At 34.2% G+C, this 144,179-nt stretch overlaps 1 pseudogene; it reads right to left on the minus strand.

The window, feature by feature from the left end:
- Nucleotides 1–17,984: 17,984 nt before the first annotated feature.
- LOC149573070 (APC/C activator protein CDH1-like) lies at nucleotides 17,985–118,173 on the minus strand (annotated as a pseudogene).
- Between the last annotated feature and the right edge of the window lie 26,006 nt (nucleotides 118,174–144,179).

Here is a 144,179-nt window from a genome sequence, read left to right on the forward strand (position 1 = left end):
TCCAAGGGTGTAAACTTTCTATCTTTATTTCTAGGATGTCTCTGTAGTCTATCCTATGTCAAGGTCTTAGTTGTCTATTGTTGAGGTGGGATTTGGTTAGGAGTTTGAGAGATTTTAGGATTTTCACCTTTAAGAGTCATTTGAAGTTGTTTTGTGTTGATCATTTGTGTGTCCACAATACCATCATTGGTTACATTCTTGTTCTTGGAAAAAACTTCACCTTTTCATTAGATGAGTTTGTATTGGTATTTTCTTTGTTTTTTTGAGAATTCCTTTATGAATGAAGGAATCTTCAATAATAGATCCCTTTTGATTAACTTATCAATGTTTCTCAGACTTTTGATCTTGAGTTCATACATTAAATCAGGAACTAGGTTTTTAATGCATATATTAACTTATGGTGCTTCGGGAATATCCAATGAACATTGAATGACAAGGTTTCTCCAACATAATAAGAATGTTATGAATGGTTCTCCTATCTTTTGTTTTGTTGAGCATTATTTAGATAATGTCACCTCATTTTTAATGTTGAAGGTGAAGTGGGATATGAATTTTTTGCTAATTCTGACCAAGATTTGATGTTACTAGGTAACTTGGAGTACCATTCAAGTGTCGGCCCACCAAGAGAATGAATGAATATTCTCATAAGATATATGGGCTTGTGACTAAGCTTAGTACAAGAGGCACACAATTATCTAATGTGGTCTATTGGGTTGTCTTTTCCTTGATATTTTTCAAATCTTGGTACCTAAAAATGTTTTGGGAATGGAGGCATATATAGACTTTTGTAAAATAGATTAGGACATAAATCCCTTTCAATGTATATAACTTGTTCTTCTGGATTCTCAATGCCACAACTTGTTTGGATAGTTTTTTGAATTGATGTAATAAATCCTCATTAGGGTGTTGAGTGGTAGTCCTTTCTTCAAGTTTTTTGTCTCTGAGTAGATCTTCTGATATGGAGAGAACTATGTCTACTCAGTTCTAACATTTATGTATTTGAAGAATTGGGTGATGTGTCATTAGGAGGTGGAGGTATGTTGGAACCTCAAAGATAGAAAGGCCCTTATTGTGGTATTAATTCTAATTTTTGTACCATGGGTTTTTGTTGCATCACTTATTGTGGTTGGTGTTGTGTCATTTGTTGTAGTTAGTGTTGTGCCATTTATTGTGGTTGATGTTGAGATACCTCTATTTGTTGAGTGTATGGCCATGTATGTGACTATTGTTGTGGAGATATCTATTGAGTTTTTTGTGGCATATGTTGTAACAATTGTTATTCATAGGAATTTTTTTGCTCTAATCATTTTTGATATTCCAACTATTGTTTTAGTTGTTCTTGTTCTTTAGAAAACATTTCTTGTTGTTCTTGGAATTTTTTTGGTACATTGGGTGTAAGTCAAATGGATTTAGACTAGGTTGCATGTTAGGGATGTTGGGTTCTTGTATCACTTGAGGATATTGTTTTTTGTTGTGGGTGTTGGCATGTCAAATGTATGTTGGGTAGAATTTGACTTGGTTGTGCATTCAGGATGTTAGGTCCTTGCACCACCTTCTTTTTTTTTTGTCTTGGAAGTTGATTATGTCCCTTAGAGGTGGGCATTATATTAGGATCCTTATTTGATATGTTTGGGTGTTTGGCCCTTCACCTTGTGACATCATATTGATTTGGAAATGGGCCATAATCCTTTATGGAATTGGTGAAATATAAAAAGACTCTTGTTTTGTGTGTCAATAGGGTTTTGTGCAATAAGTGTGGATGTTACACATGTTGTACTCATAGTGGGGTCCATATCATTTGATGTCATGATAGTTGGTAAAGTTAGGAGCAAGGGTGAACTTTGTTGATTTTCTTCCAAAGGAGGTATGTTTGACATCCCCATGGTGCAAGTACCCTTAGGCATTTCTTCTTGTTGCATTATTTGATTGAGGTCAATTCTTAGTGTCCTTTTGGGATACTTTGGAAGAGTCTTGTTTCCATTGATTGATGGGTGTTAATTGAAAAAGGGGTTGATATTAACGTGTTCGAAGGTACTTTGGAGAACCTTAATACATAATTCTTGGTGAGATCTCATGGATGTTATCTTTGTGTTTAAAAATTCCAAATCTTGTTTCCCCTTGTCTAAGTCTAGATTAATCATGGGCTATATGTTTTCAAATGTGGGTTTGTCTTGATATTTAGGCTTAGGTCCTTCCAAATTTTGATTAAACTTGACTATCTCTTGGGCTGCCAAAAGTTAAAAGTTCTGTCAATTTTTTTTGTCTTGACAAGCCCTATCCATTTTTTTGTCATTGATACCATAGTCTATGTTAGAATCATCAATTAGGTGCAAAGTACCTTTTTGTATGCTTGAAGATTTGAAGGTTCTTGTGTTAGGTTTTCTAAATTCAAAGGAGTGAATTTGTCCATTCTCGAGCATTGTAGGTATACTTCCACATCTGGGTGGTGTAGTTACAAATATGGGTTCAAAATTAGGATTCCATTGAACCATTCCATGTGTAGGTGAAGTGTTAAGAGGGAAATTCATGGTAGAAATATTGTTGAGGATTGGTTGTCTCATGTCTTGAAGGTTTTTATTTGGTGGATACATGCTTAGTGGTTCCACAAGTAATGGTTATGAAGCTTCAATTTGATTCATGTACAATGTTTTTTGAGTTTTCTTGGTCTTCCTTTTTCTTAGAAGTGCATTTGGTTTTGTACATACATCAAAAAACAATGTTTGGTATAGGTCCTCTAGTCTCTAAGCTAATTGTGTCCTTGTGTGTGCTAGCAGGATACCTAAAGATGTACATGCAATGGAGAAAACTCAATATGGACTCTCATCCTTCCAAGTGCACACCTAAACTACCATGTTGTGACATTACCAAGTACCTCCTAGGGGTGTGCACTTGGTATATAGAAGGGTGCAATTGGAAAAAGAGGTGTTTGGATGATATATATATGTAGAGTATGGATGATTTCAATGTTTTTAGGGGTTTTTAGGGGTTTAGGGATGCAATACAAGCTGTGAAAATGCAATTTAGGGTTATCGAACCTAATATGAGCTTCCCAATTACCAAGTGTGCTCACAAACTATCAAGTGTGCACTTGAGGTATGCAGTTGCTAAAATAGGGGTGCATTTGGTAAAATAGGCGAAAACTTGATAATTTTGAAGTGGGTATGCAAGATATGATTTTTTTGGATTTTTTTAGGTTTCAAGAGTGTTATGTAACCTAGGGAAGTGCAAAATGACCTAGGATTATGATATCAAAGATGTAAATGACCTAAGGGGATGATGAACAAATGCAAATGTGAGTGATGTTTTGGACTTTGACTAAGGGGGGTGAATATGATTCTAAGGTATGTAAAAGGAAGATTGGTGTTGGATTTTAGTCTTAGAAAAGATGTTAAAGGTTGATGTAAGCAATGTAGATTATGAAAAGGGAGGTATGTTAAGGTTGATAATGGCATTTAGGATATGCAAGATAAGGATGTGAGATCATGAAAATTGGTGGGTTTGAAAAATGATTTGGACAATTTTATAGTTTGACAAGTTGATGGGATTTGATGTTTGGATGAAATGCTAGGGTTTTGGATAATGCAAGATGAAGTGATTATGCAACTAGGGTTAAGAAAAATGACATTTAGGGAGACCAAGGATATGATAATTCTATTAAAAGGGTTTATGAAATTTTTTTAACTTAGGATAAAATCTTTGGAAAGTACTAATCTAAGAGTTTAACCTTATGGAGATGGACTTTGGATCTTGACCAAAAGAGACAAAAAACAAAAAAATCAAGTTGATAAAAATGACAAGGTCAATTCCATCAAGACATAGATAGATTTTGCACAATAAAATAATAAAAAATATGAAAAAAATATTATGGTCAAGATTCAACATCCATCAACATAACAAGATACTCTAGGGCTCATACTTGGTTCTAATTTTTTACTAAGTTCAAAGGGGTTTTAGGTTCAAAATGAGGTTTAGGGAGGATCAAAATGAGGGATATGTGGAATAGATATGGAAGATGAAAGGATACTAGGATGAAAAATGATGTTTAGGGTGCAAAATTATGTCCATGGTTATGATCAAAGTGAGAAGCTATGAAGGCATCTGAAGCCAATTCTATGGTCCCAAAATGCAGTCTAGAAGCCAAAATTGGTTGTTCTAGTAACCAACTATGCTATGATAGCACCAAGTGAACTTTGATAGTAACAACTATTCCTAGGATATATTTGGGGCTAAACTGAGCATAGTTGGTAGTTCATCATGCAATTGAGGAGCTAGGTTGAAAGTTTCCTTCTCCTAGACTTGGTGATTTTCAAATTGTTATGCCAAAGAACTAGTTGACTAAGGATGATACTATGGTCAAAATAGATATGTAGAATGAGGGTTCGGACATGAGAGATGAAGCCTAAGATGTGTGCATTGAGGGTTAGGATATCCAAGAATGATATTTAGGACATGTTCAGAATGAGGACCTATACAGGCATCTGGTGGCAATTCTAGGGTCGAAAAATACTATCTGGAAGTCCAAATTGACTATTTTGGCAACCAAGTGTGGTCAAATAGATCCAACTATGCCTAGGGTATAGTTGGGGCTAGTTAGAGTGTATTTTTTAGTTTCAGAGAGTAGTTGGTAAAGTAGATAGAAGTTTGGGTGATTATGGCCTTGATGACTTCCAGACTATTGTTCTAGAGAGCTAGATGATAGGGGATAATTTAATGATCAGAATGTGGATGAAAAATGGGAGTTAGGACATGGTAAATGAGGACTAAAATTTTTAAAATGAAGATTAGGGTATGCAAGAATGCAAGATTGGGGATGCAAGATGAAGATTAAGGGCTGAAAAGTGAAGGCTAGGAAGTCTAAAATGAAGCCTAAGGGATACAATATGAAAGATAAGGGATGAAAAATGGGGACTAAAAGATGCAAAAGGAGGCCTAAAGGATACAAGTATGAGGATCAAAAGATAAAAAATGGAAGGGTATGCTATGCAAAGATGGAATCTAAATCATGCCAAGGACTCTTAAGGTTATAATTCTCCATGTTTTCAAATTCTCAAGTGTTTTGACAAAATTTTGCAATGTGTTGACAAGAGTTGTAATGTTTTGACAATTTTTTATAGTGTCCAAGGTTAAAATGTGTTTTGTGTGAGTTTTTAAGTTTGGTATTTATCTTGATTAAGGTTATTCATACACATAAGACACAATAGATAAGAATAGTTGTTGTTAAAATTAAAAGATGCATCACAACCTAGGCTTTAAGATTGTATCCACTAAATTCCCACTTGAAACAAAGTTTAGTCATGCTTATCCAAAGTAGACAACCTAGGATCTTGGTACCATAGGCTCCCCCTTACAATACACTCATTTCTTAGGGCCATCAAAATCCACTTCCCAAGGGACTATTGCCTCTACTAAGGATCATGAGAATGTGGGATATCTTCACAGGCATGGGTAAACCCATGAGCTAGTGGATAGAAAGGATTTTGGACACTAAGACAAGGTATTTATTTCAAGCACTCCATTTAGAGAGTAAATGATAAACTACTTTATAAGGTCTCTCAATCCCAAGAAAATGGGGTTTGACGAATCGCAAGGGTACTAGAGGAGAGCTATCATGTAGCAATACCACTAGTAGGGCATTAACCATATCAAGTCTATTATAGTGGCTAGAGTGTTGACCTAGATTTAGCCTATTACTACTTCAAGGTCTACCAAGTGGCGAATCTTGGTTCCATGGTAGGCCTCTTTAAATAAATTATACAAATTTCTCTTGCACCCAAGATCCATGAATGGCAAGGAGCGAGGATACATTCATGCAACTTCTAGGGTTCTAAAAAATGAAAAAATGCTAAACAAAAAAGAAAGTTCATTTTATAGCACCAAACTAAGTGTTAGCTAATCTAATAAAACTACGCACATAGTTTTAACAAGCACACAAGTCTTCATCAACATCTTGCAATAAAGATTAGTAGTTTTTAATGGATATGTCTTCTCCCAAAAAAAGCCACATGCTGCAAACAAATCACTATTAATTTAAAAAACCTCTACTCTAGGTCCTAGAATGAAATTGAAACCCTAGATGTAGATTATGATTGGAATATGACCTTTTTGTGAATCAACTATGCCCCAGAAGGCCAAAAACACTCAGGAGGTACCCAAGTGCACTTAGATTGTGCCAACCATGCTCATGGTGTAGTTGGGGCTAGTTAGAGCATAGTTGGTAGTTTCATAGAGCTGTTGGGAAGTAAGGAGCAAACTAGCATAGAATAGGGTCAAGATGGCACCCACAACTTGCAAAATTGGAAGCCAGACTCCCAAGTATGCTCTAATAGTACCAAGTGCATCCCTATAACACTTGGGTCCAAGAAGGGTATAGTTGGTAGTTTTGGAGTGTAGTTGGTTAGGTGGGAATAGCAGACTAAATTTATAGTTATTCATAAGCCCCTAAAATAGCTTGCTAAGGCCCCCAAGCGCACCTTGATAGAGCCAAGTGCACACTTGAGATGATGAGCTACAAAAATACATAAATGAAAGACAAGAACTTGTTACTAGGCCTCCTAATTAGAGTATGTGTGATAAGAAAGAGAATAAAAGTATTAGACTCTTTCAAATGAGCTCCTTCCTTGCACCTACAAGCACAAAATAAAGAAACCAAAGTTAGTAAGCATGAACATCAGGTTCACCAATTATAGAACTAGAAAATTGGGTAGAACCTAGCATATTATGAGAAACCACGAAGCTCAATAAAAATAAACTAAACCCTTCTAATCTACCATGAAAATTAATTGAAATAAATCAAGTAAACATAAGCAAAACCCCCTCTTCAATTACATTTCCCATATCCTTCTTTCTTCTCCATTTGATGTAGCTCCAATTTCCTATAGTGCACACAATTGAAAGAAAAATACTAGTGATGGGATGATGCTATTGAGAGTACTAGAAGTGTGGTTGAAGCCTAATGGTTTCTAAGAGATTTTCTAAGAGATGTTCTAAGAGATGTCATTCTTAAGGATTGAAAATGAGAGCAAGATGGCTCAATTTATAGCCAAAGTATAAGAGGTGAGACGTGTTCATGAGATGATGGACACTTTTCCATTTGAATGTACAAATTGGCATGATATTCCTTAGAGTATCAATGAAAAATATGATACAAGATACCAAATGTGGGATTCTATAATGCATGAAAGTCAACATGACTAAAAGTGGAGGAGGATCTATGATGTGCATATGACATCTCAAAGCCACTTGTAGACAAGGATCTATTATGAAGGTTGCTCATTGTAGTCATGCATAAGGAATAAAATATGTCAAATATGACAAATATTAGCCAAGTATAAAGAGAGGAATGATGACATAATATGTCCATGTGTCAAGACTAGGTAGAATACTTGAATCAAAAACTCATAATTCCACAAAAAATAGAAATTAGAAGTGGAAAATAGGACTTAGGAAATTGAGAATTTCCATAGTTTGTGAATGATGAATCAATCTAATAATAACTAATAATTAATTGAGAATGTTTGGCTATTAATAATAATTAGTAATGCTAGATGAAATGATTAAAATGACATAGGAATAGATTATGGGTTATCTAATCCTTAAGGATGAATTAGTAAATGAATGGCCAAAATGATGAAGTAAATGTGAGATTATCCCTTTGATGAGATGTGATGATTATATAGATTGACTAGGATGATGATGGGTAGATCAAAGCCATGATCAAATTGATCAAGTGATTAGGATTGATAAAATGCCAAGGAAACATACCATGGATTAAGAACATGTAACATTTAACAAACATCATAAATGCCATAGGATCATAATTGATTGATAATATTGATCATAATAACATTGATAGACATTGTCAAATATTATTAAATTGATTGGATAGGGTCACAATCTGACAGTGAGGGACTCAACAATGTCAATGATTGGATGATGAGAATGATAGTTTGACCTAGCATTGAGGGACATGATAGTGCTAAGATCAAACTTAATAGGTTTGATAGGTTTTGATAAATTTTATAGATTTACAAGGCACTAAGGGATATAATAATTCCTAGGGTTGGATAGATGATGATATATTTGAGATATTTTACATGTTTTGGACTAATTAAGGTTGATTTTGGATGATTTTGGGTTGATTTGGGATAATTTTTGGTTGATCAAAAAGGGTTTCAATGATGTCGAAATGATTTGGAGTCAATTATGAAATTTTTGGATAAAAAAAGAACTAATTTTGAAATGATCTATAATCAATTTGAATGGGGATGTGAGTGATAAAGGATATTGTTGAAATATGATTGAATAATAATCAAGTTGGCCAAAAGATCAAAATTAGTGAAATGAGAAAATGGGATGTGTTAGTATGAAAATATTATTGGACTGTAGACATGAACCATTCTTGAGCATCTATTAAGGGAGGTCATTTTCTTATGATTATGAGGAGAAGATGACTTTGATGTGCCCTTTAAGTACAAACATCTATAAAAACAATGTGTCCTTGATGAGCTTCCTCCAATAAACTTTTTTTTTTTTGTGTTAGAGAGGAGATATATTGAATAACATCATCCTTATTACATGGTTTGGGCCTATTTTTGATGGATGGCATAAAGGTCTCTTACAAATAATGTTGAATTGATGGAGTATGTCTGATGTTGGTATGATTATAGTAGTTAGATGCAAATTGTTAGATATAAAAAATGTATGTGTAGGTATGCACTCACATAAAATTATATACAAAAAAATCCAGTGAAAAAAGTAAAATAGTAGCTATATAAATTGATGGAAGACTAAAAGCATTAGAAAATATTGCAGGTTTTATAAATAGTACATTATCTGTGCCAACTACGAATAAACCTAATTGCACATTTGAGGCACATAAGAGAATTCATGTATTTGTATGTGCAATAAAATCAATATGTGGAGGAAAAGAGCTTCTTATTGATTAGAATTTGAATTGCATAGATACAAATAAATACACTATCATGGGTGAGGTGATACATACCATGCACATTTTAAATCAACTCCAATCAATGACTCCAAAAACCATTAATTTTTTTTTTTTTTGCTAATTCAAAATACAAACATGTTTTTTAACATGTATCAACGAGTTTTTTTTGAAATATAGGGCTATAGTATGGATCAACAACCACACAATACACATGATGATGATGGTTCTCATAGGCTACATAAGGGAAATCATGTATTTGTATGTGCAATAAAATCAATACTTGGAGGAAAAGAGCTTCTTATTGATTAGAATTTGAATCGCATAGATACAAATAAATACACTATCATGGGTGAGGTGATACATACCATGCACATTTTAAATCAACTCCAATCAATGACTCCAACACACCATTATTATTATTTTTTTTTTGCTAATTCAAAATATGAACATGTGTTTTAACATTTATCAATGATTTTTTTTGAAATATAGGGCTATAGTATGGATCAACAACCATACAATACACATGATGATGATGGTTCTCATAGGCTTTTTTCTTCCTGACTGGTAAAATTCATTGTTGTTGTATAAATTAGATACAAGAAACATGTTAATGTGTATTTTATACTATGTTTTATTCTTCATTAAAATTTTGGATTTGATTTTAAATATAGTGCTAATAATATTATTCTTATAAATGCGTGTTGATCAAAAAAAGGAAAAGGAACAAGTAGTCCATAAGGTGACATAGGACGAGTAGGATCCATTCATTGTTGATTTTGTGTCAGTTGTTGATCCTATGGTTCTACTGCAAAAGGTCCTTCATGCACTATCAAGAGAGTTAACTCGATTGGCATTAATTCAACCTCAAACTCCTCAAATAAAGATGAGAGAGGATGAGTTGATGCACCTAGTTCAAACTTATATAGTAAGTATTAATGCATTTTTTAATTATAACAAAAGTTCAATAATGGTTTCTATAGTATACTCTTTTATTTATGTCATTAAATAAAATGCATGTATTATTTTTACAAATGATGCAAAATAGGTTAAAGGGTCATTCCCTAGATGTGGATATTTTAGGTGGTTCAATTATATTGCATGTTGTATCCTACACTTGTATTTTTCTTGAACAATATTCTTTTTTAATAGCTCTTACAATCTTGTCCATGGTTTCCCACTTTTTTGTGTGCTCTAACAATCTTATTTTTTAGCACCTAGTATTGATCCTATGTTCAGTACGCCATCTACTATGAGGAAGAAAACCATAGAGGTAATGTCAACTATAATGTTAGTACCATGTAGCATGGACATAGATGTGATGGCAACGCCTAGCAGTAAGTAGATTTCTCTTTTTCTCTCTCATTTTTTATGTGTTTATTTAACTTGAACTATTATTTCTTAGGGGGTATTTTGTAATATTAGATTCATTTTATCTAGGAGGTGATGAGGACATTCCTAGATGTACCTATGTTATGTGTACAAGAACAATCAATTTCTTGTGAACAATGAAGATGGACTTTCCCTTGGAGTAGCCTAACTTCTAGGTACTTTAGAAATTGATTCTTTTTTTTACTATACAATCTTATACTCATAATCAAATGTACTAACCTCTCGTGTAGTCCCTTGCAATAACTACTAATCCTATTATTATTTTGCAGGGAATAATCTATTTTATGAAAAGATTATTGATGAATGTTTGTGCATATTTGGGTCAGCCATACGCATAGGGTATCATATTTTGATTTCATTGCTAGATCATATTTCCTTTGATCCATTTCTTCAAGTATATTTATGAATCTAACAATTTTTTCTTAAAAGGTGGAATTTACAAGATAAAGAGTTAAAGGATAAACTCATTGATTCTATGACAACACTTTTTGGACCCAACATCTTTCAAAAATGAAGGCTCCTTGAGAAAGAAGGCCAATCTTTTAAGTATATTAGGTACAACTACATGACCCAAATGGAACACAAGCCTTATTATGAGTGGCCCCACTATATTCCTATTAATAAGTAGGAGAATCTTTAAAAGGATGCCACTAAGAAAAGCACAAGACATGATGGATAAATGGTACCATCTAAGGAAAGAAGATATCATTAGTAGAATTTTGGCAAATAAATGACTACATGACTAAAATGTTTAGTCATGAGACCAAAACTTGTAGTCACGTGACTAAAAGTGATCAAATTCTATTAATATTTTAAAATTTGTAAGTATAAGTGATTAAATAAATGACCAATTTAGTAATTAGGTAAAATTACCAAGTTAGACAAAGATATGTGACTAAATAAATGACTAGATAATTGGTCACTAATAATTTGTGACCCAAGCAAATGACTAAATGAATGATTAATGATTTTTTTTTAAATTAATGAATTATTAACTTTTATAACTCATTGATAGAGTTATTGTCCTATCAATACACCATTATCAATTAAATTGCCCAATTAAATCCTCTCAACTAATATTGAACTAGAAAGAAACCCAAAATCACCCTAATCTACACTCAAACTCCTCAAGAAAATAAAAAACCTCAAGCACTCAAAAGAAAACTCCAAGTCTATCTATGCATATCAAAAGGATTAATTATCAATTAAGTATTTTACAATCTTATAATTTTTATTAATCGCATTAACATCATGTATTAACTATATTTATTATAAAATATAACATTATTTTATTTTCATTATATTTAATATTTTTAGTGTTAAGTAAATAGTGAGAACTAAAATTTAATAAATAATAAACCTTCAAATAAATAAATTATATTTATGATGTCGATAGACTTTTTTAATGCCAATAGAATTTTCTTATATTGTGAGAACCAAAATGATTGGAAAGATGTTATACTTTGAGGAATAAAAATTAATAAAATTTTATGTTTGATTTTGTAATTTTATGTTGTAATTTGAATCTTATTTCAATATGGTTTTTGTGGTGGTGCATCTTTGGTTCAAATTTATTAGTCTATGATTTATATTGTACAAATATTTTATTATTATTATTATACTTATTTAGAAGGACTAAAGAAACAAATGGAGAAGCAACATAATTTAGGGCTAGGTTATACTACTTAAAGCTTTATTAAATGACAAGAATATCAAAAGAGGGTATAATGTAGTTGTTGAAAGTTGAAGGTTAAAAAGTGACAAGTGATCATCCATTCAACATATAAAAACATTGATCTTTTAAAGAAAATCCATGGCCTTTTTCCATATATGTGAGATGAGACTTTGGTTGACAATCTAATAAAAATAATGTTCAAGGGAAAGGCATATGTCTATTTATATTGGGATTCCACAATATTAAGCACCTACCAGATAAGGACTAAAATTAGTGTAACCTTCATTAGCAACAAAATGTGAATTAAATATGTACAACCATCTGGTGCTTGGAAAGAGAATGTTTTTGGTACAACTCCAACTGCAATTGCACTAGAAATATATTCATAGACCACAACTTGAGTGATATCATTCTTGTATTATATGATTGGGTAAAATACTAATTTTCTAAAATTTTGAGAAAAGCAATTATTGGTAACTTTTATTCTTTTGGGTAACATACTTTATCTTGGACAATATCACATACAATATTATTTATATAGAAGCTGAAATTTGAGAAGTACAAAATAAAGCATGATGATTCTAAAATAGTGCCCAATAATTTTTTAATATATTTTTAGTATAGTTAATATAATAAAAGTTAAAATTATTAAATTTAATACAATATTAAATGTCAAATACAAATTTAATTTATAGAGAATAATAAAATAATAATAAAATCAATCTCAATTTCAACTCTATTAATTTCAAATCAGTTTCATTTTTTAGAATGACTTATTTGTCAAAGTCTTATTTATAATCAACGTTTTAGGCCTACATTATCAAATATGATCCCACATTAGCACTTTTTTGTTGAGATGATTAAAAAATCACTTTTTTCATCAAATTAAAGTTCAAGGTGTAAACATACGCTTCATGCATGATAGAAGATATGAGTAGTCTATGAAACCCAATCCATAATTTTTATTATTATCTTATCTCATCAAAATTATGAATTCAAAATTCCTTCTATTTACATACCTTAGGAAATTATTTTATGGGCACTCACAAATCTTGATAACTAATATTGACAAGATTCAATAGGTATCTTAACCCACAAACTATGAAACTATGAAGATTTTATATATTCTCTCCTACCTATCTTGAGCATTCATTATAGAGCTCCTTTAGCTCATCAATTGATTTAATGTGGAAAAAAGCTCTTACTTATCATTTTCAAGTTACTAGTCAATTTAAGTGTTGTAATGTCAACATACAATTACAAACATGACTCTTGAAATCAAATTCAAATTTAAAATTTGAACAACATATGTTCATTCTTTTATTGATAAGGTACAACTAAATAGAAAATTGTGCAAATTGATGTTATCTATTGGTATTTACAATTATTCAATTGAATTTTCTTTCTTCATTGAACATCCTCATATTCGCTCGTCTCGAATTATTCTAAGATAAATCTTTATAATTAAGAAAGGAAGCACTTCAACTTGTGCTCTAAATCAAGTCTAGATCTACACATTCATCCTAAGAATATTTGCATGGCTACTAACTTTTATACATGATTTCTTGAATATTGTTTTTAAAAAAATGATCTTGGAAAATGGATGACTTGATACACAAATAAATTCTACTAGTGATATTTTAAGTATTGGTAGTTCCAAATATAACCATATAATTCTTAAATTGTATGAAAAATATCATTAAAATTTTAGATGACACTCCTTGATCCATGATTAAAACAAGACATAATCAAATCAATTTGAATTAATAAAATAAAAGGAAAAATATATATCATTTCCATAGGCATGAGACTTTTACGAAAGTCTGATTACAGTTTTGTCTCATTTTACTTTCCCCTTTTAAATGACATAGTGTATGTTTTCCCAAAAAATGTTGTGTTGAAGTAATTTCACCCTTTTCCCTTACATAGAGAAAAGCCTTAGTAGTGATGGTTGCATCCTCAATCTAGGTCTAAAAACCCTCAATGGTAGGAGATATTGTGTTGATGGTAAAACTTCTCATCAATTTGGAAAAACATAGTTGATATATCTTTTTGAAAATAGAAATTAATCTTCTCTTTAGTGACTTGGAGGAAAAAGATGGAATCTTCTTATTTGGGCACTCAAAGAGGTCAAACCCTTGGAAATCTCAGCAAAAGTGTTTCATTTTTCAATTAGCAAAAAGCAAAAAATGGTACAGTTCCATGTTCCAAACATTAAAATAGAAGTAGTTAACCTTATCTTTAAAATGTTAAAGACCAATAATATGAAGATTATAAAAAAATCTTGCAAAAGACTCTTTCCAAATCAACAACAAGTTACATAATCTTTATATGTGCATTGAATCAATAGTTGTTGCTGGTGAAGAAAATGTTAACATTAGCGATTTAAGAGTTTGGAATGCCCCATTGCTAAAAATTCATGATGATCGACAAGATACTTAAAGTAGACACAAAATCTAAGTAGAATGCCCCCTTAGAATCCACCAAAATTAGATAATTCTCTTTTTGGAAGGTTAAAGAAATCCAATTCAAAAAATTGAAAGTTAATTAGAGGAAATTTCACTTTTGATACCCTAGAAGATCATAGATAGTTTGATATACTAATCAGACTATCTTTCAAGATTTTTACTATTCTCCAACAACATGATAAGATTTTAGAGAATAATGAGAATAATGTGACTACTAATCAATGAAATCAATCGTTCATTGATCATGATCACTCATCGCATTCTATGGTTTAACATCAATGTTCATAATTGCTTATGAATGGAAATAATCTAAAGTCTTGTTTTTTTTAAAGAAATGTAGTACTAGATGTCACTATATACAACTGTATTTCCTCACTTATTCAAAAATAAGACTCAAATCTTTTAACTGATGATCATGAACTATGTTAAGGAGTTGCACAATATTAGGGCATTTCAAAACCTTATTATTTTCCCTAGATTGACGGGGTAGTGAGTAAACTAGGTGAGAGAAGAAAAAAAGTTTGAGACTGTAGAGGGACTAATCAAATAATCATAGATAAATGAATAGGAATACAAAAGTTGAAGCATTACATGTTGAGTCCTTTCACTAATTCCTAGTTGATTAACCTTCAAATACACTCCACAAGGTTCATCTCACACAACTTCTCATTTCCATCTTGTTAATACAACTATATGGTTGTAAATGCCACTCAAGATACTATAGATGTTATAAATCTTTGAAAAAAATCATTTATGATAGCTCAAGTGGCCAACCATACTGACTTTGATTGGAAATTTTATCATTTGCTTTGATTAGAAATTTGATCTCAAACAACATTAACATGACAATCATATACGGTAGCCATAAATTTAATGCCAATAAAATGATTAAATTTGGCTCTAATACGACTTATGTGAATTATTTTGTCAATTCAGAGGATAACACCAATAATAAAAATAATGTTATCGTAACACACAATAATAAATGTGAAAATACTAAATGAAGAATAAATTGGAATTTTAAAATATAATAAACAATGTGACCTTCATTTAGCTCATATTCTAAAGATCAGCCTTTTATGGGGACACAACCCAAGAACCGAATGGACACAATAGAAAAGGGAAATTATATTAACTGAGAAAATAAGCTGCTACAAATAGTACAGAGAAAATAAACTTTAGAACATGCCCTAAGGGCTTACAATAGCATAAATCTGGAGAATATTTCTCCTTTTAGCACCTCCTCTCAAACTCCACCCCGAACTGCCTTTTACAATGCCAACAATCTCCTTAAATAGACCCCGAAGGGTTAAGGACTAGGAGTACATTCTAGAAAGTGCTAGTAGGCATCCACTGACGAAATAGAAGGTTTCAGAAGCTGCGTTAGAAGTCGGTCCAAATCTAGAAGAATCCAGAAACGGTAACCGAACTTCCGGGAGGCATAACTTTTGAATCGTAGCTTCGATTGATGAACCGTTTACATTTTCGGAAAGCTCTCAAAGCGCTCTATAGCCCTATGGACAAGCTTTACTTGTCCCCCATTTTTGACCCTTTTTGAGGTCATTTAATGCCCCAAACCTGACTTTGAAGCATTCTTAGGAGGTCTCCAAAACCTGAAAAACTGTAATAACTACCTGATTCTTTTTTTGGAATGCTCTAAATCATGATTCCATTCATCTGGCCAATTCACACCTTCTAGTTTACCGAAATGATGGCCCAAATACATGCTCCTATTTTTTTGGAATTTTCAAACGCACTGATAGTTGAACTATGAGAGTTGGAACCTTTATTTGAGCCAAATGGGTATCCAAAAATGTAAAGACATGAAACATAAACTAAGTCTAAGTACATTTTTTTGGGTGACACAAGATTGCCCTTATACCTCTGGATGCTCCTGCATCAGCCTTCCAAGAAGGAATAAAAATGAAAAAGAATTTTGGAAAAGTAAAAATAGGCACAAATTGAGTTCTAAACTAAACTATGAATTAACCCTTGCTTTTGTCCTGCCATTCTTCTCATGCATTATTGATGATTTTTTTCTTAGTTAGTCTACAATGTCAATTTTCTTCATTGCACTTTAGTTAATGCAAGTGTATATTATTGCTATGACCAAATTCCTAAGGGTATTTAAATTGTAGAATCTAAATTATCTCCATCAAATTATAGCTATATGAAGTTTGAACAATTTAGACAGACTGATTGACTTATCTTTGATTTTTTGGACATGTGTATGTTGCATTTCCATACTTATCTTGGCAAGGTAGCTATTCTCATTTATGATTCATGACTTAAAATCTATGTAATGTCTTTCTAAAAAAATGTAATAATATAATTCTTGAGCCAACTATTGATTCTCTCCCATGTTATTTCACTTTAATTTTGGTGAAAAAAATTAGATTTGTAAATCTAACATTTATAGTGATAATACATGTACACCATGTTTATTACTCTATTTTCCATTGATAGATTTTATGATGTTCTCTTTCATTAAGAATGTATTTTTCTCTAGAGTTTATATTATTTCTATTTTTTTCAATAAGGATAGATTTCCATACTTAATCTGGATTATTATCTGATTGAATTTGTGTTAATATGTTGCATGTATGATTGCCTTCCTAAGATTGTTCTAGTGAGATTTCTCTAATATTTGTTGTATTTATTTATCTTAATAGTCTTTATTTGAGATTTACATTCTGACCTTTGTATGGTGACTTCCTCACATTCTTTTAATGTGATATAGATTTAATCTTATTAGACTTAGCATATAATAAAGGGGGTCTATATGAATTTCCCCATAAGGCTCTAATAAGGAAATTTTGCCACTAGAGTGAAGGGAAAGGTGTTCTGTTTCATATTATTGCATTAACATTCAATGTGAGATCTAAAGGTTTAATATTGTTTATGAAGGGAGTTAAATAAGATCTTCTAGCATTCCCATTTCTTTAAAACATCTTCTTAATGACATTATTAAGGGTCTTCAAAATCCATGGCTTAGTTCAACCACTTGTTTTACATCCTTTTGCTAATGATTTTTTCATAATTGGGGAACTTACTTATGAGTTGAATCCTTAAAGTCGACTAAAAAGTGAGTAAAACTATTTCCATATTAACAAGAAGACTTATATAAGTATAGCCTTGATTGTCACTAACACTTGTATTCTTGAATGGGGAGAAACCTAGAAGACATAACCTCAAAATTGGAAATAACTAAGTTGGATCCATATAAGAAAGGGTCTAAAATGCACTCATAAGTACATCCACATTTTTTAATGTTGTGGTGTGAAGTGGCTGTAGTAGCAGTCTCTATCATCAAATTTTGTCATTAACCAGTGGGAGTGTGGCCATCTAAGCATTTTTGGCCTATATTTATGTGTTGTAGCTAGCTTTTACACACCATAGTTACATGTATTAGGTATATCATATAATGTATATTTAATATCATTAAATATGAATATCAAATATTTTAGCAAATTTAAGGCTATGATTCTCAAGAGCATCATAATATCTAGTGAAATACAATATATCTAATGAGGGTATGCCAATTAAGTTCTACAACCTTATGAATAGATGGATATTTCCAAAGACATGGTTGGTTCTTACTGTATCCATGACTTCTTTGCAATTCCTGATAGTATCTATTATATTTCATTACATAGACTTGAGATTCCATGTCCAAGCTAGTGATACATTGGCTAGATTATGTATTCTAGAGCTTTATACATTGATTAGTTGTGTCTCCTCTAGAATCTAGAATATTAGCCACATAAGGACATCATGGTAGAGATTTCACTTCTTTTTGGTGTTGGTCAAGAAAATGAAGATACTTAGAGCCCCTTGATGATGGCATCAATGAGGCATCCAAAATATGAAGTATATTATAATATCCCCCGCTTGGAATTTTTTGATGTGACTCTAACCATTGAAGACCACAAACTTCCTAGGTATGCCCCTGAAACTCTGATACAAAATGATTTCAAATATGAATGTCATTGTTGACAATAAAATTGTCTTTATTGCTAAAGGAAAAAACTTTATTATTCCAAGTCATACTATGATGATTGGCCCTTTGTTTTAGACACCAAACATAATCATGAAGCATCTCAAAGATGAATTTTAGAGTTGTTTAATCTCAGATGATGCACTTGTTGATAGTGATCTTGAAGATTCAAATGTGAACATGGTTGTTTAGCCTTTAAGGTTTGCAATTGTCATGAACTTTTTTATACAACATATTATGTAGTCTATCAAATTCTCTCTTTCTGTTCCCATTGATATGTGAAAATGGTGCCTTTATATACAAAAAAAATTAGAGGGATATGGATAAAATGGAAAATAATCTAGATATCAAATCTATATAGATTGGGGTTTATTTAGAAATGAGGAAAAAAATATGAGAGAAGCATTGTAGGTGCAACCAATTTCTATATTCTTTCTTCATTTTAAGGTTGTGTGATGACAGTTTTACAAATCATATGCTTTTCAATTCTCGGTTTTTTCTATTAGATAGTTTTTAAACTATTCATACTCATTGTACATACAATTTTAAACACATTGGATTTTGGTACCTACTTGTTTGTTGTGATTTTTCTTATTTCAAATGGTAGGTTATGTTCCATAGTGCATTCAAATTTTTGAATTAAAATTTTAGAAATATAGAAGGCTTTGAAGGTTTCAGCAATGGAGACTCGTGAAAGTTTTGATTGGGAAGTAACAAAATTTTCAAGTGGGAGGAAATATTATGATTGAAGTTGTTCCTCTTTCTAATATGATATATTTATTTTCATGTATTCAATCTCATCCTGCTTGGAAATTAGCTTCTATTACTTTTGATTTTGCTTTACTATTATTAATTTGTGATTTTAAACATGTTCTTTCTTGATTTCATGCATTCCTTTTAATAGTATTCCAAGTGAATACTTGTTGTATGTACCCCTTCTAACTTTTTACTTTATATACAATTAGTAGAAGAGTTCTTTCTTTGTGCAATTGTATTTCAATGGCCACATTGTTGTTAATAATTTTTGCTTTAGTGACTCAAGAATATGGTGATAAGTTCTTAAAATTGAAGAGACATCATCAATAAGATATACTATATATATAGACAACATGTACACATAAATGATTTCTTGGGATAATGCCAATTTTGGTTTGTATTTCTTCTTTAATCCCCTAAAAAACCCTTATATTAGCTAATAATATTTCTTAGATGCAGCGATCCTCCATCTCTTTTACTTTTAAAATTACTTATTGTTGAATTACCAAAAACTCTCACTCCTGCTTGGTGGTGGTCAAGATGATGAAGATACTTAGAGCCTCCTGATGATGAAATCAATGAGGCATACCAATTATGAAGTATTTTATTATTTCCTCCACTTGTAATTTTCTTATGTGATTCAGACCATTTAAGACTATAAACTTCCTAGGCATGCCCTTGAAAATTTGATACAATATGATTTCAAATCTAAATGCCATGATTGATGATAAGATTATTTTTGTTACCATAGGAAAAGACTTGGTTATTCTAATCCAAAATATAGTTATGAGTGGACCTCCATTTTTGAAATGAGATGTAATTGTGAAGCATCCCAAAGCTAAATTTTAAAGTTCAACTTTAAACCAAGTGCAATGTGTATGCCATCATCTTCCCAAACAAGGTTTTATTTTTGTTACCATAGGAAAAGACTTGGTTATTCTAATCCAAAATATAATTATGACTGGACCTCCATTTTTGACATGCGATGTAATTGTGAATCATCCCAAAGCTAAATTGTAAAGTTCAACTTTAAACCAAGTGCAATGTGTATGCCATCATCTTCCCAAGAAAGGTTTGTCAAGGACTCATCATCGTTATTCAACTCAGATTGCATTAAATCTTGAATAAATATATATATTTTATCTTATAGGTATATAGTTGATCTCAAAGAAATATAAACAATATCCTTATAGCTCTAATCCAACAAATTTAGGTAATAATCATCAAACAAATCGTGAGTGTTGACCACTACCTCTAATGACTCAAGAATATGGAGATAAGATTTATAAACTGAAGAGATATCATCAATAAGATATATTATATATATAGAACATGTATATAGAAATTATTACTTAGGACAATGCCAATTTATATACAATGATCCTCCATCTCTCCAATTTTTTAAATTTTATTATTGAATTATCAAAAATCTTCTAGAACTAAAGCATCTTATTTGCAGCTACTGATGATATAGTAGCATCATCTAGATTATTAGTAAGGTGGAGAATGTGTTGGGTATGCCCATTACATTATTCAACCTTATGCATAGATGGATATTATCATATTTCCAAAGATACAACTCATTCTTGCTATATCCATGAATTATTAGTATCTCCTTGTAGTTTCTATTCCATTGTAGCCCAAAGACCTAAGATTCCATGTCCAAACTAGCAATACATTGGCTAGATTGTGTATTCCATATCTTTATACATTGATTAGTTATGCCTTTTCTAGAAGCTAGAATATTAGTTACATGAGGACACCATGCTAGAGATTTTACTAGTGCTTAATGTTGGTCAAGATGATGAAGATACTTAGAGCCTCATAATAATAACACTTAGAGCCTCCTAATGATGATATCAATGAGGCACCACAACTATGAAGTATGTTAAAATTTCCTCCACATGCAATTTTCTAATGTGACTCAGACCATTTAAGACCACAAAATTATTGGTATGCCCCTAAAACTTTGGTAAAATATGTTTTCAAATATGAATGTCCTAATTGATGATAATATCATCTTTATTTCCAAATGATAAAACATAGTTATTCCAAGCCAGACTATGATGAGTGCCCTCCATTTTAGACACCGGATAGTTATGAAATTGTTTTAAGGTTTAACATGTACATGAATGATTATTCATAATCAAATTTAATGTTTATTTTTACCTCATAATTCAGGGACCTTAGCTACTTACCATAATATATTCCTATTCATAGTCATTCATAAGCCATTTCCCTGAATCTCATCAAAGTCATAATATATACTACCTTCTAGTGTTGAACTTAAGATGTGGAACTCAAACTCCAACTCCTAATAAATTTTTAACTATTAGAAATGGAAAAGAATAATATGCTAATCATAGGGCTGATTGTCAATTTGTTAATAGTAATCTGTGAGCACTAATCCTTGGATGAACTCATCATATCCTTAATGGATCTATTCAAACTTTATTCTATTGACAACCTATTTAACACCAACATTTATGCTTCTCTTAGGAACCAATAATAAGTTAGAAATATTTAATGAATATCTATTGTTATACACAATTATAGCTACCATACTAGAGCTTGAACCAAAGTAAAATAGAAAATTCCCAACCTTGCAATTCCTAACAAAAATTGGATTACATTAGCTCTCCACCAATTTATAGTGATATATTCTTCCCACTAGAAATAACCAAGTTACAAAGAATTTTTTTTTACTAATCTAGACTCATCAATGATTATTAAAAATCTCCTCAGGCTAACCCATTCTTTGTTCAAGACTCTTGTACTCACTACTTCAAATGACATGGCTAATAAGTTGTCTTTGATATGTAAATTGGTAATCTAGTAAAAATTAGTCCTCAGAAAAATTTCCACAATGTTGCAACAAATTGGATGGTTCCAATTTTTTAATGGGTTGGAATGTAGAAAAGTCTCACACCAACAAGTGATTGTCCCAGGATTTGTTGTGATAATTGGCCCTGCAAAAGATTATTCATGCCAAAACATAAGATAGCCCAAATAATCCTCACATTAGTAAATGTGCTTCACTAATGTTTCCTACCAGGATTAGTGCTTCTCAAGGAAAAAATCTCCACAACACTTCAAAAAGTAGTGATTTAATAATAATAATAACCAGCAGCATCTAAAAGAACAACAAGGAATAATATTACCTTAACTCACAACATCTTGCATTCATTTTCTACATCAAATAATGATCCTTGAAAATTTTCCAACACTAAAGACTTCTCAAATTTGGTATAGATGTAGAATTCATCACAAATCCACCCCCTTAGATGAACCAAGTTTTCATCTAGCCCTTCTATAAACTCTTTAAGGTCCCATATCCAAAAATCATAAGTCTTTTTCAAATCCAAGCATAACTCCAAGCAATGGTGCTATTAGTGATTTTTTGGTTCGTAGCTATTATAAAATGAGGTTGATATACTTATAATATCATGGTAATAGTAGGCTTTGGCCATTTGGATCATAAAAATATAAACATAACAACTGTTTGGAAGTTAGGTGGATCAAACTCAAAATTATTTTTATTTTATAAACTGGTATATTTGGTTGAAGTAACATAAAGTTCCCAATATCTCCATCCAACATATTGATTAGAGATTTTATGTCCAAGGGATTAGAATATTAGTAAATAAAATATTTTAGGTTAAGCAATTAGATGGTAGAGTTCCTCTATCTCTTGCAAAAACTATTGGTAAAGTCATCACTTGCAAAGGTAAGATATCATCTTTCATTTTAAAATCTATATTTCTTGTCAATTTTCATGCCTCAAGATTCATGGGTTTTCTAATGAATTAGTCCTTTCATTGTTCTTTCTTTGAATTGTCTAGTTGCGGTAATAGCAAGTGACTCTATTTTTACAATGCATGCAAGCTAGTCTCAATTATTGCATAGGCTATGAAAAGAAAAAATAACTAGTTTGATGTGGTTTTTTAATGGGTTTTGATGTTTTTATTTAATGTAAAGGTCTATTTTCTTGACATAAATTTCATAATCATTTGTTTATTTTTCTGAGAAGTTAGCACAAGAAATAATACTTGTGTGCAGCCAAACTCCAAATTATATTTTATAAGAGTCTATCACTACAATAAATTAGGGAAGTGTAATTGACATGAAATGTAATTTTAAAATTCTCGAACAAAAGAGTTTAAAATTTTTGAATTTTTATTAATAAAGATTTAGATTATTATTTTTCATAACAACTAAAATTTGTGTTCTTTAGGAAAAGTATCATGTTACAATGACCATGATAATGGAAGATCTAATGTTGGGAAGATAACTTTGTCAATGTTTTGCATTATTCTTTAAAGTGTACTAGCTCAATGGAAGAGCACCTACTTTATAGGTAGGAGGATGGTGGTTCAATTCCATCATGCCCTAATATGAATAAATTAATGATTAAATAAACTACCAAATATATTACCAAATATACTACCATATATACTACCAAATAAACTATCAAATATACTACCATGTATAATACCCAAAAAACTACCAAGTAAACTATGAAATAAACTAACAAAATTACCTAATAAACTACCATATAAACTACCAAGTAACAACAATAAACAACTAAATCAATGACCTAATTAATGATTAAAATAGTTTAGTCATAATTTGGTTGGGAGATAAATGTTTGGCAATAAATTGTCATTGGTCATGTGATCAAAGTTTGTCACATATCTACAATTTTTAGTAGTTTATTTAGTAATATATTGTTGTTATTGTACTAGTGTATATGTCATAATCTTAAGAATGAAATTGTGTACAAATTACAATTAATAATTATGTGATCTAACATATTTCAAACTTTAGTTAGGTTGTCTAACACATCAAAGGAAACCAAAGAAAGAAAACAAAAATCATGGGCAACACAAGCTCAGCTTGGGTGGATATTCAAAACTTGTTGCACAAATTGTAAGTATTAGTAAATGAAAAACCATATGTAAATATTTATTAATTGTAGTTAATTTGATCTTGATGAAATTTACTATAACAAGAATTCATGATACCAAGAAAAAATGTGGGCCTTGAATTTTTTTTAAATGATTTCTAAAGAGGACAAGAAAATAGCCTATAAACAAGGCTATATAATTGTGGTTGAACAACTTCGAGAAATGAGTGTACAAGGTTCTTCTACTAGAGCTAATGATTAGGTAAATCAGTTAATTGCTTTTTATTTCAAATTAAATGTTTTACCAATTTCTATATTTTATATTAAGTTCCAACATAAAGTGATTTTTTTTTGGGTATTAACATAGAGTATCAAGATGAGTTACAATAGTATACAAAAAAAATTATGAGTTACAATAATAGTAACTTTATTAAAAAGGAATTAGAAGTGGTTGTTTTAAAATTTGTGGAGTGTATAAGTATAAACATACATTAAAATATTGAAGTAACTAATACACTGTAAGGGCAGTTAATACAAAAAACACTATGGATCACATTCATTATCTTAGTACATTGGCCCAAGCCTTGCTTGTTCTTGAAGTGCCCTATTAACATTAGTAGGCTTATCATCAATCTTTAACCTTTCCATGAATTGATTTAGCCTTTCCAATTCTCCTTGTCCAAGCATGCCTCTGTGTATAGTAAAGTTCTGGGAAGAGATGACATCTTCCTTGTGGATCATAAGTTGGTTTTTGTGAGGCCTCACCCCAACCCATCATAGCATAGTTGATACATTATTATTTTCATAGTCATAAATCGATATGTCAAGACATTGTCAAATACACTGAACACTATTATGTTATTTTATGTTGTGTGATATTTTACTTTCACATGTTTAATTATGTTATTTAATGTTTTATGAATATGTCTACTGATGATGTAGCATAGAAAGTGAATGCAAAATTAACTTTTTGATTATGAAATTTTAGTAGTTAAGTATATGAAAAGAGAAGAGATAAATAACTAATTAGTTAAAAGATTTATGCTTCAAATTATGTGATTATCTTGATGAGTTATATATGCATGTGATTTTCTTGAGTTACTAATGTGTGCAATGAGTGTGCAGGATATTTTAGCAAAAAAATCTAATGGAGAATTGAAACTGAACCCTATGTACCATTTGTGAAAACTGAGGTTGAGTCTAATAAAAGATGCAGACCCCATTATTCATATTTTATTTGTATCATGGATTGAATGAATGTATCATTTTGTAATCAATAAGTGTTAGTGTTTTGTAACAGTGATTTTATAGTGTCACTTGACACTCGTAACTCGTAAATGCATTTTAGCTTGATAGTTAGGGTTAATTGAGTAACCTAAACATCTAAGTTGGACTAGGTTAGTGACCTGTTTACTAATCAATTAGTAATTGAGATTAATTACCTTTATCAAGATTAGTGATTAATTTGCATTTTTGAGGTTTGTTAGGAAGTCTAAAATTTTAAGTTTTTTGATAGGTTCTTAAATAGTCTTACAAGCCAAAAATATCAAAAATAAGTACCTAAGAGGTATGGGTATGGGTTGGAGGCATTTTCCACCTCTCTAGCCTCTTTTGTTGACTTTTATGGTCACCTAAATATCTCATTTTTGCTTTATTGCGAAAATTGAATGTTTCACCATCAGTTGGATAAGTTAAACTCCATCTTGAAGTTAGCCTTATGACAAGTTGAGTTAGAAGACTCTAGAACCTTTAGGCAAGTGGGGTAGTTATTGCATTTTGGAGGTGGTTGAGTTAATATCTTATTTAGAGGCAAATTTGAGAGAGGAGTGTCCACCCAACCTCTAGTCTTAGAGAACAATTTAGGATTAAAGGAGAAGGAGAAGGAAGGGAAGCTTATCTCATTTTTTTCAATTACCATAACCTTATTGTGAAGGTAGGAACCCTTCAAGCTCACTTGGTTCATGTTGTATTTCATGCTATATCATTTTGTTTGCATGTTTGTTGAATATGTTTGAGAGGGATTGAAATGGTTTTTTCTTAAATGTTTTTACTTATTATTTTGCTTTGATTTTCAAAGGGATTATATGGGTAGTATTGGCATTACTCACCCTCAGATAGGGTAGAAGTGGCCATGTATGGGAGGAGGTCTTTAATTGGACTCCAATAGTGCAGAGTCTCTTCCCATGATGAGGAGAGGGAGAGAGAGTAGGGGGGTTATGGACCCCTACTCATCAACACAAACCATGTTTTGAATTTTGAAATTTAAAAAATTGAAGTACAGAAGTTCTTGAGTTTATAGCCCCAAAAGGGCACCTATTATGGTGTTGTGATTGACATCTTTTGTTAGAAAAATCCACCTTCTCTCTAGTCTAGTTCAATGACAAACCTATTGTGCACACCTGGATGGAAGTGAATGTTTGAAATTATCTTCATGTTAAGATTGGTTGTCTCACGATCAATTTTTGTTCTCTCCATGATCAGGTTGATGGGTTGCAAACTTCATAATGATTTCCCTATTGTGGAGCCAAGAAAGAAATTTAGAATTATTATTGAAATTCAAATATGTTGGAATATTTCTCCTTGGGATAGTAATCCTATGTAAAAATGTTATTTTTAAACTTATTGTTGAAATGGCTATGATGTCAGGTTTTCTTCCTAGTTCTTTCCTAGCAGAGCCTTTGAATCAGGTGGTTCAATAAAAAAATGAGTAATATTCTTTCTTATGAGTTTCACAAAAAATGGATAAAATGATGTTTCACTCTTCCTGTAGCATTCTTATGTTTCAAAATCATATTCATTTGATTTAGATTAATTAGATAAAATGATGAAATATATAATTATGCAATTTAAGATTCAAAGTATGTTAAAGAAAACTCGATGCTTGATTTGGACTTCATTGTATTTTTGTAATTATTAAGAAATTAAGCCTATGTTATTGTACCAACAACACATTTTAATCCTATGTTATAATCCATTGAGGAAAAAAATATAGCCCTTTGGTTAAATAGTTATGTTTTTCTCAAATCCAACACTTAGAAATAAATAAATAAATTATAATTTCCCTTAGCATGAAAATATTTGACATTGAAAATCTATCCTTAGACAAAAAATGGACTTGGGAAAAAAAAATCCCCTAGAACAAATATGCTCTCTGGATTTTGTATGAGAGAAAATAATTCCCCTTTTTGGAATAGAGCATAATAGAAAATATTCCCTTAATATTCTTTTTAAACTTATTAAATATTATATATTTAAAAGGAAGAAGCAAATTTTTTTTTTAAAAACAATATAATATTAAGACATAAAAATAAATATTGCAAGCTTATCCTAAATTCTACCTAACAAACTTTTTCAACAACTAAACTTTATAAACTTTAACTTTCCCCCTTATCAGTACATCACAGTGACATCACACCCCCCCCCCCCCCCCCCCCCCCACACACACACACACACACACACACCTTCCAAGAAAATCTCATTTCTTCCACCCACATGACATGACAATAAAGTTGAGTTGTTTTAAAAAGGCATAAAGTGGGGTTATGAGTTTCCTTTTTTTTTTCTTTCTTAAAAACCAAGCTAGGGAGGCGGCCAAGTTAGTGAGGCCCAAATCACTTTTTGTAAAGTCAAAGGGTTGTCCTTGGAGTCATGTACAGAGACCTAGGAAGCTGCCCAAGGCATTGGGTGAAGGTATTAAAGATTGTTAGGGTAGTAAAGAGGTTAGGTTAGTAAGTATTTTGAATTAAGTTAGTGTTATTTTTAAGAAATTTAATTTAATTTTTTTAAATATTAGTATATTGTAATGTTAGTAATAATAATTATTATTAGTATATTTTAATATTAGAATTTAGTTAGTTATTAATTGTTTTAATATTTACTTTTAGTTAAAGTATAGTTAGCAATTATAAAGTATAAGATAATAGTTAGTGTTTTTAAATAGAGTTATTTTTTTTAGTAAATCTTTTTAAATTAAATAATGTTAAATGTTAGTAGGTTTAGTAGTGTTTAAGTTAGATAGTATTTAGAGTTATGTTATAGTTAAATTTTTATATTAAAATATTAAAATCAGTTTATTTAATTATATTAAAGCTTGGAGTTAGATATTTTAAATTGTTACATTGTTTATCTTATTAAAGATAATTTTAGTGAATAGTATTTTAGGATTATAATTTCTTTTAGATCATGTTAAAAAATTATAGTTATGATTTACGGTTAAAAGCTAAAGTGGTAAGTTTCAGGTTACTTGTAAATATAGTCAATGTTAAGATGGATAAGTTTTAATTATTTTTTTGTGTTGTGTGACATTAGTTAGTAGTTATTTTAATTAAAAGATGTTAGTAGACTAGTAATGTTTATTTTACTAGTATAGTTAGTTATTTTGTTTAAATTTAATATTTTGATTAGTAAGAATTGGAATTAAATAATTACTAAATTAATTTAATTATGTAGATGATTTGTATTTTACTTAATTAATATTATAATGGTTAAATTTATTGTATTTTAAAATTAACTTTACTTGTAATTCATATTTACTAGTAGGTTTAGTGTAATTATTGTTTTACATATGGAATTTTTAAAAGTAAATAAAATAATATATTATTTTAGATTAATTTAATTTAATTAAAACATATATTATTTTTATCATGTAAGATTTAATTTCATATTAGTAATGTTTTTCTTTTTTTTTAAAATTACGTGTGTTTTTGCCTCGTATTTTGGGCATGACATTTTGGTATCAAAGCCCATGTTTCAACACTAGGAACCTAAAACCATTAAACTTCAACTTAATCTAAACTTTAAATTTTTGAAGGATACCTCTCGTTACACAAAGTAACTAACGAGGCAAAGGTCATAAGGCAAGAGGTGGTAGAGCAGAATAGGAGGATGGACCACCACCTCCACCACCACCACCGAACCCAAATCATGATGCCCTCTGACATTGAAATGAGTAGTTTAGTAGATACTACCACCTATAGTACAACTAGGGTAGCAAATTCTCAAAGAGCAAGCATAGGGACCCAGAGGAAGTAGACCTAGTGGTAGAGAGAGGAGCAGGAGTCTCCCACTGAGGAAGGTTGAGGGACAGGGCAAGCATGAACATGATTCAATACATTAGAGAGGACCACCCCTTGATAGACCTCCTAGACATGTAGGAGATGATATTAGGGAGTTGATACAACTCTAGCCACTATACTATACCAATTCCACTGATGGAATAGTAGCAGAGGCCTAGTTACAGAGTCTATAGCGGTGCTTTGGATTACATCCATATCAGAGTAATTTGAAGGCATGCCTAGCAGTCCATTAGTTAAGGGGAGATGCCTCCAATTGGTGGTATTAGGAGGAAATTATAGGAGAAGTGAGGATGGATACCCTCACATGGGAATCATTCTTGGTTAGATTCTGAGAGAGGTACCTATCTAAGCACTTCAAATAGAAGTAGACAGAGGAATTTCATTCTCTACATTAGAGGGAGCTCACAGTAGCTCAATATGAAAGTATGTTTCTCAAGCTCCTTTCATATGTTGAATACATGAAGGATGAGAAATTGCAAGTACATCACTTCATCATGGGCCTAAATTTCTCACTCAAGGATGCAGTTTGTTTGGCCTTCCCTACCACCTTCAGATAGGTAGTTGAGATAGCATTAGTTGCTAAGGATACTTGGGGTATTCAAGAGTCACAAGATTGGTCTCAGAATCAAAACTTTACCCAACAGAAACCCCCTTGGAAAGGAAATCAAAACTATACAGCAGGGTCCTCTAAGGGCCAACAATATTAGCAATAGAAACCACAACAATGACAATAACAAAAACCCTCATAGGGTTATTAGGGCTCCAAGTCCAAGTAGTGGTAGTCATAGGGTTCCAAATAGGATTAGAAAATACAGGCCCCACAGTCACAGTCAATAAAGACTCAATAGTCTTCTACGGGTGGATATAATGGATCTAATAGGTTAGGGGGGTCACAATAGTCTAGATCACAAGGTGTATAGTCTTATACTCAAGAAACATGCTACACTTGTGGTGGCATGGGTTATATAGCTAGAGAGTGTTTGTAGGGACAATCATCCAATGGTTTGAGAGGGGCCATTTTAGAGCTAACAATTGGTGATATGGGTAGATCCCATAGAGTTTTTGTAGTGGTTGACAATTGGTAGGTTGAGCATCAGGCCACAAGTATAATTCAAGGTCGTATGGTTGTTGTTTTATTTGATTTTGGAGCTACTAACTCTTTTATATCTCTATATGTAGTGGAGCATTGTGGGCTAGTGGTAGTTAGATAGGATGTCAGTTCGAAAGTAGTGTTAGCCTCAAGAGCTAGAGTATCATTTAGTTCCATGGTGCATAATTGCCATATTCAAATTGGAGACATGTCCATGATGTCTAATCTACACATTACACCTCTAGGTTCTTATGATGTTGTCCTTGGCATGGATTGACTTTATGCCCATAGCACCAAGATGGATTATCGACATAAGAGGGTGGAATGTGTGGATGAAGATAGGATCTCTAGAGTAATCTTCGGAGTGAAGAGACTAGTATCCCTTTGTATGATTTCTACTATGTAGCTTAGGTAGTGCATGCAAAAGGGATGTCTATTGTTCACTATCACCATTAGTGATAGAGAGGAAGATTTAGAGGGAGAGCCATCCCTTGATGATTTTATAATTCTACAGGAGTTTGCAAATGTGTTTCCTTCAAAGCTCCCTGGTATGCCCCCACCTAGAGTAGTGAACTTTCACATAGATCTTGTGCTAAGAGTCGAGTCAATATCAAGAGCACCATATAGGATGACTACTCATGACCTCAGTGAACTAAAGACTTAGTTGGAGGAACTCTTAGAGAAAGGGCATATTTGACCTAGTGTGTCAACTTTGGGTGCACCAATAGTCTTCATAAATAAGAAGGACAAATTGCTTAGGTTGTGTATTGATTATCAACTATTGAACAAAGTAACCATCAAGAATTGATACGCACTTCCCAGGATTGATGATCTCTTTGATTAGTTATAGGGTGCTTGAGTATTTTCAAAGATTGATCTAAAGTTGGGTTATCACCATTTGAGGATTCTGGATAGTGATATCCCCAAAACTGCATTTCATATGAGGTATGGTCATTACAAGTTCATCGTGGTACTATTTGGCCTCACAAATGCTCCAACTGTATTCATGACCCTTGTGAATGGAGTATTCCATACCTTTTTGGATAATTTTGTGGTTGTTTTCCCTGATAAAATTCTGATATATTTGCATGATGAAAAGAAGCATAAAGAGCACCTGAGACAAGTATTACAGAAGTTGAGAGAGAACATTTGAATGGTAGCTTATCAAATTGTACATTCTATAGACTTGAGATACATTATTTAGGTCATGTCATATCAAGCGATGGTGTCTCAGTAGACCCATCAATGATTAGGGCCAGCACCCACTAGTGTCACTAAAGTGAGGAGCTTTATGTGACTAGCAGGATATTACCGATGCTTTATTATGAGATTCTCTAGATTGGCACACCCAATCACATCTCTTTAGAAAAAGGGGAAGAAATATGAGTGGACAAAGAAGTGTGATAGAGCTTTTCAAGAGCTCAAGAGAGCCCTCATGAGTGCACTAATCCTGGCAGTGCCAGATCCTTCTACAAATTTTGTGGTGTACACCGATGCATCTTTAGATGGTATAGGGGCATTCCTTATGTAGGATGGATGACCTATTTCCATTGAGTCTAAGAAGTTGAAGACTCATGAACTCAATTACCCTACTCACAACCTAAAGCTTGTAGCAGTTGTTCATGCCTTAGTAAGGTAGCAACACTTCCTTCTAGGTCATAGATTCAAACTTCATTTTGATCACCAAAGCTTGCAATACATAGTTAGTCAGCCAAACCTTAATGCAAGAAAAGAAGGTGGATGGAGTTCCTTTGTGAGTATGATTTTTATGTTCATTACATCAAGGGAAAGGAGAATGTTGTTGCAGTAGAAGGTGCCATGAGCTTTCATCTATGACTACTTGCACTAACTTGAGAGAGTGGATCCTATAACGCTTGCTAGTAGATGAGCTTTATGCAGAAGTTAGTCAAATGGTGCATTCTTAGAGACCCTTGGAAGGGAAGTATTCAGAGCATTCTTTGGAGTTTGATGGACTCTTGCATCATAGAGGATGTATGTATGTACCTTCCATTTGGAGTTTATGTGAGCTCATTGTACTTGAGGCTCATAGAGCACCTTATGTAGTGCACCTTGATGTTAAAAAGCTACATGTAGATCTGAGGTAGTTATATCACTAGCTAGGCATGAGAGTGTAGATTGCTAACATTGTTGTGAGATGCCTTGAGTGTCAAAGGGTGAAGGCAGAACACTTCCATCCTGGTGGGCTTCTTCAGCCTCATGAGATTGCAAAGTAGAAGTGAGATACTATATCTATGGATTTTATTGTTGGTCTCCCCATGTTATATTGCCACCATGATGCCATTTTGGTGATAGTTGACATGTTGACCAAGGTTGCACATTTTTTACCCATGCATACTACATATACAACACAAAACATAGCCTAGTTTTTTGTGGGACATTTTCAAACTTCATGGTATTCCTTGTAAGATCATCTAAGATAGGGACTCTCTATTCACTTTATCCTTTTGGAGAGAGTTGCAGGCAATATTAGGTACTAGGCTCAATTTTAGTATACTGTACCATCCTCAAACTGAGCAAGTGAATCAAGTTTTTGAGGACATGTTATGTATGTATGTTATGGACCATCAAATCAAATGGGAGGAATACTTACATCTTGTCAAGTTTTCCTTTAACAATGGCCACCATTCCTCCATAAGTATACTACCTTATGAAGCCTTGTATGGAAGACCTTGTAGAATGCCCTTGAGTTGGGATAGGATTGAGTATCTATTAGCCTTCAGTTAGTTAAGGAGATGGAATAGTAGGTGACCCTGATTAGATAGTGCCTAAAAGAGGCATAAGATAGGCAAAAGAAGTATGTTGATGTGAAGAGGGTAGATCAAGAGTATCAGGTTAGAGATAGATCTTTGTTGAGAGTGTGACCACACAAGAGTTCAATTCAATTTGGAAAGGGCTCTAAGTTGGCACCTCAGTTTGTTGGACCACTCAACATCCTAGAGAGGATAGGACCAATCACATACCATCTAGCTTTTCCACCTAGCCTGTCACACATCCATGATGTATTTCACATTTCAATACTTAGAGGATACATTTATGAGGAGTCTCACATTATAGACTGGAATGCTTTGCTAGTGGAGTTGTACGGGCAGTTAGCGTTGGAGCCTATCAATACTATTGATCAACGGACCCTAGCTCTTTCAGGCCGAGAGTTGGACTAGGTTAGGGTCTAGTGAGATTTTTATGATGAGATCATGACTACATGGGAGGATGCAGCATGGATGCAATCTCAATATCCATATCTTTTTTATGAACTCTAGGAGGAAGTTCATGCCTAGCGGGGGAGGATGTGAGGCCTCGCCTTAACCCATCATAGCATAGTTGATATATTATTTTTTTGATACTCATGACTTAAAATGTCGAGACACTATTGGATACACTAAAAATTATAATGTTATTTTATGCTTTGTGATATTTTATTTTTAGATGTTTAATTATGTTATTTAATATTTTATGAACATGTATACTGATGATGTAAAATAGAAAGTGAATGCAGAATTAACACTTTGATTATGCAATTTTAGTAGTTAAGTATATGAACAGAGATGAGATAAATAACTAATTAGTTAAAAGATTTATGCTTCAAATTATGTGATTATCCTAATGAGTTATATATGCATGTGATTTTCTTGAGCTACTTATCTGTGCAATAATTGTGTAGGATATTTTAGCCAAGAAATCTAATGGAGAATCAGAATTGAACCCTATGTACCATTTTTAGAAACTAAGGTTGAGTCTAATAAAAGATGTAGAGCCCATTGTTCATATTTTATTTGTATCATGGATTGAATGAATGTATCATTTTGTAATCAATAAGTTTTAATGTTTTGTAACAATGATTTTATAATGTCACTTGACACTCGTGACTCATAAATGCATTTCAGCTTGATAGTTAGGGTTAACCAAGTAACCTAAAGATCTAAGCTGGACTAGGTTAGTGATTTTTTTACTAATCAATTAGTAATCGAGATTAATTACCCTTATCAGGATTAGTAATTAATTTACATTTTTGAGGTTTGTTAGGAAGTCCAAATTTTCAAGCTTTTTGATAAGTTCCCAAATAGTCTTAGAGGCTAAAAATCATGAAAACTAAGTACCTAAGGGGCATGAGTATGGGATGGGGGCATTTTTCACCCCTCACGCCCCTTTTATTTACTTTTATGGTCACCTAAATATCTCATTTTTTCTTTATTGTAAAAATTGAATGTTTCACCATGAGTTGGATAAGTTAAACTCCACCTTGAAGTTAGCTTTATGACAAGTTGAGTTAAAAGACTCTAGAACCTTTAGGCAAGTGGAGGAGTTATTGCATTTTGGAGATGGTTGATTTAATATCTTATTTACAAGCAAATTTGAGAAAGGAGTGTTCACCCAACCTCTAGTTTTAGAAAGCAATTCAAGATTGAAAGAGAAGGAGAAGGAAGGAAAACTCATCTCAAATTTTCCAATTGTCATAACCTTATTGTAAAGGTAGGAACCCTTCAAGCTCACTTGGTTCATGTTGTATTTCATGCTTAAGTTATTTTTTTTGCATATGTATGTCCGTGTGTTTGTTGAATATCTTTGAGAGGGATTGAAATGGGTTTTTCTTAAATGTCTTTCTTTAGTATTTTTCTTTGATTTTCAAAGGTATTGTATGGGTAGTATTGGTATTACTCACCCTTGGATAGGGTAGAAGTGGCCATGTATGGGAGGAGGTCTTTAGTTAGACTCCAACAGTGCAAAGTCTCTTCTCAAGATGAGGAGAGGGAGAGAGAGTAGGGTGTTATGGGCCCCTACTCGTTAGCACAAACCATATTTTGAGTTTTGGAATTTAAAAAATGGAAGAACAAAAGTTCTTGAGTTTATAACCCTGAAAGAGCACCTATTATTGTATTGTGACTGACATCTCCTGTTGGAAAAATCCACCTTCTCTCTAATCTGATTCAATGACAAACCTGTTGTGCAAACCTAGATGGGAGTGAATATTTGAAATTGTCTTCATGTTAAGATTGGTTGTCTCTTGTTCAGTTTTCATTCTCTCCATGATCATCTTGATGTGTTGTAGACTTCGTAATGGTTTCCCTGTTGTGGAGCCAAGAAGGAAATTCAGAATTGTTATTGAAATTTAAATATGTTGGGAGATTTCTCCTTGGGATAGTAATCCTATGTAAAAATGTTATTTTTAAAATTATTGTTGAAATGGCTATGATGTCAGATTTTCTTCTTGGTTCTTTCCTGGTGGAGCCTTTGAATCAGGTGGTTCAATAATAAAAATGAGTAGTATTATTTCTTATGAGTTTCTTCTTGTAATTTAGTTATATGTATGCGTGTATCAAAAAATGGATAAAATGATGTTTCACTCTTCTTTTGACATTCTTATGTTTCAAAATCATATTCATTTGATTTAGATTAATTAGATAAAATGATGATATATAATTATGTAATTTAAGATTCAAAGTAAGTTAAAGAAAATTCGATGCTTGATTTAGACTTTATTGTATTTTCATAATTATTAGGAAATTAAGCCTACGTTATTGTACCAACAACACATTTTAATCCCATGTTATAATCCAATGAGAAAAAAAAAAACCCTTGGTTAAATAGTTATGCTTTTCTCAAATCTAACTCTTAGAAAAAAAATATTATAATCTCCCTTAGCATGAAAATATTTTGGCATTAAAAATCTATACTTAAATAAAAAATGGACTTGGGAAAAAAAAATCCCCTAGAGCAAATATGCTCTCTGGATTTTGTATGAGAGAAAATAATTACCCTTTTTGGAACAGAGCATAATAGAAAAGATTCTGTTAATATTCTTTTAAAACTTATTAAATATTAAATATTTAAAAAAATGAGGGAGCAAAAAAGAAAAACAATAAAATATTAAGACATCAAAATAAATATCCTAAGCTTATTCTAAATTCTACCTAACAAACTTTTTCAACAACTTAACTTTATAAACTTTAACTTCCCTCCTTATCAGTACATCACATTGACATCACTCCCCCCCCCCCACCTTCCAAGAAAATATCATTTCTTCCAACCACATGACATGACAATAAAGTTGAGTTGATTTGAAAAGGCATAAAGTGGGGTTATGAGTTTCCTTTAAAAAAAAAACCAAGCTAGGAAGGTAGCCAAGTTAGTGAGGCCCAAATCACTTTTTGTAAAGCCAAAGGGTTGTCCTTGAAGTCATGTACAAAGACCCAGGAAGTCACCCAAGGCATTGGGTAAAGGCGTTTAGGTTAGTAAGCATTTTGAATTAAGTTTTAGAATTTAATTAGTGTTATTTTAAAGAAATTTAATTATTATGTTTTTAAATATTAGTATATTTTAATGTTAGTAATAATAATAATTATTAGTATATTTTAATATTAGAATCTAGTTAGTTACTAATTGTTTTAATGTTTACTTTTAGTTAAAGTATAGTTAGCAATTATAAAGTATAAGATAATAGTTAGTGTTTTTAAATAGAGTTTTTTTTAAAGTAAATCTTTTTAAATTAAATAATGTTAAATTTTAGTAGGGTTAGTAGTGTGTAAGTTAGATAGTATTTAGAGTTCTGTTATAGTTAAATTTTTATATTAAAATGTTTAAATTAGTTTATTTAATTATATTATAGCTTGGAGTTAGATATTTTAAATTGTTACATTGTTTCATCTTATTAAAGATAATTTTAGTGAGTAGTATTTTAGGATTATAATTTCTTTTAGATCATGTTAAAAAATTATAGTTAGGATTTATGGTTAAAAGTTAATGTGGTAAGTTTTAAGTTAGTTGTAAATATATTTGATGTTAAGATGGCTAAGTTTTAATTTTTTTTGTGTTGTGTTAAATTAGTTAGTAGTTATTTTAATTAAAAGATGTTAGTAGACTAGTAATGTTTATTTTACTAGTATAGTTAGTTGTTTTGTTTAAATTTAATATTTTGATTAGTAAGAATTGGAATTAAATAATTACTAAAGTAATTTAATTATGTTTTTGAAATTTAAATATGTTTTTGTAATTTAATTATGTTGATAATTAATATTTTCCTTAATTAATATTATAATGGTTAAGCTAATTATATTTTAAAATTAACTCTACTTGTAATTCATATTTACTAGTAGGTTTAGTGTAATTGTTGTTTTACGTGTAGAATTTTTAAAAGTAAATAAAAATAATATATTGTTTAAGATTAATTAAATTTAATTAAAATATATATTATTTTTATCCTGTACGATTTAATTTTGTATTAGTAATGTTTTTGCTTTTTTTTTAAAAAAAATACGTGTGGTTTTGCCCCATATTTTGGGCATCACAGTTTTCCTACATCAACATCATAAACTTGTCTTTGGATATTTTTGAGACTACTTCTACTTGTAACATAATATGGAAATGTGTGAGTTTACAATAAAAATCAGTAAGCTTCCTCCTCTTTTGAAAAATCTCTCCATTCCCCTCCTCCCAAAGAAACCAAAAGATTTCACATGTTAGTATAGACCAAAAGGTTTTGGATTTAAGATCAAAAGACTCCACCAAACCAGCTAAAGAAAGACTAGGTTTACTATTCCACACAAAAGCGGACCCAAAAAAGATAGACTAGATATCACGATCAACTTACAATTAAAAAAAAATGCTCAAAAGACTTCGAAACATTAGAAACACTATAGACAATAGGGTTACCTAGACCATCAGGAAGGGTTTTACCAACCATACATTTCCTCAAAAGAAGTAGCCATCTAAAACAAGATATCTTAGGTTCAAAGGGGGAGTGACAAAAAAATTAGAAATAAATTTCCATCTAGAGACTAAGAAATTCATCCCCAAACCATGGTTCGCCTTCTCAAAAATAGACTACTCATCTTTCAACATGTTATAAATCTGCTTAGTGGAGGCTTCTTGAAAGCTAGATCCATCTATCCATTTAATCCAATGTATAAAAAAATTCAGTGTTTACAGAATGTCCTAGAAGAAAATTACCCAAGGCCTTATCAGTTATAGAGTAATTTTTCTTCTAAGTACTAGGAATATGATATTTAGCAGAGATTTTATCCTAGCTCTGCAAGCTATTATCAACCAACAAATCCTTAATAAGAATAATACCCAAATTATACCACTTCTTACCAAAACAACTTTGGATAAGTGCTAGATGTTTATTATTAGCCTCTATTCCCTACCATATAGATCTATTTAATACAGAGTATTTAAGAAGACTCCTACTAGCACCTTTATTAGAAATAAGACATCTAACTTGAGTCCATACCATCCGAATAGACAACTAGAAATTACCAAAGATTTTATCACATAGTGAAACATTCAACCATCCATTCTCTTTTTTTTATACTAGATAGATATATATTGATAAGTAGGAGATAATTTCCAGAACAAGTCAAATTGTGATATTGCTATTAGGATTTAACTGTGTGGTTTTTGAGTCAAACTCATTGACCCATGTTTCATGAGTAGTGATTAAACATGAATCCATCTCTCATGAGAATAAATGGAATACTTACCACTCATTGGATCTAGGTGATGCTCATAGGGGTGAAGCACTAGGACTTCCTGAGAGGTCACCCATCCTAGTACTACTCCAGCCAGCCTAAGTGTGCTTAACTATAGAGTTTCTTCCATGGTTAAACCCAAAGCTTGCAACCCCATTTGAAAAATCTTCACCAAGTGTTGTGCCTTATGAACATTCATTAGAAATCTCCTTAAGCTCATCAATTAATAAGTAGGAGATCATTTCTATAGCAAGTCAAATTGTGATATTGCTATCAGGATTTAATTGTGTGATTTTTGAGTCAAACTCATTGACCCATGTTTCATGAGTAGCGATTCAACATGAATCCATCTCTCATGAGAATAAATGGAATACTTAGCACTCATTAGATCTAGGTGATGCTCATAGGGGTGAAGCACCAAGACTTCTCGAGTGGTCACCACTCCCAGTACTATTCTAGCCTGAGTGCGCTTAACTATAGAGTTTCCTCCATGGTTAAACCAAAAGCTTGCAACCCAGTATTTAGATATATATTCTTTCTAACCAAGACCTTCTATTGTTGATCACCCTCTAAGGCTTGAATAATCAACTTAGAAGCTAAAGCCACACCATGGGCTTTCAAATTCTTAATGCATAGTCCTCCTTTTTCCTCAGGCAAGTAGCACCATTCCCATTTTACATAGTGTCTCTTTTTATTCCTCAACTCATCAAACTAGAGAAAATATCTCATGATCTTCTCCAATATATCACTTTGGTATTTAGTAAGTGACCAAGCTAAAGAAAGATAAATGTGATGAGAAGATCATATCTTCTAAACAACCTGAATTCTGTTAGCCAATGAGAGAAGGTGTGTTTTCTACTTAAGGTATTTATTTTCAATTTTGGAAAGAAACCAGTTCCACATGTCTTTAAGGGATGGTTCTATAGAAAAAGGAATTCCAAAATATCTGATAATATCCTTAGGCCCTTTCCACTTCCACCCTTTTCTTACAAGACACTATTGGGGGCAACATGGACCACCCAATGATTGAAGACTTGTGAGGGTCTATTTTAGATCTAGAGATCTCACAGAAGAACTACAATCTTTAGATCAAATTGTCAAAGTTACTTTCTTCCAATTCAACAAATAATGTCATGTCATCTAAAAATAGGGCATTAATCAATATATATTGATTGGGAAGAGTGATCCCTCTAATAGGAGGTCCTAATTGAGAGGATCTAAGAATGTAAAATAATGCATCAACAACTATGATAAACAAAGCTAGGACAATTGGGCAACCTTGTTGGATAGACCTTTGTAACTTTATGCTTTTAGTAGGTTCTCCATTAATCTCAATAATAATTGAAGAATATATAAGTAGAATGTCTACCCATTTACAAAAATAAGGTGAAAACCCAAAATCTTGCAGCATACCCTTAATAAAATGCCATTCAACTCTATCATATGCTTTCTCAAAATATAGCAGAATGATTACTACATTCTGATCACTATTTTTTGCCTAGTACATGGCCTCCCAACTTGTGATCAAATTTTCCAAAATTAACCTACTTTTGATGAATCCTATTTGTCTTAGGGATATAAAATCATTGAGGAGATCTCTAATTCTCCTAACAAGAAGTTTAGCAACAATATTATATGATAAGTTTATCAGTGTAATAGGTCTCCAATTCCTTACTTGAGACTTGTCTCCTCCCTTGGGTAATAATTTAATGATCACTTTATTAATTTTAGTACCTAAGGATCCCTTATTGAAGGTATCTTTGTACACTTCCATAATTATGGAACTATTCATTCCACATTTTGTTTGTAACTCAGCCAGGAGGCCATCAGGGCTAGGTGCTTTGTCACTAGCAAGAGAGTAAATTTCAAATTCAATTTCTTTCTTGGTTATTGGTGTATCCAATTTCCTAGCAACATTATTTGAAATTTTTTAAGGTATAAACTTGAGACATTGATGTAGTTTAGTACTACTAATCTCACTGAAATTTGAAGTAAAGAGATCTTTGTAGAAGTTAAAGAATACATATTTAATACAACTAGTATCACTACTAGTTTCACCCCTAATATGCACACTTTCAATCATCTCTCTTTCCTATTTTTATCCAATAATGTTTTTAAAAAAAGGTCCCCTTGTCACCATCCTTCATCCAGCTTATCTTAGCTCTAGTCATTTGCCTGCAACTTTGTATCATTGGTGTTTCCTTAATTTACTTTTAACCTCCCCTACCATCATTTCCTACTAAGAATCAAAACCTTTAGATTGTGATTCTTTTTTAGTAGAGTTCAATGCATTCTGAAGAAATTGTTCCTCCTTATTTCTATCTATAGAAAGTTTCTTCCAAATGATCTGAAAGGTTTTCCTCCAGGATTCCACCAAAATCTTCCATCTATCTCCAAGATTCATATTAGGATTGTAGAGTTTACACAAACTAGTCACCATTCTAATTGCTTCACTATTTCCTTGATATTTTTTGTCACAAAAGTTTGCACCCTCACCTAAAGTTTGACCTAAACAAAACCTTGTGAAACATGGAATCAAAACTCCAAGCTATGGGACTTAAACTATGAGATTGGGTCTCTAGAGAAGGTCAACTTCCTTACAATTAGGATGCACATAACTACTGCTTGAGAGGAAAAGAGAGAAGGATATGCAAGAAAGTAAATTTATGAAAGGGAAAGGGGGTGATGCACCTAACTGAAACTATTAGAAATCTACCCACAACTGCACAAAAAACCAATGAGGCACTCCAATACATAGATCTTGACTCTAATCTACCTTCAAAGATTTCACATAGGTTTGGAACTAATCAAATTCAAAAAGAAATAAATATTCATAGTACAAAAATCATCAACAATCTAAACACAACATACAACCTTTAGAAACTAGAAAGAAACATTCAAAAAAAGGAAAGATACATGCATAAATAATGAATGGAAAAAAGAGGTAGAGAAGAATAGAAGGAAAAAGTTGGAGAGAATAATGTTGCTGCAAAATACAGATAGAGAAGAACCTCTAAAACATATTTACAACTTCCTTTTATAGAGTTCAAGCATAACTCTAATGTTTACAATGAAACTCTAAACTCAACCACCAAATTCAAGTTGTAGAAGAGCAATAACTGAGAATTAGAAGGGAGATCCAATCAGATGCACATCTCCATGAAAAAATATGATCTTGCATGCAAATTAAGCCCTATAGAGACAAAAATGATGGCCATAACTGCTCTAGCTAGTTGATAGATAACCAGTGGTGGTAGGGAGAAATTTGCATTTATCAAGCATGGAGAACACTAAAAGGTGGTTGTAGATGATCAAAAGGACCTATTCACCATCAAAGAGATGCTTGATTTCATGTTCACAATGATGTCAGGTTAGACATGTCATCAATTCAACTAAATTCAATGTAACAATCAAATTTTCCATATGGCCTCATATCTTTTAAGCATTCTGCCACCTCATCTTGTTCTCTAACTATCATGTTGACCTTCAATGTTGCACTTTCCTCTTGTTTGATGCTTCAAAACTCTTTATCTTCATTGATTATTTGGCCATGCAAAACTACAACACCTTTATTTTATGCCTTATCACTGCTTTGTAACTATCTATATTTTTTTCCCATAAGAATTGCAACCTTGTAATGACCACCAAACTGCCTTCATTGCATCATCACAATTGCTTGTTGCTTAACACTTTCTTTTCCTAGGATGTTGTGAAGCCTTTATCTTTAACCATGTTGCCTCCTTGCAATTGCCAAACACAAGCTTTCTTTAACCATGTGAAATTGAGAACACTAACTTGTATGAATTTTATCATTGTTTTACATCACAACTGAAAACCATAACTACAGATGAAACCTTGTGATGTTGCACTAGCAACTAACTCAACTATTTAAATTCATTTTGCAACTTTGTGACTTATGTTTTTAACTCATACCTTAACCTTATGAGAGTGTGACAAAAAGGCTTTTGCCACTTCATAGCCTTAACCCTAGATCACTCTTAACTCCATGTGATGTTGTGCTAAAGCACTTCATAAACTCATCACCTTTACCTAGGTTTAACCTTCACTATGTGTGATGATGTGACCGCAAGTTTTCACACCTTTGCACTTGAAATCTACATTGACCATGTTGACCTGCACTGCTATGAAGACTTCTCATTTGATGTCAACTCACTCAATGAGACTCATCCATTGCCCAAAACTACACTATTCAATTTTGTGCACCTATTTTTGCCCAAAATTGCACAACTAGTTTTGGCCAAAAATTGTAGAAACTTAATCCATTGAATGCCCAAAACTACACACTATTTTGGCCAAAAACTATAGAAATTGCATTGTTAGATGCCTGAAAATTATATAACTTATCCCATGGAAGATGTCTCTAATCAGTTTTCTATAATGGGATGAATGGTGAAATAATGTCAACATTCTTGGTGACTCAGAGGGGATGCTTTCTTGCTAAGCATGGACCAGTGGCCTTAAGTAATCCATTAGGCTATAGAGTCACACAAAATGAGACTTTCTCTACAAAAACCCATAAAAAACTACAACTTCTACAACTAGCAAAATTTCAAAACCTACTATTTCATAGAAAAATAGCCTATGCTTGTGCACTTCTTCAAAATAGAAAAAAAAAAATCTAATATGTACATGAATTTACAAACAAAATATCAAACAAACCCATTAACTGATTTGTTGAAGTAGCTCCCCTTCCTCACTGGCTTATATTTCCTTCCATGCACATGGACAACTAAAAATAGCAGAAAGCATGACAAGTATGTTTTTTCATGGAATACATCCTTCCCAATGCTGAAGATAATGAAGCTTCCCTATACTGGGGCATTACCTTGTGGAGCAAAACATTCTTTCTCTTCTTTGTAGAATTCTCCCTCATGCTCAATAGTAAGCATGAATAGGGGGAAACTTTAATTTTTGTAGAGATAGATGCATGATTGGGAATCCTCTTGATGGTGTAGCATTAAAGGAATCATCCTTTACCACTTGGTTTTATCTTTGTAACCTCTAAATCCTCTTGGTTAGCTTGGGCTAGCTCCAATGGTATGGTTAGTAGTATGTTCTCCACTAGCCCATGTGAATCCTTGAAAATAGGGGGTTTCACTTCCTATATTTTTACATGATCTTGTGATGTGGTAGGGGGGATGGTTGTATCTCTTTTTCCTCTAATGTAGCACTCATCATGCTTATCAACCTTTCTTGTAGTTCCTTCTCACATCATTCCTTTTGTGTAGCTAACTCCCTTGCAAGAATTGCTTCATGCTCTTGTTTTGTGGCCTCTAGTCTCCTTAAAAACTCTACCTCAAGTTTCCTTGAGAGATCTACCCCAAGTTGTACTCTTTGTGCTTCTAGCTACTACAATTAGGTTTCTCCCTCTAGAGTGTGTGATTGTTCATGAGAAGCAACGGATACCTCTTGAACATGGGGCAACAAATGCAAGGTCTCATCTTCCCCCATATTGTGGGAAGCTTCCTACTACAATACTGGATCTTAGGTCCTTAGCCTCCATCTTAGGCTCAAAAGCCAAACTTTGTTCCTCAAGAATAGAAACAACCTTTACTCTTTCTTCTTCCTCAATTGAAGAGGGTAGCTCTTTAGATAAGAAAAATGAGTCCTCCTTCTTTTGTTCAATTGATACCTCTTTTCTCTCCTCAACAGGCTATAACTTCTCCATAGATGGTTCTATGTACCTAGCCTTCTCAAAATCCCAAAACTCTAGATTTGGACCATCAAGGGTCCATACCACTGGTATACCCTTAAAGAGTGAAATAATGATGTGGGTAGTGGGCTCATAAGGCCATCTTGTTCTATCATGGAATGAAGAGGTTACAATAGTAGCTCCTTGTATTAGAGGAGAACTTGGAATGGAAACATGAGGAGGGCTTCTCTGTTTGGAACTGGAAAACCTCCTTTTGAGGAGCTTTTGTGCTTCAATTTCTTGCATTTTCTTAATTTTGAGCTTTTCCTCCTTCTCAAACTTCTTCTATTTTAGTTCTTCCTCCTAAGCCTCTTTAAAAACATTGATTGTATCAAATACCACCTGATGTGAAAAGTTCCCACTACCTAAAAGCTCATAAGGTTTATGAATTTCTTCACAAGTCCTTTCCAAATTAGAAAAACTAAAGAGAAAACCATATATATGGTCGTAGAACTCTCCTAGCTTGGCCTTGGGATCATTATAAGGTTCTAAGGAATATTTGGTAAGCTAATCATAGCCAAGCTATGGCTGATATAGGGGATGGGAGGGTTGAGAAATAACCTCTTCATGATATGGGGGAAAGTGGGATGCATTTCTATGAAAGGGATCCATTGTAAAGCTCTCAAATAAGTACCTTCATAGAAATCCTAAAGAAACAAAAAAATTGAGAAACAGACCAACACTTGGTCTGTTGAAACCAATAGATGTGAAGAGTCACCATGATGTTAGATGAATGCCTCAAAAGGCTGATGGTACTAAGAAAAAAACCTAATTCCTTAGTGAATGGATTTCAACTAGCTAACTAGTGGACTTATGAAGTTGAATCTATGTTCCACTGGGCATGCCAAAAATTGTTGTCACAAAAGTTTTCACCCTGACCTAAAGTTTGACCTAAAGGAAACCTTGTGAAACATGGAAACAATCTCCTAGATGTGGGACTTGAACTATGAGATTGAGTCTCTAGAGAAGCCTATCTTCCTTGCAATTAGGATGCACCTAACTACTACTTGAGAGGATAAGGGAGCAGGAGATGTAGGAAAGTAATTGCTGAAGGGGAAAGGGGGTGATGCACCTAATTGAAATAGTTACAACTCTTCCCACAACTGTACAAGACACCAATGAGGCACTCCAATACATAGATGTTGACTCTAATCTACCTTCAAAGAATTCACATACAAGTTTGGACTTGACCAGATGCTAAAATGAAAGACATCTTCACAATACAACAATCATCAATAGTTTGATCATAAGATACAACCTTTAGAAACTAGAAAGAAACATTCAAAATAAGGCAAGATACATGCACAAATAATGAATGGAAAAAAAGAGATAAAGAAGAGAGTTATTTCATTAATGGAAGGCAAAATTTGTAGAGCATAATGCTACTACAAAATACAGATAGAGAAGAACATCTAAAACATTTTTACAACTATGTTTTATAGAGTTTAGGCGTAACTCTGATGTTTACATTGAAACTCTAAAATCAACCATTAAGTTCAAGTTGCAAAAAAGTAGTAAGTGAGAATCAAAAGGGAGAATCAATCAGATACACAACTCCATGTAGAAAATCTGATCTTGTGTGCAAATCAAGCCTTAAAAAGACAAAAATGGTGGTCAGAATTGCTTTGGCCAGTGGATGGATAACCATGGTAGTGGTAGAGAGAAATTTGCATTTATTAAGCATGGAGAACACCAAAAGGTGGTTGAAGCTGATCAAAAGGACCTATTTTTCATTAAACTGTTTCTTGATTTTGTGTTCATAACCACACCAAGTCAGTCATGTCATCAAGTCAACTAAATTCAACAATTGACTTTGCCACTTGACCTCATATCTTTTAAGCATTTTATCACCTTGTCCTATTCTCTAACTATCATGATGACCTGTGACATTGTGCTTTCATCGTGTTTGTTGCTTTGGAACTCTTTATCTTTATTAATTGTTTGGTTATGAAAAATTGTGACACCTTCATTCTATGCCTTATCACTTCTTTGCAACTATCTATCATTTTAGTCCACTAACCATTGCAACCCTATGATGACCACTAAACTGCCTTCATCTCATCATCACAACTAATCACTTCTTACCATTTTCTTTTCCTTCAATGTTGTGAAGCCTTTATCTCATGTTGCCTCCTTGCAACCACCAAATACAAGCTTTCTTTAACCATGTGACATTGTGAACACTACATTGGATGATTGCTATCATTATTTCATAGCATCACAACTAAAAACTTTAACTATAGATCAACTATTTTAATTCATATCACAACTTTACAACTTAATTTTTTAACTCATATCTTAACCTTGCAAGAGTGTGATAAAAGGCTTTTGCCACTTCATAGCCTTAACCTTGGATCACTCTTAACTCCATGCAATGTTGTGATAAATCACTTCATAGACTAGACACCTTTACCCTGGGTTAACCTTCACCATGTGCGATGATGTGACTACATGCTTTTGCACCTTTGCAGCTTGAAATCTCCATTGACCATGTTGACTTGTGATGATGTGAAGACTTCTCATTCGATGTTGCCTCACTTGATGAGACTCATTTGACACCCAAAACTACACTTTTTAGTTTTGTACACCTATTTTTTCCCAAAATTGCACAACTAGTTTTTGGCCAAAAATTGCAGAAACTTAACCCATTGAATGTCTAAAACTACACACTCTTTTTGGCCAAAAATTGTAGAAATTGCATCATTAGATGCTTGAAAACCACATAACTTATCCCATGGAAGATTTATTTGATCAAGTATCTACTATGGGATAAATGGTGAAAAAATGTCAACAATCTTTTAGTAAAGAAGTAGTGAGCTTGATACTTGTAATTTTCTTTTTCCTATTATCTAAGGATGTATTCAAATAAATGCAAGCACTAGTTGGGTGATGATATAACATAGAGGATGGAGATACATTCACAAGAGCATGACTATCTTGCCTATCATTAGAGAAAACTTGGTCCTCTATGCTAATCAACAACATATTCTTTGATGTCCCATTTGGTTATTACACCAAGTAAACCAAATATTAGAAAGGGATATTTTCTTAAGAGTCAAAGGATCAACAATTATGAACTTCCTCTTGAGGTAGTCCAAAAAAAATTGCACTCCCTTTCAAATGCTGCACCTTACCCCCTCTTTTTATCTTCCTTATATTCTACCATGTTAAAGTCTCTAGAAAAAATTTAGTGGCCTTTAGGTAGGTTTTTGGATAACCATTCCCACAATGTAGCCCTCTCACTATAATAATTAGGGGCATATATGTTACATACACCAATTGAGATATTATTATGTTGAAAAGTGACACATAGAACTCTATGGAAAGGTGGTGAACCATTAGATGTGATCTTATTAGCCCATTGAGGTCCCACCATGATTTCAATACCCACTTTACCTTTGAAGTGGTTAGAATAGAAGCCAATAGACTGATCCCAAATAAATTTCAGAATGGTGTAAGCCTAAAAGCCCACAATCTTGATTTCTTGCATATATAATGTCTTTATCTTTAAGATTATTACACCATTTTCTTACCATGTATTATCTGTCAAACTTTTCTAACACCCTCACATTCTAACTATATATGTGCATCATTTGGGTACTTGAGTTTTGTTATTCAGATATAATCTATTAAAATAATCCAGAATTCCATTGCCTAATTTTCTACGGTCATTAAATAGGGATTATCTTTCTACTATTTTCCTTTTCTTTTTGGTATTCCTATTAGAAACTTCAATGAATGGTTCCTCAACCATGGACTCATTTCTAATATCACTCTTCTCATGGACCATAATAGATTTCAATGTCCTAGCTAAATTCTTATCTATATCTAGAGGTGCAATAAAAGTTTTCCTAAAACTCTCCACTCTCTCCTTAATACTAGTAAGGGTAAGCTATTTATCATTGAGTTTGGATGGGGGAATAGATTTGATGTTTACCTCATCCTTTTCATTGTCCTTATTAGAGGATTCTTGACAAACAGTTAGGGAACTATGATTATCAGTCCCTAAGGCTGACATTATTTCAAAATCCTCTTCAAATAGAGGGTTAAACAAACCAATACACTTTCCAATATCTATAGCCTCTTCAATAGAACCATTAGCCTTACCATCCATACATCCATCTAAAGTACTCTTATCCACATATGTCCTTACATTCAAGGGAAGGATATCCCATCTACATTTATCAATACTAGAGTTTTGCTTTTCACACTCATCCTTTTTATTATGACCTAACTTACCATCTTCATTAGGATTCATTTTAGTCTTAAAATTACTATTGAATTTAGGATTCTAATAGCTTTTAAGAGCTAGGCATTCCTTTTTGGTGTGTCCATTCTTCTTGCAATGAAAGCAAGACCCTAAATTCCCCAAAAGAGAAATTTCTTATACAAAATTTTCCTCTTCCATGTCCATCAATATAAACTCAAGAAACTCAATAATGGGAGATAAGAAAATAAAATCCTCACATTAAGATGTAAGAGTGTATATTTGACATCTTCCACATAAAGTAAAGACACAAGAGGTTGGACAATTTGGGCAATGAATGACCAAAACTTAGGTTGGAGATTCTTGATCTCAATCCAATGAGGAGTGGACTAAGTCACTATCTTTTCCATATTACCACTAGTTGACCAATGAAAAGATATAAATGGAGACCTACCCACATTCCAATAATTATTTTCTTAAACCCTTTCTTGCATATTTTATATTTGTAAAAATACCACAAGTAATTCTTTTGGTATCATTCTATAGAGACTTATCTAGATTTTTAACTTTCTCCCCCATATGTTAGTAATCCATGTTAGCATGTATGATGATGCTATGGGGGATTATTTTACAACATAACATGATGTATAATTGTGTTTGTCATTGATGAAAACATAGTAATAAGTTAGTAAAATTGGTAGAGTAACAAACTATGATTTTTGTATTAAGGACAACACATTGCATATCTACTCATGCAAAATTACTAGCATATACTGTATCATGTATGTGACATGTGAGAAAGTGCATAAAACCTAAATCAATAGCATACAGAATTTATTGATGATTTATGGAGAACTAACTATATGGAAACAAAGCATTGGGAAAATAGTTTCTATTGTATGATCGATATGGCACATTGTATTTGGAATGAAGGGTTGTGCAATTAACTAGAGGTAGCACATTGACCATTAATGATGTTAGAAAGCACGTAGGTATGGAAGCCACATGTGTGAAATACTGTGTATAATTGTGAGCCAACAATATTAATTAAATTTGTATTTCATTTAATTAACTTATAATAAAGTATGGAGCCAAATCAAGGAATTAATATTGAGTTTGGTATAAAGAAAAAATGTTTTCTAAGTTTTAGATATCATTTTTCGAGATCAAGAAGAAGAGATGAATTGTAAATTGTGAAGTAGAGGAGTAGAGTAATCTGTTAATACATGACCTCAAGGGTTACTGTTGATGGGTTCAGAGTTCCAGATCTGATTGCATGATCTGAAGGTCAAGAAGTTTGATGTACTAGACAAAGGAAGTGAGAGATTATCTCACATCTATTATTCTAAAAGGAATAGTATTGAGATTAATTGGACAGTGGGTTCATTAATCTAATCCTAAAGCTATTTGGATAGTGGGTCCAAATGCCTTCTATAACTCCTAACAGAGTTGGAACCTCCTAATAGGGATTCAAAGTCTCCTTACAGGGACTCTTTGTACTAAATGTTGTAATAGACCCTAACAGGGTCCATCCTCTAACAAGCAATATTTAGATTAGTACATTATTTTGTGGGCATCATTCCCACTAGGGTTTTAAAACCCTTTGATCAAGGGTTTCCCTAGTCAACATATCTGGTGTAATTGTGTATGCACATTTCTTTATGTTTGTTGTTTACTTTGGACAAATAATTTAAGATTAATATATAACTGATTCACCCCCCTAGTTATATTGGTGATCTACTATCTCTAACAATTGGTATCAGAGCTTCAGGTCCTTGAAGGGAAGTTTAACAACTTTGGGAGATCCACGGAGAATCTATTTAGAAAGGAAAGTCCTAGATTCAATGGCACAAACTACAATAGTTAAAAGGATAAAATGAAGACATCTAAAAATATTATAGAAGAAGGCAATCTTGAAACCTATACTGAGGAACAGAGAGAAGTGTTTATGTGCAACATAAGGGTAAGAGAAGCAATATTGTCAGTGTTACCTGAAAGTGAGTATAGTAAGGTAAAATTACTTAAAACATCTCATGAAATTTAGAAAACTTTAGAGGCTAATTATGAGGGTGATACACATGCAAAAAGGGTTAGATTCCAAAATTTGTATTGCACTTTTCAAGATGCTAGAATGATGGAAGATGAATCTATAAGAAGCTATGTTGGAAGAATATTCGAGATTGATGCATGAATCACAAATGAATCTCATGATGGAAAGAAATCTGATGATGAAGTGATATGGAAGATTTTGAAAAGTCTGACACCACCTTTCAAGATAGTATCACAAATGATTCAGCTAATGATACCCTATACCACTAATTTCACCAAAGAGATATTACTTGGTAGATTAGAAGCTACAAAATTTGATTTGAAATAGTTTGGAGAATTGGCAAAAGTTAAGGTAGCATTCAATGCACTAAATATTAGACCTAGTTTAGCAAGGAGCACAAAAGTGTAGGGATAAATTGCTAGCAGCAACAAGTCCATTGAAGAAAAGATCTAAGAGGGAGTAGCTCTTCTTGTGGAAAGAGAAAATGTTCATAAGAATATCTTCAAATGTTGGAAATGTAATGAATATGGTCATTATGCATCATAGTGTCCTAAAAGAGAAAGAAAGCATAAAGGAAGGTTCAAGTCTAGAAGACCTAGAAATTGTTTATATGCTAATGAAGAAGAAGAAGAAGGGGAATCAGATCAAAACATGAGTGAAGATGAATTAGGGTTTGTAGCTATAAGGGAGGATGATCTTGACAAAGAAATTAGAGAAGAAAGTGCATTGATCTCGCAAGTTGAAAAGAAAGATTGGATCATTGATAATGGTTGTTCACATTACATGACTGGTGACATGAGCAAGTTTGTCAAATTCAAAAACCATGATGGAGAAATTTTTAGAGTACAGAATAATGCAACCTATCATATTAAAAGAATTGAATCTATCACACTTGATGGTAAAACATACACTGATGATGTTTACTTTGTTGATGGACTGAAGCATAACCTGTTGAATGTTAGATAGCTTATGGACAAAGGTTACCAACTGTAGTTTGGTAATAACACATGCATTATCAAAAAAAGGAAGGAAAACTACTCAGTACTAGTACAAGAACTAGAGGTAATGTATTTCAGTTAAAATCCATTGAAATAACATATTTGGTAGCTAAGATTGACAACAGTTGGCTATGGAATAGAAGATTTTGTCACATTAACTTTGATAACATTGTGAAGGCCAGTAATATACTTGGTGTAAGAGATTTACCTAAGATCACGAAGCCCACTAATACTATTTGTAAGGAATGTATTTTGGCTAAGTTGAAGAGAGTCACATTTCCCAGCAAGTAGTTTTGTACTACAAAAAAGTTGGAACTAATTCATATAGATCTGAGTGGTCCTACAAGAACAAGAGGATACTACAGAGAAAGGTACTTTATGATTTTTTCTGATGATTTCACTAGAATGATGTGGGTAGATTTTATTAAAGAAAAATTAGAAGCATTTGAGAAATTCAAGATATTTAAGAACAAAGTTGAGAATGAAACCAAAGTCAAAATCAAGAGCTTAAGATCAAATAGAGGAGGAGAATTCACCTCTAGAGAATTCAATATCTATTGTGAAGAGCATGGTATTGGGAGACAACTATCTTCACCACATATACCTAAGTAGAATGGGATTGTTGAAAGAAGAAACAAATCAATTGTTGAAGTAGCAAGGGCTATGTTATTTGAGAATGATGTACTAAAGAACTTTTCGAGAGAAGTAGTCAATATAGCAATATACACACTGAACAGAGCGCAGATTAGGAAAGATATGGACAAAACACTTTATGAATTATGGTTTGGTCACTCACCATTAGTCAACTACTTCATAATATATGGAAGCAAATGTTACATCAAAAGAGATGATGATATTGATAAGTTTGATCCAAGGAGTGATAAAGGTATGTTTCTTGGCTATTCATTAAAAAGTAAAGCTTACAGATGTTTCAACTATAGAACAAAAACTATAGTAGAGCACACAAATGTTAAAATTAATGAAAAATTTGGCACCAAGGAAAGGATAATGGATTTAACTCTAATGGAGATGATTATTCAAGAATGACTAATAGAAGTAATGAATCATTTCTCAAGACTAACAACGACTTGCAAAATAATGTACAAATTGAAGATGTAAGAGAAGAATAGAGCATAGTGCCTAAAATAAGAGTTGAAGTAGCAACTCCTACCCCAAATAGGAACATGATACGACATCATCCTACTAACTAGATAATAGGAAGTAAAGAAAAGGGAGGGAGTAATGACAAGGAGCAGAATTAACAAAGAACTATGTCTAATATCTTAAGTAGAACCAAGAAGTGTAGATGAAGCAATCAAAGATGATCATTGGATAAGATAAATGGAGGAAGAACTCCAATAGATAATTAAAAATGACACATGAAAATTAGTTCCTAGACCTAAGGACAAAAAAGTGATTTTCACAAAATGGGTATTCAGAAATAAAATGAATGAAAAAGAAGAAGTAATAAGGAATAAAATAAAGATAGACTTGTATGCAAAGGCTTCTCTCAATAAGAAGGAATTTATTATGAGGAAACATATGCACCTATAGCAAGGATTGAAGTATTTAGAATGTTCCTAGCATATGCAGCAAACAAGAATTTTAAGATATATCAGATGGACATTAAATCAACATTCTTGAATGGAGGACTTGAAGAAGAGGTTTACATTAAAAAACTAGAGGGTTTTCCTTTAATAGAAGAGAAGGATATGGTTTGTAGACTAAAGAAAGCATTGTATGGATTAAAGCAAGCACCAAGAACCTAGTATGCAAAGTCGGACAAATACTTAGCAAAGCTTGGATTCGCTAAAGGAACAATAGATAGTAACTTGTACTTAAAGAAAAACTTACAACACAATCAAATTCCAGAAGTACGACCAATTTTTTACTAATGGATTGTGGAAAACAAATGACACTCATAAAATAAAAGATGGTTTGCTAATAATCATTATATTTTCTGATGACATCATTTTTGGTGGAAATGATGAAGCCAATAATAAATTATTAGAAGACATGAACAATGAGTTTGAGATGAGCATGATAGGAGAAATGAAATTTTTCTTGGGATTATAGATTATTCAAAACAAAGAGGGTATCTTTATATCTTAGAACAAGTACTTAAAAGATTTGCTGAAAAGATTTGGTCTAGAAAATTATAAACCTGTTGGAACTCTTATGGTAACTAGTCACAAGTTGTCATGCAAGGATGAGACATCTACTATTGAACAAAAGAAGTATAGATCTATGATTGGAGGATTATGTTATCTAACTCATAGCATACTAGATATAGCTAATGCAGTTGGAATTGTGGCCAAATTTCAAGCTGATCCTAAAGAATGTCACTATGCAACAATAAAAAGGATATTCACATATCTGAAAGGAACGTCAAATTATGACATTTGGTATGATAGAAGAAATGACTTTACTGTATGTACTTATATAGATGCTGATTGGTCCAGAGATAGGGATGAAAAAAAAAGCACTACTGGAGGAGCATTTTTCCTTGGAGGAAGACTGGTTTCTTGGCTCAACAAGAAGCAAAATTGTACCTCACAAAGTACTGCAGGGACAGAGTATGTTGCAGTGCAACAAACAACTGTAATCAAGTCATATGGATGAAGTAGATAATAAAGGATATTATAATTACATTCAAAAAACATGTTATCATTTACTGTGATAAAATAAGTACTGTTAACATTCTAAGAATCTTGTTTTGTATTCTAAGACTAAACACATTGCCATAAAATATCACATGTTGAGAGAGAAAGTTGCTGAGAAAGAAATCAGACTGAAGTATATTAATACTAAGGAATAGATTGTAGACATTGTCATGAAAGCCTTGCCAAAGGATACATTTTAATACCTAAGAGGTATGCTTAGGATCATGCCCCTACCTAGCTTAGAATAGAAGATGCAAAAAGTGCATCAATCCAGGGTATATATCACCATTGTTAGATTGGATTGTGTGCTAATGTTTCCTCAATGGGAGAGTATCTGTGATGAACAGAGTTAGTCAAGGACTCTTGGCAATAGGAATTTGGTGTGCAATAGTGTCTTGTGTTGTTTATAGAACTATATGCAAAAGTTGTAAAGCAATAGATTAGCTTGTGGTCGTGTTGATAGATTGTTGTATGTATAATCTTTGACACTGATGTAATTAGGGGAGAGAGTGACATGAAAAAAATTAGAAAAAGTTTGTACTATGGGGGAGAAGTGTTTTCAATAAAAGATTTGCATAAAGAAAGATTTGATTGATGAAGAAACTTGTTGGTATTCGAGGAACTAGATGTTTTTCATCTATGTTGCCATCAATGCCAAAGGGGGAGATTATGAGCATGTATGTTGATGCTATGGGGGAGTATTGCAAAATACTGACATGATGTATAACTGTGTTTGTCATTGATGATATTATAGTAATAAGTTATTAAAATTGGCAGAGTAGTAGACTGTGATTTTTGTATTAAGGACAATACATTATGTATCTGCTCATGCATAGTTACTAGCATATACTATAGCATGTATGTGGCATGTGAGCATGTGCATAGAATTTGAATCGAAGGCATACAAAAGTTATTGATGATTTATGAAGAACTGCAGGGAAATAGAGCATTAGGAAAATAATTTCTATCATATGATCAATATAGCACATTGTATTTGGAATGAAGGGTTGTGCAGTTAACTAGAGGTGGTACATTGACCACTAATGATGTCAAAAAGTGTGTCGGTATAGAAGTCACACATGTGAAAGATTGTGTGTAATTGTGAGCTAACAACATTAATTAAATGTGTATTTCATTTAATTAACCTGTAATAATGTATGGAGCCAACTCAAGGAATTAATATTGAGTTTGGTGAGCTGACTCAAGGAATTAATATTGAGTTTGGTATAAAGGAAAGATGTTTTCCAAGTTTTAGATATCATTTTTGGAGATCAAGAAGCAAAGAAGAATTGTGAATTGTGAAGTAGAGGAGTAGAGTAATCTTCTAATGCGTGGCCTCAAGGGTTTTTGTTGATGGGTTCAGAGTTCTATATCTGATTGCATAATTTGAAGGTGATAAAGTCTAATGTATTGGATAGAGGAAGAAGCAAAATATCATCTCACATCTACTATTCTAAAAGGAATAGTACCAAGATCAATTGGACAGTGGGTTCATTGATCTGATCCTTAAGTTATTCAGATAGTGGGTTTAGCTACCTTCTACAACTCCTAACAAGGTTAGAATCTCCTAACAGGGATTCAAAGTCTCCTAACAAGGATTCTTTGTACTAAATGTTATAAAAAACCCTAACAGGGTCCATCCTCTAACAAGGAATACTTTGAATAGTACATTATTTTGTGGGCATCATTCCCACCAAGGTTTTCCCTTTGATCAAGTGTTTCCCTAGTCAACATATCTAGTGTAGTTGTGTATGCATATTTCTTTATGATTGTTGTTTACTTTGGCTGAATAATTTAAGATTAATATATAACTAATTCACCCCCCCCCCCCCTCTCAGTTATATTGGTGATCTACTATTTCTAACAATCCAGTCATCAAAAAATTTGAAAGAAGGTAAAGAATTCAAATCAATGTATACAAAGAAGATAGAAATATCTTTTAATCTCAACTTCTATTTCCTAATAACCAATACCATACCCTTGTTAAGAGAGAGGGAGAGAGTTATAAAATCATGGGGAGAAAACTTACCATCTCCATTTCTTTCTATTGATTCTTCGTTGGTTCCTCCCCTATCAAGTCCACCTCCATTGGTTGTGGAACTCTCTAAAACATTTTTTCCTTGCAAAAAATGCCATTAAATGAAGATGAATGTGGATAATTGGGCCTAGATTGGTTAGATAAGATTTCTTTATAAGAGGTCTTGAGTTCTTCACCATCATTTTTTGGTAATTCCTTACAAGTATCCTCTCTACCATCATTTTTTAGACTTCTTTTATCAACCTCCATTTTAGACACAAGATGATCATTATCCTTCACTCCTCCCTTATTACACATAGATGAACTAGGCTGGGAGCCTAGAGAGATTGGCTCATTAGACATATTAAAAAAAACTAACTAGCACTTGAAACACCAAGTATACTAAAGAAAAAGGAAAGAAATAAAATTAAGGACAACACATAAAACAACTTGCAAACCCAAGTAACCATAAGACATGCAAGTAACCAAGGAAAGTGCCACAAGGTTTTTCATAGGGTACAACTACTAGTGAAGGGAGCTTTACTGTCACCATATGGTTACAAAGCCCCAAAATTGAAAAATTATAAATTGTTTGAAAAATCAAAATAACGATTATATTTATTTTAAGTAAAAAAAATGATTAAATATTTATTTAAAAATTTAAAGTGAATATATGAATATGTATATTAAAATGAATGATTAACATTTCATAGTATTTTTCTTGTATTTATATGTATATATTGTTGATAAATACACTAATTATTTACATTGTATTGTAGCCTGGCAATCTTGATAAACCATCTAAGAACCATGGAGGCATCAAATTGAATGTGCACTGTAGTACTCAAGGTATATATTTTCTATTCAAATTTTGATTTCTAAATTATTAATACAAGTAAACATTTTAAATTGAAATTCTTGTAGTAATACAAATTTAACTATAATATGTGTTGGCATTAAGTAAACATCTTTTATTGCAGTTGCAAGGGATGTAGAAAATTTTCTTGGTGAGTGTGTTGAGGTTCAAACCATTGGGCAAGATGATGTGGTTGGACAAGGTAAAGAATGTTATGTTTATGTTAAATTTAGGCCCAATTATTTGTTATTATAGAGGAACCACCTTTGCAAAGGATAGTGAGATCACATCCATGGGTGAGAAGAAATGTCAATGATGACATGGAAATGCATCTCCAACAATATAGGAAAGTAGGAAAAAAAAAAGACAAAATATAAATGATTCTCATTTATGCAACTTATTTGGTAATTACTTATGTTTATGTCTTGATGTTTTAATTTATGTGCTATTGAATGTTCATGTGAGTTTTCTAATGAATTTTATGTTTTAATGTTCATGTGATTGTTCTAATGAATCTTATGTGTTAATGGATGTTATCATGTGATAATTCATGAATGTTACATTTTATGAATAGATGAATGAATGAATAAATTTTAGATGTTAATGGGGAATTTAGATGTTGGGGGGTAGGGATGGGGTTAAATGAGCTTTCACCTTTATGTGGTTGGCCCTAATTAGTAGAGAATATTAAACTATTCTTGAAACCAAGTGGAGATCAATATTAACCTATGATTGCATGACAACTAACAATTTTAGGCTTTACATTCTATTAGTGTCCTCTTGTCTAAAACACTTAAACTTGCAACCAAATAATAATTTGTTCACACCTTGACACCTTAATTTTGGGCATCAATTTTTTTTAACTCCACCTATATTTGCATGCATGTGCATCTCCTTTGCCAAGCTGAATATCTAGGACATTGAATTGGTTTCCTCATACCAACTATCTTAGTGAATTCACAGAGTACAATTTGGCCCAAAAGTTGGGTACAACTTTTCTTCATGGCATAGTTTAGCTAATTGAATAATTTTTGGTTATTCTTGTATAATTTTAATTCACTTGATACCAAATTCTTACAAAGTTTTTTTTATTTTATTTCAATAGTAACGTAGCAGTAAATAAGGTGCTACTTTTAGATGTTAACTATATCAATCTCTTGGTTTCAAGCAATAAAAAAGCAGGCCATAATTCAATATGCAGTCTCAATTCATATGCATAAGACATTGGGTGGAGCTAAAAAAATGCAACAAGTTTTCTTTTTTTGTTAGAGGTCTTTAATTAGGTATTTTAAATTATAGATCATCATGAACATTATAACTTTGACTCTTATAGGTGAGGGTAATTGCCCTAGCATGAAAGCAAATCAAGACTTTTTATATGCTAGCTTGTTGAGGATAGTCTCTCGATCATAGCTAATAGAGTTCTCATGTTCACAATGGTCTATAATTTTAAAAACTTAATAAACCTATTAAAAAATGTAAATGTGGTGCATTTTTTCAGCTCCAATTATTTCAAATGCATATGGAATGCAGTTGCATGTGCATTCTCAATTCAAAGTGGCAGAATCTTATTTTGGATGCAAGAGAGAGAAGGCAAAGACATAAAGGACATGCACTAGAAGATGGGAAAATGATGCCACTTTGTAGGTCTGGAACCTTTTTTGTTATATTATGTCACACATATCCACATGAATATGAATATTTTATAGAGAAATAGTAATAAGATATTGTTATTACCTAATCCATTCAAGATTGAAATTTAGAGTAAACAATTTTTAAAATGAATCATTATATCTTGACAAATACTTTCCCTTGGAAAATGGATGGCATTGAGTAGGTTGTGGACATTTGAAGGAATGATTAAAATGATACCTCTCTTTGGACCTAATTATAATCCTATACTCCTTTTTGTGTCGTCATAGATATAATACAATAACTTCTAAAACCCTACAATCTAGTAGTACACCAAACATGTACATATGTTTTTAACCCTTGATCATTCATGTAGTTATTATAGAATAATTAATATAATACCTTCATATTGATGAATAGTTTTACTTTAAATATTACCTTATATTTAGTATAAATTTTGATGTTTATTTTTCAGATCTCTCAATAAATTGTATTGATCATTTAATCACCTCATTGTTGTTTCTAGTCTAGATGCTATCTTTCACATATTTTGTTCCAACTCTCCTGTATATATGGTATAGCCTATTTCATTGGGTTGGAAAACCTTCTTAAGATTTATTTTTTCAGTGCATGACTCATATTTTATTAGACCTATTTTTGCAATGCTATATTATTTCCAAGTGTGTAGTAGAGTTACGGGTTGTCAAGAAGAATTCAGTGAATAGTTCAATATTTATAAAGATAGGATATGTCCTCTTTTCTAATGGATTTTTAAATATCTATATTTTTTAATGGTAAATTATTTCCTCTAGCCAACTCCTACATCCCCACATTTATAGCAATGGGCTTATGTGTCTAGGTATTAACTTTATTGTCACTAAACATAGATACCATGTTTCCTACATATGGTGTCCAATGAGATTGGTAAACCTATTGGTAAACTTTAATTGTAAAAGGCTACAAGAAAATGTAGTTTTGACCATGTATATACCACCATTCATCAACATCCATCCTACATTGAGCATGAAGAGTGGTAGTGTCATGATATTTGGTTGCTGCAAATTGGGAAAACTTGGTGAGGATAATATTTTGAGTTTCAATTGTGATCATAAAATCTTTGTGAATGCATACTTGTAGCCAATAACCTTTGCATCTCTATATTGTGGCATTTTTTTAAGATTGAGGTAAAAATAGGCTTTAAGGGGACTTGAGACCCCTTACAACTAACAAAAAAGATATATGATAAAAGCTCCCTAGGTTTTACAAGGACCTAGAACCTACAAAATAAAGAGAAAAGTTAAAAACCAATTTTTACAAGGACATGGAACCTAACAAAGTATTAGAAAAATAAAAGTTGGAAATGAAACAAAAACAAGAAAACTAGGACCGACAACCCAAGCAACAACCATAGTACCTTGAAGGATATCCTCCATAGCCAAACCCTGAGCAGTAATGACATCTTTCTTTGTACTTTTTCTAGTTCTCTTACTAGGGCCACTAGATAGCTTAACTACACTAGGAGAAATGATTTCTTCATTACTTCTTTTACTAATGCTTGTAACAACAACAACACAAACTCAAGGTTACAATGTTCATCCTTTGACCTCTATCCTTAACTAGTTGGTCTAGTTTCATTTCATAAACCTTAAAATTATCAAGGATATTACCCACCTAATTATCTAGTGGGATTCTCTTCATTGTTTTCATCTAGTTCATTCTGTAGCTCTCCCATTTTTTTCTTGAGTATAATGATTTTATTATAGAGCCAAGAATCAACTAGGAGAGAAGCATAAACTTTCAATTTATCCTTATGGAGGAAAGTTAACTTAACCATGTTATTGTCATCTTTGTTAGTTTCATCATCACACATTTTCTCTGAATTCATAGTCACATCTTGGGTATCATCCATCTTTAACTAGTTTTCTTTGTTTAAACCCTCCTAAGTCATATTATCCTTCTAGTTCTACTTGTTTGAATTCTCTTTTTTAATCACAAGGGTGTAATCCTCAATGTTCTTTTCCTTTTCTAAGTTGACCAAGAGCTTAACCTCATTAATGTCTATCTGGGTAGGCATAGGCCTTTTAATTCGAGTCATGATATTCTTATCCTCATTCTAGCTTGAGGTTTTTTGAATGCAACTTAGTCTCTATTTTCCCCTCATTACTACTTTCCCCATCATCTTTAGCTAAAGAGACTCCCTGACTACCATAATATCCATCCAAGTTGGAGTTAAGATCACTAGTTTCCTTTCTACCTTCATCTTCTTCACTTCTCTTAGAATCCATAGCTTCCTCATTAACCCTTTGAGTATTATCAGCCTTAATATCTTTCTTTTTACCCCTACTTTCACTACAACTCTCCTCAGTTTTTAGGTTATAGATTTTAATTTTTTTAGCACTCATTTTGTCAAGAGGCTCTTTCCCAAGAGATTTCCTCTTCTTTTCCATTATAGGTGAAAGATTCACTACATTTTTCTATAGTAATTCTCAATTTACAAAATAAGGCCTTAATGGAGAATGGGTTTAGTCTCTTTTTTTCTATGGTCCTAGAGGCTATTCAATAAATAAAACCTCAAATAAAGGGAAAGGACAACCTATCCTTATACTGAAAATGGTTTAGAAAAACAAAATAGAATTTATGAACCATTTTTGATCTTCCATCTAGAATAAAATACTCACAAACACAAGATAAAATATCTTTCCATATTACCTTAATCTGATCTAGGTGAAAGAAATCTCCGTCCCTCACAAAATTTTTTTCCTCCTCTTCATTTTTGGGAAACTTCTTAAAATCCACATTTGACATACTACTTTCCTTCTTAAATTTTAGACCCTCCATAGGTGGATCAGTAATATTAGTAATGAAATCCTCTATCAATTCCACTATAATTCCATGAAGAGTAACCCTCTCCATAGACTAGTTCTTGAAGAAATAATTAGTTATGTGGGGTTTAAAGTCATGTAACTTCTTAATATATGCAATCAGCTTACCCTTTTGGAGTATATCCCACATTATACATTTATCTTTCCATTCTTTATAGCTAGAAGGCTCCCTTTTCCTTAGTCCCCCACCCATAATGCACCTAGCTTTGATAATTTTGCAAAAAAATGGTAACAATCAGACAAGATGAGCTATCTTTTAACTCAAAGAAACTTTTCTCCTAGAATACATGGCCTATCCTATTGGTAACTATGAGAAGGTATTCCCTCGAGAAATGATAATACTTCATATTAAAATAACTAATTTCCATATTAATCCATAAAATCTCACATAATATTTCTTTTGATTCCATTAGTCATGTCATAATTAATGATCACTATTATCTCCCTTTCCTTGTTGAGGTTGTCACTCCATGTCAGCTTCTCATCCACATTCACTGCTTTATTAGCAATCTAGACAACCACTTTATGTCCCTCTTTGTAGTTATGAGATATACTAAAATTATCAAAAATATTAATTAGATTTTTAATTTCCAAAATACTCCCTTCAATATTCCACATCATCATATTCTTATTATTCAGCATATTAATTATATTTAAGGAATCCCCTTCTAGCCATAAATTTTGATAACCAATTTCCACTGCCATTCTAATAGGGTAAAGAGCAGCAATAGCCTCTACTTTATGGCTATTTTAATGCCCAATAAGGACCTCCATAATGTCCACCACTCTTCTATAATGGCCCCTTAGGACTCCACCACACCCAACTCTTCTAGGATTCCCTTTAGCTGACCCATCAAATTTAGCTTTCAACCATCCCAAGGGAGGGGAACTCCTTATCACACCCTCTTTATGCTCATTGTGTTTCATTTTATTTCCTATTATTATCATAGGATTACAAATATTCTCATCATATATTTTTTTAATTTTGAGATATAAAATTTTCTTTGATAGCCCTAATGATGTTTTGGCCTACCACCCATTCAAGAGTTTCTTTGTTTCTAAAATTTTTATTATTCATTTCTTTCCAAATACCCCAACATACATGGGGAAGAGAAATACTCCACAGGAAGCCAATATTAGAGATTTTAACATGACATTTCCAATTCTGAAAACATTCAACAAGATTACTAGGTTAAACCCACAATATATTCCAATATTGGAGGAGGGATCCCCAAACATTTTGGCTAAAACTGCATGTAAGGCCTCATCTAATCCATCATAGTATAGATGACATATTTGCATTATGATACTTCTAATTTGATGTTTTGATATATTTTTGAGACTATAGGGTTATGTTATTTTAATATTTACATTTTGATGATCTGCACTTATGTCTGCACATTAAGACCTAAATGATATAATTAATGATTTCGTTCATGTTCTAACCTTTTTCAATTGCTTTGATATAAATTGAATTGTAGAAATGCTTGTAACGTGAAATTGTAATGTTTAAGTGGAGATATCTTACTTGCATTTTGATATTTGGTATTTGGATATTTTGACATTATTCAAGACTTAGATGGACAATGGCTTATTTTATCTATTGATTTTGACATTTGCAGTAGTGTTTTACATTTAAGATATGTATTAAGAACCTAATATTGTGAATGGGAAGATCGAACAAATATGGATGCAACTTTAGACATGGTAGGATAGAAATTAGATTATGTCATGTGATTTTAATTTGATTATGATGAGTTATGATTTAATGTGACATGAACATTTTGATATTTTAACATTTTGAATGTCTTATTTGAAATGATTAAGTAAAGGAATTCCATTAAATTAGTTCAATATGGATTATGTAACATTTAAATTCATATGCATTTATGATATATATTTTATATGACCTCCTTGGACTACTGATGCTCAAACTTAGTGTGCAAAAAGTGGAACCATGGAAATCTTTGGGGGAAACAAGTACCAAACTTATGTGAATACAGTTAACCAAGGTGAATCTTTGGAAGATTCAAAAGCCTTGTTGTGATGTATTTTATTTCACAAATGTAAGCTTGCTTGTGTGTGAAAATTTCAATCTCAACGATGCATTAGGAACATGTCATGATGATGTGGAATGTGCTTTTGTGTGTCACTTGAAAATTTTAGATTTTTGTGTGTTAATGACATATCACCTAGGGTTTTGGTCATGGTAGCATTTTACCCTAAAACTAATTATCTTGCTAATGACTAAGAAAACCCACTTGACAAGAGATAGAATGGGTCACAATCAAAGGAAATTCGAAATTAGACTTGACTAGGGTTTTGAAGGGTCATTAGGTGGTCCCAAAGTGCCTTTTGTGTGAAAATAAGCTACCCATATGATAATATAACATGTTAGGGACCTAATTTTGACCATGTTAATGCCTAGGTAGCCTAGGGGGGGCCTTTACCGATGCATTCTTCCACCAATTCGAAAATGGAGTTGTCACATGAGTTCTTCCCCATGTTTCCACTAAGTCAAATATAGCAAATTTAGGGGGAGACAAATTTGTACGAAGGAGTGACTTGGGCTTTTTGCCAAAATAGTTAGGGAGAAAGCCTTTTTAGATAGTCTTGGATAAACTAGTGGAGTGTTCACCCACTCTCTAAATTTAGAGACAATCAGGGTTTTGGAAGAGAGGCTAAGGAGAAGGAAGCTCTTCATCAACTATCATTGCTTTTAGCTTGGACCAAGGTTGGTGCTCAAACCATGACCATTCTTTGCATTTGCATAATGAAGTTGAAAGGATGTATTGTTGCTTTGGATGCATTTATTTTTATTGTTAATCCTTGTATTATGTTGTGATGGTGATTGTGATTCGGGGTTATATGTATTTTCATAGTTTTTCTTTCTTGATCTCTTTGTTTGGTTTTGGGATGTTGAATTGTTAATGGGTGTGAAGGATTCACTCACCCTTTGGGAAGGAAAGAGGAGTCTAGGGTGAAGGGGTTAGTTGGGATTGAGATATAGTTGAGAGCCTTGGAGTATGGTCTCCATTCTATGCCATATTCATTCATATCTTGCTTTGGGGGTGAAAAGGGAAAGATGGTGTAGAAAGGAAGTTTATGGAGTATGGGCTTCAAGGAAGCTAAAGTTATTGGTAGTATGTTTTGGAGGATGTTTTTGGAAGCCCTGAAAGGGCATGGAATTTTTTGATTTGTGAAAGCCTTGAAAGGGCATGAAATTTTTTTACTGTAGATATGGTATGGTATGGAAAGTCTTCCATTTGAAAGATCACCTTCACCCTATGTTCAGGGTTCCATTGGTGAACCATTGTGAATTACCCTTGGGATGGGATTGTTCAAGTGTTGTAATGTGATGTTTATACATTTGTAAGATTGGAATGAAACCCAGTTTGAATCTTGTTTCCCCTGCTTGGTGGGTGGCTTCATAGAAGCCTAGGATGGGAGGTGAGCCTTCATGGTTCCAAGTTTTGTGTTGTTTTGCACATTTTTGGAAAGATGGTTCCTATGAAGATATTAGGGTTTCACCCTTGGCAATGTTGAAAGTCAAGTGCTATGGAGAGACTAATCTTCCCCCTATCATCTCCTAATGTGTTGTGATGTTAAGTTTCCATTATTGTCTCTTTGTAATGTGAGAGGGAATTATTTCCTATTGTATATTATTGTAAATGTGTAAAGTGAAGTTTGGGATCATGTATATAGTTTTATCTACAAAAGAAAGATTGCACCATAGTTGTATAGAAAGGAAAGAATCAATTTAATTAGAAGAATCCAACCCAATGGTTAGTTTTTATTTTACCTTCTATCAATAGGATTGAGTAGGCATAAGTGAATCATGCTTATTTTAAAATCCCAGAATTAACTAAGAAAAAAGTATTCAAATATTTTTGTATGTGAAAAGTAATTATCTATTTTTAAAATAAGTTATTGCTTGAAAATTCAATCAAAGGGATTGAAATAGTAAATATTATACCTAATCTTGTTCAAAGTAAATACATGAATTTGATGCAAAAGGAAAGAGACTTGTAGGAATCAATTATCAAGCTCTTAGTGTTATTTCTATGATGTTTTTCAAGAGATTTACCAACCTAGACAAATTCAATATAATAATAATAGCAATTAACTATCCACAAGCATTCCTTAGTATAATACATTAAAACAAAGGGAGTGAAGCTAGGAGGAGATCTAACACAAGGAAGAAAATATAGCAACTAACAAATCTGTACATACATAATAACCTCTTTGGATTTTGAATGGGAGGGGTGAATAATAAAATACAATCAGAATTTCATGCATATCAATATAATATTTTGAAGGGACCATCCATATAGAACATAATAAAACACTACTCCTAGCTCAAAATCCAAATTAAAATAAATAATAAGTTAGAACTTAGTCATTTGAATATGACTCATAGAGGAAAAAGAAAAAAGAAAATAAAACTAAATAAATCATGTAAATTTGCACCTAGAATCAAGTGTTTGATAAAAAGAGTCAAGTCAAACAAATAAAAAGAGCAAGGAGGGTCATATTATAGGTGTTGATATAATAAACAAGGCGGGAAAATCAAATAAGAAAACATTGTTTTAAATTTGGGCATGAAACCTTATTTTAGTGCCTTCACATAGGATGGGAGGGTAGGTTCTCCCCCAACTCCTTTGTCCACCTCCTCATGCAAGCTCTTCCTCCTATGCACTTTAGGCACTGACATGCCTATGCATTAGTTAGACTGCCCATCATGAGCACTTGCACCTAGGTTTAGGAGGTAAGGATAGTGTGTTAGAAAGGTGGGAAGTAAGATTGTAGGTAAGGGGGGCGTAGGATAGATTTAAAGATATGTAAAAGAATAAATATTAGGAAATAGATTAAAAATTATAATTTGGGCTTTTACATTTATTTTTCTTTTCTTATTTTATTTATTGTCATTAAATAATAATAGTATGATCCATTGTTGGGGCATGGGGTTGGTGTTAAATGAATTGTAGTGGAAATAGAATTGTAGCTTAAGTGGGGTAACATTAGAAAGTGATTATTTTGGGACATAAATGCATGTTATATGACTCCATCTATATGAGTTGAGTATGATATTGAATAAATGTTAGTAAATAGGTATTAAATAGTAATATGTATTTAGGGTATATACATTATATATTAATTGATACATGCTTCTTAATGCTACTTAAATTCATAGATTTAGAATATATGCACATGACCCTTTAGATAGTTCAAGGTACCCTCCAATGGGTAAGTAAGTAGGAAGTGGTTGATAAAATTTAATATACCTAATGTGAGCTAAAAAGAGGCTAGTGGAAATTTCTTGTTGATAAACAAAATTGGCTGTATGTAAGGCCATTAAATCCTAATATTGATTGATGGTAGAGAGTTAGTGGATGATGATATATTATAGTGGATTTGGGAAAATATAAAATTAATAAATGATTTAATAATCTAGTTTGTAGTACTTAACTAGTTAGTTAACAATATGATTGAAGTTTTTTTTTTAAACAAAGAAGATAAAATGTAATAAATTTATTAAAGGTATATAAATAAATTGAACTAGAATAGAATTGGACATAGAATGTAATGAGCTAAGGTTGTATATATATATGGTAAAATGACCTATAATCTAAATATCTAGGACAACTATAAACATATTCACATTCACAAAACTTTATGAATTATTGCATATTAATAAGGTTAAGGTGTAATTAAGGAAAAGTAGGAATGTATTTAAATTGAATTCACCTATTATAAAAAAAAAAATGTAATGGGGTTGGCCTAAAAGTAATGAGTTAAGGACACTTTATAAGTGCAAATACACACACACACACACACACACACACACTCTCTCTCTCTCTCTCTCTCTCTCTCTCTCTCTCTCTCTCTCTCAAAAAATTATTAAGATCATGAAAGTTAAGGATGAAGAATTGACATTCACATTATCATTCACAAATAATTGAACTATTATAACATCATTGATACAAAATTTGAACTTCATACTTATATACACAATATCTTACCAAAAGGATAGGAGGTGGAATCAAAAAGATAATATCATCTTTTTTTTATGTTATAACTTAGACTTCCAACTATTAGGATTAAACCTCAGACAAAAATAACAATTACATACAATTATAAACAATAATAGAAAATAATAGATCACACAAAAAAGAACACAAGACACCAAGGTTTAATGTGGTTCACCTAGTCCCTAGGCTACATCCACCAAATAGTAAGTCCAATATTATTATGATCCATGTAACACCCCGCCAAGGGATCCAAAGAATTACCCTAAAGTTTCACTAAGTTTGGTAGCATTTTTTTAATTTTTAATTTTTTTAAAACATGAAAGTTAAACCATACACATAGGTTGAAAGCAATAACAACATTTAACTGAAAGTGTACATAAACATACATAACAGGTTACATTCTTTAAGGATCCCTTAACGTTGAATCACATCAAAATTAACTACTATTAATTCCATCTAATACCACATCCACATGAAATAATAATAAAAAGTTCAACGTTCTCAAAATAATATGCTTTGTTCCAAATGTCCCTTTAGTAAATTACATTTTAGGATGCTCAATCATCCATTGTACATGTCACAGGGTATGAAAGACATAAAAGAATATAAAGTACATCATCCTATTCTAATCCATGATGCAAATGTGATAAATTAAATGAAACCAAATACCATACATGATACATCATCATAGAAGATATAAACATCCATCGTAATAGATAAACATAAACCACTACACATAATTATCTAAGTGCACGGTTCCTCCCAATTGTAAATAGCATCATTAGACCATTGTGGGTCCTAGCCATCTCTCTGTGTGTAACATCCCAACTTACTGAAGAGATCATCGGTATTATCATAGTAGGAATGTCACTCCTAAAACATACTATATGCAAAAAGAAATCTAATCATGCAAATAAAGACATACGATAGGTAAATGACATCATCTAACATATGCTAATCATCAATATAAGGATACATGTTCACCATCATAATCTATGAACAGAATGAAGATAGATATCAACAAGAATGCATCAACCATAGTGTCTTAGATGGATCTCAAATGGTAAGAATAAAAAAGCACTACCACCCAACTGCGTGGAACCTAAATGGCCCACTCCCACCATGCTGAGGAGATAATCTCAAGTCCCAAATAGGATATCAAATCACATAGCACAAATACTCTCTAAGTCTAGGAATCCTTAAAGTTTACTAACTCAAAGGTTCCAATCACAAACTGACATCTAATCCCAAAGGCACACAGAGACATGTAGGAAACCTACTATGCAAGTGAGAAAGTATCATTGCATAGATCACACTAGAGTTACCCTAGTAGTCTCTCAATAGACCTTGGCCCCCTAGTGATCCCTATGCAGCCACGAGTATCCTCTCATACTGACGAGGCATACTATGGAATGCAAGGTCACAACCAAGTGTTCTCTCTACTCCCATCCTAGTCTGTACTAACACTCGAGGCATGGGTGAGAACAAGCAATTATCTTATTAGGTTCATTTAAGTTAGTATTAGGTGTAATATTTTCACTTATTAAACAACTTACAATGAGTTACCCTAGCAGCCACTTAGGGCCCCGGCCCCCATTGCAAGCCACTTTCTGACACTACAAGTAGATAACCCACCCTAGGCTCATGGAATCATAAATCCCAAAATCACCACAGTCCTAAACAAGCGATCAAAAAAATACCAAAACATAATCCATAATAAAGTATCAAATCTCCATAAGCAACTAAAAAGCATCCATTGATAATAATGACCACAATAGTTCTCTATTGGTAACTGAAGGTATCACTGATAATCACAATATCCATTGGTTCTCAACAAGTAACAAAAAAGTATCTCAAAGTAATACTGATCGAAGACTCCAAAATGGTTCAGTCAAAACATGTCACAACATGACATCATCAAGATCAGATAAATAATTCAATCCCATCAAGGTGACTGGAAATCAATCCAAATACAACTGATTGATACTCATAAATGGTTACATATGTCACAACTTACACAAGAAGACTGGAAACAATATCAATCAATAAACCACACACACACCATAGAGCATGCCATCACATAACCATGGTTGGGTTTTAAAAAGATCGAGATCAAAAGATATCATCATGACATCACAATCATAACCCCCAAGCCTCTGGTAGACATCCTATAACTGGTCAATAAACTAGTCAACCCAAAAACCCAAAATAGTTAGCATAGAGAAAACACAAAATGCAAGCACATGTTTTGGTTTGTCTAAAATAACTTAGTTGAAAGAAATATGGGGTTCTCCATTTTCATTTTGGGTTTAGACATCAAGTGGAGGACATTGTACATTTTTCCTAACCCATGTTTTAGTTCAACAAATTAAAGATTATTTTCCCTCTTAACTCATTTAAATCAATTTTCTAAAGTGTCCTAACGATATATTATAATTATGTTATTTTGAAAATAACACCCCCCCTTAACTCATTTGAATTAATTTCCTAAAGTGCCCAAAAAATAGATTATATGCACGTTACCTAGACAATTGTCCATGTATTTATAGGACACATAGAAGATTCAATATAAACTAATACCATGCATCCTCATTTATCTATCCTTCATTTAAAACCCGATTAAATTAGATTTATATTATTAGACTAAAATATTATAAAATGATTAATTATTAAAAGAAATTATCCATTAATAAAATTTTAATTATAATATAATAATTAATATTATATAATAATTAATATTTAAAAAATATTTAATATTTAATATTTAAAAGTTATTAATATTTAACAATGTTAATATCTAACAAATTTGAAATATCCCTAATCACAAACATCATTAATAAAATTTGTTTTTAAAAACAAAAAACATAACTCAAAATCCTGAATATGGGTCTTAACTACACATTGCGCAGGGCCTTGCACTGACGGCTGCTATTGCAGTCACAGGTATGACTACATCAGCAGATCATAGCTGACATTATATTAAAAGGGGTGGGGTGGGAAGAAACCCCGCCCTCCCATATTATTTTTAAATTTTTTTTAATAACATTTTTCAAAAATGTTTTCCCAACACGTGCAGCAACTAAATACTTTCATTTTAAACATTTTCTCTACAACACTTAAATATATATAATTTTTTTTTATATAAACGTTTCCAATAAATGTTTTTAGATCTAATTATATATATATGTATGTATGTATGAATGTATGTATGTATGTATGTATGTATGTATGTATGTATAACATTTCTTCAATAATGCAATATATACATAATATTAAAATAAACAGGCCTTTCCAATTTTTTTGGTAAAATATGAGTTCTCCTACAATGATCGTTCTTCAGATTTGCCTAATTGATCCTTCTAATAGGTTTGTCCATAAGCATTTGAAACCCTAGTTCCATATATTCCTCAGATCTATGCATGTGGGGTTTTCTCATATAAGAATTTAACTACCCATGAAAAGAATGCATAAAACCAAGATATTCAACACGTGAAATCCTCAGATAGCATTCAGAAAACATGAAGAAGACAGGAAGTGCAAGAAATGAAATATTATATGCAAAAATCATGAGTGTCTACCTGGACACTGATGCTAAATCACTTCTTCTCAGAATCTGCAGAGCAAGCTCATTTCTTCTCCAACATTCTTGGGTCCTCCAAATATGCTCCTTGAGCTTCTAGGAGTGCCTGAATATATAGAACTCTCAAGAAGCACCTAGAATGTCTCTAGAAACAACTAGAAGATGAGATAAGTGTTGACAACTAAGCACGAGCTTTTTCCAACCTTCTAGATGAGTCACAAGGTTGTAGACACCATGTGCTTAATTTTGTGCGCTAACTCCTATGTTGTAGACATACATGCATAACAAAGGTGTGCTTACTCCTAGGTAGACTTATAACTTTTATTTTAATTCTTTTATTATTATTATTATTATTATTAATTTATTATTTTATTATTATTGTTAATTTAATTTTCTTTTATTTAATTCTTTTACTCAATGAATTTCCCATTTAATTAATTAAAATCAAAATATCAAAATATCATAATATTATTTTAATTTTTCCAAAATAATTAAATTATTAATTAAATCTTTTAATTTAAGACTTTAATTAACAGAAAATTCACCATAGACCTCCAAAATAAAATATGAAAATCCATCATAGAACAATCCATATAAAATTAGTCTAAGGGGTTAAAATTATGAATTACGTCATCCAACACATTCTGAGAGTAAAACATCTCGGATACTTGTCCTACCTTTCTAGGACAAATGGTTTAAGGATTTAGGATTTGGACTTGAGAATTTATCTCCCCTCTCTTACCATTGAGATAATGCAATAGGGTATGCTCATCCTGACAATTTAGGGAAGTTGATACCTAGTACCTATAACCTACATAAAATCTATGCATGTACATACAATATATATATATATGCTAAGCTAAATAGGCAATAGCAGGAAGTGGTGCATCATGTAGATCTCGACTAGCAGGTGACTATGACTCCCTTCCTTAACCACATCAAAAATGCCATACATAAGAAACAAACATGCACACCATACACATGCAAGTATGGGGTAAGTATCCATAAGAAAACACATGTGATAATAACTATCTAACTAATCATCATCAATAAATGAAAGTAATATAATAATCATCATGCATATATGAAATGTAGAGTCTAAGTAATCTCATCATATATCAACTGAATCCATAGCACAGTATCTGATAGTCTCAAAACAATGCTACTAACCATCAACATATAACTAGTCTAACAGAGTTCAGCCATGATAGCAACAGTGTATCTAGAAAGATTGAAATGAGGGTAGGCACTACAATCCATTGATTATGATTTGATTACAATCTGTAATCCCTTACAACACAATACCACTGCAAGAACCAGTTTCACATCACTGCAATGAAATAGTCCTTAATCTTAGGCCCTTTTATACAAGTATTTAATGCCAATTTAGGGTTACAACATGTTGGCCATATGTTAGCCATACGTCAGCCACAATGTTGGCCACGACCCAAAAAATTATGAAGTATGTACAGTACTTCCTTGATCAGTCACCACAAACTAACAATCTCCCAGTTGGGGATTGATTAGATTTCACACTAGATAAAAATTTCCCACTTGGAAACTGATCCTATAGAAATAAAAGTACCACACAAGGCTCCTACTAGATCAAACCATGTTGGACTTTGATGTTCTTTTATTCATGTTTAGTCTAGAAGACCAACTGAAGTTGAAGAGGATTTTAGCTTCTCCCTTGTTACTACCTTTGTAAACATATCTACTAGATTGTCATCTATATGTATCTTGTCTAGCTTTAACTATCCATCCTCCAAAATTGACCAAATGAAAAGGTACTACAACTGTGTCTATTTTATCTTTGAATGTAGAGATGAATTCTTTACAAGATGAATGGCACTTTGGCTATCAATAAAAAAATAATTATCAGTCTAAGGGTGTCCCAATACTTCCAAGAAGAACTAAAGCCATATGTCATTGGTTGCTTTTGTAGCAGCAACACACTTTTCCTCTGTAGTGGATTAAACATTAGCCTTTTGTAACCTAGAAACTTAGCTCACGACTGCCCCACCAATAGTAAAGACATAATCTATAGTACTCCACCTAGTATCAATTTTCCCTGCCAATTTTAAGTCAACATAGCTTTGTAAATAGTAGTAGAGCCCCCAAAGTGTAAAAACTTATTGAATGTTGCTCTCAAATATCTAAGAATCCATTTGACTGCATTCCAATGCTCAATTCTTAGATGACTCATATATCGGCCAACAACTCCCATTGCATGTGCAATATCTAGCCTAATACATATCATAGCATACATCAAGCTTCCTACAGCTGAAGCATAGGGTACCTTGGACATCTTATCCTCTTCTTCTTGTGTCTTGGGACACATCTCCTTAGTCAACTTCAAATGACTAGGTAAAAGTGTGCTAATAGCTTTAGCATTCTCCATAGATAAATGTTGCAACACCTTCTCAACATAATCAGCCTGAGAGAGTGTCAATTTTTTGATCTTCCTATCTTTGCAAATCTTCATACCAAAGATTTATTTTGCTGCCCACAAATCCTTCATAGCAAATGCATGTGCTAACTGGCATTTTAGCCCCTTAATATGATCCATGTTAGACCCAACTACAAGCATATCATCAATATATAAACATAAAATAATGTAGATGTCATCATCCAACCTCTTAAAATAAACACAATGATCTAAATGACACCTATTATATCCATTCTTATACATAAAATTGTCAAATTTTAGATACCATTTCCGAGGTGCTTGCTTCAAGCCATATAAAAAAAAAATTAATTTGCACAGTAAGTTCCCCTTACCTTTGACCTCAAATCCTTGTGACTAAGCCATATATATCTCTTCATTCAAATCACTATGAAAGAAGGTTTTTTTAATATCAAGTTGCTCTAAATGCAAATCTTCAGTAGCCACAATACTTAAAATAGTGTGGATAGAAGTCATTTTAACAATAGGAGAAAATATCTCATCAAAATCAATGCCCTTTTTCTCTACAAATCTTTTAACAACTAACCTAGCTTTAAATCTTTTCTTACCTCCATCCTCTTCTTTTAACCTATAAACCCACTTATTCTATAAAGCTCTTTTACCTGCAGGAAACTTGCATAAATCCTATGTCTTATTCTTCAACAAAGAGTCCATTTCATCTTTCATTGCACACTCCCACTAGGTCTTAGTATCCACCTACATAGCTTCATAATAACATTTAAGTTCATCAGCATCAGTAAGTAAAATTGAATACAAAGAAGGAGAAAATCTTTTTGGAGGTCTAATTTGCCTTGTTGACCATCTAACATTCATTGGTGTGTGTGGTATTTTTTGTTGCAGTAATTTCACATGATGAGGAATGGTTGGAATATCTTCTTTTGGAGTATCATCTAGCACTACATAATCATCTTCTTTCTTCTCATGTTGCTACAACAGATCTTTGTACAACACTTTCTCATTGAATATGACATCCCTGCTTCTTACAATTTTATGATTTTCAAAATTCCAAAGCTTATAACCAAATTCATTAATGCCATATCCAAAAAATACACATTTATTTGACTTAGCTTCCAGCTTGGTTCTATTTTCAAAATCTATGTGAGCAAATGCCTCACAACTAAAGGTTTTGAGAAAAGAATAACTCACCTTCTTACCAGTCCATGCTTCCTCTAGAATACCACAACCCAAAGGAGTAGAGGGACCTCTATTTATCTAATATATAGTAGTATTGATAGCCTCCACCCACATGTATAAGGGCAACCCAACATGCAACCTCATGCTCCTTGCACACTCCATTATAGTCTTGTTCATGCGTTCAACCACTCCATTTTCTTGTCGAGTCCTTGGAACAATTTATGTCTATGAATACCATTAGTGGAGTAATAATTTTCAAATTCATGATTGTAATACTCACCATCATTATTAGATCTAAGACATTTTAATTTCTTACCAGTCTCATTTTCAACCAAGCATTTTCATTTCTTAAAAGTTTGAGAGCCTCCAAGGGAAGATACCTGAGCCGGTTCTCATACAATGATATGCATAAGCTTTAATTTCTCTTTTTTATTTTCCTTCCTGATCTTCACAAAACTCACTCTCTTTTTTTTTCCATACAACTTTTACAGAAATCCATTTTAACACATTTCAAACTTGGTAAAACTTTCTTTGAATGAAGTACTTCCATACCTTTCTCACTCATGTCCCCAAGTTTGTTGTGCCACAATGTTGTATCAAATTTTACAATAGCTATTTATTCTCCCTACTCAACTATAGCGATTGTTAATGAATATTCATTTTTCTTTGAAATAATTAAAGTAGAAGGAACAATATGACCTGTACAAAGATATAAGGTGCCTACTTTCACACCTCTTGGTACTACAAGGGAACCTTTTGAAACCTTCCAATTTTTATCATTAAAAGTAACTACACAACACTCATCACTAAGTTGCCCTACTAAAATTAAATTCCTACTCAGCCTTGGAACATGTCTTACCTCATGTAGTAGCCAATGATTCCCATTTTGCAACTTATTCTTAACTTTAACCTTTCCATCAATTTGACAAGGTTCATTATCCCCCAAATAAACAAGCCCAAAATCCACTTGGACATAATCAATTAAATAACCTCTATGAGGTGTAGCATGAATTGAAGCACCAAAATCTAAAACTCATGAATCATCAACACTTTCTAAAGACAGAAGCAAAAGCATCCTCTTTAGATTTGTTACTTACCACATTTTCCTCCTTGTCTCCATCTAGTTCATCTCCTTCATTTTTCTTTCAATTCCAATAATCTTTCTTTTTATGCCCTAGTTTCCCATAGTACCAGTAGTCATTTGGTCCTCTCAATTGAGACCTCCTCCCCTTTGACTTTCCTCTTGATTTCCCATGATTTATGAAATTACTTCCTCTCAATCATTCTACCTCAACTTTGTGCATTCAAAGCACTTCCAGATGTAGATCCACCTAAGGATTTCTTACGAGTTTCCTCACTCAAAACAACACCAATCACATTATCATATTTTAGGGTACTAGTTCCAAGAACAAAATTACTCATAGCCATTACCAAGCCATTCCAACTTTTAGGCAAAGAACACAAAATCAAGAGAGCCCTAATTTCTTCATCAAAATTGATACCTATGAAAGATAAATAACTAGTAATAGTATTAAACTCATTTAAATGATCTATAATAGATCCACCTCCTACCATTTTCTTATTAAATAAATACTTCATAAGAAATACCTTGTTTAAAGCAAAGGGCTTTTCATATAGTTTCACTAGGGTTTGCATCAACTCTTTTGTTGTCTTCACTTTTGTAATATTAAATGCCACCGATGGTGCCAAACATAATCAAATGCTTCCAAATTCCTTTCTATCCAAAAGATCCTAGTTGTTATTTGACATAGATCCTCCATTCTCGATTTTTCCTTCCAATGACTTCTATAAATCCTTTTGATAAAGATAGTCTCCCATTTTCATCTTCCATAACTAAAAGTTCTACCTATTAAACCTATCAACCCTCATCTTACCCTTGTCTTCCATCACTCCCACTCAACCATGAGAATCTTCTGTATAGGATAACTAAAAAACAACCTCACTCTGATACCACTTATTAGGATTAAACCTCAAATAGAAATAACAATTACATGCAAATATAACCAATAATAGAAAATAATAGATCACATAGAAAAAAAAATAAGATACCAAGATTTAATGCAGTTTACCCAATCCCTGGGCTATGTCCACCAAATAGCTAGTCCAATATTATTACGATCCAATGATTACAACCTGATTACAATATGTAATTCTTTACAGCTCACAAGAACCAATTTTGCATCACTACAATGAAACAATCCCTAACCCTAAATCCTTTTATACAAGTACTTCCTTAATCAATCACCACAAACTAACACCAATGAATGCTAGAATCTAATTGGTCTCCTTTGGAAAATTGAAGTCAAGAATTTTGAATGAAAAAAAATTCTCCCACATCAACTAGAATAAATTATCCCTAACTCAATGATCGATTAAAGTAACATTCTGATACTCTTGAGGGATATGTGTTGTTATACTCCAAGCACCCCATAGTTTGATAGAATAATCATTAAAAAAATAAGAATATGTTTATGCACTATCCTTTAGTTCACCTTTCAAAAGAAATTTTTTGGTTGTGTTTTGCCTTGTAAATCTAGGCATGACATTGCAATTGATGAAAAGGTGGTCAATATCTTCAATATCCATCTTACATAAACTACATCTATTCACTATATAAATACCCCTTTTTTGGATATCATCCAGAGTTAAAATTTTATTTTGAAGGGAAGTCTAGAAAAAAATATTAAATTTAGGAATAAGTCCTTTCATCCAAGCTTTGGCCAACAGGGGGATTGTCCTTTACATTATAACTAAACACATAAGATACCTTGAAATTACCACTAGGTGCTATCCCCCAAATCATAGTATCCTCCATGTTAGGATAAAGACTATAGGAGCTAAGAGAAATTTGAATACTATTAAAACTATGGCAAATCGCTGCAATATTCACCCAACCATTATTTGTCTAGTAGTTACCCACAAAAATTGTTATGGTGGCATCTTGTTGGCTACACTTTTCATCTCTTTATGGTAGTACCTTGTTGGCTACAAAACTATCTTTTGGTTTTAAAAACTTAGCAACAAAGGATATACCAAGAGATGTAAGGGGGTGGCCATCTTGTTCCAATGGTCAACACTAATCTTTTCCATAGGTTTGAAAAATATATTTTTATATGTTCCTTGCCCACTATTATTATTTTTATGTGCTCCATCATGGTGTGCATGCCATCATAAATTTACCAAACATGGGAAACTAGTATCAACAAGCCCCATGCTCATGGTGGGATTGATGATTTCTAAAACATATTATGTGTGATCCCACCTTTCATCATCAAGGATCACTACTTCACTTTTTGGGGTTTTTCCTTGTTTGATTTCCTCCTCAGCACTCAAGGCATATCATAGCTTCACTATTCCTCAATGTGAGATGCAATCACATTTCAACAACTTATGATGGTGTAAAGTATACATGTCATATATCAAGTTCAACTATAAAAAAAATTTAAATTTAAATTCAAAACTAAATAAAAAATATATAAACAAACTTAAATTACCTTCAACAACTCCAATATTGCAAAGAAGGTCCCAAATATGGCTTGTGTCATGTGATGATCAGTCACATATTTTTGTATCTCTTTAGCCTCTATGTAGATTTGATTGACCCATTCAGTTTGAGTGACAATATTTTGCATGATTAAATTGTGTTAGTGGATTGTACATTATTTCCACAAAATTTTATTATATATGGCTTCCACTATATTCCCTACAATTATTAGTATTTTTTTTTGTGACTTGTTAATATTTGTAGGCTCCACCAACTCAATTGATTCCACGAGGATATTGGCAATGAAACTTGCATCTTTCACTTAACCCTCACAATTCACCAATGATGAGGGCATAATCCAAGACAAAAATGAACGTAACAAGAAAAGGGGAATATTATCATTAGAAATGATATGCTATTACATTTAGTACAACAAAAATAAACTCCACAACATGCCCTATGGGCTTACAATGTTATCAGATTCTGGAGAAAACCCTTCTCATAGTACCTTCTCCTTGACTCCACTAAAAACTACCTTTACAATGCCTAAAAGGTCCTTAAGTAAACCAAATTAGGTTTAGGCTTAGGAATAGATTCTAGAATAACCATTTGGCATCCACTGCAAAAACAAAAGGTTCTAGAAAACACATCAAAAGTTGATGTAAAATTAAAAGAATCTAGAAATGGTAGTCCAACTTCCAAGAGGGATAACTTTTGATCCAAGACTCTGATTGATGAACTGTTTACATTTCCAAAAATCTCTCCAAGCACTCTATAGCCCTATTTAAAAGCTTTGGTCATCTCTCATTTTTTGGGATCATACAAGGTCATTTAGTGCCTCAACTAACTTTGAAGTTCTCTTAGGAGGTCTCCAGGCAACTTAAAATTGTAATAACTTCAAAATGTAAAGCCTCTTGATTGGATTATTTTTCTAGGGTGCTTTAAATTACAACCATAATCATCCCTCCAAATTACACCCTCTAACTCATTATAATTATGGTTCAATTAAAAACTAACCTATTTTCTACATTGACACATATCCCAAGGTGCTCAAAAACTCTAACCCAATAAACCAATAATGGGGCTATAAGAGTTGGAATATTTATTTGACCCAAAGGGTATCTAGAAATTAAAACACTTTAAACAAAAATAACATGAAACATATTTTTGGGTGATACAAGATTGCCCTTACACCACTAGATGCTCCTACATCAAACACCCAGGGTAGATTGAAAAGTGGCCCTGTCACTTTATAGTTGGTAGAGGAAACCCCAAATGGGAAACCTCTATTATGGATATCCAAGTTGAGTCTTCTATTAGTCATCCTTTTCACTTCACCAAGCATTCTTCATACTACCTGTTTTTGGTACTCTAACCCACATGACTATCTAAAATTTCTTCAATCTCTTCCTTCGCAGAAGTAGGAATTGAACATGGCTCCAGCATCAACTCCTCATCTACACGATCATCATGATATTTTTTTAAGTCTACAATATTGAAAATAGGAGAAATGTGAATCCCATCTAGAAACTCCACCTCATATATATTCCTTGATTCATGTTTCTTCAAAATTTTGCAAGGGTCTAATTTCTTCATCTTCAGCTTATTGTAGGTACCCACTGGAAATTGTTCCTTCCTCAAATATACCATAATTTGATCTCCAACTTGGAACTCCTTATGTCTCCTCTTTTGATCTTTCCTAGCCTTATACTATAGGTTCATCTTGGTAATATGTGCTCGCACCTCCTCATTTAGGTTCTTGACATGTTCAACAAAGTCTTCTACCTCAACACTTTTCCTCTCCCCTTGCTCCATCTTCCTCATCTTTGGTGCAATCCTTGGACTACTCCCATACATAATTTGGAATTTTGATCTACTAGTACTCCTATTTATAAAATTATTGTAAAAAAATTCTACTTGTAGTAGAATCAAATCCCATCCCTTGGGTTTATCTCCTACTAAACACCTCAGCAAATTGCCCAAACTTCTATTTACTACTTCTATGTTTCCATCAGTTTGTGGATGATGTGCAGAACTAAACTTCAATTCTTTCTTCAACTTCTTCCACAAAGTCTTCCAAAAATACCCAACAAATTTAGTATCTCTGTTAGAAACAATACTTTATGGAAGATCATATAGCCTTACCACCTCTTTGAAAAAAAAATTGTAGTATGCACTGCATCATGAGTCTTGTGGCATGGAATGAAATATGCCATCTTGAAGAACCTATCAACCACCACAAATACTGAGTCATTACCCCTTTGTGTCCTTGGAAATCCAAGAAAAAAATCCATACTTATTTCCTCTTAAGGCTTTGATGGAATAGACAATGGCTAATAGAGTCCAGTATTTTGACTAAATCCTTTGGTTGTTTGATATACTTGACAACTCTGCACAAACTTCTTCACATACTATAATAATTGAGGCTAAAAATAATATTCTATAATAATGGAAATGGTCTTATTTCAACCAAAGTGTCCTATCATCCCTCCACTATACTTCTCCTTGATCAGTTTCTCCCTCACAGGACTCCTTGGACTACACAATTGACTTCTCTTGAACAACATACCATCCTGAATCATGTAATCTAGCCACCTGGTCTTATCTAGAATAATAGGTTCTTTGCAAGCCTTCCAAGCCTCTACAAAGTCAAGATCCTCAAGGTACAAGTTCTTGAGTTCATCAAACCCAACCACTTCAACCTACATTACTTTCAGCAAAAACTATCTCCTACTTAATGCATCTACAACCCTATTAGACCTTATGCTTCTATGTTTTAATACAAATGTATATCTTTGAATGAACTCTACCCATTTTAAATGTCTCTGATTTAATTCACCTTGGCTATTTAGGTATTGCAATGCCTAGTGAGATGGAAAGTATTGGAATGAAACACTATAAAGTAGCCCTATAGTTTTCCCCCTATAGGGCTGAACTATTGCATAGAACTCCTAATCATAAATAGAATACTTCTTCTTTGCATCATTCAATTTTTCACTAAAATAGGCAATAGGTTTACCTTCTTGGCTCAACACAACCCTAATAGCACTACCACTAGCATCGCAGTCCACTTGGAATACTTTTTTGAAGTTAGGAAGTGCCAACACAAGTTGTTCTATCACCTTCTTCTTCAACAATTCAAAAATCCTAGCATCTCCTATAATCCACTTGAACTCTTTTCTATCCCCCCTCATTATTTCAGTTAGGAGTGCACATATACTACTAAAATTTCTAATGAACTTCCTATAAAAACTAGCTAGACCATGGAATGATCTTACCTCAATGGTAGACCTTGGAGTAGGCCATTCTAAGATGACCTTCACCTTCTTTGGGTCCATTTTGAGACCCTCGGCTGATACAACAAACCCCAAATAAACTTATTCCCTTTTGACAAAGCTACACTTCTTCAAATTAATCAACAATTTCTCTGCCCTCAGTATTTTAAGGACACTATGAATGTGCAATAAATGTTCATCCAAATTCTTACTAAAAATAAAATATCATCAAGATAGACAATAACAAATTTTCCCATAAATTTCTTTAGTACCTCATTCATAAATTGCATGAAGGTGCTTGGTGCATTGGTTAATCCAGAAGGCATGACTAACCACTCATATAGACCCTCCTTAGCCTTGAATGCAATCTTCCACTCATCTCCCTCTTGTATCTATATCTAGTGATAACCACTCTTGAGATCTATCTTTGTGAAGTACTGAGCTCCACTCAAAAAGTCCATAAGATCATCCATTGTTTGCAAAGGAAACCAGTACTTGATGGTTAATCTATTTATATCTTGAGAGTTTGTACACATTCTCCACTCTCTATTCTTCTTTAGTGTCAATACTATAGGTACTGCACATGGACTCAAGCTCTCTCAAATCAAAATGTTTCCTCAATAGCTCCTGAACTTGTCTATTTAGCTCCTCATTCTCATTAGGAGTCATCTTATGAGCAGCCCTATTAGGAAAAATAGCTCCAAGGACTAAATCTATTTGATGACTAATTTGTCTTATTGGTGGCAACCCTTCTGGAACATTATTAGATATGACATCTCCATACTCACATAATATACTTGAAACTTTTAGTGGAATTTCACTACTACCTTCCTTATCTTTTCTAGGAATTAAAGCATAACACATATGCTAATGTTTCATGCCATCCAAAAAATTTCTTCCATCAACAAGACTTTCCCTAGCACTACTGTATACCTTTTCACCCTCCTTTATGAAGGGCTTTAACTTTTTATGAACTCCATCCTTTGTTAGAGAGTATGTATTTGCATGACCATCATGTATAGCATGCCTATCAATCTATCATAGCCTTCCCAACAATAAATGGTAGACATCCATTGGAACGATGTCACAAAGATCCTTGTCATGGTAACTCCCAATCTTGAAATTTACTAAACATTGCTCACTAACCAGGACCTTATGATCATCCTACACCCAAGTAATCTAATAGAGTTGGGGGTGTTTCTCTCTCTTGAGCTTTAGTTTTGAGACCATCTCTTTTGACACTAAGTTTTAGTGCTTCCATGATCAACAATCACATCACAATATTTACCCTCACACTTGCACCTGGTACAAAACATACTCCTTCTTTGTCCAGGTTTAGTCTCACTATTCAATAAGACCCTTTCATTAACTAGAACCTCTCCTCTTTCTAAATCCTTTGAATGTGATGACTATGCATCATCATCCACATGAGCAACACTTGCTTGATTGTTAGCTTTCCTATATGTCCTTCCTTGGTGTTGAGGACATTTTAAGGGACAATGACCTTCTTCATGGAAATGAAAATAGGTACCACAGAAGCCTCCTCTTCTTGAATCTTGTCCATGTACTCTACCTCTTCCTCTCTGATCTCCAAATTTTTTATCATAGAACCAATTGAAACCCTCATTCCTCTAATTTTAGCTAGTACCCACATCTTCATTTTTCTTCTGATTCTCATTTTGGCCTCAAAATGACCTACCATTACCCTTCCTCCTTGACTACACCCTCTTTTTCTTCCATCAAGCTTTTTGTTTAGCTTCTCCTCAACTCACAAGGAAAACTAGTATGCCTCTTCAATGCTAGTAATTTTAACTAGACTTAACTCCTCCTAAATGCTAGGTCTTAACCCGGTAATGGGAAACTTTCTCCTTGTTTTCTTTTGCATGCCCCACCCTAATAAGGACTCAATAAAATTCCTTTGTGTATTCCTAGATAGATTTTCCCACTTGCTTTAACCCTTGCATTTTTTGAACAAATCAAGCTCATAATCAATAGGAATGAACTGTTTCTTTAGTTTGTCCACCATGTGATCCCATCATGTGATTATATCCTTTCCTCTTCTATTTATTTCCAATTGAATCTCTCGCCACCAGATTTTGGCATGGCCTTTCATTTTTTTCTTTGCAAACTTAACTCTATTAGGATCCCTGATATCCTCATACTCAAAATATTCCTCCAGCACATTGATCCAGTCGATCAACTCATCTGGGTTTAGATTTTCCAAAAATATGCTGATGTCAATCTTAGGTCTTTTTCTAAGCTTGACAATGGCCCTAAAAAGCTTTTCCTCCACCTAGTTTAGGACTTCTTTGTCTCCTTCCTCTTCCTACCAAACACTTTCTTCTTCATTTTCTTCCTCACTTTTGTCACCTACAAATCTCCTCTTGCAATGCCTAAACTTGTCTCTAGAGGGCTATAACCTTAGGAGTAACAGCTTTGACCCTTCCACCATGTATCAAAATCCACAACCACATAGTCCTGGTGCAAATTACCTCATAGTCGGTGCTCTATCTACACACTCAGGAAAACCTGCTCTGATACCACTTGATGAGGGCACAATCCAAGACAAAAATGAACACAATAGGAAAGGGGGAATATTATTATTAGAAATGATATGCTATTACATTCAGTACAAAAAAAAAAAAACTCCATGGCATTCCCTATGGGCTTATAATGTTATCAGATTCTATAGCCCTATAGATGAGATTTGCTCATCCTCCATTTTTTGGGCCTGTACAAGGTCGTTTAGTGCCTCAAATATGACTTTGAAGTGCTCTTAAGAGGTCTCCAGGAAACATAAAACTACAATAAATTTCAAACCATAAAACCTTTGACCTAATTCTTTTTCTAGAGTGCTTTAAATTACAAGTATAATCATCCCTCCAACTTAAACCCTCTAACTCATTATAATTATGTCTCAATTACTAAATAACCTATTTTCTACATTGACACATATCCAAGGTGCTCAAAAACTATAACCCAGAAAATCAATAGTGGAGCTAAGAGAGTTGGAATCTTTATTTGACCCAAATGGGTATTCATAAATGAAAACACTTTAAATAGAAACTAACATGAAGCATATTTTTGGGTGATACAGGATTGCCCTTACAACACTAGATGCTCCTACATCAACTATGTTCTAGAAAATCACCACTTTAGGTGACATGTTTATAACATCGATCAAAGGCCTATTCTTGCAATCTCTCTATCCACTACAAATAATGTATACACCTACTCCAACCCATGTATCTTTGATTGCTCTTAATTGTGTCCTTGTGGAGGATTTTCCTTCATCAATAAAGTGGTTTGTACCTTTCCATACTGATGCAGGAGCATCCAGAGGTATAAGGGCAATCTTGTGTCACCAAAAAAAATGTACTTAGACTTAATTTTTGTTTCATGTGTTTTCATTTTTGGGCACCCATTTGGGTCAAATAAAGGTTCCAACTCTCATAGTTCCACTATCAGTGTGCTAAAAAATCTTGAAAAAATAGGAGCATGTAATTGGACCATCATTTTGGTAAACTAGAAGGTGTGAATTGGCCAAATGAATGTAATTGTGATTTAGAGCATTCCAGAAAAAAAATCATGTCAAAAGGCCCCACGGTTTGAAAGTTATTGCAGTTTTTCAAGTTTTGGAGACCTCCTAAGAATGCTTCAAAGTTAGGTTAGGGGTATTAAATGACCTCAAAAAGGGCTAAAAAATGGGGGATGAGCAAAGCTAGTCCATAGGGCTATAGAGCACTTTGAGAGCTTTCTAGAAATGTAAACAGTTCGTTAATCGGAGCTACGGTTCAAAAGTTATGCCTCCCGAAAGTTTGGTTACCGTTTCTGAATTCTTCTAAATTTGCGTCGACTTCTAATGCAACTTTTGGAACCTTCTATTTGGTTGATGGATGCCTACTAGCACTTTCTAGAATGTACTCCTAGTCCTTAACCCTCCAAGGTCTATTTAAGGAGATTTCTGGCATTGTAAAAGGCAGTTCAGAGTGGAGTCTGAGAGGAGGTATTGTAGGAGAAATTATCTCCACATTTATGCTATTGTAAGTCCTTAGGGCATGTTTTGAAGTTTATTTTCTCTGTACTGAATGTACTAGCTTATTTTTTAGTTAATAAAATTTACCTTTCTGTTGTGTCCATTCTGTTCTTGGGTTGTGTCCCCATCAAGTGGTATCAGAGCAAGTTTTTCTGAGTGTGTAGACAAAGCGCCGACTGTGAGGCAGTTTGCACTAGGACTGTGTGGTTGTGGGTTTGAGTTAAAAAGATGCCTCCACAAAGAGAGCATGGTGAAAGGGTGAGAGCTATTAATCCTGAGGAGGTTAGAGCCCTCCAAAGGTAGGTACAAGCATTGCAGGAGGAGCTCCGTAGAGGAGCAACTGTGGCTACAGGGGATGAAAGTGAAGATGACAACGAAGAAGACGAAATTGGACCAGAAGGGGAATTTGATGGGGAAGTTCTGAATCATGCAGAGGAAAGGCTTTTTATGGCCATTACTAAGTATGGGAAAAGACCTACAATTGAAGTGGGTGTATTTTCAAAAAATTTGAAACCAGATGAGTTGATCGATTAGATCAATGAACTGGAATAATACTTTGAGTATGAGGATATCAAGGACCCAGATAGGGTTAAGTTTGCAAAAGCCAAACTGAAAGGCCATGCCAAAATCTGGTGGCAAGAGGTTCAATTGGAAAGAAATAGAAGAGGAAAGGAGAAGATCACAAGATGGGATCGCATGGTGGACAAATTGAAGAAGCAGTTCATTCCTGTGGACTATGAGTTTGATTTGTTTAAGAAGATGCATACGTTAAAGCAAGTAGGAAGATCAGTCCAAGAATATACAGAGGATTTTTACTAACTCTTGATTAGAGTAGGGCATGCAGAAGCAAATAAGGAGAAGGTTGCTCATTATATCAGTGGGTTGTGACCTAGCATCCAGGAGGAATTAAGTCTGGTAAGAATGACCAGCATTGAAGAGGCATAGCAGTTTGTCCTATGAGTTGAAGAGAAGCTGAATAAAAGGTTTAAAGGAAGACAAAGAGGGTGTGGTCAAGGAGGAAGGGGAAGCAGTAGATCATCTGGAGGCTGCAATGAAATCCAAAAGAAAAATAAAGATGTGAGTACTAGCAAGAACCAGAGGAATGAGGGTTTCAACCGCTCCCATGATCAAGACTTTGGAAATCAAAGAGGAAGAGGTAGAGGACGCGGACAAGGAAGAGGTAGCTTTCATGGTACCTATTTCCATTGCAATGAAGAAGGTCATCGTTCCTTTGAATGCCCTCAATAACAAGGAAGGACAGATAGGAGAGCTGAGGGCCAAGCTAGGGTTGCTCATGTGGATGAGGATGCACAATCATCACATTTAGAGGATGCAGAAAGAGGAGAGACCTTGGTAAATGAAAGATTCCTACTAAGTGGTGAGATTGAACTAGGACAACGAAGGATTTTGTTCCGTACCAGATGCAAGTGTGAGGATAAATGTTGTGACATGATCATTGATGGTGGTAGCACTAATAACTTGGTATCAGAAGAGATGGTCTCTAAGCTGAAGCTCAAGAGGGAGAAACATCCCTAGCCCTATCGGATTGCTTGGGTAAAAGATGATCATAAGGTCCCGATAAGTGAACAATGTTTAGTGAAATTCAAAATTGGGAGTTACCATGATGAAGTTCTCTGTGATGTTATTCCGATGGATGTTTGCCATCTATTGTTGGGTAGACCATGGCAGTTTGATAGACATGCAGTACATGATGGACATGCAAACACATACTCTCTGACAAAGGATGGAGTTCGCCACAAATTGAAGCCCATGAAAAAGGAAGGTGAAAAGGTATGTAACAGTGCTAGGATTTTTCTTGTTGATGAAAGGAAGTTTTTAGATGGCATGAAACATCAGCATATGTGCTATGCTTTGATTCCTAGGAAAGATAAAGAAGGTAATAGTGAAATACCACTTGAAGTTTCAAATTTACTAGGGGAATTTGGAGATATTATCTCTGATAATGTTCCGGATGGATTGCCACCAGTAAGGAAAATCAGTCATCAGATAGATCTGATTCCAGGAGCTAGTTTTCCTAACAAGGCTGCTCACAAGATGATTCTTGCTGAAACAGAGGACCTAAATAGACAGGTTCAGGAGCTGTTGAGGAAGGGCTTGATTTGAGAGAGCCTAAGTCCATGTGCAGTACTAGCAGTACTTGCACCAAAGAAGGATGGAGAGTGGAGGATGTGTACAGATTCTCGAGCTATAAATAGGATAACCATCAAGTATCGGTTTCCTTTGCCAAGGATGGATGATCTTATGGACTGCTTGAGTGGAGGTCAATACTTTACAAAGATAGATCTCAAGAGTGGCTATCATCAGATATGGATTTGAGAAGGAGATGAGTGGAAAATAGCCTTCAAGACCAAAGAGGGTCTTTATGAGTGGCTAGTCATGCCCTTTGGATTGACGAACGCTCTAAGCACCTTCATGTGGCTCATGAATGAGGTACTTAAAAAGTTCTTGGGAAAATTTATTATTGTCTATTTGGATGATATTTTAATTTTTAGCAAGACTTTGGAAGAACATTTACTGCATATTCATAGTGTCCTTGAAAGGCTAAGGGAAGAGAAACTGTTAATTAATCTGAAGAAGTGTATCTTTGCAAGAAGGGAGTTAGTCTATTTGGGGTTTGTTATATCACTTGAAGGTCTCAAAATGGATTCGGAGAAGGTAAAAGCCATCTTGGAATGGCCTACTCCAAGGTCTGCTACTGAGGTAAGATCATTTCATGGTTTGGTTAGTTTTTACAAGAAGTTTATTAAAAATTTTAGTGGCATATGTGCACCCCTAACTGATACAATAAGAGGGGATAGAAAAGAGTTCAAATGGACTGCAGCAGCTGCGAGAAGTTTTGAATTGCTAAAGAAGAAGGTAATAGAACAACCTGTGTTGGCACTTCCAGATTTTAGAAAGGTTTTCTAGGTGGATTGTGATGCTAGTGGCAACACTATTGGGGATGTATTAAGCCAAGAAGGTAAGCCTATTGCATATTTTAGTGAAAAATTGAATGATGCAAAGAAGAAGTATTTTGTTTATGATCAAGAGTTCTATGCAATAGTTCAGGCCTTAAATAAATGGAGGCATTATTTATTGCCAAAAGAATTTTTTTTGTATACTGATCATCAAGCATTACAGTACCTAAATAACCAAGGTAAATTGAATCAAAGGCATATGAAGTGGGTAGAGTTCTTTCAGAGTTATACATTTGTGTTGAAGCATAGAAGTGAAAAATCTAACAGGGTTGCAGATGCACTAAGTAGGAGACAATTGTTGCTTACAATAATGCAGGTTGAAGTAGTTGGGTTTGATGAACTCAAGAATTTGTACCCCAAGGATCCTGATTTTGCTGAAGCATGGAAAGCTTGTAAAGAACCTGTTGCTGTAGATTTACCAAGTGGTTAGACTATTTGATTCAGGATGGCATGTTGTTCAAGGGTAGTCAATTGTGCATTCCAAGGAGTTCCATGAGGGAAAATCTGATTAAGGAGAAACACAGTGAAGGGATGGCAAGACATTTTGGTCAAGATAAGACCATTGCCATTCTTAGAGAACATTATTTTTGGCCTCAAATTTCACAGGATGTGAAGAAGTTTGTACAGAGTTGCCAGGTTTGTCAAGTTGCCAAGGGGTTTAGTCACAATACTGGCCTATATCAGCCATTGCATATTCCATCAAGGCCATGGGAGGACATAAGTATGGATTTTGTTCTTAGATTACCAAGGACACAAAGGGGTAATGACTCAGTATTCATGGTGGTTGATAGGTTCTCCAAAATGGCACATTTCATTCCATGCCACAAAACTCATGATGTTGTCCATATTGTAGACTTGTTTTTCAAAGAGGTGGTAAGACTACATGGACTTCCAAGGAGTATAGTTTTTGACAAAGATACTAAATTTGTGGGGTATTTCTGGAGAACATTGTGGAAGAAGTTGGGAATAGACCTAAAATTCAGTTCCAGGCATCACCCACAAACTGATAGCCAAACAAAAGTGGTAAATAAAAGTCTGGGCAATTTGCTGAGATGTTTAGTTGGGGATAAGCCCAAGGGATGGGATTTGATTCTACCACAAGCAGAGTTTGCTTACAATAACTCTATAAATAGAAGTACTGGTAAATCACCATTCCAAATTGTATATGGGAATAGCCCAAGGATTGCACCAGAATTGAGGAAGATAGAGCAAGGGGAGAGGACAAGTGCTGAAGCAGAAGAATTTGCTGAACATATTAAGCGTCTACATGAGGAGGTTCAGGCACACATTACCAAGATGAATCAAGAGTATAAAGCTAGGGCTGATCAAAGGAGAAAACATAAGGAATCTAGTCATGGTGCACTTATGAAAAGAAAGATTTCCAGCCGGTACTTACAACAAGCTGAAAATGAAGAAATTTGGCCCCTGCAAAGTCTTGAAGAAACATGACTCAGGAAATGCATATGAGGTGGAGTTGTCAGATGGTATTCACATTTCTCCCATTTTCAACATTGCAAATTTAACAGAGTATCATGATGATGGTGCAGATGAGGAGCTAGTGTTAGAGCCATGTTCGATTCCTGCTTCAAAGAAGGAGGAGATAGAAGACATTCTAGATCATCGTGTGGGTAGGAGTACTAGAAATAGGTAGTATGAAGAGTATTTGGTCAAATGGAAAGGATGACCAATCAAGGACTCAACTTGGATTTCAGCAGTTGAGGTTTCCCATTTGGAATTTTCTCTACCATTCATAAAGTGATAGGGTCACTTTTCAATCTACCCTGGGTGTCTGATGCAGGAGCATCCAGAGGTATAAGGGAAATCCTATGTCACCAAAAAAAATGTACTTAGACTTAGTTTTTGTTTTATGTGTTTTCATTTTTGGGCACCCATTTGGGTCAAATAAAGGTTCCAACTCTCATAGTTCCACTATCAGTGTGCTAAAAAATCTCAAAAAAATAGGAGCATGTAATTGGACCATCATTTTGGTAAACTAGAAGGTGTGAATTGGCCAGATGAATGCAATTGTGATTTAGAGCATTCCAAAAAAAGAATCAGGTCAAAAGGCCCCACAATTTGAAAGTTATTGCAATTTTTCGAGTTTTGGAGACCTCCTAAGAATGCTTCAAAGTCAGGGTAGGGGCATTAAATGACCTTGAAAAGGGCCAAAAAATGGGGGATGAGCAAAGCTTATCCATAGGGCTATAGAGCACTTTGAGAGCTTTCCGAAAATGTAAACGGTTTGTCAATCGGAGCTATGGTTCAAAAGTTATGCCTCCTGAAAGTTCGATTACCGTTTCTGGATTCTTCTAGATTTGTGTCGACTTCTAACATAGCTTTTGGAACCTTCTATTTGGTTGGTGTATTCCTACTAGCACTTTCTAGAATGTACTCCTAGTCCTTAACCCTCTGGGGTCTATTTAAGGAGATTTCTAGCATTGTAAAAGGCAGTTCGGAGTGGAGTCTAAGAGGAGGTACTAAAAGGAAAAATTATCTCCACATTTATGCTATTGTAAGCCCTTAGGGAATGTTTTGAAATTTATTTTTTTTGTACTCTATGTACTAGCTTATTTTTCAGTTAATACAATTTCCCTTTCTTTTGTGTCCATTCTGTTCTTGGGTTGTGTTCCCATCAATTTTGGACCTTGTAAGATCTTGAAGAATTTTGACAATGGTAATGCTTATGAAGTTGGGTTACCTGATAACATGGATATATCTCCTATATTCAATGTTGCTGATTTATATAAATATCATGAGTTAGAAGATGAATTGGATGTACCAGATGATTATCCTAAGAAGAAGATCAAAGAATTTGAGCATATACTAGAACATAGAGTTGGTAAGAGCATGAGAGGAAAAGACTACTATGAGTATTTGATAAAATGGAAAAATAGACCTAGTGAAGATGCTACATGAATTTTTCAATCTAAGTTGGATTCAGCTTGGGTTTTGATATCTCAATGATTCAAGAGAATCATTTTCTCCAACCTTGGTTATCTAATGTAGGAGCATCTAGGGTTGCACTTCTATCCTGCATGTTTTTAGTTTTCTTAGTTTCTATAGAGTTGCAATGTCTTGCATTACCAAGTTTTTAGTTGTTTCCAAGTATTTAGTGGATGTCAAGCTTCCTGGTTTATGGAAAGTTCATAGTTGTTGTCAAGTGTCTTTGGTTATTGAGTGTTCTTTGGTTGCTAAGTCATCCTTTGGATGTTGAGTTCATGTGGTTGCCAATTTTGTTTGATGCCAACTTCATGTGGTTTCTGAGTTTGTTTGGATGTTAGTGTCAGTATTTCATGGAGTCTTTGTTTATCAAGTTGTCTATGTGCAATTTCCTATTAAGGTCAACCTTTTCATTTAATTTAGTGTTAGATATCTATTGCAAGATGACTTGTGGCTTGTCTTAGAATTGAATATAATATTTTATTTTGGTTGTATTGCAATAGCCCAACTGGTGGTTGTGTATGTATTTAAGAGACCTTGGTTAGAGTCTTAAAAGGGACAATGCTTGGAGAAGTAGAATAACATATGAAGTTGGATCATCGTAGGTTGTAATTGAATTGATATATGTGGTCATAACCTAGAAGACCTTACAACTAGGTATGTAATCAATTTTTGGATGAATATATGAATGAAGGAAATTTTCTTCCTCTATCTCTCGAGTTTTTTGTTGTTGTTTCCACTATGTTGACTCTGTGCTGGTAGTTTGAATAGTTGGGTGTGCCTTTGGCCCTAGTATTTCACCCTCCTTGTGTCAATACCATAATAAAATGAAATTTCATAGAAAAATAATAGAAAATATCCTTAGTTTCATTCTGATTCTCATCCATGAGAACTCCCTCTATTAGTGTGAACTCCCTCTAACTTGATTTTTTGCCTCTGTTAGAAAACTTTGTCTTCAACATCTTTTTATGATAGAAAATTCTCCCTCTTTGATATTAGACAAAGCTCTTCTTGTTTGACATCTTCAAACAAAATTTCTATGATATGACTATGACAATAAACTCTCCCTCTTTTACATCTTATGCCAAAGACAATATTTAGTGAATATCAATATACCTATTGTACAGATTCAAATACAATTTATCCTTTTATTACTGCATCAACTTGATTGATCTTCAATATGCTCTGATTGATATATCACTAAACTTAATTTAGTGAACTTTAGATGGGGGATAACCCCTAACTTAATTCTTAGATACAAAAATGCATCCTTAGGTAATGGCTTTGTGAATATGTCTACAATTATTCACATATTCCTATCTTACCTTTTATCTTGAACCAATTCTCTTAGTAAATGATATTTTATTGCAATGTGCTTGGTCTTGGTATACATCATAGGATTCTTTGATATATTAATTGCACTTATGTTATCATAGAAGATAACCATTGGATCCTTGATTTCTACCTTCATACCTTCCAATAGTTGTTTGAACCAAATAACAATATAAAAATTAACTATTGCTACAACAAACTTTGCCCCTACTATAGACTAAAAAAATGCAATTTTTCTTCTTACTTGTCCAAGCCACTAGTCTCTTACCAAGAGAGAACACTCCACCACTGGTGGTTTTTTTGTCCTCAACACTTCTTGCCCAATCTACATCAATGAAGGCTTTCAAATCTAAATTTTCTCCTTTCTTGTACCACAATCCATAGTCTTTTAGTACCATTCAAATACCTCATGATTCTCTTTATTTCCATCATATGACTTTTTTTAGGATTACCTAAAAATCTTGCCACCATAACAACTACAAGAACAATATCAAGCCTAGTATGTACAACATACTAAAGTTTTCCAATCATTGATATGTATGTGGTCTGATCTACCTCCTTGGAATCATCATTTTTAGAAAGCTTATGTCTAGTAGAAATATGGGTTTCAACTAGTCTTGAGTCCTCCATTCCAAACTTTTTCAGTATTTCCTTGATATACATAGATTGAGTAATGTAGATACCATCTTTCTTCTCTTGAATCTGCAAGACAACAAAGAATTTGAGTTCTCCAAACATTGACATCTCAAATTCCATACTCATTTCCTCTGAAAAAACTTTGCATAAATAATCATTTCTAGTAAACAATGAATCATCCACAAAGATTTCTTCTAATACAATCTTCTTGGCTGGTCCTTCTTTAATGTATAGATTGTTGTTATCATTTGTTCTTTGAAAAGCAATCTTCATCAAATAACTATGAAGTCTTTCATACCAAGCTCTAGGAGCTTGCTTGAGACCATACAATGATTTGTGTACTTTACACACCATATTCTTTTTGTGGGATCTACAAAAACCTTTAGGTTGTTCTATGTAAACTTCTTCAAGAATTCCATTCAAGAATACAAATTTCACATCCATCTAATACACTTTAAATCCTCTATGTGCAGCATAAGCAAGCAAGGTCCTAACATCTTCTAATCTTGCAATAGGAGAAAAAATTTCACCATAATCAATACCTTCATCTTGAGAATAACCTTTGCATACTAACCTTTGTTTCTTGAAACTTCTCCATCTTCCTTTTTCTTATTTCTAAAAATGCACTTTGTACCAATTACATCCTTATCCTTAGGTCTAGGAACAAGCATCCAAGATTTGTTCCTTTCTATCTATTGCATCTCTTTATTCATTTCTTCAATCCAAATTTTATTATCCAAAGCATCTTTAACTATTCTAGATTCAAATTCAGTAAGCAAACATGTACCTTTCAATTTGTTCCTTGTCATTGTACCATCTGACATGTCTCCAATGATTTGCTTAGGTGCATGGTTCCTTTTGACATATCTTGCTAATACATGTACTTTGGATTTAGAACTTGTTCCACTTGCCTCACCATGATCATCTACATCATGTTTGGGTCCCACTTTCTGTGACTTAGGTCCTTCAAATTTAGACTTAGGTTGCACTAGTTGTAACTTGGTAACCTTTGATTGTAACTTGGGTCCTTTAGACCGTGACTCAATTTGCACTAGCTACAACTCGGGTGCTTCTGGAGATTTTGGGGACTTGGGAGGTGAAGTCTACTAACTTCCAATTGGATTAGGAAATGTATCAGGTTCAAAGTCAATAAACTTTCTGTATACTTTAGGTTCTTTGCTTCTCTCTTCTTCACTCTTTTCTGCAAACAATCTTCACATGTGCACTTTCTATGATCTTATGAGTAGTTAGATTTAAAAATTTGTATGCTTTACTTCTACTAGAGTATCCTAGGAATATGATTTCATCACTTTTGACATTAAATTCTCCTTTCCTAGTCTCCTTCAAAATAATCTTTTTCCTACCGAATACTTTCAAGTAACCTACATTAGGTTTGTAGCTATACCATAGTTCATAAGGAGTTTTATTTGAGTCTTTCTTTAGCTATACTCTATTAAAGGTATGAATTGTTATACTAATTTCTTCCTTCCAATATTTGATTACAACATTCTTTTCTATCATTAAGGTTCTTATACAATCCATGATTGATCTATTACTTCTTTTTGTTATACCATTTTACTGAGATGTACTAGGGGCTGATACTTGTCTTTTGATTTCTCTTTTAGTGTATAATTTATTTAATTCATTAGAAATAAATTCACCTCCTCTATCTAATCTTAAACATTTTATCTTCTTTCCTATTTCCTTCTCAACGTTAGCTAGATGCCACTTAAACTTTTGAAAAGATTTAGACTTATCATTCATATATATTACTATCATCATTCTAGAATAATCATCAACAAATAAAATAAAGTACTTATCTCCACTGAAGCTCTCAATTCCAATAGGTCCACAAAGTTCTATATGAACCAACTTCAAGACTTCTTCAGAATGATAGTTCTTGCTCTTGAAACTTTTCTTGTTCATCTTACCAATTTGACAATTTTTGCATAGGTCCATCTCAGGTTTTCTCAAACTAGGAATACCTCTTACTCTTTTTTTTTTTGCTTATCTTGATTAGGTTATCAAAGTTCACATGACATAACCTTTTATTCTATAACCAAATTTATTCTATTTGAGCAGTGAAACATGAACTTTCACTAAGATCTAGGTAGAATAAGTTATCTATTTTTTGGTTAGTAGAACCAACTAGATTTCCTTTTCCATCAAGCAACTTGGTCTTCCCATTCATGAATTCTACGTTGAATCCAATGTTATTCAACTATGCCACACTAAGTAGATTATGTTTCAATCCTTCAACCCAATAAGCCTTATCACATTTGAGTTCATTGGTTAGAGAAATACAACCTTTTCCTTTTATGCAACATGGTTCATTGTTTCCAAATCTTACACTTCCACCATCATAGTGTTCCATATGTTCTAACTTTTTTTTATCACTATTCATATGATGAGAATAACCATTATCAATAATGAATTTATCTTTTTTGCTAACAAGAGAAATAAGTGCCATTTTATATTCTCCATTATCTTATTCATCTTTTAGAGCAATATAGACCATTTCATCATCATCACTACTATCTGAATCTTTATCCATGAAACAAGACTTCTTGCCTTTGTCCTTGTAGTCCTTGTAGCTTTTGAAATCCTTCTTTCCTTTATATTTTTTGTTATTTTCATCTTTATAATCTCTATTTGGACACCTTGCAACAATGTGACCAACTTCTTCACAAGAAAAATTTTTAGAGGAATTTTACCTTTGTACTTTCCTTTTCCTTTGGGATATCTCCTTGTAAGCAGTTCTTCAATGGATTCAAGATCGCTGTCAAAACTATCTTCCTCTTCACTTTCAAATTTTTTTCCTTTAGACTTTGAAGCTTTCTTCTTGAGTGAAAAAATGGCTTTAAATGTATACTCAAGATTTCTAGAACTAGGAACATAATTATCATAGTTATCTAGCTCAAATGCTATCAATCTTCCCACTAGAGCATCCAAGTTTATCTTATTATTTGGATCACATCTCATCTCTTGAATAGCTAACACTCTAATTGCATAGATAGGAAGAAGGGTTCTAAGTACATTTCTTACCACTTTCACATCATCAATTTTCCCTCTAGAGGTTTTGATTGTACTTTACTAGCTTTGATTCTCTCAACATATTTTGCAATATTTTTATTCTTTCTCATCTTCACCTAATCAAACTAACCTCTCAAGCTTTTTGCCTTAGCTCTTCTTACATTATCATCACATCCTTACATATCCTTTAGCTTTGTCCACATCTCATGAGAAATAAAACATTCGTTGATGTCATCAAATTTAGCTTAGTTAAGAGTTGATGGAATGCCAATTATCATGATATTATGATTTTTCTTTTCAAAAATCTCCTCCTGAATCATTATTCAGGTAGGAGACTTATACTGAGCATTCAAATATTTCAAACTTGAATCACTGATGGTTTCCAGATGTAGCTTCATTAGTTCTTGGCATGCCTTGAAGTTATCTTTGTTCAACTTGGGAATCTCTCTCCTATAAGACATCCTGATCTTTAGCTTAGGTCCTTGAAACCTTCTCTACAAGCACCAAAATTTTTGATACCAATTGTTGGAAATATAAAAGGAGAAACTCAAAGGGGAGGGGTGAATTAGTTGCCACTAAAATAAATACCAAATTCCCTAGATGTCAATACAAAACATAAACTTTGATGAAACCGTTGTTACTCAATTAACACACATGCACTCGATTAATACTAACAATATGTTGCAACTCAACAAGCACTATAATATCAAATGTTACTTAGAAAATACTAAACATGCAAATCTTAAGATATTAACTATGAGTAACCTTAATTACCTGAGTTAAATAAACATAAAATAAATATCATGACCACAAGAGACACCAAGATTTAATGTGGAAACCCAACTTTAAAAAAATCACCAATTGCAACTAGTTACTTTTTTCACTCTTCTCAAGTGAGCCCTATTAGGAGCCAACCTTTTTATAGGTTACAAAACACATTGTTAGGTGTGACCCTATTATAGGATTTGGAAAATAGTTGTTAAGCCAACTTGGTTAAGAGATTTGATACACTACTAAAATGGTTAGAGAGTAACAATGATATGACCTAATTACTGATGTAACTATATTACTGATTTTAGATCTCAATTCTAGCTCAAATACTTGATCTTTCTTGATCAAATTAATCTTTGCTACCCAACAAGGATATTATACTTATCCTTCCATTTTTCTTTCTCTAAGAATCTTCTTATCTTCCACACATTCTCACACATTCAATCCTCAACTTGAACTTATACCTATATTCTATAGATATATTGTTTTCTATGTTGTTGCCAAGCATGAAAGGAATTATATTTATTGGTGAGTGATGGAGGAAATATAGTATGAGCCAAGCTCACTATGTTAGCTGAGCATGTTAGAAATCATATGATAGTTGAGCTTACAACTATAGGCACTAAGTATTTAATGCCAAATTTGAAGGGTTAAATAGTAAATTTTTGACTCATTTTCACTTACTAGAGTTTAAAGAGGATGCAGAGAATGAAGGCAATTGGAAAAAGGAGATTCAAGTGTTTGTGAATGAAATTTAATTGCTACTCGACACCATTATGTGGATTCAAGAGGTATTTAGCTTGTGTCAAGCTATGTTGTTTCATTTTCTTGAAAACCCTAGTGAGTTATTATGGAAGTGAGCTCTTTAGTAATAGTTAGGAAAGATGAGAAGAAATTTTTGAATGTTTGGTTGATTAGCATTGATAGTAGAAAATCCTCATTCCATGTAATTCTCGAGATCACATATAAAGGAGACCCATCTAATGCATTGCCCATGATACCACCAATGGTCCTAATGATTTAGGATGCATGATGTCGCCACATTTGTAAGGTTGGAGAAATAGGAGACATGGAGATTAGAGACATTTACATTAAGCTATGTGATAATGGAGTATTGAAGGAGGAAAATAAAATCATTGAGAAGAAAGGGTTGATGTGTGCCCTAGAATTTCCTTAGGTTTTTAAAAATGAGTGGATTAGGATTGTTTTGAGCCGTATACATGACAACCATATTTAGATAGAGGAAGAATCAATCCAAGCTTGAAAGAGGATTGTGCATAGAGTGATAGTGTATCCTACTCTTAACTGACCAAAGACTATGTAGAGTGATATAAAGGAGGTTATTGAGAAAAACACAGGTGCTATGTGGAATGAGAGAGGGATGTCAATTGATACCATTGTAGATCCCATTGTTGCCTTTGAAATTAGAGTCATTACACATAAGTTCATTTAGTCAAGCCAATTGAATAGTGTTTCATATATGGCAATTGACTTAGGCTACAATATTGTGAAGAGAGATCATTCCTATGATCTAGCCAAGTTGCAACTATAAAAACTTTTAGAAAATTTGGAAGCCATTAGGAAGGCCAAAAGTGCATCTTGTAAGTTTGGTTCTTTGAGTTTTTTTGCATATTTTTCTATGTAAAAAACATAGTCCTGCTTTTGGAAAATTTGTTTGGAAGACCAATAGGTTAGTAACACAACAAATTACAAAGTTTATTGAATAACTTGGAGATAATTTTGAGTCAGTGATGACAAGTTATTTTGAGGATTTCAAGAAATCCATGAAAAAAATATTAAGGATTCTTGTATCATTAGTGGAGCAAAATTACAATGATGTGTGTTTCTTAGTTAATTCTAATTATACATACGTGCAAGAAACAATACCTAGGGTTAGATGGTTAAAAACCTTTCCATATGAGATAAATGTGGATGAAGCATCTGCAACAATCACAACCCTATTAGTATAGGAAATTGACAAGGCTGCAACATCCTTTGGAAACTATGAGGAGGCCAAATCAAGAATAATAATAAACTTACAGACTACCTCCTTAATAAGAAATAAGAACAAGAGAGTGAAGAAACTTAAAGAGAAGTTTGAAGATGAATAAGAATAAGAAGAAGGTCAAGCACCACTAGAACTAACACAAGGCCTGAAAGAATATCAATTCTACACAACCCAAGAAGATCTTGTTAGCTGATAACCTATCACAAGAGAAGAATAATGGAGATAGAAGAAAAGTTGATCTCAAATGTGAAAAATGCATAAGAGATCAATCCTTATAAAAGGAGATTGAAATCCATAAAGGGTAACCTACAGCCGAAAAAAGCTAGGGTTGTACGTTATAATTAATAAAATATTAATTATATTTACCTACAAGCTAGCTTAAGAAAACTAGCGTAATAGGAAACTTATTTAATTAAATCAAAGTGATTTAATTAATAAGTGAAAACAACTATTTACTCTAACACCCCCCCTTAAGTGAAGCTCAGGAGGTAAGCTAAACTAGCACAACTATGAAAGTAGAAAAGTGGGTCCTGGCAACAAGGCCTGATCAGGTACCCAATACAACAAAATCTCCATGAAATAGAGAAATAGCGAAAACCACATGGGAAAAATCCTACTCCAAAAAGAGATAGCAAAGAATGTTCCAAAAGACAAGAACAAAGAGAGATCATGAAGAGAACCACTGAAGCATGAAAAGCCACAAAAATCTATCAAAAAGAGCTGATTTGTAGAACCTCCATGGAAATAGAAGGCATGAATCGAGCATGTCTATATGGTAGATGATCCATCTCACCGAAATGCATAGGTAGCTAGCCACTACAATCACCTAGTATGTAGGATCAGATACTAAATACATAGCTCACACTAACAAACCATCAAACCAAGGAAGCATTAGAACCAACAATATAACCCCCCCTTAATGCAGACGGAGTGAGGTGATAGGCAACTAAAAAAGTGGGCCAAAAATCTCCTACAACATAGGAACCAAACACAGCGAGAGTGAGCTATAGACACCTATAAAAGCACGTGTCATCGACACTGCATGAGGCAAAAGAGGAAGAGGGCACAAAATTGGCAAACAACTATCCCCCCCCCCCCCCATGGCACTTTATAAAATCGTGCGAGTACAACAAACCACAATGTTGAAAAGGATCCAGAAATGCAAGAGTGGCACTTTATCTTAGTGTGTTTGCATAAAGATGCTTACAATGATTAGAAAAAGCATAAAATTGGTACAATAGAAAGTACAAGCAAAAATGAAGCATCTGAAGCAAAAAAATCAATCCTTGAACCTGAAATAGCCAGGATATCCACCAGCATGCAAAAATTTAGAAGACTTAATAAAATGTGCCTGGAGTAGAATCTAGAACAACAACTAGCATCACTGAAAAGAGAATAGAAAGAGCTTTCCAACAATATAAAGAAGTCCAAAAATGGAGATCAGATGCTCAAGATACACCTCCCAGAGTGCAAAATAGAACATCCAGCTTTGATTGCCAAAACAACAACCAAACTACATCAAAACTTAGAAACACCTACACAAATATCTTTGTCTTGAAACTAGCTTTTCAGTGCATTTTTTAGATAGAAAAAATACATCTGTGTAGATGCTCAAAAATGGTTTGCATCTATGGTTTCATCACTTCTTCATACTAATTTGTCCCATTTTCTCATTTTATTAACTCTGATCTTTTGGCCAGATTGACCATATTTCGTTATTTGTATCCCCTTTCACATCAATTTCATATCAACTCATAATCATATCAAATCAACTCAGAATCATCCCAAATCAACCCAGAATCACTCAAAATCAATCCTAATCAACCCAAAACATATCAAACATCCTAAATCAATCATCATTTATCTTATCCTAGGTATTGTTGTGGCTTTTAGTGCCTTGGAAACCTATCAACCTATCAATCTTATCATTTTGACCTTAGTACTGTCGTGGCTCTCAGTGCTAGGTCAAACTATCATTCATATCATCTAATCTTTTACATTGTTGACACTTTCAATATTAGATCATGACATCATCAACCATTTTAATAATATTGACAGTGTCCATCAATGTTATTATGATCAAACCTTATCAATCAATTTCAATTTTGTAGCATTTACGATGTCAATTAAATGTTACATATCAACCAATTCATGTCATGTGTCCTTGGCATGTTATCAATTTTGATCTATCAATCAATTTGACCATGGCTTTGGTCTACCTTTTCATCATCTTATTCCATATCCATCATCGTTACTTTTTTATCAAAGGGTATAGTCGCATTCATTTAATCAATTTGGCCAATCATTTACTAACTTTCTCTATAGGATTAAATAACCCATAATTTAATCCTATTATTCTTTTTAATTATTCTCCCTAATTATCATCCTCAATTAATTAATTTTATTAATTAATTGGTTCATCATCTACAAACCATGGAAATTTACAATTTCCTAAGTTCCATTTTCCATCATTAATTCCATTTTCTACTAATTCTTATTTCGTGCAATAAAAGAATTTTTAATTCAAATATTCCATAAAATATTGCATCATCATGACACTTGGATGTGACACCTCGTAGATTCTTCTTTGACACTTGGCTAAGATTTGTCATAATCAAGTATTCTTATCTCTTATGCATGTCCCTATTTGGCTTATTTGTCATAGATTCTTGGCTTTAAGTGGGTTGATGTGTCTTATGACATGTCATAGATTCTCTTCCACATTTAGCCAAGTTTAACTTTCATGTGTCATAGAATCTTACAATTGGCATATTTTGTCATACGCATCATGGATTCTCAAAGGAATCTCTTGACACATCACATTCTATGGGTGACAAATCCAATGCTCTCACATTGAGTGTCAATTATAAATTGGACATTCTTTCTCTCATTTTCGGTCCTTGAATTCTTAATGCTTAAGTCTTGAAAATCCAAATTCTTGAGTCCTTGAGTCCCCACTCCTTTTCATTTGCACTTCTTGCTCTCACACTAAAATCACACTTCTAGTATTCTCATGGCATTATCCATATCATAGGCTTTGGCTTCAATCTTGTGTGCACTATAGGCAAATTGGAGCTACAATCATTTGGAGAAGAAAGAAGGACATGGGAGCTACAAATGAAAAAGGGGTTTTCTATTGCTTTCTTTATTAGTTTGGCTTTCATGGTAGACTAGTTGGTGCTAACGTATGATTATTGAGTTTTGTGATTTTCTCATAGTATGTTATGCATTTAGCCCATTTTCTGGTCCTACATTTGGTGAACCCAATGTGAACATGCATATCTAACTTGCATTTTCTTGTTTTGTACTTGCAGGTGCAAGGAAGGAGCTCACTTGGAAGGGTATAATGACTATCTACTATTCATTTTTCACACCTAGATTAATTAGGGGGTCTAGTAAAATGCTTATATGCTCTTGTTTCATGTGTTCTGTTAGCTTGCTGTCCTAGGGTGCACTCTGTTCTGTCAGTGCACACTTGGGACCCCTAGGAGCAGTTTTAGGAGTCCAAAAACTACCAAAACCTCCTTTTGTTGTTTCTGGCTTACCAACTATGCCCAAATGGGCCCCAACTATGTCATTGATGTAGTCTACACTGTTTGGGCACATTTGGGAGTGTAGCTTTGAAAATTTCAATTTCTCGGTCTTGTCTAGGCACCATTTCCCCACACTTTGCACCTGACCTCCCAACTGCGCCCAAAAAATACCAACTGCACCCAACTAGGCCCCAACTATGTCATTGATGTAGTCTGCACTGTCTGGGTGCACTTGGGAGTTTTTTGAGCCATTTTGGCCTTCTGGGGAGCAATCTACTCTGTTAGAGCACACCCAGGTTCACAGTAAGCATATGCATTAATTAGAATCTGCACATAAGGTTTCTATTTCCTTCTAGAACTTAGATTAGCTGATTTTGTGTTACTAATGGTCTATTTGTAGCATGTGGCAATTATGGGATGAAGACATGATCATAAACTACTAATTCTTTGTTTGCAGGATGTTGTCGAAGACTTTGTGTGTCTTTCCAAACTATGTGTGTGGATTTCCTAGATTAGATAACATTTTTTTTGGTCCTTAAAATGAACCTTTTTCTTTTTTTCCTGGTGTTTCTACAGTGTTAAATCCCTAGGAGTTGCATTGGATGTATCCTCTCCCCTCGCCATTTGTGGATCTTGGGTGTAAGAGAAATCCATGTAACTTCTATAGGAGGCCTACCTTGGACCAAGATACTCGATATTGGGTATGCCAGGGGATGACCTCAGAGTGGTAATAGGCCAAAAGGTAGGTCAATGTTCTAGCCACTATATAAAATTTGATTACGGTGAAAGCCATGTCAGTTGTATTGCTGCATGATAGCTCTCCTTCGGTACCCTTGTGGTGTGTCAAACCCTGGTTCTCAGGGCTGGGAGACCTTCTACAGAATTTTATCATTCACTTGCCGAATGGAATGCCCTTACTAAATACTATGTTTTAGTGGCCAAAATCCTTTCTATCCATTGGCTCAAGGGGTCACCCATGCCCGTGAAGACATCCTACATTCTTGCAGTCCTTAGTAGAGGCAACAGTCCCTTGGGAAGTCATGCCCCTTGGGAAGCAGATCTTGGTAGCCCTAAGAAGTGAGTGCGCTATAAGGGGGAGCCTGTGGTGCCAAGATCCTAGGTTATCTGCTCTGGATAAGTGCAGCTAAACTTCGGTTCAAGTAGGAATTCAGTGGATACAGTCCTAAATGCCTAGGTTGTGGTGTGTTTGTTAACTTTTTAACAACAACTATTCTTGTCTTAATGTGTCTTGTGTGTGTGTAAAACAAAATCAAGATAAAAGCCAAAATTTTAAATTTACACCTTGGATATCATTTGAACTTGTCAAAACATCACACATGGCCAAAACATTTCAAACTTTATCAAAATTTGCAAACTTTGGTTCAACACACTCAAACCTTGAAAAATATGGTGACTTGTGCTCTTAAACGTGCTTGGCAAAACGTAGATCTCACACTTGCATAAATTTCACTTGCATTCACCCTAGTATAGGCCTCATTCATACATGATATAGACTTCATATTGCACCTTTTATTCCTCATTTAGTATCTATTACCTTTCATATTGCATCCTTTTAAGTTCAGTTTACTTCCCTTAGTTTTTGCATTCCCATCTCACAATCAACACTTTGCATTCACCACCTTGCATATTTGCATACCTATCCATCATCTTGACTACTATAACCATCATTCTAGGTGTCCTAACCATCATTTTGAGCATTCATACTAGTCTTAACACTATCCCCTATTGTTTACCTCTCTGTGATATCAATCTGGAAACCATAGCTCCCAGAATTGCTTTAGTTTCAGCCCAGTTTACCAACTGCACCCTGAAACTACCAACTGCATCATAAAACTACCAACTATGTCATTGATTTAGTTTACACTATCTGGGTGCACTTGGTGGTCCTGAGATCTAGTTTTGGGTTCCAGATAACATTTTGGGGCTTCAACAGTGTCCTTAGGTACCTGGTTAGCTCCCCTTGCACTAGCTTGCCTAGATCTGCATTCTACATCACCTAGTCTTCCTCACCTTCACTTAAGACATCATTCTATAGGTCATAACTTCTATTTTTCTTCTCCTAACCCATCCTAACATCAACCCCAACATCTTAGCTTCCTGACATATCAGTTTGGCAACATACCTCTTAGAATCATCAAACCTTCATTCTGACTTATCAACTGTGCCCAAAAACTACCAACTATGCCAAAACTAGCTCCAAGTACATCAATGATGTAGTTGGTACTATTAGGGTACACTTGGCACTATTAGGGCACACTTGGGAACCTGCATGACCATTTTGGCCCTCCAAACTGCACTTTAGGACCCCAAAACTGCATCTAGGAGCCTCTACACCTCCTTGTTTTGCACTTGACCCAAAATTGCCTCTTGCACCCAAAATCCCCTTTTTCATTATAGGCATTGTCCATATCACACATCTGATCAGTATCACCATCATTTTGAGCCCCCAAAACATCATTTTGAACCCCCAAAACCTTTGAATTTAGTCAAAAATCTAGACAAAGTATGAGTCTTAGAGTATCTCCTCGTGTTGACAGATAATGGATCTTGACTAGTCTTTTTCATCTTTTCTTATCATTTTCTTGGGTCAAAATTTGTCTATGTCTTGATAGATTTGACCTTGTCATCTTTTATCAATTGATCTTTTCATCTTTTACCAGTTTTTGGTCAAGATCCAAAGTCCTTTATCACAAGGTTAAACTCCTAGGTAAAATACTTTCTAAAGGTTTTACCTAAATTCAAAACTTTCCCTATACCCTTGTCATAGCATAATCATATCCCTAGCATCCCCAAACATCATTTTGACTTACCCTAGTGGTATATCCCCTCCATCTTGCATGGTCCCAACCTTAGCATCATTCTCACTACCAAACCCTAGTAGATTATCCATCAACCAAATTGCCTTCTTGATCATTTACCCTCATTTTGCATATCCTAAACGTCATTATCAACCCTTGGAAACCATCCTTTGCATAGTCTACCTTGCATACACCTACCTTTAGTGTCATTACCAAGTCCAAAACATAACCCTAACCTTTATTTTGCATACCTTCAAAACATCACCTTGCATTTGCATTTGCATAACATCCCTAGGACATTTGCACTTTGCACATCAAAACCCTAATTCATTTAGCATTTCCTCACATTTGTATAACTTTCCTAAACACTTAAAAATCCAAAAAGCACTCATATCTTTCATACCCACCACTCTAAATCACTCAAAACACTCAAAATTTCCATTGTATCTGCATTCTTAGGTATCATGCCAGCACTTACTAGGACACAATCAGCTCAGAGACCTGAAGAACTCTATCAACCTTTGTTTTCTGAGGCACAAGCACAACCAAAACCTCATCCAAGACAAAGAAAGAGCAAGAAAACCCAACAAACCTTTGACAAAGACCAAATCGAGGCATCACAACCATTACTAGCAAACCCCTTGAACATGTTTCCACAAGATCCTCATAATCAAGCTATGGCACAATGAACCTTGGACAATGCACCTACCATGAGATTTCCTCCAAACACTTCTCCCACACATGGGATGGTTCAATGGAGTCCTAAATTTGAACCTATATTTGTGCCAATACCACTAGGAGGAGGAAGTGTACCAACCACACCTGAGGATGAACAATCACACTCCTTTGAATTTAGCCAACTTAACTTAAGTACCTTCAACTATAACAGATCAAACATACAACAAGGTATTGTACACGTCAGTGATGACTCTGACACTGACTATGGCATCACTGATGAAGAAATGGCTAGGGCATGTCAAGAAATATTTTTTTGCAAGAACTTCACACGTTTAGCAGCCCAAGAAATTGTCAAATTTAACCCAAACTTGGAAGATCCTAAGTCCAAACATCAAACCAACACAACTATTGAAAACATACAACCCATGATCAATTTGGACTTAGATAAGGGAAAACAACCTTTGGAGTTTTCAAACACGACAATGGCACCTATAAGGTCCTGTCATGACTCAACTATCGAAATCCTCCAAAGTACATTTGAACACATCAATGTTAACCCCTTGTTCGGCAAAATACCACCAATCCCTAAACACCCCAAAAGGACATTGAGACTTGATTTTAGTCACATGATGCAACAACAAGATGTACCTAAAGGGACTTGTGCTCTAGGGATGCCAAACATACCTCCTTTGGAGGAAAATCAATAAAGTACACCTTTGCTCCTAACTTTACCAAGTGCTATGACATCAAATGCTATGGAGCCTCTCATAAATACAACATGTGAAACATCAAGTGCAACCATCCCTATGGACACACAAAGGAAAAGTCTTATTGACATTATGCCCATTCCTAACAGGGACACATCTCATAGTCAAGTCAATATGATGTCACAAATAGGAACATCTAACACACAAAAGTACCAAAACCACAATCTAAACATGACATTCAATTCTCAAGGACTTAGTCAACCCCCACGACAACAACAACCTACAGTGGTACAAGGACTCCACACTTCCAAGGTGCAACCAAGTTTACATCCACTTAACACACATCCCACATATCAAAAACAACATCAACTACAATGACAACAACCTCAAGTGGGGGAAAACATCCAACATTCCTAATATGTAGTCCCATGTGAACCCACTTGACTTACACACAATTTATCAACAACAATTTCAGTAGCAATTCCAACAACAACAAGAAATGTTTGCTAAACAACAAGAGCAACTCAAGCAATAGTTGGAATACCAAAGATGCCTTGAGCAACAAATCACATACCAACAACATTTGTTACAACAACAACATGTGCCACAACAACCTCAACAAATACTTCTACAACAACAAGCACGTACATGGTCTCACATGCAACCAACAGAGGTATCCCAACAACAACCACAACACATGGCACAATAACAACACATGGTACAACAATCATAGTCAATCCCACAACAAGTGCCACATAAAATACCACAACAAGTACCCCAACATGAAGAACCTTTATGTCTTCGAGGTGCCAACATACCTCCACCACCTAGCGACACTTCATCAGACTCATCAGACACAAAAATGTCAGAACTAAGTAGGCATAGTTCTCACCACAAAAAATGGTCTACTCACAGACACAAAAGACTTGAAGGAAAGACCATCATGCAAAACCCCAATGAATAACTATTACAACAATTCAAACAACTTTCTAAACAAGTCGAGGCATTGGGAGTCCAAAAGAAATAGGCTCTATATACAAAAAGGGACCTATGTCCTAACCCATTCGATAAAAGTCTATATATGCCTCCATTCCCAAGACACTTTGAGGCTCCAAGGTTTGAAAAATACCGAGGAAAAGGAAACCCTATTGATCACATCCGAGAATTTTGTTCTTCATGTACCAAACTCAGTGATGAGCCCACTTACCTTATGAGATTGTTCCCTCATTCTCTAGGTGGGCCTGCACTTGAATGGTACTCCAAACTTCCTGGTAATATCAAATCTTGGTCAGAGCTAGTAGACAAGTTTATCTCCCACTTTGCCTTTAACATTACAAATGAGGTGACACTTTCTAATTTGTGCTCAACTAAACAAAAGACGGGAGAATCATTCATCACATTCTTACTATGTTGGAGAAGCCTAGTTAGTCAATGCTCACTAGACATTCCTGAAGAACAAGAAGTAAACTTGTGCATTGAAAACTTAGTCCCAAACTTAATGTATGAACTCAAAATCAAGAGTCCAAGCACCATTTCTAAACTGATGAAAAAAGGGGCTAGTATTAAAGATGGTCTCATCCGTAAGGGAATCCTCAAGATAAACAAAGAAAACACAAACACCAACTCATCTAATGACAAGGCAAAAGTTTTATCCAAAAACAAGAATGTGACTAATGATGGCATTGTAGATGCCTGCACGATTAGCACAACACAACCTCAACTAAATTTGAAAGGTGTAAACCCTACAAATTCACAAACCTCTAATCAAACATCAGCTCCACAACAAAAAATTAAGACTTCCATGCAAGACAAACCTCGAAGACATCCTAGAACCAAAGACAGGAAATTCACACCATTGGGAATACCACTTGAGACTGCATTACAACAGTTACTGAGTAATAACTTCCTGCAGCTACCCCCAATCAAAGATGAACCATTAACTAAAGCAGATTGGTGGGATAACAAAAAGTTTTGTGATTACCATCGCACCAAAGGACACAAAACTTCATCATGCTTCCAATTGAAACATGCAATACAAGACCTTATTGATGATGGTGTAATCATAGTTGATCCATCACTATTAGCATCCAACTCTGATCATACTATTTTCAAAGATCCCTTGGGTAATCATGACAAAGAGAAACCCTCAAGTTCAAACTCAAACTCACAAGGTAATGTGAATTACACATGCACTGACTATGACTACACCATCAATTGCTTTAATGAGTCTGACTTCCACATATCCACATTCACATTGAAGGTTGAAGACCCTCATTGTGCTATCACTACATGTCATAGCAAGATCACCCTACCTAGAGCCCCATCTAGACCTACTGCTTCTACTAGACCTGCACCCCCAAGTAGACCTACTGCTCCTACTTCATCTGATTAAAGCCTTGTTGAACAACTCGGAAAAACCCCTACACAAAATATCCATTTTGGACCTACTGCATGCATCTCCCCAACATCAGAAGATCTTGGATCAAGCCATTAAAGAGTCAGTTATCCTAGATAACATTGATGTTTCCCAATTCGAAGCCATGGTTGGGAACCTATCTGTGTCACAACATATTACTTTTTCACCCCAAGATATTCCTAAAGATAAACCCAACCACAATGATCCCCTCCAGTTTGAAGTCTTTGTCCATAATGTTAAATTCAGATGTGTCTTGATAGATGGAGGAGCAGGGCTAAATATCTGTACACTTAAAGTAGTCAAAGGTTTGGGTTATTCTAAAAATGATGTGGATCCCTCTCAAAGGATCACAATCAAAACCTATGATGATGGTGAGCATTTCTCTACAGGAGTTATCATCTTACTTATCAGAGTTGGTCCAGCTACTAAGAACACTTTATTCCAAGTCCTAGATATAGAAATGAACTGCAATATGATACTAGGCTGCCCATGGATCCATGCTATGAAAGCAGTTCCTTCTACATATCACCAGTGCCTAAAATTCTCCTATAATAATGTAGAGGTAACCATCCTCAGTGATCTAGATCCCTTCTAGTTTTGTGCCAATCTTAGAGGAACCACTACATACTAGGTCCCAACAAACCATGCAGCAAATCCCCTAGAGTCCTCCAAGTATGTTGATCCTTCTACACTCACACCCGCATCCAAAGGAAAGCTTAAAATACAAGACAAAGGTTGCGGTGAGTACTCCATGTCTCATGCCTTTCACATTGGGAAACTTCCTTTATCCCCCAAGTCATATGGTAAACCTCAGCTTATACAAAACAAGCCTAAGTTTGCACTTCAAAATAGACCTATGGCGTTCACCAGTGGAGGAGGGTTACATGAAGAACGCGCCTATGAAAATACCTCTATATGGATTGAAAAGGCTAAAGAAGAACAAGAAATTACTCCCATATCCCTTGACAAGTATGGACCTAGATTCACCATCATGTAGAAAAATGAATATGATGGATGTAGTGGCTTGGGACTCCAAAAATAAGGCATTGTTCAACCCATCACTGCATCTAGACGACCTCATAGCTTGGGACTTGGATTCAAACCATTTGTTTTGGGTCTTCCTAATACTGAGTCATCCTCATCTAAGGAGGTGAATGCTTCAAATGATGACAAGGCATCTGAGAACAACCAACCCGAACCCACCCAATCTGTATCTAACATTGATGATCTTGATACCTCTCTCGGTCTTGATCATATGTTTGCAGAACTAGATAGCTTACCAGTGGAAGATAAATATGTCAATCCACCTGTCACTCAAACCAATTCTTCACCTTGGATCAAAACATTTTGGGATCCAAGCCCTCCTACTTCTAAACATGATCTCGATGACATTATTGAAGTAGATATCCATATATATGCCTTGGACCAAAGCTTATTCAACACCAATGATGGCATTTCCTTAGTTTTCCCTGAACTTATTGATTGGGACCAACAAGGACCACCAATGTTTTATCAGTTTGAAAATGATGATGCCATCACAGAATTCTTTGAGCTCCATGAAGATGTACCACAATGTGATCACAAGTCTAGATTTTTCATTAATCTAAACATCATGGCATATTTTGGGGAGTCAACTCCATCTTCCAATCACAAAATTGAGAAAATAACAAAAAAAGACACAAGTAGGTCTCTTGGTGAAAATTGAAAGGCACCATTAGACCATGAAAAAGTAAAAATAAAGGATGTATCCAAGGGTGAAAACCTCTCTAAGGAGCTCAAGGATGGAAGATTGGAAACACCCCCATTAAAGGAAAAATTAGCATTACTTGTGGAGATGACAGAAGAGATTAATCTGGGGACTCCTAACAACCCCAAAGTCATACACTTTGCAGCTTCATTATCACCAAAAGAGAAGGATGAATTCATCAAATTCTTTCTAGAGAGGCAAATCAACTTTTCCTGGTCTTATGCAGATATGCCCAGATTAGATCCTAAAGTAGTCCTTCATCACTTACCACTAAAACCAGGAATGAAACCAGTAAAGAAAAAGTTGAGGAAAATGCATCCTCAAGTTGCTCTCCTTGTCAAAGCTAAATTGAAGAAACTATTGGATGCCTGCTTCATAAGACCCATTGATTATGCAGAGTGGATATCTAATCTAGTACCAGTGAGTAAACACTCTGGGGGCATCCAGATATGCACTAATTTTCATGATCTTAACAAGGCATGTCCCAACGATGATTTTCCTTTACCAAACATAGATATCATTGTAGACATGACAACTGGGTACGAGATGTTATCACTAATGGATGGCTTTTCTAGCTATAATCAAATAATAATAGCCCCTAAAGATCAACACAAGATAGCTTTCACATGTCCTTGGGGAACATACTGCTAGAATGTCATGCCATTTGGTCTTTAAAATGCTGGGGCAACATACCAAAGAGCAATGACTATAATCTTCCATGATTTCATGCACATCCTCATGGAAGACTATGTTGATGACTTACTTTGCAAATCCTATAAAAGGAAAGAGCACTTGGGCATCCTAGATCAGATATTCACCAGAATGGAAAGCTATAAGCTTCTTCTAAATCCAAAAAAGTGTGTATTTGGAGTTGTCTCTAGAAAGCTCCTAGGCTACATTTTTTCTCAACGAGGCATTGAAGTGGATCCTGAGAAAGTAAAAGCAATACTTGACATGCCTCCTCCAACAAACCTAAAAACCCTAAGAGGGCTACAAGGAAGATTGCAATCTATCCACAGATTCATTGCACAATTGGCTGATAAGTGTCACTCCTTTCAACACCTCTTACGTAAAGGAGTATCCTTTCAATGAAATAAGCAATGCCAAGAATATTTCCAACAACTCAAGGATTATCTTCTACATCCACCAATTTTAATGGCTCCTATTCCAAGCAAACCATTCATCTTATATATATCTACTACAGATACAACATTAGGGGTTCTCTTAGCACAAAATGATGAACAAGGAAGAGAGCAAGCCATATATTACATCAGTAGAACACTTGTGGGCTATGAGCTAAATTATTCACTAATTGAATGAGCATGCCTTGATGTTGTCTTTGTAGCCCAAAAGCTTAGACATTACATGCTCCATCAAAAAACAATGCTCATCTCTAAGATTGACCCACTAAAATACCTCCTCAATAGGGCTGCTCCCATAGGACGCTTAGCCAAATGGGTCATGGTCCTTAGTGAATTTGACATAGAATATGTAGATAGAAAGGCAATCAAAGGGCAAGTGATAGAAGATCAATCAGCAGAAGCCCCTATGTCAGATGATCATCCCATGTTGATAGACTTTCCAGATGAAGCCATATTTCACATGGATGTAGCTAATGAATGGAAGCTTTATTTTGATGGGTCACATACACGAAATGGTTTAGGAGCTGGCATTATGTTTATCACTCCTCAAGGAGACATAATTCCCAAGTCCTACCGAATTGCATTCCACTATACAAACAACATAGCAGAATACGAGGCACTGATCACAGGGCTCAAGATAGCCATCCAATGGAACATTCAACATTTACAAGTCTTTGGGGATTCCCAGTTGGTCATCCACCAAGTCAATGATGACTATGAAACCAAAAATGATAAACTAATGCCCTGCAAGCAGATGGCAGACTTCCTTAAGTCTAAATTTGTTACTATCTCTTTTCGTCAGTTACCAAGAATACACAATAAGAAAGATGATGCTATGGCTACCATTGCTTCAATGATTGATATGCCTCAAAATGTGGAACACTGTGAATTCCTTGTTGAGAAACTTTTGATTCCAGCATTCGAGCTCTCCCAATCTGAGTTTGTGTGTGAACTTGTTGGTCCCAACTCTCCTTGGTATCAAGACATTTATGATTACCTACATGCCCAAATCCTACCACCCCCAACTTATCCAAAAATGACCGTCGAGCCTTTATCCATCAAGCCGCTAGATATGTCATCATCGGTGACACCCTTTACAAGAGATCTTTTGACCAAACCCTTCTTAGATGCCTTGACTTGCAAGAAGTTGAAACTGCCTTGCATGAGGTTCACAAAGGTATATGTGGAGGCCATTTCAATGGTCTAAGTCTAGCCAAGAAACTTGTCAGAGCTGGGTATTATTGGCCCACCATGGAACAGGATGCCCATGACTTTGCCAAAAGATGTCATAAGTGTCAGATACATAGCAATCTAATCCATGCACCAGCACAAGAATTGCAGCCAGTCATATCACCATGGCCCTTTTCACAATGGGCATTTGATCTTATCAAAGCTATTTCTCCTTCGTCCTCTGATGGTCATAAGTTCATTATCATAGGAACAGAATATTTTACCAAGTGGGTTGAAGTTGTCCCTTTGACTTTCACCACTGGCAAGCAGATCTCAAGGTTTATTCTAAACTACATCATATGTTGGTATGGAGTCCCCTTGGCTATTATTACTGACCATGGTACTCCATTTCAAAACAAAGATGTAGACAAGCTTTGTGAGAAGTACAACATATACCATGGATATTCTAGTATTTACCATCCATAGGGCAATGGCCAAGTAGAAGCATCTAACAAGACCATCGTCAAGATTCTCCAAAAGACTGTCAATGATTTAGGCTGAGACTGGCATCTCCAGCTAAATCTAGCTCTTTGGGCATATCGAACAAGTGTCCGTGCTCCTACTGGCCCAACACCATACTCTCTTGTCTATGGCATTGAGGCCATACTTCCCATTGAAATTGAAATTCCATCATTAAGAGTATCCCTACAAGATGTTGTTGATGATGAAAACTACTAAATATCTAGACTCCATGAGCTGGAAATGCTTGATGAATGAAGATGAGCTACCTTGACACACTTGCAAGCTTACCAAAACCAACTCAAATGGAGCTATAACAAGAAAGTTTGAGGTCATCATTTTGAGGTCGATGATCTGGTCCTAAAGATGAACTACAAGACACAACAACACAGAGAAAAACAAGGCAAATTTGAGCCAAATTGGGAAGGACCTTATGTAGTTACTGCATCTTTTGGGTTCAGAGTATATCAGCTTGCAACTCTAGAGGCTGAACCATTGCCCATGTCCATCAAAAACATGCATCTTCACAAGTAATACACTTGATTCTATCTAAAAGTCCTAAAAAATACCAAAAAAATTGAAAAAAGTCATGAAAAAATGGATGCCTTGATGAAAACCTGGCAAACAGGCATCTTGGCATGAAAATTTGAGTCAAGAGAAAAATTTCGTCCAAAAGTGAAAACCTAGCAAATAGGCACTTTGGGCAAGTACCATGGTGAAAACCTGGCAAACAGGCACCATGTGTAATCAATGTTGCTCCTCCATCTATCGGGATTCCATCTGAACTTTTCCCCCTCTATCATTCCTTGATCATATCCTTCATATTGCAAGAAATCCTTGGTCCCTTATCATGGCTCATGAACTAGTCAATGTCCTTTGTCACCTTGACTAAGCATCACCAGTTTGCACACACACTCTGTCATTAGCCTTTGTACATAGTTTGCATCTTGTCTGGGGGCATATTACCTACATGGTGCATGAGTTTGAATTTGAACTAGGGGCATATCCCTAAGTGCTTTCTATCCATTGGACCTATCACATAACAGATTGGAGCTAACACTTGTATATGCTTATACAATCTTGAAAAAATCCCTTAAAATCATAAAATGTCCTGAGAAAATCTATAAAAATCACATAATGTCCTGAAAAAATCCTTAAAAATTCAAATACGATCTTGAAAAAAATCACTAAAAATCACATAATGTCTTGAAAAAATCCTTAAAAATTCAAATACAATCTTGAAAAAAATCACTAAAAATCACATAATGTCCTGAAAAAATCCTTTAAAATTCAAATACGATCCTGAAAAAATCACTAAAAATCAGAAAATGCCCTGAAAAAACCCTAAAAATCATAAAATGTCCTGAAGAAACTAGTTACACAAAAACATCAAATATCCTCAAAAACCCTAAAAATCACAAAACCCGTCAAAAATTTGCAATAAACATTGTACATACTCACTATGGATAATCACCCCTTTTGTGTAAACACTTGCACATTACAGACTAAAACCCAAAGCACTACACTTCACTGCCAATCACAATATTTGAGCAACATGAACCAACAATCAATCCAACATGTCACTATGAAATTATCAACTGAATCCACAACCAAAACTATCACATTATCAACATATCAAACACTATCTACACACCTAAAACATTAACAAGAATGTAATAATGGACAAGAATAGCTGTTGGCTCATGCTGTTTAGTGAGTGATTTATTTTTGCTTTGTTTATTGATCATGTCCCTATGCTACTCGATGATATAAATTGATCTATGAGAGTGGTCAGGATGGTTCATGGTCATCTTTTTCTATTTTTGTCTATTCTAATGTACCTTTGAGACTCTGGGGCATGTACATATGCCTTAGGAAGGAAAAGGTCATTTTCTGTCTACATCGTGCTTGTTTACGCAAAAGGCCTACATTTGCGCTCTAGTCCTTTATGCCATGATGTGTTGCAGTCCATTTTCCATATCAAAATAAAGCTTCATTTGACATATAGTGCACTTTCTACAAGAAAAAGTCTTCCCATCATACTAACAATTCTTCATCTCATTTCCTTGATCTTTTGCATCTTCTTCATCTGCTACCCTGGTCTCATACTCTGATACACCAAAAACATTGTCATCCTGCATTCCTACATATCTCCAAATGATCCAAAGTAATAAATAAGGCATTCACATTTCATTTGCATCCATGTTACATTTCATTTGCATTTCATATCATTTTACATTTCATTTGCATTCATTTACATCCATTCCATATCATTCACATTACATTAGTCATTCATTCATGAGAAAAACATGTAGCAAAAATTAAAGATGGCATTTCCTATACCTAACATGCAATAAATCAAACACATGATGTCATCATATATAAGTCCACACAAAAAGCATAAATGCATCCATATAAAACATATAAAGCACATGCATAACATAACATATAGGCATCATAACATAAGTCATCATCTAGTCCATAACATATAATCATCATAACATAAGTCCATCTCATAAATGTCACACAAAGGTGTCAGAGTATGTGACCATGGTTTACATCAACACTAACTATCTATAGGTGTGAACCATGAAAGAGCATAATAAAAAAACCAAAAAGTAACATAGAGAGGCCCCTCTATGTGTGAGTCTGTCAGTGTCATCTTGTGCTATCCCTAGCCTCGTGACCTCTGTCCATCCTTGAGGAGGATCCCTCTACTCTCTGTGGTGGCCTCATAGGTCCCATCACCCTCGCACTACTCTATGTCCTCTGTGTCCTATGGGAATGAGATCTTGATGCACAAAAACTCTCTACCCTCTGCCCCGATGGCACCACCCTCTCATACTGATCTTGCCAATACTGTGCCTCCATGTGAGCCCTGCTCATCATCATCGCCAGATCTTGGAAGTTTGCATCTCTGATGCTACTGATGAACTCTTGAGACTCCTGTGTTGCCATCTCTACCCTGTGCATAGCTGCATCTCTCTCAGCCCTAGCCTGGTCTCTCTCAGCCATCACCCGATCTCTCTCCAATGTAACCGCATCTCTCTCTCCTATCATAGCATCCCTCTCTACCACAACTTGACCCAACTAAATTTGTAGCCCTCTGATCACCTCCAAGAGATCTAAATGACTAGGCTCTACCTATACTAGTACTAATGCTCTCTCAGTGTCATCCACATGATCCCCTCCACATCCATCGTAGCTGCATCCCTATCCTCCCAGTAGTCATCCCCATCCCCACCCACACTCCCTCCACCCTCCTCGTCATCAGCTCCCTCATCCTCTCCCATAGCATCCTCCTCATCATCACCTTCATCCTCACCCTCATCATCCCCTGCATCATCCTTGTCACCCTCATCCTCACCCTCATCATCCCCTGCATCATCCTCATCACTCTCATCATCACCCTCACCATCCCCCCTCTCATCATCCTTAGTGTCCTCTCCCTCCTCATCCTCTCCCCCATCCTCCTCCTCCTCATCATCGTCCTCATCATGTGGCCTCCCTCGAGGTACTGGTACTGCTGGATCTGTCAACGGTCTCGATCGATGCTGTGCAAACCACCTATCATATGTTGCTATTGTACTTACATCCACTATATCTACTGCTACCCCCCATAGCCTCGGCTTTAACTCCGCTAACTGTTCATATGCTACCTGTGTCTTCATGGGTGGTCCCCACTCTCGCACCTCTACTCTAGATTGAGCAAACAATGCTAACCCTATAGGTACATCCTGTGTCTCCCCAAACTGTCTCTGCACCCGCTCTGGTAGGTACATCTCTATAACCAAGTGACCAATCACTATGCACCCTATGAGATAACGCTCCTGCGTACAGTATGGTAAGTGGATGTCATCATCATCCCATCCAAGGCAATCTCTGTATGGTCTCCATATGAACTGAGTCATTGTGTCTATCTAATGACAAAAATACCTCGCATATCCCAATGGTCCTCGAGCTAGGACACCTCTATAGCTGTAAGCATATGGCATATCATCCACCAACACTCACTCTACCAGAGGTCTAAATACTGTAATATGCTCATAGGCCCAGATTTTTAATAATGTGCCACTAGTGCTAAAGGATAGTCCTCCTCTATATGCTACCTGATGCAGATAATAATACAATATCCCCAACATGCATGGGCCCCAAGAAAACATAGTGCCCTCCATAATCATCTTCTTAAGTACTCGACCCCATCCAATTGGGAATCCATGTCCCCATCTATCAGGTATCAACAATCCACCAATCACCCAAAAAATCACAACTTTCAGTCGCTCATGGCATGCCACCAATAAGTCCCATCCAATCTCATAGTCTCGAATCCCTAGCTCTGCATCTCCGCATCCAAATAGTCAATGTAGAGCTACTTTCCCTATAGCCAGGTCATACACTACTAGCTCTCCATGGATCAAGATCCTAAGGATGCACCATACATCCTCTAGTGTCACGGTCACCTCCCCAGTCGGTAGGTGGAATGAACTCGTCTCTGAGTGCCACCTCTTCGTCAAAGCTGTCAGCAAAGCCCTGTTCCCCCTCACCTCTAGCATAAATGTCACATGATATAATCCTAACCTGGCCAATATCCCTTGCTCACCAAGTGTCATTTGATGACATGGTCCAAGGCTTCATGGCTTATTTCCTCGTACCCGTAATAAGGGCTGCTCCTCCTGCATAATCACATAGCCTATGTCAACCTTTTATGGTTTGCATCTAGTTTACCCTACTTTTGACCCAAGTTTAACTTAGTTTGACTCTATTTTGATTAAGTTTGACTTTTTTTTGAGCATGTCTAACTAATTTGACTTATGTTTTGAACTCTTCCTAGGGTTTTGAACATGTTTCCCAAGTTTTGGGTCATTTCGAGCTTGTTTGCATCATTTTGACCCTATCCCTATCCATCGATCAACCTTTTTCCTCCATCAGAGCTAAGTTTGACCAAGTTTGACTTTTTTGACTATCCTAGCCTTAGTTAACCTATTTTTTCAACTCTTCCTAGGGTTTTTAATATATATTCCAAATTTTGAATCATTTCGAGTCTGTTTACACCCTTTTGTGCCCTTTGCACAGTTCCCTATCAGCATTTACCTTAGTTTGACCCACATTTGCCCTATGTTTGACCAAATTCTGAACATTTTGACCACCTTGACTACATTTTCTCATGTTTCTAACATCCCCCTAGGGTTATGCTAACCCATACCAAGTTTTAGCTCGATCTGAGACCATTCGGACCCCAATCGGAGCCCTGAAGAATCCTAGGGCGCAGTTGGGGTTCCCAACTGCATCATTGAGGTAGTTGGTCATACCAACTGCATCATTGATGTACTTGGGAATGCCAACTACATCATTGATGCACTTGGCTGCATTTTGGGCACAGTTGGGGCATTTGGAAGCCCTAACTGGCCCTAGGACCCTCGGTTGACCTTGTTTGACCCCGTTTCCCCCCATAGACTCCCAGGTGCCTAAAAAGTAGTAAAAAAGCATGGAAATGCAGCAAAAAGCAGAAGAAGAAAAAAACATAAACAATACAAAGATGGCCTCGATGTACTCACTAGAGGTCTAGCATCTGCTCGCCGTCGGAAGCTCCGCACCTGTTCACCACGATGTTGCTCCCTAGGTAGTCAATCCATCCTCCTTGCTCCAGAGCTCCTTTATTCCAACTGGGAGAGTGAAAATGACCTTCAAACTCCTCTCAAAGCCCTTTTATAACTTGCTGCTACCTAGATGGTTGTGCCAAAGACCCTTTCTGTGTTGGTCGTGATGCCTATTTGCACTCCGGAGGCCATAACTTTTGCATTTTAACTCTGATTTTTGATCCGTTAGTTCCTATGGCTTTGTTTTCTCATTGTCGATGACATCGACCTATCATATGCCTATGTTGGTCAATTTCTTAAGGGGGCATAAATATATACCACATTGTTGGGGCATGCTTTTAGGGATTTTTCATTAGCATTCTTTGACACAATGCTCTAAATCACATTGTATCAAAGAGGGGCAAAATGTAAATGCTAAAAAATGGTTTGCATCTACAGTTTCATCACTTCTTCATACTAATTTGTCCCATTTTCTCATTTTACTAACTCTGATCTTTTGGCCAGATTGACCATATTTCGTCATTTGTATCCCCTTTCACATTAATTTCATATCAACTTGAAATCATATCAAATCAACTCAAAATCACCCCAAATCAACCTGGAATCACTCAAAATCAATCCTAATCAACCCAAAACATATCAAACATCCCAAATCAATCATCATTTATCTTATCCTAGGTATTGTTGTGGCTTTCAGTGCCTTGGAAACCTATCAACTTATCAATCTTATCAATTTGACCTTATTACTGTCGTGGCTCTCAGTGCTAGGTCAAACTATCATTCATGTCATCCAATCTTTGACATTGTTGAGGCTTTCAATGTCAGATCATGACATCATCAACCATTTTAATAATATTGACAGTGTTTGTCGATGTTATTATGATCAAACCTTATCAATCGATTTCAATTCCATAGCATTTATGATGTCGATTAAATGTTACATATCAACCAATTCATGTCATGTGTCCTTGGCATGTTATCAATTTTGATCTATCAATCAATTTGACCATGGCTTTGGTCTACCTTTTCATCATCTTATTCCATATCCATCATCATTACTTTTTTATCAAAGGGTACAGTCGCATTCATTTAATCAATTTGGCCAATCATTTACTAACTTTCTCTATAGGATTAAATAACCCATAATTTAATCCTATTATTCTTCATAATTATCATCCTCAATTAATTAATTTTATTATTAATTAATTGGTTCATCATCTACAAACCATGGAAATTTACAATTTCCTAAGTTCCATTTTCCATCATTAATTCCATTTTCTACTAATTCTTATTTTGTGGAATAAAAGGATTTTTAATTCAAATATTCCATAAAATATTGCATCATCATGACACTTGGATGTGACACCTTGTAGATTCTTCTTGGACACTTGGCTAAGATTTTTCATAATCAAATATTCTTATCTCTTATGCACATCCCTATTTGGCTTATTTGTCATAGATTCTTGGCTTTAAGTGGGTTGAGGTGTCTTATGACGCGTCATAGATTCTCTTCTACATTTAGCCAAGTTTGACTTTCATGTGTCATGGAATCTTACAATTGGCATATTTTATCATACGCATCATGGATTCTCAAAGGAATCTCTTGACACATCACATATCTATGGGTGACAAATCCAATGCTCTCACCTTGAGTGTCAATTATAAATTGGACATTCTTTCTCTCATTTTCGGTCCTTGAATTCTTAATGCTTAAGTCTTGAAAATCCAAATTCTTGAGTCCTTGAGTCCCCACTCCTTTGCATTTTCACTTCTTGTTCTCACACTAAAATCACACCTCTAGTATTCTCATTGTATTATCCATATCATAGGCTTTGGCTTCAATCTTGTGTGCACTATAGGCAAATTGGAGCTACAATAATTTGGAGAAGAAAGAAGGACATGGGAGCTACAAATGAAAAAGGGAGTTTCTATTGCTTTCTTTATTAGTTTGGCTTTCAAAATAAATCATTGTGCAATTTTTTTGATTTTTTGTGCTGTGAATTGTGTGGATTGTGCTTGTGCCATACGACCCTGTACGACAAATTTTTTTTGCCTCCTAAATCAATGTTGTCCAAATTAGACAAATTTTATATCAAAATAGGGGTTTTGATGCCTTCTAAATCCATTCATGATGTCTGTTTGGCCTCAAAATACTCTAAAAATTAGTGACACCCCAATTTTCTTCGAAAAAACCTCAAAAAACACCAGGCCTGATCTGCCAAACCCTTGTTCTCCCTTTTTCTTTTAGAAACACTGAACAAGCTACAATAGATCTAGCTCTAATACCAGGAAAAAATTGATTAATATCAATTCTACACAACCCAAGAAGAACCTGTTAGCTAATAACCTATCACAAGAGAAAAATAATGGAGATAGAAGAAAAGTTGCTCTCAAATGTGAAAAATGCATAAGAGACCAATCCTTATAAAAGGAAATCGAAACTCGGAAAGGGTAACCTAAAGCCTAAAAAAGCTAGAGTTGCACATTATAATTAATAAAATATTAATTATATGTACCTACAAGATAGCTTAAGCAAACTAGAGTAATAGGAAACTTATTTAATTGAATCAAAGTGATTTAATTAATAAGTGAAAACAACTAATTACTCTAACAAGGCCTAGGTGAAGATAAAGATGATGATGCTAAAGGTGTCAAGGAAGAAGAAGCAAAGAAAGAACCTAAGGAAATTAAGAAGAAGAGGAAGGAGAATAAAGAGGTAGTGACAAAACCAAAGAAGATTATGAAGAAGTCATAACAAAAGCCAATTGTACCTTTAACAAGGTCAAGCACAAGGACAACCACTGCATAGGCCAAATAAGTTTCAATGACCAAAGAGAAGAGAGAAAGTGCCACAACAGAGCTGAGTGAAATTGCTAAGAAGCCAAGGAGGTTTTACAAACTTGAAGAGGATTCAGATGATTAAAAGAAAAAATCAGATGACTTAGGTCAATTTAGGGTGGTAAACCACAATCTCTCATGTAACATTGATAGTACATATGAAAATGTTAAGAACAATGCAGATTTATTAGGCTTTTTGCATATTGATTTTGATAAGCTAGGGAGTGAGGATAAGCATAATCTAGAAGAGGCTATTTATGATATGATGCCCACTTTTAAGACCGCTCCACTAGAAATTTCTAACTTTGTACCTCAAATTCTATATGAGAGAGTTGAGAATAAGTGGAAGCTTATTTTGGATACTAAGAAACAAATTAGAGAGGCTACTTTAGCCACAATCATGACTGAACTTGATAGAAGATAAATCATAAAGGCTATAGAGAAGCACAAGGGAATTTTTTGCCAAGTATCATGCTTTTAACATTCAAAAGAATAAAGTAGAAGAGGTGGTAAACCAGAGAAAGTTATTCTGGAAAGATATCTATGGGTTAACCACCAAAGCTATAGAAGCAAAGGGAGAGAAACAAAAGGAAAGTACAACAATAATAAGAGAAAAAGTTGATACAATAGAAGAAGTCAAGGATGACATGGCAAAAGAAGAGAATATGATGTATAGGATGTACAAGTGTCGAGTGCTAGTCCCCTACATGGGAACCAAGAGAGTCAACAAGACTCAATGAGTATTAAAGATGATCCTGACAATACATTATAGAATGTAAATCCTTTAACTAAGGATGATTTGAGGAAGCTAGAACAAGACTCTACCAATGTAACTATTATATGTATTAACCCAATATTAGTGAAAGTGGATGAAATACAAAAGGCAAAAGTTGTATTACTAGGGGAGGAGCAACAAGTTACACCAAATGTGCCCCCACCAACTATAACAAAAAATCTAAAGGACTCACAAGATATAAAAAGAGGTCAAAGTATAAACCTTGAATAGAAAGATGACAGTATAACTACACCATCCGTAATGCCAAAAATTATCATTCAGATGAAAGAGGCAAAAAAAAAAACAATAGGTATATCACTGCCAAGCCTAGATAGTTCAAGTTTACTAGCCATATTGATTGTTGACAAGGATGAAAGAGAAGAAAACAAGGGTAATGAAGAAAGTCATATACCTATTCCACCATCACAGGGTGAAGTTTAGTAAGAAGATGAAAAGAATGAAGAGCCCAAGTTTCCTACTACACTAGAGGAGGAAGTTTCCATACAAACACTATAAATTTACCTATCTCTACAAATCCTCTCATTAGTCTCATTCTAAAGAGGTTGAGTACATAGGATTCACCATTACAAATATCAAGACCAAGTTCTATCACACCCAAGAGTGTCAAAGTTACATCATTTGGGGATGTAAGCTTATATAAGGTGATTAAGCTACCAAAGTTTGAATTGAAAACAATCATAATTGAAGAAATGAGAATTATTCATGACACTCTCTGAAGGAAGAAGAGGTAAGAAATCTTAAGGAGGGAGCATAGGCAAAAAAAAGTTTTGCATGAAATTAAAGATATATTTATTAATGCTCTAAGCCTCCCAGAAATGAATGAAGATAAGCCCATTATTAGAGAAACTTGTCAAAAAAGTGGACAAGATAAAGGTGTTGGAAATATTCAATATATGATAAGTTACTAAGAGGGGAGAGGTGAATCAGTAATTTTAAATTCTTCTTTTGAATTTGTCACAAACCAATCTATGCTACTATATGCATTAATACTAAAAGTTAAAACATTCATCACACAAAAGAACACAATATTTTGGTAACCCACAAACCTTCCAAATAGACAGTAAAATTGGGGTGGGGATGATACCCACAAAACTTCAATACTGTATCATAAAGTTGGCCTATCAAGGCTTACATTGACCACTTCTAGTGATCTGCCCTATTAGGAGCACAAAGGACTGCTAGGTCCACCTTGTTAGAGGATTTACAAACATACAATGAATTATGCACTCGGTTAAGAGATTTGTACAAAGACTGTTAAGTCTACCTTGTTAGAGGATTTAGAAAACTGATTCACCTATTAAGATGAAGTAGTAGATCTACTTACAACTAATTGTTGATAAGATCCTTTATGCACTAATCACCTTATGTGATAGATATAATTTTTCTGCCTCTGTATTGACCTTGTTGTATTCCTTGAACTATTGCTGATAATCTTTTGCATATATTTCTCATTACTCTACTAGTTCTTCATTCATGTGATATCTAACAATACACCTTACATATATACCTTTCAAATTTACAGAACTAAAATGTTGGCCAAAACACAAGTGAACAAATACATTACAAAGTTGGCCCAATAGTAAATAACTCAAGTTCACTAAACTGACTCGGTGACCTTCTGATACACAACGTTTATTGCATTACTCAGCATCATCATGCACTTAGTAGAAGTGAAGGCTCAATTCATACTAATCACTCGATGTAGTTTTGAACTCGGTGACCACTGGTGACTTGGTAGATGTAGTGTCACTCAGTAGATACTGAGTTTACCTTGCTTCACTTGATAAACACTATTTCTTCCAATTCTTGGTTTACACAAAATTTGCATGACACAAGCTTACTGTTTAGTAGACATTGTGAAGCTCGGTAGACACTACTAATCTTCATATTGCCTGTATTCACTTGGTAGCAACTGTTTGCTTGGTGTAAACTACTAAACTCTTCAAAGCTTGGTTAACACTGGAATGTTCAGTGAGAGTAGAGAATTAAGTGCTAAGCTCGATAGTTATACTGATATGGATAAGTGTTGTCACTAATGGCAATACTAACTTAATGCCAACAATCTCCCCCTTTGGCATTGGTGACAAAACACTTATAAGCCAAAACATATGTACATAGCTATACACATATACATGCTAACTCTATTGAGTGCTATCTCCCCCTTTCACTTATACTGATATCTCTCCTTATATATAGAATTTCCCTTTTTGATAGTAATGCCAAAGGGCTACATGTACTATCTATATAGTTACACCAAAATGAGAGAGAAATTCTTGATGTACCTTAAGAATGAGGGTGAATGAGGTATCCCAATTCTTTTGCAAAATTTTGCAGGTGTAGAGAGCAATCTAAACTTCTACTGATAATTTGATCATGTGATTAGCCACTGAGAAGTTTTGATCCTAAACCAATGTCTTGTAATGAGAAATATGTTTCTGTATTGTATCCATTATTGGCAAGATCATGTTATGAATATCAATCAAGGTTTCTCTTATTCTTTCTTTTTCTCTTAGAAGTTCTACTTGCACTTCTACTAGATATTTCACCTTGGTGTGATGAGAGGAGCTAGAAGAAGGGTCAGCCTGCAACTTTGATGCACTAGATTTCATGTCAGCATCAATCTTATTTAGCTTCTCCTTTATTTCATTGGTAAAACTAGACATATCACAAAGTTTTGCAAAAAGTGATGTTGCATTATTAAAGGAATTTTCAAAATTGCCCAAAAATGTGGACAACTCCACTTGTTTGATTGCAATTTGTTGAGAAATATGCTCTAGTACCATGGTATCAAACTTCCTTTCAGCCTTTTCAATTAGCTTCTCTTGTCCAAAGGAGGTCCTTATTGTATTTCTGTACAACTTCTTCTAACTGAATCAAAATATGTTGAGTGGAATCCACTTCAATACCTATAGCATTTGTAATTATATTCTTGGCATTTTAAATTATTCTGTACTCCTTATCCCTTTTAGACCGTAGCTGCTTATGCATAGCTTTCTTCTCTATGAGTTGACTAGCTAACCTCATTTCTTCAATAGTAGCAATCTCATAGTCAATCTTAGGTATTATTATCTCTGTGTCTAAGTCAATGTCTTCTTTAATTTCCTTTCCAATGATCAGAAGTTTCAATGGTTGCCTTGGTTTTACTTCAGTGATGACTGGTTTGACCTTTGGAATAGACACAATAGTAGAGATAGAAGGGCTAGCAATGAAAAATGGAATAAGGCTTAGGGATTGAATGCTAATAGAGGTACTAACTAGACTAAAAATTGAAACACTTCCTAAAAATGGTGCCACACTCAGTAGAATACTTATAGAAGTGTCTAAACTAATTGGAATCAAAGTAGATGCAGACAATGCAGATGAAAACAAAATTGTAGAGCTTACTAGAATTGATGAAGACAAAATTGTAGAACTTACTGATGAACAAACTAAAGATGTAGAAGTAGAGGGAGCTAACTTAGTAGATAAAGAAGTAACAGTCAGCTGAGTAGATGAAGTGCTTGATACTTCCATTGTAGACACTTGGAGCTAGGAGGTGACTGGTGAAGATTGAGAAATTGATGTTGCTATTGTGTGCACAATTTCACTAGTAGAAGCTATCTCCATAGATGTGATAGTATGTGGTGGAGTGTGAGGAAGAGATGCAATAGCTTTTGCTATAATTCTAACTGGATCATTTTCATCCTTTTCTTCCTCTTTTCCTTCTTCATCCATTTCTTTTACTTCCTCCTCCTCTTCTTCCTTCTCTTCTTCTTTCTTCTCCTCCATTAGAGCATGCAATTCACCTTCAATAACTGTGATGGAAGGAGTGTTTTCATCATCATCATTATCATCATCATCACTATCATCATCTTTAATTATAACAATTTCATTTGATGGGTTGTTGAGATGACATCTCTCTAGATGTCTGAGGCATGCTTAACCATTGATTCCATGTTATTCATTAATACAAAACATGAGTTAAGCTTTAGAATCATTCTGTCTTCATGTTGTCTAATTGCCTTCTTTACTCTAGCATTAGTTAGATTAGGTACTAACTATCTCAACTATTGTTCAAAGATGTCTTTTATAGTTTGCACTGTGTTCTCCCATCTAACTTGAATTTTGACAAAAATATTTGCATGGATTTGAGGTTGTATTTGAGAAGGGGAGTATTTCCAAATACCCATCTTCTCCATGGCTAACTCCTCAATCTCTTTCTACTTAGCTAGAGTCCGAGTCTCATATTTGAGAACTTTCAAGTTACATATTCCTACTCCAACTCTTAGCTATTTCATCCTTTCCTCAAATATGGGTGGAGAGCAAATGAATATTAGTTCACTTTTACCTTTCCTACCTCTCCTGGAGAACACTGCAGTATGTTTCTTATGAGGTTTAGTGATAATCACTCTAACTTTCTTCCTTGCTGGTTCCTCTTTCTCTAATTCTTCTTCTTCACCTTCATCATATTCCTCTTCTTCATCCTCACACTTGCCCTTGGTAAGCATTAAAGGACCTTCAACTATCTTCAATTTTGCAATCCTCTTCTTGCCTCTGTTGATAGCTTGAGGAATCTTGATACTGAGCTCTATCCTCTTCTTGGCTTCCTCATAAGTTCCAAATGCAGGAAGATTTGGATTGGCTAGCTCATTTACAAAAGCCTCAATGATGTCTCTAGCTTCATCAATGTTAATTTCATAAGGCAATGGTTTTACCCATGCCACTCTTGGTATGATTGCTTGAATGTACACTCTGTCACAATCCACCATGAAGCATATGTCATCCTTGTAGTCTTCCACAAGCTTGGGTGGGATTCAAAATCTATTATTCATTTTCTCTTTGAATGCCTCAAAATAATTATCCAATACCCTTTCAAAATTTTCACCCATTTCTTCAATTAATTCATTTATCTAATACAAAATAGGGGTGTCTATCCTCCATATGACTATTCCCTTAGATGGAAAGAATTTTTGAACATAAAAGAATAAACAGGTAAGCAATGAACTAAACTTGAAGGAATTTTTCTTAGAAGTCTTCACACTTTCAATGTTTTTGTTCAATTCCTTTAATAGTACATCTGACAAATCAAATTCAAGGTTCTTCTTTATAACCTTGTATGCTAGGTCAACTGCCTCACAAATTTGACTGACTCGAGCTATAGATTTTATGTGCAATGATATGGGTGCTAAACCTAGCTCTATGTTAGTGACATTGTTTAGTTTCAAACCTCTACCATCCCATTCGGCTAGGGTTTTCTTCTGCAGTTCCTCCCGACCTAGGATTTTGGTTGATTTGGCTTTGCTTAGTATTGACAGACCCATAACCTTGTGTATCATCTTCTTTGTAATTAGAATGGGTTGCTCCAACCATAATTGACCATTGTGAAACTGACTCAATATGTATCTTATCCATTTCACTTGGAAATTTTGAGGTATGTGAGGGATATGAATTAATCCGTTAACTTCCAAATGTTTATGCTCAGGTTTCAAAACTCTGTCAACACACATTTTAGCTAGGGAAATATCCATTTCTAGTGTCCCTAATTCTTGAACAGAACATTTAAAGTGAGTTCATATGTCATTAATTAGGAGTACCTTGGGTAGGATTTTTGATTGAGCTCCATATGGATCAAGTGACTCAGTAACAACCAGAACGATTTTGAAGTTTGGTGCTTTCCATTCAACACCCTTAACCAACATTTTAGAACCCTTCTTTAGTTTAGAGCTGCTTCTACTAGTAGACACCATCGTTGCTCAGTAGATGATGAAATTTGTGAAGATCTTGCTACTAAATCATTCGAAAACACTATAATTCTCTTTCAAAACACTATGCTCTTCAAATGTTGTGGATACAATAAAAAATGAAGTTGAAATTGCCCCTTTTTATTGAGAAATTTTCATAAATGCTCAGTACCATTATGAAATAATACGTGATAGATTGTCATCCACTGAACTAACTCAGCAAGAGTATCAACTCGGCGAACAAACCAAATTTCCTTTACTCCCGACCTCACTCAGTAAGGTCTACAACCAACTTACCTCAGTGGAGTCTGATGTAACTTTGTGAAGGATAACCTTTCTGTGATTCCTAGTGTATTTGGAATACTGATTGGATCATTTGTATTCCTCATATTTCTTGGAACTACTTATGATTTTCTTGTTGAGTACAAATCCAATACATTAGATTAGGAATTTAGTTTGAGGGGATGGAGTCACCCACTTCTTGAGTGACTTTACTACCATGATTTGAGCTTGTATCCTCAATAGATTTAGGAATCCATTGCTGCCTCATTTGTTTCCTTATATTATTAGCCCTTTCTTTCTTTTCATCTTCAACTTTTCCTATATTCATGCAATTTTTAGCTATATGACTGATTTCAGTTCATGTGTAACACCTTATAGTAGTATCTTTCTTTCGTAGGTGATGCCTTGCACAATTTATGCCAGTGTGTCCATATTCTCCACAATAATGACATCTGCACTAGGTATTGTAGTCCTGTCCAAATATTGCCTTTACTAATTGTCTAGCTAGATTGAATGATTTGGATCTACATTGAGATGCCTTATGATCATGCCTTTTGAATTTGTGACATTTACCTTCAAATTTTGGTGTCTCCTTGTAGTCATTGGGTTTGTGACCATGCTAATTGTAGTTATAGCACTTTCCATTGAATTTTCCTTTTCCATTGATCCAACATTTGTTTGATGTATGACCAATTTTCCCACAATGATTGCACGAGGGTTTTAGATTCCTTTTTGCACCTTGCTTGGAAGATTCACCTTGTTCTTCATTGTATCCCAGTCCTACTTTACCTTTTTGCCTATGAAGATTCTGCTCATTTTGCTGATTCAATTGATTCATGTCTTCTTGTGATTTCAACATTCTCTCATTGATTTGTTTTTCAACATTTAGGCCATTCTTCAATTTTTCAATGATTTTCTTTTCACATCTTAGTTCGCTCATTATTCTTTCATTAATTTCCCTTTCATAATTTAGATCACTTCTTATTCTTTCATTTTGTGTTTTGAGAATGCTAATTTCTTCATTTGCTCAAGTGATTTGATCAATGAGTTCTTCATGTTGATTGGATTGATTTTGTACTTCATTGTTTCTTGACTCTAAGTCTTCATTTGCCTTATTTCTTTGTTCCAAAATTTCATATAGCTTGATTGATTGGATTTCTTGCTCTCTTTTAATTTTCCTTACTTCTTCTTACAGAGAGCCATTCTTTGCTAGGAGTTCTTTGATTGCCTCATTAGCTTCATCTGAGCTACTTGATGGGAAAAAGTCTTCAATCTTCTCTTCAACATACTGATGGTCATCAATTTTTCTTGCAAGTTCATTTCTTCTTTTCAAGGATTGGGAAAGGTGCTCCTTTGCTTCTTTGAGTTGAGCTATGGCCATCTCTAGATCTAGCTTCTCATTTTCAATTGCCTTGTCAAATTTGAATATCTCCATTTTTCCTTAGATCTTTGCTCAAGCTATCAAATTTTTATGCTGAGAAACACAATGCTCTGATACCAATTGTTGGAAATATTCAATATATGATAAGTTACTAAGAGGGGAGGGGTGAATCAATAACTTTAAATTCTTCTTTGAATTTGTCACAAAGCAATCTATGCTATTGTATGCATTAATACTGAAAGTTAAAACATTCATCACACAAAAGAACACAATATTTTGGTAACCCATAAACCTTCCAAATAGAAATTAAAATTGGGGTTGGGATGATACCCACAAAACTTCAATATGACAACATAAAGTTGGCTTGTTAAGTCTTACATTGACCAATTCTGGTGATCTACCCTATTAGGAGCATAAAGGACTGCTAGGTCCACCTTGTTAGAGGATTTACAAACATATGATGAAGTATGTACTTGGTTAAGAGATTTTTACAAAGACTATTAAGTCTACCTTGTTAGAGGATTTAGAAAATTGATTCACTTGTTAAGATGAAGCAGTGGATCTACTTACAACTAATTGTTGATAAGATCCTTTATGCACTGATCACCTTATGTGATAGATATAACTTTTTTGCCTTTGTATTAACCTTGTTGTATTCCTTGAACTGCTGCTGATAATATTTCACATATATTTCTCATTACTCTACTATTTCTTCATTCATGTGATATCTAATAATACACCTTACATATATACCTTTTAAATTTATAGAATTGCAAGGTCAGCCAAAACACAAGTGAACAAATACATTACAAAGTCGACCCAATAGTAAATAACTTAGATTCACTGAACTGACTCGGTGAACTTTTGATACACAGCATTTACTGCATTACTTGGCATCATCATGCACTTAGTAGAAGTGAAGGCTCAGTCCATACTAATCACTTGATTTAGTTCTAAACTTGATGACCACTGGTGACTCAGTAGATGTAGTGTCACTCAGTAGATACTAAGTTTACCTTCACTCAATAAACACTATTTCTTCCAATGCTTGGTTTACATAGAATCTGCATGACACAAGCTTACTTCTTGGTAGACACTGTAAAGCTCAGTAGAAACTACTAATCTTCATATTACCTGTATTTTCTTGGTAGCCACTGTCTACTTGGTGTAAACTACTGAACTCTTCAAAGCTTGGTTAACACTAGAATGCTCAGTGAGAGTAGAGAATTAAGTGTTGAGCTCGATAGTTATACTGATATGGATAAGTGTTGTCACTAATGGCAATACTAACTTAATGCCAACAAAAGGATGAAGACCTAGAACCTAATGTCAAGTTATTAGAATGGCTCAAAATAAAAATTCACACCAAAGTTTTGGAAAAGATATCTAGTGTCATTCCACTTAGACAGGTTGATCTAGCAACCAAGTGTTGACATCACAGTCATGTTTGTTTATGAGTGACACACACACTTAATCAAATGGTTAGTAGCTATTAGCTTATCTTGCAATTTATAGTGTTAAACAAGTAGTTCATGCTTTATTGAGTTCTATAGTTGTTACCAAGTTCTAGGAACAATATTCAGCTTGCACCAAGCAATATCTACTAAGTTAGTGATTATCAGTGTAAAATGAGTTTCACAGCGTTTACCAAGTTTCTCAGTACAAACCAAGTTCTCCAACATTTATCAACTTCACAACTTTAGTAATGTGAATCTAGTGTTGGATGAGCTATGCAATATCAACCAAGTGATTCAATTTATACTAAGCTCATAGTGATAGTGTTGGCTGAGCTATGTAGTGTCAACCAAGTGATTTAGTCTATATGCTAAGTTTCATAGTGTTCACTGAGTCACCAATGCAAACCAAGTTTAGACTACTTGGAAGTGATTAGTATGAGTTGAGCTTCTATGTCTACTAAGTTCATGATGATGTTGAGCATTAGCAATGGTTGTCGAGTGTCAGAACCTTGCAAAGTTTTTCTTCAAAACCTGAGTACTAGTAGTTGGGCCAACTTGGTTTATTTTGGTGAAACTTGTATTATAGGAAACTTTGATGAATTATAAATTAGATTGGTATATATGTAATGCATTGTATCACATCCAAAGAGAGTTATATGAAAATAAAAAGCTATGTATAAGAGTAGAAGTGTCAAGTAAGAAGGCTACACAAAGTATAAGGAGCAACAAAGATTTATCTATCACAACAAGGTGATCATTACCCTCCAAAGGAATCTCATTCATCAAATTAATGTTGTAGATAAGAGATCAACCACTAGTTCATCTTAATAGGTGGAACAATTAAATTTTTTCATGAGGTAGACTTAACAATCATTTGTAAATCTCTTTACTGAGTACATACTTCACTATATATTTGTAAATCCTTTTGCAAGGTGGACCTAGCAGTCCTTATTGCTCCAAATAGGGTAGATCAATAGAAGTGATCATTGTAAGCCTCAAAAGGCCAAATTTATACTATAGTACTAAAGCTTATGGGTATCAACCCCACCCCAATTTTACTTTCTATTTGGAAGATTTATGGGTTACCATATTGTGTGTCAAAGTGTTATATGTTTTTAATTTTACATGCATGCAATTAGATTAGATTACTTATGAAGGATTAATTGGTGAATTAAAATTAAGTTTTATTGGTTCCTAATTCACCCTCCCCTCTCAATAACCTATCCTATCTTATATTTCCAACAATTGGTATTAGAGCTCTATGGTTCTCAAAGAAGAAGTTTAACAACTTGAGCAAAGATCAAAGGCAATGGAGGTATTCAAATTTGATAAGGCTATTGATAATGAAAAGATAGATTTGGAATTGGTTATTGGAAAACTTAAGAAAGGAAAGAAGCAACTCTCTTAACCCCTAAAAAATAGAAAAGATCTAGTACTATAGATGAATGAAAAACTCTACACTGAAGAAAGAATTGAAGATATCCATTTAGAAAGTGATTCAGATGAAGATAATGAGGCAATCAGAGAACTATTAGAAAATAGTGGTAACCATTAAGAAGAAGTAAGAATGCTGAAAAGAGAACAAGAAATTTAGTTAGTAATATTTTGTGAAGTCATGGAAGAGAAAAATAATATAAAAGAAGAGATAGAAGGAAAGCATAATGAAATTTAGCATCTATCCCTTCAATAGCTAGACTTCATTGATCAACTTAATAATGAAAATGAAGAAGTCATGAATCTAAGATTAGAGAATGAAAGATTGCAAATAGATCTAAACACTAAAAAGAAAACCAATGAGAGGATGATGGAATCTCAAGAAAATGTGAATCAATTAAATGAGAAAAACCAATATCGACAAAAAGGCGAAGCAAGAATTGGATATATAGAAGAAGGTGAATCATCCAAGAAAGGAGCTCAAAAGAATCAAAGACCTACTTGCAATCACTATGATAAGTTAGGTCATAAATAAAACAAATGTTGGAGTAATGGTAAAGCTAAATTCAATGAAAAATGCTAAAATTGCAATAAGCATAGTCATAGAGCTAACAAATGCAAAGAGAAACCTAAATTTGAAGGAAAATGTCACAAATTAAAGAAGCATGGGCATAGATCTTCTAAACGCAAAATCAAGATATTGAACCCAATAGAACAGATTGTAAAGGCTATATTTGGTTGGGACTACAACATGTGGTGCAAATGTCACTACTATGGAGAATTCAGACACATTGGAATAAACTATGTGAAACATCATGTGAGGACAAGAGACACCACTAGAAGATGTTTTATTTTTACAAAAATTGGACATCTTGCTAAGAACTATATGAAAACTAAAAGAAAGCCAAGGCTAACAACATTAGAAAGTAGACGAGACAAAAATGGATTCTGAAATATTTTGAGAATGCAAGTCCAAGCAATGAAGCACATGTCACTCAAGAATTGGGTGACTAAAGCATTTCTACTTGATCTCCCACAAGGATAACTAGAACTAAGATTCTAAAGTAGAAATCCTACATTAGTTCTAGTTAGCTAGAAGGAAAAATCTATATCAACATTCAAGATGCCCAGGGATTCCCAAGTATCTAAAGAAATTTTAGACCTTGCCAAGCTAGGTCAAGTTTCAAGACCCTTCCAAGAAAAGTTGAGAGTAACTAAGTCATTGTGTGGACATCGAGTCATGGATGAATCTATAGATAAATTAGATCAAATTGAGTGGAAGATAGTCTGTCACCAAGAAAGTGAATGTACTGCATTTATGGCAATTGGAAAGTAAAATTTGTTTAAAAGAATGAAATTGAATTCATTTTTCATTTTGCATTTTCAAAGAGCTATATGCAAAGAGTGATTTTTGTGCATCAAAGTGATCTATGCAATTTGTGGTTGAAGTTGTTTGTATTTTTGTAAACCCTACCAAGCATGACATCCTCTAGAAATAAAAGCTAAGAAGGGGTCCAAGATGTTGGTTTGAGGAGTTGAGTAGAAAGTATGAGACTTCAAGTTAAGTTTGACAATTGCAAAAATGCTTGATCCAATTAAAGCTCAGTCATAGATTCCACCAAAGGTATTATTGGTTAATGATATTCTCTCATATTTTCATTGTTCAATTCAAGACATTGGAACCGTAGAAATTGATGAAACTCTGGAAAAGTTGTGTGTGAATGGTGCATTGAAACCTAAGCATCAACACTTGGAGACGAAGGGTTTAACCCACATCCACATATGCACCAAGACTTTCAGATAAAATGGATAAGGTTTATCCTTAGCCATGTACACAATGGGAAACTATGGTTGGAGGATCCTATTCCCATAATGAAGAAAATGATTCATCAAATCATAGGGCTCCCAATGTTGACCAAAGTAAGGACTACTAAATCCCTAAGTCAGGTAGAATCGAAAAGGAAAACTCTTGCCAAATGGGATGGAAGAGTTATGAAGATCAACTATATAGCTAACATGGAGATGAAGTTTGGAATTCATGTAATAGCACATAAAATATATAGCTCTAGTAATCTCAACAACATATCATGTGAGGCAGTTGATCTAGCTCTCAAGGTGGTAAAGAATAACATGTCCTTTGACCTTGCTAAGTCTTAATGATAAAGAAGTAAAAGAGTCCATAAAATAGAATGAAGAAAAACTCACTTTAAAATTTAATACCTGCTTGATACTAATTAATGACATTGAAAATGTGGTGAAGAATGCCTCTAATACATGGAAGAATATCTACAATCTTCATCAGAAAAGTGATTTTGTTGTTCATGTCAGTGATAAAGATGATGATGAAGATGATAAGGAAGAAAAGGACAATGATGGTGAAGAAGAAAAAAATGATGAGAATAAAGATGATGAGGAGCAAGAATAAGAAGTTACTAAGGAGAATCTCCCTAAGATTTAGATCATTGAGGAAACTAAACTTGAGAAGATTGTAACAATGGTTATGACCTCATTTCATCACTCTTTGAGAAAAGCTTTAAAGCCATCAAGCTTAGAGAAAGATTCTATCAAGTTGGTTGTGGAAAACACTACAAATCCAAGCACTCAACCAATATTTGCACCTATTGAGCTAATTACTTCATTGACCAAAGTGATCAACACTTCATCTACCAAGTAGTCAGTGCTTCCTCCTTCATCAGATTTGGCTACTCAGAAACTAGGTCTTTCCACAATTAGTGCAATATCTACTTTTGTTTCTATTCCTTCTATTTCGACTATTTTTACTATTCCCACTGTATAAGTAGTTAGTATAAAGATAGTTGAGAGCAAGCCTCAATTGAGTACTAAGGTTTCTAGCAAAAGAAAAGATAAAGAAGAAGACATTGATCTTGATGAGGATATAGTTATCCTGAATTGGGATATCTCTACTCTAAATCTTGATCAAATTTATGTAGTAGGTGAGATTTTGTAGAAGAAAGCTAAGTAACAAAGGCTTAGAGAGGGAAAAATAGAGAAAATCAAGTGCTGGATGATGCAAAGAACATACTTGTAGATGCACTTAGCACTGAGGTTGATACTTCTCAACCTATTTTTGCGCAATTAGTAGAAGTTGTTCAAAAATCTAATGAAGATCCGAATGGGAAAGAAAAATTGTTGTAAAGAGTAGAGAATTTTTTTAAAACAAAATATTAGAGCTAGTACATAAGATTGCAATATATCAAGTAGACTTGTTTATTATTTTCAGCTCATTCAAAACCTATACCAAAAAATGTCACTTCTCTATTCAATAAACTATGCGATACATCTATATTTACTTAGGAAATCAAAAATAAACTATCCTATATAGATGAAGACCAGAAGGCAAGTGCACACTAGTTGCCACTTGACTTGAGCTACAATTCTGCTCATTACACAAAGATCAACTTTTTGACTAATATGCAAGAAAAATTACTAAGGGAAGAAGCCAGGATAAGGGGCACACTTGTAGACATGCAAGGCATGATTCTTTTGAACATGGATGCATTGCATAAACACATTGCACATGCCAAAACTCTCATCCATGACAAAAAATTCTCCATAGCTAATCACATGATAGAGTTATCAATAGAAGTTTAGATTGCATTGCATAAAAGCAAGGTGTTACAAGAAAATTGGGACAAGACAATGTTATTGATTTTAAAGGTACATTCTGACTTCTTGTCACATTTTTGTATTACCATGTAGTATACACCTTTCACATTTATGTCAGAAAGGGGGAGAATATGTAAAAGAGGAGAATATGTGATGTAATAAAACGAGAGAAGATAAGAAAATAAGATGTAATATAAAGATATGTAAAGTATATTGAATATATATTTACAGGGGAGAATCATGATATTATACATATACATGTACAGATATTTAGATAAATATCTCCTACAAAAGCAATTATGAAAAATCTCAAAAACACTATATGTTACTGAGTTAAAGACACATGATAGAGAATAAAGATTTTTTTAAACTCTTTGAGACTTTAGTTTTGATTGATAAGTATTTTTGTCACTAATTCCAAAGGGGGAGATTGTTGACATTATAGTCAAGTCTGCTTATTAGTGACACACATACTTAATTAGATGGTTAATAGCTACCAATCTTATCTTGTAGTTTCTAGTTTTAACCAAGTAATTCAGGCTCTACCAAGTTCTACAGTTGCTACTAAGTGTACACTCGAAAGTGTCCCACTCTAAACCCTTCTATCCAAACGATTCCATGAGTTTGGAATGTTCGGATGCCGGCTTAGAGCTCCCTATCCACAGAGTGCAAGAGAGTATATTTTAAGAATAAGAAGGCTCTCAGATGAGCCTTAGAGATACTCTTCTTGCTAGTAAACCATGCAATGGGAGGTTCCAAAGACAAGATGCAAGAATGCAAATGTCCCAAGGAGTTCCTCAAGGATGCAATGCAAATGAAGATTAAGCTAGAATGAGAATGTCAAATGCAGCTATTCTAAGTATGGATGAGAGTGTTACAATCCAAATATTAAGCTATGTGAGATATATTATCGCAAAATAGAAGCTAAACTAACATGCAACATGAATCTAAGCTAAAATGCTATGGTATGAGAGAATGTAGACAAGAAATAGAAGTTCTCCACAAAGCTCCAAAGAAACCTGTTAGAAAACCTGCAACATAACAATATTCAAAAGATGGATTGAGGGGGAAAGCTCTCTCCCTTTTAAAGATGTATGGACGGTGGAGATCAAGATGAAGATGGTGGATGATCAACGGTGGAATTCAAAAATAGGAGTGATCCATGTGCACACACAAATCAACCAATAGAATATAAGTTGACTTGTCATATAAGACAAAAGTCACAAAGCCTTTTCTTTTAATTGCAAAATAGAAAAAAGACTTTATGTGTGCACTTTAAGTAGGTTAGAAGAATGGGGTATTTTATTTAATTAAAAGGGGACATGTTCTTTTAATCAAATAATGAACTTAGGATAGCATAGTCAAACTATAGGTTATAATCAAATAAATTGATTATTAGCAATTTGGCTTAGGTAAGTGATTAAATTAATTTAGCCAAAATGTTGAAAAGGGGGCTAATAGTCTAGATGACCATTTTTAGGTGATTACATTTGCCCCTCTTTGACTAATGCGTGATCGATCTGGGAACACATTATGTCAAAGAAAATAGAAAGCCAAGTAGGCGGTGATAGATATAGATATCTGATTTCAAAGAATGAAATGCAGAAATAGATAGCAAGTCCTAAATGCACAGCCTGATAGTGGTAGTACTGAACATTAGGAAGATGATGTTAGGATCCGAAAAGAATTCTAACACCTAGTAAAGCGAATAGATCGAGAGCAAGTGATAAGGTCAAACAAATGCTCCTAAGAAATAGATAGTTGTAGCAATCAGTGATAGAGTATTTTTGCCCCCTCGGGATCGAAATTGAAATGAGGTAAGGGGATGCAAAAACTAGCTAGACATGAGAAAATTAGAATATAGCAATGTCCAAGATGACAGATATATGATTAGAACCCAAGAATGACTATTAGAAACTGACAAAATGCCCCAGTTTGACTAGAGTTGACCTTGAAGGATATAGCATAAAATTAGGTCAAATCTAGTAGAAAGATGATTTAGATGTGAAACAGTGAATTGAAGTAGATATGAAGTATGGAAATGATGAAGACATGGAGAAATGAAGATGCCCCAGTGATGATTCAGAGATTCGACCTCAAAAGGTGAGCTAACTGCTTAGAAGAAAGTAGAATTTTAAAAGACAATTTTGACCATCAAGATGAACTCGAATTTGGATTTCGATCCCGAAAATGAATCTAGGACGTCAAAATTATTTAAGAGGTCAAAAATTTATATAATGCGATGAAAAGATAGAAAATAGATGAAGCGAAAGATTAAGAAGGTGAAAAGACATGAACAAGAAGAAAGTAAAGAAATATATGAAAGGAGTTAGCTGATATGTCCACAAAAAGATGAAGAAAGAGAGCTATCCCGATATGCAAGAATGCAAGACTAAGCTAGAAAATGAACCTAAAATGCAAGCTAATATGCAAAGTGGTTTACCAGCAAGAAGCGCATAACATTTAGACTCTTAATTTCATCATTGAGCATTTATTAGGGACATCATGAGATCATACAACCATCACTAGTATAACTATGAGGATATGAATATGATCGATATTAGATAGGTATGTGGAAATCCAATCTAAGCATCAGAGACATGTAAGTCAAGATAACTACACGATTAGATTCCCTAAGTTTAATTTAGCAAGATTACACCTGTATCAAGGCATAAGCGCCAAGATAAACCCTGAGTGCGGTCTTGCAAAATAGTCAAGGATGATACATTTGTAAGTCAACGTGTTGAATAGGACAAGCATGAATGCTTACAACACTATAGACAAACAAAGTATACCTACAAGCAGAAATCAAGAAGACATGCCCCATGCCCCCAGTCTTCTAGTCAATGACATCCTTGAAAGACTATTAGGGAGGGAACACATGGCAAAGAAATCATCATAGACAGCACACAAAGTAGATAAATGTCAGCATAGCTCAGTCGTTTAAGTGTTAAAGTGCGTGTGTGTAAGTCACTTGGCCATTTCTTCCAGACTTGATTCTGATTGTGAGAAATATTGTGACATTGGAGACCGTAGGTAAACTATATGAAAAGTGTTGAAAAACACTTGATGTCAAAGTGGGAGAAGTGTTGAGAAACACCATTTTGTGACTTGTCCAAGAAACCCTAATGCACAAGAATACCTCAATAGGCTAAGCAATTGTGCCCCCAAGACGAGGACAAGAAACAATTCCAAGCTAGGAAATGTGTAGCAAAGTAGGTGATTGAGACTGATAGACATAGGTGCAAGGGTTTCAAGTAGTGCTTGTTTCGAGGTTTTCACCACTTGACAGATTTTTTCAGGACTTTTTTCAATTTTTTTGTATTTTTGATTTTTTGATTTTTAGGATTTTTTCAGCATCATATATGATTTTTTGGATTTTTTAGAATAATTTAGAGATCACTAGTTCTCAAGCAAGATCACATCATTTTCTCCCAATGTCTAGCAAGGTATAGGATATGATGGAGCAACGAGCCAGTTGATAAGCAAAGATGGATGAAAAAAGAGTATGAAGCAAGTGAAAGTGATCCTCAAGGACTGACTCCTCAAGAATAGCCAAGCTAGGGAAAGATAGCCATATGAAGCATGTTTTGGATAATCAATGGAAGAAATGAGCAAGATAGCATTTAGGATAAGCAGTGAAGCCAACAAGTGAGATAGCATGAAGCATGTAGTCCAAAAGAGTAGACATGTCAAGAGACCTATGAGAACCATGTTTCATTTATTATGATCAAGATCAAGGGGTCAACTAGATAGTATAGCAATGGGATAGAGCAATAAGAATAAAGCTCAAGACAGAGGCTATGAGTGAATGGGAGATCACAATAGAAAATCTGGTGGATAAGATAGCCAATATGCAAAGATAGCTCAACATTGTCAAGATCAAAGAGAGAAGAGGGGATAGATGGATGATGGATGAATTACGCATGATGCCTGTTTGCCAGGTTTTCATCATGGTACTTATCCAAGGTGCCACAAGAAGTAGTTTTCACCAAGGCACATTTTCATTTTTTCTTTTTCTTTTTTTCTTTTTCTTTTTTGAATTTTTAGAAACAACTCAAGCTTTGTCAATTTAGATAGTGCTCTTATAGGAAAGATAAGCCATGATAAGCCAAGACCATAGAAAGGTATGCTCAAAGATGTTGATAGGGTAATGAAAGAGAAATGGTAGTAGGAAGAGTATATGGAGGATAAGAGTTCATGTATAGAAAGTAAGTGTAAGCGTTAAAGGATTTCATGAGGGTAGCTGAAATATTGGACAAGATCAACATTGACACACACCTTGAAGGGTATTGGAAAAATGAAGGAATCATGGATGAAATAGCTTGAGATTTAGATGTATGAGGTGGTAGAAAAGATTTGGAAAAAATTGGAGTGGAAGGCTTTGAAATATTTATAGAAATATTTTTATAAGAAGATGGAATGGAAGCCTTTGGAAGCGTGAATGTCAACTTTGATTTGTTTTCAATATTCAAGCCTTTCAAAAGAGATTTGGGAATCCATATAGCTTTAGATTTTTCTTTTTCTTTGGATGCTTGAGATTGCATTTCTTCAATGATGGATTTAGGAACCCACATTTTTTTTGATTTAGCTCTCTTAATAGTGGACCTTTGCGGTCTCTTTTGTGCATTCTCTTTCTTAGCATTCACATGTCGATTAGATGGGACATAGTGATCTTTCTTTTTCAATGGATTCTTATGTTTATTCTCACTTCCAAAGGACTTGGGATTTGTGGATGAATAAGGATGATATGACTGGTTTAGATGTATAGATGGGTGAAAAGTCATCAAGGATGAGCTTCTTTGTTGATCTTGAGGTATGACGAGAGAGCTAGGAGTGGAAAATGTAGGAGATGGAGGAACATAAGGCCCCAATATGGATGGAAGGTTTGAATGCTTTAGCTTAGATGGATAAGGACCAAGGATAGATTTAGAAGATGCAAAGGGATAGTGAAAAGGGACATCAACATCTTTAGAGTGAGAAACGTGGTCAAAGCCATCAATAGACTCATGAGTAGCTTTGACAGAAGCAACATTTTTAATAGGAGCACTTGAAGCTTGAGCACAATTTTGAAGTGGATATGGAGAAGTAGAACATGAGGGGATGCTTTGATCTTGACAAGTAGCCTTGGATAGCATATGAAGAGAACTTTTCTCATAATTTTCAGTAAGCTCTAGGGAGATAATGGAAGTGGTATCTTCATCATACTTAGGAGGTGGGCAAGATATAGGATATGGAGGGGAAAAATCTTGAAAGAGATGAAAGGGTGCTTGATCTTGATCTTTCTTGAAATTTATAGCTTTTTCTTTTTGAGAGTCCTCTTGACATGGAGCCACTTCCAAGGACAAGGGAGAATTAAGAGTGAGTGGAGTAGTGCTTGGATTAGGGATAGTAGTGCATGAAGGTTGAGGATGTTTAGGATTAGTAGCATGGAAAAGGTTTGCAACCAAGTGAAGGTTAGCTTGAGTTTCTTTTAGAGGTAGCCCTTGAGGATACATGTAGTTAATGTGGAAAGCATTAGGTTCTTTATTTGATAGAGGCATGTTGGAAAGATTTGAAGTGTTGGGAGATGCATGAGTGTTGGAAGAAGTGGAAGATGTAATGGAGCCACTACTAGACATAGGTTCATCAACGTAATCTTGCTCAAGAGAAGTATCCTCAACACATGAGTCACTAGAGGTTCCAATAATTCCATTATCAATAAGATCTTGGATTTTATGTTTTAGCTCAATGCAATCTGAAGTACTATGCTCATTATGTTGATGATAAGCACAATAGATATCCAAGAATGGGTTTCCATATGAGTTAGACTTAGGTAACATGATGATCTTATTGCCAAGAAGTTTTTGCAAAGTGTCATCATAAGAATCTTCCAAGGGAGCAAAAGTTCTATCAAAATTATGTCTAGAGTCATTTTGTTGTTTCTCAAGTGAATAGCATGCGTTCATGTCTTCATCATTATCTTCGTCAAAGATAGGTCCATCATGAAATTTTGGCATAGGCTCAAAGAAGGTATGACTTGCTTGTTCTCTGAAGAGGTCTTTAGATCTAGAAGATGAAGACATTTGATGTCTTGAAGTAGAGCATGTAGACCTAGAAGAAGAGAATGACCTCAAAGAAGGTGACTCACATGCATGTAAAGACCTTAAGGAAGATTCATGTAATGATGCAATCTTCTCCTCCAACCTTTTCTCAAGTTTAGACTTCATTTCTGTCATGCGCTTAGAGAGATGAAGGTAAGAAAGATCATTTGTCTCTTCTAGTTCTTTGTATTGTGCATATAGATCTTGAAACTCTTTAGTGACATGGAGGATATCATGATCATCTAGATTTGGTTGATGTTTGGTAGCATAAGGTTTAGATCCCATAGTTTTAGATGCAAAGCCAAGTATAAAATAGTCTAGAAGATAACTTGATGTTGAAACTATAGGAGGTAGAGTGTTCACTTGCCAAGATATTAGAGAGAGATTAAAGCGACTTGTCAAAAAATATGTCCAAGAACTTACGACATAAATGACTCAAGTCAATAGCTAGGCAAGATGCCCAAATAGCCAAATAAATAGAGCAAGCAGGGTGACAAGTGAACAACTTTCCCAACCCAAGAGTGTAGTCAAGAAATCAAGGTAACCATTTTAGCAAAAGGATAACTAGCAAGCATGCATAGACCATGAAGATAGAAAGACCCAGAGTACCAAGACCAAAGAGCCACTTTAAGCATGTTCAAAAACTAGAGACATAGCAAATCAAAGTCAAATGATGAGACTCCCCTTAGCAAGCAACAAAAC

The sequence above is a fragment of the Cupressus sempervirens genome, chromosome 2 (assembly GCF_028749045.1).
Source record: "Cupressus sempervirens isolate cs-2001-9-10 chromosome 2, ASM2874904v1, whole genome shotgun sequence".
In the NCBI taxonomy this organism is placed as follows: domain Eukaryota; kingdom Viridiplantae; phylum Streptophyta; class Pinopsida; order Cupressales; family Cupressaceae; genus Cupressus; species Cupressus sempervirens.